This window comes from Etheostoma spectabile, chromosome 12 (genome assembly GCF_008692095.1).
Source record: "Etheostoma spectabile isolate EspeVRDwgs_2016 chromosome 12, UIUC_Espe_1.0, whole genome shotgun sequence".
Taxonomy (NCBI): domain Eukaryota; kingdom Metazoa; phylum Chordata; class Actinopteri; order Perciformes; family Percidae; genus Etheostoma; species Etheostoma spectabile.
This window is the reverse complement of record NC_045744.1, coordinates 22,684,818-22,828,996: the sequence shown is the minus strand read 5'-3', so window position 1 is coordinate 22,828,996 and position 144,179 is coordinate 22,684,818. Positions and strand designations below refer to the sequence as shown.

The following is a 144,179-nucleotide window of genomic DNA, read 5'->3' as shown; positions in this document are numbered from 1 at the left end:
ACATAAAAAATAAACAGTTTAAATAAAATAATGTGTAAATAACAGAAAAATAACACTTTAAATGCAAACAGTGAGTGTATCAATAACCAAAGTACTGCTCTCTCAAAACTACAAGTGCAAACAAACAACAAAAAACCAAAATGTTGCCACACAAATGATTTAAAAGTGGCAGGGGGATCTTCAATTGTAATTTCACGCTCCATCACGCTGACATCACATCGCCTCACGAGACAACTTTTCACCTCGACGAGAAATCTCGTCACGTTTTAATCTCGCGAGATCTCGTAAAACGAGATCTCGTCACACCCTTAGTAGTTAGATATATAGCTAAAGATATATATCTTTAGCTATATATCTAACTATAGATATCTATCTATCTATCTACATACACACACATATATATACACACATACATACATACATACATACAGATATATATATATATATATATATACATACACATACATACATACATATACATACATACATACATACATACAGATATATATATATATATATATATACATACACATACATACATACATATACAGATATATATATATATATACATACACATACATACATACATATACATACATATCTCTATATCTATCTCTATAGATATCTATCTACATATATATCTATCACAACAATAAAGACTAGCACGCACACATAAATGTTACTGTAAGATGTAAAGAGCTGGACATGTAAAAGAGCATCTCTAAATTTACTTTTAATCCAGTGTAAGCGCTCCTTTCTGCTCATGTACTACCTTTGTACATTAATTGTACATTAATAAACGGCGTTCTGCGTGCTGTAACATCTGCTGCCGTGTCTCATATGCGACTGGATAATTGGCGTAGATGTGGCAGACGCATATCTCCACCGCCCCGTGTCCTTTTGTCACAGGAAATGCTACGGCTTGCCTCCACTTCCCTTTTCCGCCGTAACCAACACGAAATCCCCCCCCCCCCCCCCCCCCCCGCTTGTGCTTTCACTTACCATTTAATGAATAATTAATCATTTTGACACCTTTCTAAGCATTCTATTCATACTGATAAATGGTACATTTACAAACAAAAACACACACAAATATACAGGTTTGTCTATAAATGCAGTAGTGGGTTGTATGCACGCAGTCAAGAGTATTACGCACCTTGGCGACCTGGTTCTTGGTGTTGATTGGAGGATTCTTTAGCACGGCTTGGAGAGCTGCATTCATGTTCCCCGTGCAAAACAAGTCAAGGACTACACAGTTCCAGTGACGGAGATGCACGTACGTCACATTACTCTGCTAAATACATCTAAAGAAATTAAAGAAACATGGTACACTGCCACCACACCAAAGATCAACAAAAAGGAAAACATTGAGGGAATATGTAAAAAACGCACTATCCTACCCCACTCATACTGTTCTAGATATTTATTTAAAGATTTGCATACTGTAATTACACCTTATACATAGCCATATTCCACTGCTCTTCCTACTATTCATCCTGCACATACACTTATTCTCACTACTCTTATAATATTACAGTTTATGCTCTACAATGGTACTGTTACCACACTGCACATAGCTGTACATATCCGTCTATATGGCTCATGGTGAATATCCATATTTATTCTGTTTTTCTCATTATATATTCTGTTAATAAATTGCATATATCTATATCATTCTTACTATTAGAATAATGTCACTGCTGCTACATTGCGCATATCTGTACATGTTGTTCATACAATGTTTATGTTACATGGCCATATTCATTCTGCTCTTTACTTTAATACTTTAAATATCACAGTGCACTTTTCTGCTGGTTTTGCACTTCTGGTTGGACGCAAACGCAAACTTGGTTGGTGTGTACTTTGCACAATTACAATAAAGTTTAATGCAAAATCTGAAAGAAAAAAATATTTTTTTATTATTATGCTTTTATTGTTTTCTTATTGTGTAAGTATTGCGTTTTTTTAGCAGCTTGAAAATACTGCAGAACAATATTCCTCTTTCACTGAAAAAAGCATGGTGAAAATAACGCAATAATAATAATAATAATAATAATAATACAATAAAAGCTAATGACGTCTATTAGTAACGCTACAATTCGCAAACTGCATTTCACACGCACGCGCGCACACACACGCGCACAAAATCAAAAATAAAGTCTGGTTAAAACAATAAAATTACCAAAACACCAATAAAAAGAGCTTTAAAAACAAAACAAAACCACTAAAGTTACATATATCATCTAATTTTTTTTTACTGACAACTAAGTGGAGCGACCACACCCGGTGAAGTGACACCCGGAAGCGCTGCTATGGCAACTTAACGACCGTTTTTCTTAAATTACTCAACGTTCAGCCAACTGCAAAACACTTTTTACCTATGTCTCATGGCATGAATATAATTTAAGACAATTTCAATTAGTATAAATGTTACCTTTAAATCCACATGTTGCCCTTCTTTTGGCCCTCTAACCTATTGCAACGCCTCACGTCAATAGAACATGAACGTGACATTGTTACGTTGTTGCGTGCTAGCTCGTGCCCGTGTCTGGAAAGAGATTCACGTTTTTCCTTTGAAGTTAAAGGATATTGTCTGAGCAAAGAGTCTACTTCTGCTTCGTCCGGACCCCCCTGGTTCTCTCCTCCGTCTTCCTCGTCCACAAACTTATTCTCGTCGTATTCATCGACGTCTACCTTCCTAAACCGGTCGGAAAGGGCGTTTTTGGACATTTTTTGGACACGATAGTCAGGACTGTTTGACGCAGAGCGGCTGTTTAGGAGACAGAAGATACCTGTGACTGTGCAACTGTCCGGTCGGTCCTCCAGCGACTCACTTCCTCACTTCTCCACTTCCTCTTCTTCTTCTTCTACGTCTTTGGAAATATTGGTGGCGCACAGCTTCGTTACCGCCCCCCCCTGGACCGGAGAACTTTCTTTTCAACATGCTGGACTATGACTTTTAAACAAAAAATTCATCATACTATACCATGACTTTTTTGTTTTTTTTGACTTTTCTCAACATACATACTGACTTTTTTCGACATTCTATACTATGACTTTTTATCACTATTTTGACTTACTATAACTATGACTTTTTATCACTATTTTGACTTACTATACTATGACTTTTTATCACTATTTTGACTTACTATGCTATGACTTTTTATCACTATTTTGACTTACTATGCTATGAGTTTATCACTATTTTGTTGACTTACTATGAGTTTTTATCACTATTTGATTACTATGCTGAGTTTTTATCACTATTTTGACTTACTAACTATGATTTTATCACTATTTTGACTTACTATGCTAAGACTTCTTTATTACTTTATGTTTTTTTCCCCGACATGCTGTACTATGACTATTTTTCACGTTTTTCGACGTACAATAACATTCTATATTATGACTTTATTTTGACATTCTGCACTCGACCTCATTCTTGGCTTTTTTTTTGACATGCTGTACTTTAACATTTTTTAGATACTATTTAATGACGTTTTTCCAACACCCTATACTATGACTTTTTGACATATGACTGTTTCATGACTTTTTTCAAGATAGTATATGATGAATCTTTTCGACATGACTTCAAAAAAATAAATTCAACATACCATACTGTGACTTTTTTCGACATACTATACTATGACTTTTTCTTTACTTTATGACTTTTTTCAAGATGCTATACTATGAATTTAGTTTTTTTATGACTTGTTTTTTTCAACATACATACTGACTTTTTCATGAATTTTTTCGACATACTATACTATAACTTTTGTTTTTTTTATGACTTTTTTTGTTTTTTTTCAACATGCTACACTATGACTTTTTAACGACTTTTTTCGACATGTTCGACCATGACAAAAGAATGACTCCACAGCGCTGTAGCGGTAAGTCTGGCCATGTAAATCCGTTAGTGACTGCACCTGCACATTGACTCGTCGCTATAGAAGCGTTGAATGTCTAATCCTCGTTTCGGTTATCTTCATGTCTGTTCCCGGCTTTATAAATAAAACTCACTGCATGAACTGATATATCTTTACTGTACATTTCAGCCAAATAGGTTTTTCAGCAGTTGATTTCATACATTTCTTCAGAAAATCAGACAGCATTAGAAGTTTATTTAAGAATGCTTTAGTCAGCAGCACAAAGTTCCCAAATATTTTATTAAAAGGATAACGTATAAAAGCCAACATGTATTGACAGTATATAGTCTCTTGTCACTGAATGGATACACAAATAAAGAAAGCAATAAAAGCAACGATAGAACTACCTTAAAACAGCCATACAAAACATGATAAAATGCACACGCATGCATTTGTAAAAAAAAAAAAAAAAGTGCATTACAAATTGGCAATATTAATGGTAAGTAGTGCTAAACAATCATTGTGGTTTCTTCATATTTCAAAGAAAATGTTTCATTGTCTAAATTGCAGTTTGAGAAATAAGATGTTTTCTTGCCTTCATATTCCAGACTCTGAACACTATTTATTTAAAGTCTATTTAAAGAAATCCAATTCTTATCCATGTGGTCTATGTAAATCCATGACTGGTTAAACCCCTTCATGAGTTTGAAACCTCGTAGAGCCTTGCAGTGGCTTGTGTGAAAATGTGTTTAACCCTCGTGTTGTCTTCCCAATAACCATGAACTTGTCCTTCCAGGTCAAAATTGAAAAAGAACATTTTTTTGTGCTATTCCGATGTTTTTGTCACTTTTTTCAGCTTTTGGCGCTTTTTTTTTTAAAACCTGAGCTGGTTTAATAACAGGTTTTTTACACTTATTTTTGGACTTCATGGTCAATAAACCTCATTTAAATCAAATTACACGTAAGTTAGTTTTGTTAAAAATGCAGAAATCATGAGTTATTTTGACCAATAGTTAAGATCAGAGGATGTTGAGTGGATCTCAGATGGGTAGATGTCAAAGTTTAGTCCGGACACTGATTGGAAACCATTAAAAAAAAAAAAAAAAAAAAAAAAAAGACTTCAAATTCTATAAGATTAAATAAAACACCCAAAAAAATTCAATGAAAGTAATCATTATGGTTACCTGAAGAATGTTGTATGGAGTCATCCGTGTTATTTTGGGGCAATTTGGTTGCAAGAAATCCATATTTCTGATATAAAACCCTTTGAAACGGGTCAATTTGACCCGAGGACAACACGAGGGTTAAGAGTGGCCTGAGAGCGGGACAGGAGGGAAATGTACAAGATCCTCGTGTTTTAAGAAAAGATCTTGAATTTACTGCCATCCAGGGGGGACACCATCAGCCGTGCGGAGCCTGGGGAGTGGAGAGGCCGCCATTTGTTCCTCCAGATGACGGTGCAGAGTCGGGACACCAGCAGGACGCAGGCTAACACCAGCAGGACAACTGGTTGGACACAAAGGAAACAGTGGGTGATTGGGTCAGCCACCAAAAACTTAAGTCAACCTCCAGGTAGGGATAGACCAGTGCTTCTCAATTATTTTCTGTTACGCCCCCCCCCCCCCCCCCCCCCCCTAGCAAGAAGAAAACTATTCGCGCCCCCCACTCCCCACCGTGACTATCCATCTCTGCATAACATTTTATCCTTATTAACATTAAAGAAAAGAAAAAAAGAAAGACACATGGTCAAACTTACAAAGAATAACTTTATTGAATCGTGTTTTAAGTCTGCAACAGAAAAGATCTTAAGTGCATCAATGCCTGAAATTTTCGCTGAAAAAACTCTAGCGGCTTATCGGCGTGATTGGGGTGTGACGTATTTAAGTGACGCGCTAATTTCTTTGGCTTCGTGCCGTCCGCTGCGAGCATTTTTAGACACAGCACACACACAGCACACACCACACAGCACACACACACAGCACACACACACACACACACACACACACACAGCACACACACACCGGTCTTTCCTCTTCTCCAACTGGAGTCACGGTGAAGCCAAGCGCTAAATACGATTCATCGTATTTCCTCGTCTTAGCTTTCGGGTGACTTTCTTTTGTCTCATTAGCTTTGTCTCTCTCCGCTTTTCTTTTCATCCCTGTTAAAAACTTTTTCATGTCGGGGGTTGTTACGTTGAATAACGGAGGCTACAGACAGAACGCAGCCGGAGCTTTCTGTTGACTCAACACCGGTAACCGAGGCGAACCTGTTGTCTTGTAAGTCGTAAAACGTTGCACTGTCGCAAACGTGACAGAAGTGACAATGAGAGCGCCACTGCCGCCTACTGTAGTGGATGCGCAATTACACTTTATACTAGTACGGCCCAAAAAACAAAAACCTGTTCCTCAGGATCACACGCGCCCCCCCCCCAGGTATCGCACCAAAGGGGGCGCGCCCCACTATTTGGGAAGCACTGGGATAGACAGATTATTGGTCCACTTTTTGGCAGTTTGCAGATGATCTATATCTGCGTTTTATTCGCCTGATAACCGATAAGTTAATCAAAAAGTGCACTAATTTGGACCGGCTCCAGCTCAGTGTCTTTCCCTCTGCTTTGGTTTCACTCTCCACTGAGTCTGACTTAACGTCCCCATCTGACTCTCTGTTACTGTGTATTATATTGAAAGTTTCTTGTTTATTAAATACTTGCTTAAAGCATTTGAACAAAGTTTGGTGTTGGAGTTTTGTATCATTGCAAAATCTACTGATTTTCATTTTCACTCTTCTAAATATCGGTTACATTAACTAGTTATAATTGGTATCAATATCAGCCTTGAAAAAAACAGTATTGGCCAATCCCTACCTCCGACTTCAATGGGAATAATTTTAGGTAGTATAAAAAGGCAACACATTGCTCTAGGCAAATTATATTGAAACAGTTTGTATTCTGTCAACTAAGTCAGATGTCAGATAAATATTTAGCTTGTTATGCTGTGATGTAAAGTGAGAAGTAGCGCCGTCGCTGGGAAAATCCCAGTCGTAGTAGCGGTGCCGTTATGCCACACTCACCCATAAACACAGTATTTGGAGTGGGATGAGCCGGCTTAAAATGCTGGAAGACATTCCCGACCAGAGCCACGATCACCACGGGGTACACCGTCAGGATGTTACGCACCCAACGGTCCAGCACCCAGTTCTCAAGAACGAACCTGCACACACAGACACACACAGACACACACACACACACACACACAGACAAAGCAATCATTAACCAACTGTAAAATGTATTGGAGTGCAATACCTCTGTAGATTTGATCCCACGTCATGTTGCTGATGACTTGAATAAGAAAATGAAAGGTTGATACTGATCCCTGACTTTCTGCACTCTTAGTAGCTGCTGTCTTTAGTTCAACATTCATCAAGTTTATTCTACTTTTCTTGCACAGGGCTCCAGATTACCGTTCTTTTTTACTAGAAGCACGGTAGCCCTAACTGCACAGGCAGAAACTTTAGAGGAGCACACCTTAAATCAACCTGTAATGCAATTACTCACCTTTAACCCATTGTAACTGAATTCCTGTTAAAAACCTAGGTAATAAATACAGAAACTACCACAGTGTTCTTGCCTTTTTGACCACGCCCTCTCCTGACTAACACGTCGAACCCGGCAATTTGCTGCTGGTAAGGGCCCGGCTCTCGTGGAGGAGGATCCGTGGATCGGAAAACATGCGTCAATAGTTGGTTTCACCATGGTGAACATGCATGGACGATGAGTGTGACGCCCTGTGTGCTAGACGCACGAGTGTAGATGACGTTGTCTTCGCAGTGGACTAATTGTTTTTGGAGTTTTTTGCCTGTTTTTATTCACCCAGTTTTGTCTTGCTAATGTTCTGTTTAGCTCTCTGTTATTTTATTGACTTCTTTTGCCTCGCTTGTTTGTCAAAGCACTTCGTAAACTCTGTTTTTAAAAGGTTATGTAAATATAGGCTATATAAATAAAGTTATTATTATTATCACTCACGGACCCTCCTCTCACACACAGTGACCAACTCTGGCAGACTCGCTCTCTCCTCGTTTTTCAAACAAGAAAAAAAAAAGAAAGAAATGTCGTCAAATTTGCAGGTTATGTACGATTAGCTGTAAAAAAATACTCTCACTGCCTCAAACATTGGTTGCAAGACGCGCAGCCTGGAGCCCTGTCCAATCATGAAAAACACTGAATGTGATCACACCTTCTGCAGCTACTGTACAAAGCACTTTTAGTTCTAGCCGTTAAGTGATGGATTCTAGGGCTGCACAATTAATCGCAATTGTATCAAAGATAGCAAAATGGACAAGTGAAATATCATTATTTTTCAATGAAAATGACAATGCTACAAATCAATACAATCACACTTAGATCTTTTCCTCATCTTAATGGATACACGGTGTTGACATTGTCAGAAGTAAAAGAAAGCTAATCTGCTAGCATCACATCTCTGGCTCTTTTCTAATGCCCGTCATGTCCCTTTGTCCAATGAAAGCTTACCACGCGACCACCTCTGCAAACAGGATGCACAGAGACGCGGTTGCTGCTGTGCTCCGGTCCACCCCCCACAGGTGGAGAACCAACGCAAAGTTGATGAGAGAGGCGATGGAAGTCCACGTGGTGTAGACAGCCAAACCGTTCTGGACCTGGACACACGAACATTTATGAGCCCAAAGATGACGTCATTCACTGGGGGACACTCTGAAATATTGAGACGCATCAGCGATGTAGCGCATAAAGACCAAAGTCTGTCAACTGATGTTCACAGTTGATCACGCTGGTCGACAGTTTCTGACTTTTTTGAGACCAAAGAACTAATTATAATTAACGATTAATCCAGAAAATAATCAACAGATGTTATCAACTATGAAAATAATTGTTATTTGCAGCTCCACTAATGTACCAACCCTGATTTTAGTTTTATCATCACATGCATGTCCTTTATAATCATACCACAGCTATATTCAGATAGTGCTAATTACAATTACTGTTGATCCTGTTAATGGTGACGATGATGATGGTGGCGGTGATGATGATGACGATGATGACAGGGGGTGTTAACTCTATATTTAGACCTCACGTGAGCCAGGTGTGTGTGTGTGTATGACTAGAGAGCGGAAGGACAAACTATTTATCAACCGCAATTTGTGAGACAATCGTTTTTTTCTTTGTTTAAAACAAGTTTATTTATGTTGCTGTTGCAGTTATAAAATAAAGAAACGGATCGTTGTGACACTACGAACGAATGCACGTTGAAGTACTGGCCGCTCCTACACACCTATATTATATGTATATGATGTTTATTACATGTTTATAATGTTTATATCCGTCGGTAGTTGGTGATCAACTCACACTCTACCGTTTATTTGTTATTGGTCATTTTGGCCCCCTAGCGGTTGTAATGTTTTAATGAACTTATGCATGTTGCATGTACGTTATCGTATCGATAATTGTATTGTCATTTTCTTTTACTTCTCTTTTGTTATGTCATGATTACGTTACATGTTGGGACCCCCACCAAAACGAGATGCTACGTCTCAAGGGGTTTGTCCTAACGATATAATCTGAACACATACCAGTATTCGGAGACAGGCCAGGTCTTTGCGATGGTACGTCTGCAACCAGAGGCCGTAGTAATCGGTGGCGAAGCAGCAGAAGAACAGAGCGGTGTAGTTGGTAATCGCCATCAGGATTAAAACAATCAGAGCTGCCAGCATCAACCTGCAACACAGAGGAAGACAAAAAGAGAGGAGCAGCGTCCCAAGATCAATCGTTTCATTACTAGTGCACATGTCAGAGATAGCTGGTCAAATCGAATCTGCTACATCTAATTTATAATTTATACAGCACGTTTATACCAACTAATCTGAGACTTAAGGTTGCAAAATGAAGTCTGTTTCTCTAGACGTCTAGGACAAAATGACCCAGACTTCTCACTCAGTCAACATTTTCCTAATGACTTTATGGTCTCAATCACTACTTTCAAGTTTTTACAATACAGCACGATGTTCATTTTCTAAATTATGGTCCCATTTATTTTAAAATAGAGATAAAGCAGGGGATGCGTTAAGGACGTGGCTACACGCTGACCTCTCAAATCAGGAATGAGGCTTAGCAATGCTAACCCTGACACTGTGGACATTAAAGGGGCGATATGCAGTTTTGGCCTTTTATTTGCAGTTTTCTTGCTTTTTGCTCGCAGGTTTCTCTCTAGAGCCCCCCTCCCCCCCACAGCTTCAAAATAGATATTTGGCAGCTCCAATGTTAACTTCTATCTGGCTCTCCCCGCAGTCAGTCGCTGTTTCCTCTTTCTCTGTTCCTCCAACAACGCTGTCCTAAGTTTCTGTTTCTGTTTTGCCGGCTCAGCCATGACGATTGTGTGAAAACCTCCACTGCTGCCTTGTCAGCCGGTTCTGAATGGCTGAACTAAAAAAAGTCATATAACCATTCCTATGACTCCGAAGCTGTTCAGTTAAGGTAAATTAAGCTAAAAAAAAAACCGGCATAATTCCCTTTTAAAATAGCTGTGAACTTGTTTATAGGTGCAATCTGTGTTTTCATCTTAAACTTTGACCCTCTCACTGTGTTTTCACTTCAAAGTTAACAACTGGTGGCCTAAAAGTGTCTTGATTGATACATTTCTCAGATACAGTCAAATATATTCCGCTGTGTAATGACTGATTTAAAAACTAATTGAGCACATAGATTATGGTTTGGTATGGTTTGTAGAAAATGGACAAAATCGTTTGGCATCATCCGTTGAATCTCCTTATAAATGCTAATGTCTAATACGCTCATCCACACGTCCACATTACACGTCTCTGTTTCCCCTGCTGTTCTTTTTCCTGTGCAAATGAATAAAGTGATCGGTAAAGGTAGCAGACGTACTCTCTGTCCCACAGCAGCAACCATATCATGTTCAGCACCATGTTGGACAGCCAGCAAAAATAGAAGGAGTAGGGCAGCAGACACTGAGCCCAGGATCTGTTCACAGGAAGAGAGAGACATCGGTTTCATCTGCATGTTGCTCTGGCGATCAGACAACTGTTAAATCTGCATGTGTAAACGTCTAGTATGACTACAGTATGATGATGCCAGCTTACCCTCTGAATACATATGTAGTGAGGTATATGACCATCAGGGTGAGCCAGGTGTAGATCACACCCCAGATAGAGAAGGTCCAGCCAGCTGGGGTGATGTCTGTCTCGTAGCGGCTTGACACATTCCCTGTAGGGGAATGGAAAGGACCTGGAAAACAACAGTAGCATTCAGTAAGACAGTAAGAGACCATTAAAACAGCCCAACAGGGATCTTGGGTGAGAAGGCCAGGCCCGCAGGAAGTGAGACAGGCTCTGAAGAAGCAAATTGAACATAGCAGCCAAACAGGGGCCAAACAGGGGACTTGGGACTCCTGGCATATTATGTGATGACCCAAAAAGACTTTTTCCCATTGACTTACATATTGAGAGAGGCGGCTGTAAATAAGTGGATACGTAGTTTTGACTTGTTTCACTATCAGGATTTAATCTATCCGGCATGTGTCACCGCTGCTAAACAGATGCTGTGCGGGGGGGGGGGGGGTTACCACTATCCTCTGCACTGTTCCTGTACTGGATGTGTGTGTTTATAATAAATAATCATTTAAAATGTATACTCTTTATTGAACCACAGTGGGGAAATTACAATTTACACTCTGCTTTGTTAGTAATTATAACACACAGGCCTGAAATACACACACATGCTCAGGACCTGATCATGCACAAATGGAGAGATGTCAGAGTGTGTGTGTGTGTGTGTGGGGGGGGCTGCCAGCTGGACCAGCACCTTGAGCAGTTGGGGGGGGCTTGCCCAGGAGGTGAAGTGGCATCTCTCCAGCTACCAATACTTTGGTATGTATGGGGACTTGAACCCACCACCCCCATCTTGCTCTCTTTAAAAAACTACAATTGGATCCATCCCATCTGATACATTTGAAAAAGTCTAGAAGATCTGCACAATTACATCATTTCATCCCCATCCTAGTTAGCTGAACCAGAAGTAGCCGAGTTGTTACGTTTACTTCAACGTGGAGTTTTACTAGCCAACAGTTTTATGGGTGGCCATGTTTGTTTTCCAAGTCTAAACATCTTGAAACATAAAAGTTTGGTGGAGTTATGTATTTGTTTCCACATTTGTTTGTGTATTTCATCTTCATGTTTATGTATGCACCAATAATCAGTGGGTCTTCTATTACTTAAAAGTGTTGGTGATACAGAATCTAAAAAAAGTGAGCCATGTCGCTGTAAAATGATGAATAAAAAAAAGTTTTCATGTAGTATTCCTAGTATTATAGACATTTTCTAATATGTCTGACTCTGTTGATGCATCTGTTGCTCATATAAAAAAACATTTATGCCACACCCTACCCATGGATGTCGTCATTTCTTCTTTTCTTAAATAACTTTCCCACTTCCAGGAGTTTCTTTAACTGTCTATAGGAGCACCAGATGATGATTTTTCATTTCCTAGGATGACGAAGGTATGTCCCGCCCCACGCTGCTATACTCTGCCTCTGATTGGCTTGGAACTCTGCGGAGAACGCTACCCCAACTAAGCCTAACCAATCCAGCAAAAGAAGACAACGAATACTAGCCAATCAGAGGCCGAGCAGGGCGGTACATGCCTTCTCCATCCTAGGAAACACAAATATGCTGCACTGACAGTTTTGTATGTATTTTTCCTGCCAGATATGTTGCTGTGGAGTCTTATTGTGATTGCTTTAAGCGCCACAAATTACATTCAAACCAACTAGCTAAATTATTGGATCCACCAACATTGAGGGTAAAGTTTGAAAACGCCTATGCTATGTTAAATTGGGTGAACCGACCCTACGCAAAAGTATTTTTCTGCCTTGTTTTTCCATGACTTTAGCTCATGAACGTCAGCTACACAACAATAAGTTAACGAGTTTCCACCCATCCGTCGTTAGCTAACCCTAGCTGGTCTGGGAGTGTCCCGCCCAGGGAAAACGGTTTGGTAACCAGTAAAAACACAGTTGAGTAATGAGAAACACATGTTACGTGTCCTAATACAAAATGCCACATGTAACGTGTGTTATGTTGAATTCTTCAGTGTTAAAAATATCCAGGAAACGTAAGCTGTAACGTTAACTTAGCGCCATAAAAAGTGTGTGAATAGCGTTATTTTAACTCACCTCTGCCCGCTCCGGCCAAGGCGTTAACGATTAAAACGGCGATAAAAACCCCCGTGCACAAGATAATGAGCACGATGCGGGGTAAACTGTTGTCCTTCATGTTGTTGGACGGCTTGCTGCTTCGTCTCGTCCGTGCACTGTGTGTGTCTGTGTGTGTGTCTGTGTGTGTGTTGGTCCGGTGCTGGTCACCGATCACTGGCTGCCCGCGCGCAGAGAGAACCTCACGTTCCCAAACCAGAGAAACGCGTTCAGGAACCGACGCCTTTCCGTGATTTGTGCACGCCCACCGCTTCTGGGACACGTTTGTTAACACTCATGTTGTCCTCATGTTGTCCTCATGTTGTCTTCATGTTGTCCTCATGTTGTCTTCATGTTGTCCTCATGTTGTCTTCATGTTGTCTTCATGTTGTCCTCATGTTGTCTTCATGTTGTCCTCATGTTGTCCTCTTGTTGTCCTCATGTTGTCCTCTTGTTGTCCTCTTGTTGTCCTCATGTTGTCCTCATGTTGTCTTCATGTTGTCCTCATGTTGTCTTCATGTTGTCCTCATGTTGTCCTTATGTTGTCCTCATGTTGTCCTCATGTTGTCCTCGGTCAAATGTACCCCTTTTCCTATATCAATGATCTTTTTAATTCCCCAAAATAACATGATTGATTCCACCCAACGCTCTTTGCCAAGTACAAATCTCTACTTTCATTAATTTTGGGGCGTTTTATTCAATTTTATAGCATTTGAAAAACATATTAAAGTGTTTTTGAAATAGTGTTGAGTAAAAGTTGACATATTCCAGTCTGTGATTATCATCAACATCCATTCTTTTAATTTTAGTCTAAAGAATTCCTAATTTCTGATTTTTTATGGTCACAGGTAAATGTAACTTATATTATGGTAACCTACTTTTGATTTATTACTTTAATTACATATTCAATTAAATTTTTAACGTCACTTACTTACACTGCAATATTGTTTCTTGTACTATGGCAACCGCACTTTACAAAACCTTTACAAAACCTTTACAAATACCTTTACAAAACCTTTACAAATACCTTTACAAAACCTTTACAAAACCTTTACAAATACCTTTACAAAACCTTTACAAATACCTTTACAAAACCTTTACAAAACCTTTACAAATACCTTTACAAAACCTTTACAAATACCTTTACAAAACCTTTTCAAAACCTTTACAAATACCTTTACAAAACCTTTACAAAACCTTTACAAATACCTTTACAAAACCTTTTCAAAACCTTTACAAAACCTTTACAAAACCTTTACAAATACCTTTACAAAACCTTTACAATACCTTTTCAAAACCTTTACAATACCTTTACAAAACCTTTACAAAACCTTTACAAAACCTTTACAAAACCTTTATTTGACACCCCTTTACATTCAGTCTACCTTCTACTCATTGTTTGCCTGTTTTTCTTGTGTTTACTTGTTTCTTTTTGCTTTTATTGTAGAAAATGCGTCTGTAACAAGGGAATTTCCCCACTGTGGGATGACTAAAGTATCATCTAATCTAATCTATCTTTTCTAACTCAAACATCAGGTATAATTTCCTATAAGTGAGGTTTATGGACCATAAATTCCAAAAATAACTGTAAAACTAAAGTTAATAAGTTAGTGTTACCTAGTGTTGAAAATGTCAAAAAAAGTGACAAACATTGAAAAAAAAGCATCAAAAAAGTGTAAAAAAAAAAAAAAAGGGACAAAAACATAAGAAAAAAATTACAAACATCAATTAAAAGCGTCAACAAAGGTGTTGATTTTCAAGGTGTTGATGGTCGTACAACACGAGGGTTACAGACAAACATTGAGTTCTCTCACTTCACTTCTCCCAAACATGTCTGACTGAACCCCTTTAGACCGGGTAACACTCATCACCGGACCTCAGGCCAGTAACCGGGGTTTTCTTCACTGTCAAAATGAGTTTTGAGGGTTTTAGACAGATGTGCATTTGAGGCGTAATGGCGTCCTCTACAGGTATAATAGTGGACCCGCAGGCGCCACCCCACACCAAAACTAGACTCTGTAAGCAATAATTTATACCAGGGGTCTTCAACGATCGTTTTCCAGGCCAAGGACCCCCAAACTGATGGCGAGATGGAGCGGGGACCCCCTAATTATATATATATTGTATAAAACGGTGTTATATCAAACTGGGTTTCTTAAAACCCATCTTTTCTCTTTGGCTTTTGACACATAGTAAGATGTCGACTTCTTTTACTTGTTCTTATTTGCTACTTTGTGTGTTTTTAATTGTATGGTTATTAATTATAAATATGTTTGTTTATTTTCTGTACAGCACTTTGGTCAACTTTGGTTGTTGTAAAGTGCTTAACAAATAAAGTTGGTATGGTATGGTATGGTCCTATAGTGCCATGTGTAAATGTACCTTTTGTTATTGTGCATTCAATACTAAGATGCTCAAATAATACACAGGTTCATATATTCATGCACTGATGACGGAAAGACATCTTCTGCCTCCATTTATCTGTTTACTACAGTGTGTTGAATTCATGTTAATGTGGATTTAAAGACATTTCAATTAGTGGAAAAATATAAAAAAAAAAGTCTAATCAACCAAAACTTTCGCGACCCCCATGCAGTACCTCCGCAGACCCCCTAGGGGTCGCGGACCCCCTGTTGAAGACCCCTGATTTATACTTTATTAATCCCGCAAGTTAAAATTAAGGTAATAAGCTTTAACTCGGTTTTCATTATTATACATATCACAGACAGGCCTGAATTACACACACACACACACTGAGTAGGCCTGCATGGTTAATCGTTATAAAATCGCGATCTTGATTCATCCCGTTCATTTTTAAAGGACTTTGATTCTTATTTAATTCTACGAGCCGTCCGCATTACAAACGCTACTGCTTCCTTCTGTGACTTTTAAACATAGACTGTATAAAATAGGTTTTAAAGCGCTCCCTTCTCTTCATTGAAGCCTCCCATGTTTACAGGCGTGTGGCGATGCGCTATGTGCTATAGGCTCAAAACAAATAAATAATCAGTTTGGTACTACCAATTGGTTTTGTTTTGTTTTGGTCCATGTGTTGCAATAATCATTACACTTTGTGGCAGAGAAACGTGATATCAATTGTAAGCTAAAACACTGGGATTCATATTGCACCCCTAATCGTGCAGGTCTAACGTACTGATGGAGAGATGTCAGAGGGGGGGCTGCCCATGAAATGGCGCACCAAACAGTTGAGGATTTGGTGCCTTGCTCAAGAGAGCACTGAGGTAGTGCCCAGGAGGTAAACTGGCACCCCTCCAGCTACCACCATACTTTGACCCGTATGGGGACTTGGACCAGCAACCCTCCGGTTCCCAACCCAACTCCCTACTAACTGAGCTACTGACACCCCCAAAAGTACACTTAAGATAATTCCCTTTAAATTTAAAACATCCACAGTAGTAGGCTACAGATTATGTATTGTTAGTATTATGTATTGTTAGTATTATGTATTACTACTATTATGTATATGGGATATTGAATTGTTTGTTCATGTTAAGAAGCTGTAAAAGAAAGAGTCCAGACAGTGAGTTCAGTCAATACCGACCTGTCATAGGAACCATAACTTCATTAAACTACTTTGCCACAATATTTGCTTCCGATACTTAAGAGATTCAGTAATAAAGTCCCATTGTGTCAGGTCCCAGGTGGTCTTGGTCTCTGCTGACCCCCTTTGTGCCGGCCCATATCCTTCTGAATGAATACATCTTAAGGGAGGAAGTATTTTGTAAAATAAAAACTAACTGATAAATGATTCTGACCATGTGAAGCTCACATGCATTGGTTATGGTTATGTGTTGGCTTTACTTATAGTAGAATAAATAAAACAAAAAGTTATAGTTACTATTTGTATTTACTTTTTCAAAAAACAGTGTAAAACAAATAGTAAAGGAGCACATGACTGATTTTACACGGCATTCAGTGTACAGATGATTAGTTGAGGTGGGGTAAAAAAAAAAAAAGGTATACAGCATAGTATCGCTATACTTTCCATGGCAGTACTGTATCGATACACGGATACCGGAAGTATCAAGCTTTAATTATATAAATTGGTACTAAAATACTACAATCCACTGCTTTTTCAATCCACTAGATGGTGCAGTTGAGTTGTTGTTGCTGGTGAGGGGGTCAGCAGGTAGCCTGACGTGGTGTTACTCCGACTCGTCAGAATGTGAGTCTTATAGCGCTCCATTGGGATGTGATTATGGGGTGTTTCAAGGTTTTAACCGAATCGGCCTCTGCACTCAACTGGATAGACCTACAACCAATCAGAACAATGTGGAGTATGTGACGCATGAATTCCACAAGAAGTACGGCAAAAACATCTTTTGGATCGACAAATGCCTCGATCGCGGTTCTCTGTTCCTCTTTTAAAATGAACGTGCTGTCGATATCTTCTACGTATTGGGGGAATCTACACATCTCAATTCTCCAGCAGCAGCCGTCTTTGTTCAACCCAATGGCATTAACCCAATTCAACCCAAGCGCTCTCTGTCCATCATCGTTTAAAGCCCGCCCTAACGATCTGATTGGTCCGAACAGCTCTGGTTGGAGCATAGTCGCTCCCCAACGGATCACTTCCAGACAAAACTTCCCGACCTCAAATGTTGTGGGCGGGCTTAGTTCCGCCGAAATCCAGACTAGTCAGCAGGGGTGACTGCAGGGTTATTATAGTCAACTACTGTAAAACGAAAATAAGCAGTACAAATTACTTTTAGTAAACGGAAACTAAATAAAAACTAAAACCTTCAAGAAAAACTAAACTGAACCAATATTTCCAGGTTACAAAAACAGATGAAAATGAACCCAAATCATTTCGATCATGTCTGCTGGGGCATCCTACTGTCTTGGACACATACTCTTTTAAATGGGTTTCAACATCTTTCATTGGTTTGAGTCTGCACATGTTATTTGTTGATAAGTATTACAACATCTATGGCCACTTCTAATGTTAACATATAACAGAAACTCATTGAAACAAACAGCCCCTGACGGGTCCTTTTTTGATGTGGTTGTCTTTATCAAACGGTACATCCAATCCAAAAGTGACGTACGTGTGTGTGTGTGTGTGTGTGTGTTAGGAGGCCTGTGGTTGACAGTCCTGAGTCTCTGTGCTGCTGTTTTCGTAGTCTTTGTGTAAGTCCAGCGCTCCATACAGGCTCTCCAGAACCGCCAGTACTCTGCTCTGGACCGAATCCACCTGCTCTACTGGGCAGTATTCATCCAGACTGGACCTGAGAACCACACACACACACACACACACACCACACACACACACACACACACACACACACACACACACACACACACACACACACACACACACACCACACACACACACACACACACACACACACACACACACACACACACACACACACCCTTTTCAATTCTTTCTTGACCAGGGCTGGGTTAAAATATTCAATTCTCCAATTGAAATCAATCTTTGCTTGATTGATTTGATATTGATTCATAAAATCCTGAAATCAATCTTTTAATATTTGCCTTTTCACCATGGCTGTATAAGTAAAAAGCCCTTTAGACATTGGGGGTCAATTCTTAACGTAAACATTAAATATTGAAGGGTTGCTACTTGCTCGTACAATTTACACCACAAGTTCTCTTAGAATCTTTTACATACAAGCATAATTGGTATTGTAATTTTTTTTCTTTCTATATGTTTATTGTGACTTTCAGAGGCTCTTTAATATTTTTTCATTCACCTGTTTTGCACTTTTGCTGATGTTTTACACCATCAGGACTACATCCTATCACCAGTGGAGTAATGATACGCAGGTAAAAGAAAGCTCCAGGATTTCCATACACCCACTTAAAAATGCCCATTGACATGCAGCATACTTTTCATTATAGTTTTGATATATATTTTGAATTTTCATGTGTTTTTCTTCATCACATAGGCTAAATAAAAGGTATTTCCGGGGTAAAGTTGCTGCATAAAAGTGTATCTGAATACAGAAAAATTAAGTTGTTGATGCTCAAAACTTCCCTGGGGGAGGACACCCAGACCCCCTACTATGAAGATCGATATGATATATATACTACAGTGTACTGACTAAAATACATTAGACTACACCATTGCCTAATACAATGTACAATGAAAATCAAGACTATCCTTTTTTTTATTAATATAAAAAGGTGAATACCTTTTTATTGCCTTTTATAGAAACAGATAAAAACAACATCTTGCACTAAGCGAAAACGGGAGAGACAACAAATGAGTGAAAAACAAAATTAATATATATATATATATACACTGTACATACAGTATACATACACACACCTTTCCATACCTTTCGCATATAATCCTACCAGTAGCCCAAATGATGAGTATTCTACATATATCGACCTGATTGTAAAAATGTGGGTAGGTCCCGATGAGCTCTTGATTGCTATTCACATACACAATATAAGGCCAGTCATCCCAGTACTGTGATCTACCGACATCTATACACTAAGACTATTCTATTTTTAAATATCCCTGACCTAATTAGGATCAAATCTGGACCTTGTGAATCAGAATTGATTTAGAGACTGGATCACATCACTCCAGTTCTGAAGTCTTTACACTGGCTTCCTGTGTCTCAAAGAATTGATTTCAAAGTACTCTTGCTAGTTTATAAATCCCTTAACGGTTTAGGTCCAAAATACATTTCAGATCTGCTACTACACTATGACCCCCCCAGACCTCTCAGGTCATCTGGGACAGGTCTACTTTCTGTCCCCAGAGTCAGAACTAAACAGGGTGAAGCAGCTTTCAGTTTCTATGCTCCTCATATCTGGAACAAACTCCCAGAAACCTGCAGGTCCGCTGCTACTCTCAGTTCTTTTAAATCAAGGCTGAAGACCTTTCTTTTTGATGCTGCCTTTCTTTAAATTAATGCTAATTTCTTTAAATTTCTTATGCTGCACTGTAACTTTTATTCTTGTGTTTTATGTGTCCTTATGTTTCTATTTTGTTTTTAACTGTCTATTCATGTGTTTTATTAGTTTTTAATGCTTATGACTTTTAACTGTTTGTACTTGTGTTTTATCTGTTTAACTGATTTTGTGTAAAGCACTTTGAATTGCCCTGTTGCTGAAATGTGCTCTACAAATAAAGCTGCCTTGCCTTGCCTTGCCTAGGAAATCATTGCAGAGACCCAGCCCTGTTCTCTACTACTCTACCTTTTACAAGATAGGCCTGCCTGAGTTCAGACTCTTGCTTCTGTATATCTTTGAGTCTGTGTGGCCGTGTTGTTTACCTGGACATGGTTACCAGTGTAGGTTTGGGCAGAGCCTTCAGACACAGCTGCACCGCCGAGACGAGTCTGTCGATCTCCTCATCAGTGCTGATGTGGTGAGGCAGCTCCACGGTGTCACAGGTTAACCCTGCCTGGTGGACCTGTGAGAGAGAGAGAGAGAGAGAGAGAGAGAGAGAGAGAGAGAGCCGGAGGGTTGAACCAAGGGAGGGAGTGTAGGAAAATAGGACAAAAAAAACAAGCATCAGCTTGAGGGGAGCATAAAAGAAGAGAGAAACATGATATCAGATAAAACGTTATGAGTGTGAATAAAACAATGCCCCGGGATAACATTTTTAAAATCTTTCATTTCATTTGAATTATGTATGCCTTTACTATGAAAGGCACTCCTCTACAAATCATTTCTGAATGTTTCATTCACATCACAGAAAGTTGAATGTGCAACTATAACTTGGAGTGATCAACCTTTTAGGTCTTCATCAGGCAAACCTCCAAGGGAACAGTAAATGACAGCGCCACACATACAATTAGGAAATCATCACTCATGAAAACACATATAACTGTATGGACATTTCAGTTATTACTGCAGTTATACCTTAACATAGTATCATAAATGTAGTAGGGTGACACAATTATTCAAATATTAAATCGAGTCACGGTTCACCCATTATTGCTTCTCACAATTAAACGAGTATAATCGACTGCGATATTTACCTTTAAAGTGCGTGCACTGCTCATAAAAAAAGGCCGCTGCATATCAAATCAAGCGCTTCCTAAACTAACAGCATGACTCGGGAAGGACCCAGTCAGCCGGACAGCGCTGCTCCAGCAGTGGCACTATGCACGGCCGCTCACTGTGGAAATCACCTGAAACGACATCGGGCTGCTACAGCACAACGACACACATCCGGCTGCTGGGTTTCAACGCGACTGAGCCAGACGTTCCCCGTCCTCGGCTGAGACGGATGGTGTAGCGTTGGGAAATCAATCAGAATCAGAATCAGAAATACTTTATTGATCCCCGAAGGGAAACTCTGTGTTGTAGTTGCACAAATATTATAAATAGAGTAGAAATACAAGAAATAAAGAAATATAAGGAATTGGATACGAGAATTGGATAATCCAAATAGACCAGCCCTATTCACTTAGAGGTACGCCATGGAAGCAAAAATTAACCCTAACATCAAAGAATAATCGTGGTATTTATATCATTGTTGTTCTTGTTATTTTGGCCGTAATAGTGCAGCCCCAACATATATGCGTTAGATTGTAGCTGTGGTTGGCAGTTTCGGTCCAGACTTTCTTACCATTTCATAGTCCGGGCACAGATTCCTCGACTTCAAACTGGAAACCAGCTGGGCTAATGAAGCCATGCTGAAAACACATGGAGGAAAAAAAGTAAGATAACACTGATTCAGAGACGGGGACTCCAGTTTGGGTTAGCTAACACGTTTTGTGCAACATTGGCCATTGACTTGAACTCTAGCTCAGAGACTTGTGAGCATCTGTTAACAATGGACAGAAAACTAATGTCCATGGCATGGAGTTTCTACTGTCTACAGACACACAATGCACGGCTCTGCACCTCATAAATGCAACAGTTACAGTTGTGGCACACCGCCCCTGTCAAATAAAGAAATGAACTCAACTAAACATCTCTAGTTGCAGATGGTACAAGCTGGATAGGTTTCACCCTTAACATTGAAATTATTACCATGGGCCTTTTTCACAGCTGGCATTTTGACAGTTACTTGAAAAAAAGAGAGGGCTTTTAAACGGTACATTGCCTTCAATGCTAAGGAAGCACATGGTTCTATACATTTCGGGGGAAATAGACCCAGAGAAAAGTTACCCAGGGTTGCTGGCCCAGCGTGTAACCGTCTCTTCCCCATCGTCCTCTAGCAGATCAGCGAACGCTGCTTCCAGGTCTTCTAACTGGTGAACACGGAAATCCACACACTCATCAAGCTCCTCCTGGAGACGGACAGAGATAGAGACGGACGGATGGACGGACAGACACACGTGTTATTTAGTAAACTTAAGTTAACATTGAGCGTGGGTTTAGAGGGTTTAAGTCAAATAAAGTTAGGATTTGTCCCTCAGGGGATTAAACTTAACATTGGAATAATTTAAAAATTCCACTTAATTATTTTCTCTAGCCTCATGCTTTAACAGTTAAATATCAGTGGAGTATAAGGTGAGAGGTTGGATTGTCGAGGTTGTTGTGTAATCTTTGGTTGAACGTCTGACCTCCGCAGCATCGGGCCTGGGTCCTCTGAAGTTGTAGAGCTCCTTAAGGATGGCGTACTCTTCCTAGACACAACAACAGAACAGAGGTGAATTCAAGGAGACACAGATGTCCTATGTACATGGACATAGTTTTAAACGTACATTGGCACATTTGTTGTGCTTCAGGCTTTGGCTGACAAACTATAAACTATAAACATAAATATATACTGATTTGATTACAGCAAAGACAATGTCGGCAGTACTGACCGCAAAACAGAATATTTCATTCTGTATTGACAGGTGCAATATTTAAAAATTGATCATTTATTATTTTAGTTTTTTTAATAACATTTATATCTGCATGTGTCAAAACCTAGAGACCTTTAAATATCAAAATGCCATTTGTTAAATGTATCTGTGTCAAAATGACATCTTTTCGTATTTTGTAGTTTGCCTGGAAGCATGTCGCGGGTTTGCTTGTACTTTGGTTTAGTGTTGGTTTGGTTTCATATTATGTACGCAATGTATGCAAGAGATTTCTGTTACACAAATAACAATCTTTGACAATGTATTGAAGTGATGCTTTCTCAGCTTTTAACCCTGTGTTTAGTATTTCTGTTATTTTATGTTGTTGGATAAAGGATTGTTACTTTACTTTCTGGATGTGATGCATTTCCCGTCGGGGCCGGGGATTGTTCCAAACCTCTTTGAATTGTAAGGCCAAATTACTGACTGCTAGAAAGTGCTAAAATAATAAGTATTGCAATAAGATAGCAGTAAAAATTCTCTTAATTTGTAGATGTTGATACCCGGGAAATCCAGAGTTCTCGCGAGAGCACAATTTGAATTTGCTCAGCGAGTCACTCTAGCATCGAGTAATGCTGCTCATTAACTATGCTCTTGTAGCCGAGCTGCACCAATCACATTGGTGTATCCGATATAGGCGGACCAGAGGCGAGCTGCACCAATCACATTGGTGTATCTGATATAGGCGGGCCAGAGGCGAGCTCCACCAATCACATTGGTGTTTCTGATATAGGCGGGCCAGAGGCGAGCTGCACCAATCACATTGGTGTATCTGATATAGGCGGGGCCAGAGGCGAGCTGCACCAATCACATTGGTGTATCTGATATAGGCGGGGCCAGAGGCGAGCTGCACCAATCACATTGGTGTTTCTGATATAGGCGGGGCCAGAGGCGAGGTGCACCAATCACATTGGTGTTTCTGATATAGGCGGGGCCAAAGGCGAGCTACACCAATCACATCATTGTATCTGATATAGGCGGGCCAGAGGCGAGCTGCACCAATCACATTGGTGTTTCTGATATAGGCGGGGCCAAAGGCGAGCTACACCAATCACATCATTGTATCTGATATAGGCGGGCCAGAGGCGAGCTAAACACACAACGACAGTTTAATTTACCACTTAGCTTCGCTGGTAGCTAAGCGTATGGGGCTCTGGATATGTCCCTCTGTGTATTGTTGTGATTGGTCGTAGTGTTATCCAATTGCGTGCAGTGAGATTTTCAAATGCACGCTTGGTGCCGCCCCTCGAGATGGGCGACTTTCATTACTCGATGCCGGACCCTTAATCTTTCAGATTTGGGTCTGGATTTCCAGGCTAAACTGTAGACTGGTTGTTGATGACTAACATGGTAATGATAACTTAAAATATGGTTTGAAAGCAATCACAGCTACAGAGCTAACACATGAGGTGTATAAGCGGGATATACCTGTGTGTATAATTCCTTGAAGGGATTCTTACATGAAAAGAAATCCAAATCTATGTCCAAGATGTATGGCTCGGTCTCACTTAGAAATGCACGTATTCTCTTAACAACATAACTGGTGGATCCTTCATCATCATCATCGTCATCACCCAAACTCGTCCCAGTGGGGCCCTCTGCTGGTTGCAGTGTGTCGGTGCGTTTTAAGGGGGCCTCAGAGCAGCTGGCCTCCCCAGCTTTACTGCAGTCTGTACGGGGTCTCTTGGCAAACCATCTTGCCGTTTCTTCTTCACTTTTCTTTTCTGAAATGTTACACAGAAAAACACAAATCTGATTAAAACACTTTCTAACAGGATTAGAGAATGGGGTTAAAATCCAGAATAAAATCCAAAATTAACCCCCCCCCCCCCCGGCAAAGTAAGGCTTGGTGCAGCTCGGCTACAAGGGTATAGTTAGTGAGACTAGACTAGGGCTATAATTCGAATAGTATAAAAATCCATTCTACTCGAATGTGATATTTTTTTGATAAATAGGTCGGCTAACGTTAGCTAATTGGCTAACGTTAGCTAATCTCCTCTTCTCATGTCACGTCTGATGAACGATAAGTTACGGGAGTGAGAAACACACGACATTGTGAGCTCACGTTACGTACCGAGTAACGTTAGTACGCGGGGAGTTACAAGCTGCGGCTAAAAAAAAAAACGCAGCATGCCTGTTGCAAAAAGTTGAGACTGACTCAACTTTTGGAGAAACGCTACCCCACGTTACGCTGCGGTGGCTAATCGTGTAACGGATATCAGACTTGTCGGAGTGTTTTTGAGCTGTGCTTTGAGGCGGTGTGAGAATCCTGTACAGGAAACAGGAAACATAACTGCCTCTAGCACTGCCACAACAACGCGTTAAAACATGATGAGGGTTAAAAAACAAAACTCAAGCCCTGAACTGACAGGGAGGTTTGGTAACACTAAAGCTCTCACCATGTCTCTTTTCTTTTTCTGTGAAGTGAAGCTGCCTTCGAGTGCGGTCGGAAATGCCAACGGAAAACTGTAATTGGGATATATAAGGTCTACTTGTGTCTCAGCAGGATTTGGAAAAACTTGTCTCAGCTTTCATCTTCAGTAGACGAGACTACTGTAATGGGGTCTTTACAGGTCTCCCTAAAAAAAAAAACCATCAACCAGACAGCTGCAGCTGATTCAGAACGCTGCTGCTCCAGTCCTCACTAAGACCAAGAGACTGGATCACATCCCTATAGTCCTCACTAAGACCAAGAGACTGGATCACATCACTCCAGTCCTCACTAAGACCAAGAGACTGGATCACATCACTCCAGTCCTCACTAAGACCAAGAGACTGAATCACATCACTCCAGTCCTCACTAAGACCAAGAGACTGGATCACATCACTCCAGTCCTCACTAAGACCAAGAGACTGGATCACATCACTCCACTCCTCACTAAGACCAAGAGACTAGATCACATCATCCAGTCCTCACTAACACTAAGAGACTGGATCACATCACTCCAGTCCTCACTAAGACTAAGAGACTGGATCACATCACTCCAGTCCTCACTAAGACCAAGAGACTGGATCACATCACTCCAGTCCTCACTAAGACCAAGAGACTGGATCACATCACTCCAGTCCTCACTAAGACCAAGAGACTGGATCACATCCCACCAGTCCTCAATAAGACCAAGAGACTGGATCACATCACTCCACTCCTCACTAAGACCAAGAGACTGGATCACATCACTCCAGTCCTCACTAAGACTAAGAGACTGGATCACATCACTCCAGTCCTCACTAAGACTAAGAGACTGGATCACATCACTCCGGTTCTGAAGTCCTTACACTGGATTCCTGTGCCTCAAAGAATTGATTTCAAAATACTTTTGCTAGTTTGGAAATCACTCAACATTTCGGATCTGCTACTAAACTATGAAGAACCAGACGACCTTTCTCCTTTCTGTCCCCAGAATCAGAACCAAACACAGTGAAGCAGCGTTCAGTTTCTATGCTCCTCATATCTGGAAAAACTCCCAGAAACCTGCAGATCCGCTGCTACTCTCAGTTCTTTTAAATCAAGGCTGAAGACCTTTCTTTTTGATGCTGCCTTTCTTTAAATATTTGTAAATTTCTTATACTGCAGTGTTACTTGTATTATCGTTTTTAACTGCTCTTTAATATTTTTTGTAAAGCACCTTGAATTTCCCTGTTGCTGAAATTGGCTATACAAATAAAGCTGCCTTGCCTTTGCAGGAACAGGACATCACACTAATGGGCTGTTTCATTGATACTCTGTGGAAAATGTGGTTTTTTTTGCTGGTGTAATTGTCCAGAAAGTCTCCAAGCAGCCTGGACTACAACAAACCCTTTTCCCCCGGTGCTGAAAACATCCGAGGTAACAAAATATTTCCGGTTTGACATCAAAGTAATCCAACTACTAATGTTGTTAAGTGAACTAGAGACACCCTGTCTCCTTTCCACCTGCCGTCAGTGGCTAAAGAACACACCTGGAAGTGACCCGGGACTGGGCTTAACAGGATTGACTTTGACCACATTGAGCCAGAGAGGTTTCGAGTTCTCCAGCTGCGTCTCCGACACATACAGACCGTCACTGAGGAAGTAGTTGTCTGTACTGGTCACCCTGCGCAGAGGGGAGAGAAACAGAGGGAAGAGGAGAGAGAGAGTGGGAGGAAGTGGAGTTTATAACAAACCAAAGAGAAAATAAAAACACATGTACTACATTTAAAAAAGGTCCTTTACTTTTTACTTAGGTGTTTTCAATCCAGTCAGGCTCAAGCAGTGGGGGAGCTGCGCTGGAGCTACATAAAGTCCCAAAACTCACATGTACCAGAAAGATAACAGGGTAAGTTATCTCGCCCTAAAGGTGCAAACATACGAGTGGGGAACTGTCAGTCAAGCCCAGTTTGTACGAACCCAAACAGTCCTGAGAAGAGGCTAAGGTTGCACATAGCATTTATTACCTTAAGTCAATGTTTCCCGAACTTAGGGACCCAAAATGGGGTTTTATTGGGTCGCCAATTGGCAGAGTAAAATGCACATCAATTTTACGTGAATGAGCGTTCTTTTTTGCTACACTGGTCTGTTCAGCTCAGATGCAAATGGTAATGGGAACAAGTGAGAGTGGTCATTGTTAATGATTCTCCCTGTTATCTATCAGGCATTCAAAGGGAACCGAGCAGCGCCGAAGGCATCATTATAATGGAATAGATATACTTCATATACATTTAAATTCATGGTTTGTTCCGTCTTTTGTCCACAGTTTAAAAATGTAGATGTTACAATGATTCATGGTGTATTTTTTGTAAATTAGGGTCTTGGGGAGACACCAAATTTCTCTTTTGGGTCTTGAGCTGAAAAGGTTTGGGAACCACTGTCTTAAGTCACCAGCTAGCACTAGCTAGCTTTGGTTGGCAAGGTGCTGTTAAAACATGGAACATGACATGTTTAGGCACCCAAAATGTTAATATTAACCTACACGAACTGGATGCACACAGTGAAAGGGTCAATGTTTAAGACGACGACAACACCCCCCCCAAAAAGTTCATGGCTAATTTAATGGACACAGGGCCATGGTTAGCATTGCCAAGCCATTCTCATGATTGACAGGTTGGTGTGTAGCCACGCCCAAACGCACCCGCTGCTTTTTCATTGATTTGAAAAAACTAAATTGGGTCATCATTTAGAGTTTGGCGTAGTCTATAGCTCTAGGGTTGGGCATTGTTTTGATTGTGAACAATTTTGAGTCAATTTCTTTTGATTCCGGTTTTTAGTGATTCTCCATTCTGATTCGCTGAGGGACGTAGTTGAAGTAGTAGGTCTTGGTGTAGTAGTTGGGGTGAAATGGGTCACATTGGGTCACAAGATTTTATTTGTTTCAATGATGACTTACCGGGCTTTTCCAACGCAAAGTAAAGCCACACTAGAGTGCAGCTTCTGGCGTCTCGGCACCGAGTCAACGCCATAACTACTATGTACGCTCTATGGCTGCAACACAGCAAGCCTGGGAATACGGCGGCTGCTCCGGAAACCCAAAACCTGCGCATGTTAACTTTGGAACCGATGATGGGATTCAAACCAAATTCTTCCCAAACGATTCCAATTAAAAACATTTGAAACGAAGTTGGAATCGGCTCTTAATGCCCAATCCTTTTCTTTTTTTTTCACATTATTTGGGCATTACTTTATTTACATATGACGGATGAAGAAATCAAAGGGGAGGGGTTAACGACATGCAGCAAAGGGCCGCAAGTTGGAGCCAAACCTGCGGCCCCTGCGTTGAGGAGTAAACCTCTATATTTGGGCTCTACCTGCTCTACCAGGTGAGCTCCCCGGGCGCCCTTGATGCCCAACCCTTTCTACATCTTACCTGATGGTGGTGGTGGACGAGTCTCTTCCCACAGCCATCCGGTGTTCTCCCTCTCTGATCTGCTGGGCCCAGTACGGATGCAGCCACGCCACACATGACACGTGGCCAGCGTAGACCATGGGCATTATCCAGTTTTCTATACTCAACTCACTGAAAAACAACAACAACAACAACAACAACCCTACAGTGATTGGTGGAGTCCAACACAAAGGAACTGTCTGACTAGGGGTTTAGGGATTAGGGCTGCACAATATGAGGAAAATCTGCAATAATGTGGTGGAATATTGCTTTTGATACCTCATTTTTAAATTTTTTTTTTTTTTAAATGACAACAATAGAGCTGCAAAGATTAATCAATTAATTGTCAACTTTTAAATTAATTGCCAACTATTTTGATAGTCGATTAGTCGGTTTCAATCATTTTTTACAAAGTAAAGAATTCTTTGAGTCCAGCTTCTTAAACGTGAATGTTTTCAGTTTCTTCTCACATACATAAAATAATTAGGCTACTTTATCCCATTACATGGGACCACCTCATGTTTTATGTTCTAAGAAGCCGACTCTGCACCTTTAAACACGACGGAGCCTCTGACAGGGAAGACCACGGTGAGAGAAGGGGACGCTCACAAGGAATTCATTCTACTACACAATAAAAACCTCAGTAGACAAAACATCTCATTAAAACTTGTGTGTGACAAATACTGCATATTTCAAAATTAAAAAAAACAAACTCAGATTTATATGTATATGTCTTTTAAACCCCGCATGGAAATGTACGGAAAAAATTGTTGCCAAGATGCATCGATAAATTGGTTTAGAATCAACGATTTGATTCTAAACCAATTATCTGAATCTAATCGTGAGGTGCCCCGAGATCCCCACCCCTAACGAGGACGTCAAAAAATAAACCATATATCGTGCGCCCTAATATCCATTACCTGTAATCACAGGCTACTAAATGGGTAAATGAAGTGACTCGCCCATCGCCGCACAAACCTCAATAGTTTCTCCTTATCAAAGACTGTGTCAGCGGACATGTTGACGGGGATGAGCAGATCCGGATGGGAGTCTAAGTGAACCATCTTTATGTCCTTCAGGGGAAGGTGTCTTGATGCAATGGCACGATAAATATGACCCACCACCTAGAAAAGATACAGTCAAACAAGCAGTGTTAAGATCTACCACTCAATGGGGTGTGCAGAGAAAACCGGTATTATATCCAAGTTATTTGGTTGCCAATTATTGGAAGCTCAGAATCTATCTATCTATCTATCTATCTATCTATCTATCTATCTATCTATCTATCTATCTATCTATCCTAAGACACTTTACATGTGAGTCATTAGCTCTTTCGTCAAAAAGTGCCCAAATGACAAAATGCTGTTAACTGACACATCAGAGAGACATAATAGCAGTGGTTTAGTCAACGTAATAGCATGTATACCCACTAAGAATGCTCCAGTATATAGATAGTTATATATAATATATATATATATATATATATATATATAATATATATATATATATCCACTTAAAAATGCCCAATGACACGGAACAACATTTTCCATTATATTTTTGATATATTTCGAATTGTCATCTGTGTTTTTCTTCTTTACGTAGGCTAAATGAAGGTAATTCCACCTTAAATTGGTAAATTAAGTGTCTCCAATACAGAAATTAAGTCTTTCCAGGGGAGGAACACCCAGACCCCCCCAATGATATGCCCCCCCGTCCCCCAAAGGCGCATATACACACACACACACATATATATATATAATAGATATATATATGTGTGTGTGTGTGTGTATGTACATAGGAGTACACCCACTACAATACATTTGACTACACCACTGCAAAATAGCACCTGTGCAGAATCATAGGAATCAGTTACACGCTGAATGTACAAGATAACAACTATACAATATACCGTTTGACAGTTCAATAGCTGAAATAATTCTGGGCTCAGATTCGGTTCAGGCGGCTTCAGACCTCATTTAACAATCCCTAAAAATGAAGGACAAATCTGGCCCACAGTTAAAGATTGGTACATCATTTTTGGAACAGATGACAATTACAGATACACAATATGAACCGTACTCAAACTGTGAAGGGCTCATCGTGGTCCAACCTGCCTGTGATTTGCTAAATTCTGGATGGTAACATCTGTTTCTTTCTAAAAGAAACAAGAATGACTTATGACAGACGGTTTTAGAAAGCTGCTATCTGACCAGAGGCCAGTCTCGCAGTCTATTGTTGGTCCAGTTCCTGCAGAGATCACCAGGGGGTCTGTGATGGGCTAAAGGGTGAGTGGCGGGTTAATGAGACAACAACACTGACAAATGAAATCTATCGCTGAGACAGCTGCCAGTATGGATGTAAAACAGACAGAAAACGCGTTTAATAGCTTATTGTTAACCTTACTACGTTAGGAAAGATGCGTCATTTGTGATTTAGCATCATTTCGCTATAGAGTAATTGATGCCAGAAGTTTGAATCTGTGCATATCTTCCTACTTTGCTCACGTTTATTAAACCGTGAGCACGGATTGTTTACTATTTCTCCACCGACCCCAGGGGGCTCCTCACGGTTACTATAGAAACATAGCTAATAGTACACTTAATACTAATGAGAAGTTATGGGGAAATATCTCATCACATGGACGTTTTTCTTCAGTGTAGTAACACGGGAACACGTCCACTCCGAGTTCAAAAGCCAACAGCAAGCAAGCAAAAAACTAAATATAATATTAACGCTAAGCTAACGGTAATCAACGGTAGATAGCCATAGATGTCAATGATAGCTAGGTTAGCTAGGCGGAAGTCTCCAAGGCAACGTCAGTTAGAGAGAGAGAGAGATAGAGAGAGATAGAAAAGAGAGAGAGAGAGAGATAGAAAAGAGAGAGAAGAAGAGAGATAGAAAGAGAGAGAGGAGAGAGAGAAGATGAAGGAGAGAAAGAGATAGAAAAGAGAGAAAGATAGACGAGAGAGAGAGAAGAGATAGAGATAGAGAAAGAGATAGAAAAGAGAGAAAGATAGAAGAGATAGAGAGAAAGAGATAAGAAAAGAGAGAAGATAGAAGAGAGAGAAGAGATAGAGAGAAGAAGAGAGAGAAGAAAGAAAAAGAGAGAGAGATAGAAAAGAGAGAGAATAGAAAAAAAGAGAGAAGATAGAAGAGAGAGAGAGATAGAAGAAGAGAGATAGAAAAGAGAAGAGATAGAAGAGAGAAGATAGAAGAGAAGATAGAGATAGAAGAGATAGAGAGAGAGAGAGATAGAAAAGAGAGAGAGATAGAAAGAGAGAGATAGAAAAGAAGAGAGAGATAGAAGAGAGAGAGAGGAGAAGAGATAGAAGAGAGAGATATAGAAAAAGAGAGTAGAAGAGAGAGAAAGAGAAAGAGAGAGAGATAGAGAGATAGATAGAGAGAGAGAGAGAGAGAGAAGAGAGAGAGAGAGAGATAGAAGAGATAGAAGAGAGAGATATAGAAAAAAGAGAGAGAGAGAGAGAGAAGAGAAGAAAGAGAAAGAGAGAGAGAAAGAGAGATAGAAGAGAGAGAGAGAGAGAGAGAGAGAGAGAGAGACCAGGCTTACGTCGTGGTGGTCGTCCACTATCCACACCGGCAGCTCCTTGTAGAACCTCTTCAGCGGCGCGGAGCTCATTGTAACAGAGAACAACGTACCGTGAACGCAACGTTGACGTTACTATAAAAACGTTAATATCACAGTCTACTAGAGATAAATGACGTCACGTTGTCATAATTCCCTCTAACTCACGTGGGGTAACAATTTGTTTGGCCGCAGAAGCAGAGCTGGCATGGTACGCATAGACGATGGGATGGCACCCACCGGAAATTACACCAGCGTTGTTTTTATGTCCGGGTAGAAACAAGGTACAAACAAAAGGTTCCCAGTGCTCGGTTCGAAATTGTAAAAAAAAAAATGCAATGCAATTAAATAATTTTTTCAAATACATTTTACATGATGTACTGACTGTTCACACCGGCTGCTATCCGCACTGCACACCCTCCGTTACATTTCAAGTGAAAACTTTGTATTTATTTGTGTATTTATTTGTGTATTTTTTATAACAATGCACTGATGTTATCATTCCAACTCCACCTCTGCATATTCCTTACATGGTTATTCCCAAAAGTATTGTCTTTATATAAAGCCACTGCAGCTTAGCAATGTGCAATATTCAGAAGTAAAATGTCTCATCTATTTACTTTGTAATCATAGCAAATGCATAACTTATCTTCATGTTAATAACTAATGTTTATATACTTTTTTGTGTTTGTTTCCAGTTTTTTTTTAATTGTGTTTTTCAATAAACAACACTCCAACAACCCAACCAGAGGGCCAATACCACACAGACAAAAGAAAAACACACAAGGAAAGAGCCAACAAGGGAAATCGTCATTGCAAACTCGTTACAACGCTATTTATTGAAAAAAAGGAACAGAATAAACAAATGAAACAACAGGGTCCTGGATTTTATTATATATAACCCCTCATACTGAACGGGATCTTCTCCAGGGACAGAAGGACAGAAGGTTGTTCAGCCAAGAGATAGACGATGGAGGTTTCTGATTTTTTACAATAAAGTAAAACGCATCAACGGGCTACAAGAGCAGTAACAAGAATGTTGCTCTTTATTCAAATAAAGCGTGTGATGCCTTCAGGTAGACAAAGCATAGAGATTAATGGACTCGGGGCCGGCGATTGGGTCCTAGGGGTGCCCCCTCAGCCACACGTTTACTTATCAAGCTGATTATTAGATTTAATTGATGATTGGTTGACAATGTCCTAATTGTCACAGTTAATTGTCATGGTTACCACGGCCACTTGAGGGCACCGCCACCATAAACGTAAATATAGGTCGTAATTGCTGCCTGAACGAGCGTTTTTTGGGGGAGGAGAGTCGTCCCCCCCCCCCCACCCCCCGCCCCCCCGTATTTGTAATTCCTGATTTAGGCTAGGCCAACACAGTGAGTTGGTCGTGATGACAACAGCAGTGCAAAAGGGGAATTGGTCATTTTAAGCTCGGAGAAAAAGAAGAGGAAACGTGTTAGAAAATGCATCAGAAAAAGGAAAACGGTTTTCATTCAGCTTGTGTAATCATCAAAAATGACACATATAAACACAAATAGAAATCCAACTGCTGAAACAACTTTTTCTCCTCTATCATCTCCGACCGACTCCATCAGTCGGACCAGTGTTCCTGTACAGATAGCGTGATGGGATTAATCCAGTGTGTGTGTGTTTGTGCGAGGGAGAGTCTGAATATATATCCACCCTTTGATCTTGGTGGCCTCTGAGAGCAACGGGAGGCTTTGATCTCTTTTTTGGTTTGGACTGTAGCCCATAGGAGATGACAGCAGGATGATGAGCGGAGGTAGCAACACAGCCAGGAAAGGGATGAGTGGAGCGTGGAAGAAAAGAAAGAGAAAGGAGCAAGATTAAAAGAATAGCAGGATTCTCGGTGTAGGTACGACCGAAGTGAAAGGGAGAAGACAGAGGAGGATGAACAAAAAAAAAACACACAGCGGGAGATTCGCTGTAGATGAAAGAATGAGAGTAACGAAAGAAGATGTAGAATGGGAGAAAAAAGGACGTGCGATCAGGGTCGAGGTGGTGTTAAGCATATGCATAGGTGCAGGATCAATTTCAGTTTGGCTTTTAAAGGATCAGTTCACCCAAAGTACAATGACACGAATGGAAAACAATTGTATTTTCCTTTTTCTAGTCTGCATTTCTGTGTCTAACCCAGACCTGCACACTCTAAAGTCACGAGATCACACACACTAAAATCAGTTACACAGTCATTGTGTCATCTTTTATTACATCATATTTGCCCCTGAGATTTAGTGGAGTAGACGTAGAAAGTGGCAGGAAAGTAAAATACTCGAGGAAAGTAGGAGGTACAAGTACCTCAAAGTTGTACTGTAGTGAATCTGTTACATTCCACTCTGTAAAACTGTAAAATTTAGCCTCCCTCCCTTCTGTTTTGACTGGTATTATACATTTGTGTCATATGTTGTGACTGTTTTCCTTCCTGAAGTAGTACCTGTGTAAACCTACTATGAATCAGTCCTCCCTTCCTCCAGAGCCTCTTTCTTATCAGGGTCTATTCATTCTCACGTCATTAAAGTAAAGAAGCGATTGTTAGAAAGTGCATATTTTCTTGTGTTTCTCATTAAACCTTTGGAGCGTTGTGAACTGAACCCTGCGACGCGTCACTTTGTTCTCCTGAGAGCGAAACTTCTTTCAGAATCACGTCCACTGATCAAGAGAATCTATTTCAGTAATGCACTGTAACACGTATTTATATTTCATGTGTTTATTGGGGGTGCCAGTAGCTCAGTCTTTATGAAAACATAAGATTTTCACCCAGCTGTTCGTATCCTGGTGTGTGGAAGCAAATGAGAGACTTGAACTTGAACTTTAACAGCCACGGAGTACTTTAAATTAAATTATTTTATTTTGAAAAACTGAATTTGTTTGTTCTGAATTCACGTCTTTGAAAGTGTTTTACTTTGGAAATCTATTATCTGAATTAATTTGTTTATGGAATTCACCTCTTTGAAATTTAAATATGAACATTTCCATTTTAAAAACCTGAATTTTGATAAATATCTTTCAATGTTCACAAATTCAGATACAAAAAAAAATCTACTTACAGAATTTCAGATCAAATAGATTCCTGTTGATCAAACTTGATTGCTCAAATTCAGATCTCAATTTTCAAGTTAGAATTTTTTCAAAGAAAACATCAGTCAAATTTGATTTTTCGAATTCAGATGGGAGAATTCTAGTTAAATATTCACACAGTAACATCGTCAATGTCAATTTAACCCTCCTCTTGTCTTGGGGTCAAATTTGAACCCTTTCCAAAAAGAAATTTGGGTTTCTGTCAAACAAGTGACAAGTGCTCCTGACAAGTTAAATAAATAATCAGTTGACTGCATTCATTGAATTTGTGTTTTTTTGTTAATTTTATAGCATTTGAGAAAAAAAATTGGTTATAGAACTTCAAAAAAAGAGTAAAAAAGAGAGAAAAATGTCAATAAAAGTGACAAAAATATGAAAAGATGTTGATAAAAGTAACACAAATGTAAAAAAAGTGACAAATGTAAAAAAAAGCTTTAAAAATGTTGGGAAAAAAGCCTCAAAAAAAGTCGACAAACGTTGAAAAAGTGACAAAAAAAAGCCTTGATAATAGGTTTTTCTTTTTAACCCTTGTATGGTATTCAGGTCAGATTGACCCATTTCAAGTAGTAGTACAGTATGGTAATTACATTTTTTCTACCTGAAAATCAACGGTCTTACCTTATTTCAGTGATAAACATGTATTCCTGACTCAATTCAGAACATTATTCTTTCATTAAGACAGATAAAACCCTAACCCTAACCCCCCTAACCCTAACCCCCACCCTAACCCTAACCCCTAACCCTAACCAACCCTAACCTAACCCCCTCCCTAACCCTAACCCCAACCGTAACCCTACCCCTAGCCCTAACCCTACCCTAACCCTAAGCCCTAACCCCCCTAGCCTAACCCTAGCCACCCTAACCAGCCCTAACCCTAACCCTAACCCTAACCCTACCCTACCCCACCCTACCCTAGCCCTAACCCTAACCCCCTAACCCTACCCTACCCTAACCCTTGCCTAACCCTAACCCTACCCCTAACCCTAGCCCTAACCCTAACCCTAGCCATAACCCTAACCCTAGCCCTAACCCTAACCCTAACCCTAGCCCTAACCCTACACCCTACCCCAAACCCTAACCCTAACCCTAACCCTAGCCCTAACCCTAACCCTAACCCCTAACCCTAGCCCTAACCCTACCCCTACCCCTAACCCTAGCCCTAGCCCTAACCCTAGCCCTAACCCCCTAACCCTAACCCCTAACCCCTAGCCCTAACCCTACAACCTACCCCTAACCCTAGCCCAAACCCTAACCCTAGCCCTAACCCCCTAACCCTACCCCTAACCCTAGCCCTAACCCTACCCCTACCCCTAACCCTAGCCCTAGCCCTAACCCTTGCCATAACCCTAACCCTAACCCTAACCCTAACCCCCCTAACCCAACCCTAACCCTAGCCCTAACCCTAACCCCCCTAACCCTAACCCTAACCCTAGCCCTAACCAGTTTTTTAGAACCAAATCAGGTCTTTTAAGGACATTTTAAGTGTTTTAATCACACCGGGGGTCCCCTTGTGCCCGTGCCCCTCGCAGCGCCCATCCAGGGCGCTGCATTCTACCCTAACCTAACCCTAACCCCCTAACCCTAACTCCCCTAACCCTAACCCCCCTAGTCCTTTTTATTCTCGGGTGTTTATATGTTATATTTTAATGGGATTATTAATATTTATTATCTTGTTTTACACCATGAATTGCTTACCTCTGGATTTTAACATGATGATACACATGTCATTGGTTTTATGCATGCTACTTACAGTGTGGTTTTATCCTATGACGTATTTTAAATGTTTTATTATTGTTTATTTATTTATTTCTTATTGCGTGGCACTTTTTTATCTTTATAGCACTTTTTTACAAAAGCACTTATTTACTAATTTTAATGGCATATGTACTTTTTCTCCTTAGGTGCAAGTAATTTAAACAGTATTTTAGTATTTTTATATGTGGTTTCCAAAGTAATTTATGTTGAAAAATGATTTTAATATATTTTAATAGAATTTATTTTAGACTGGACACCGGGCATTTTATTTATCAACACAACTCTTTCTCTCTTTCTATATATTTTATTTATTTTATTTATCTTAATAACTCCCCCCCCCTTTTCTTTTCTCTATGTACAGTATATATTTTAATTATTGCAATTATTTTATTTATTATAGTTATGTGGTAGTGTCTCGGGGACAGGAGTCGGAGCAGGAGTGGAGGAGACCTTTTATTTAAAGTTTTATGTCCCCGCTGTCCGTCCTGTCCTGTGGTTCTTTGGCCCTGCTCTGAATATTTGGTCTTCTTTAAAACAGCTTTTTAGAACCGAGCCAGGTTTTTTTAAGGAGGTTTTAAGTGTTTTTTTTGCCCTTCACGACTCTATTTTTAGTTGTTTAATGATCTTTGTGTGTAATCCATGGCTCAATTCAAACAGCATCAAAAAATGAATTGTCTCTCCCCATTCAGTACCGTACAAAACGAGGTCCCATGAGGTCCACCGCGAGGGGAGGGACCCGGCCTCTCTATGCCAGAGATATACTTTGGTGATACATGCATGTCCTTTCTAGGTTTGAGGCTTTCATTTCATTTGGGGACTAAATTCAATTGTACTCTGCAGGAAAACCGACTAAGTTATCAGCTTCTAGGAGTTACCAAGTGGCTCTTCGAAGCATGTAATTCGGTGAATGTGAGTGTTTGTGTGATGCATGCTGGGAACATTTATGATGGACCACTTTAATGAAAATTGCTCAGTGCTTTTCATCCATTCGCTGACACCCCACCGTCTCCTATCTCTCCCCGTTTTTTTGGCCCTTTCTACCCTTTTCCTTTTCATTCTGCTTTCATTTCACACTGCCTCTGAAATGAAAAAGTATAAATTGTTTCCTTCTGATCAAAAGGATGAAAGCAGGGATATGCTTGGCTTGGCTGATTGCATTAGATGGGAAGTGAATAGAGCAACATACTGTAGATTTCCTGATCATTTTTTTCCACCTTGAAAAACAACATCAGGCACCAGGGGTTCAAAGGGACGGATTTCAATGGAGCCCTTCGGCTGAATCACTTTTTGTGTGCTGGTGCAATGTTTGTGCTGTCACGTCTGGTTAAAGAGACTGACCGGGATATTGTATTTCAAATACAAATAGGATCTGGTCCAGGTAATGTCACACATCTCAAATATGACAGATTTTGTTTATTTGATAACATGTTCAAAAAAACTGATGTTTTGATGGCTTGGACATGGCAAAAAAATCATTAAATCGTGCACTTGTGTTGATGTTAAGTCATTCATTTCACTAGTATGCAAGTTCGCTATTGTGAAAACCAGACCAATCCCATGACCAAACGGATCCGTGTGGGCCCTGCCCCCCCCCCCCCCCCTCCCAATCAAACAGATTTCCAGCCGGCCAAAAACCTGAAAGCAGGGTTGCCAGATCTGTGGTTTTCCTACGAATTGGGCAACTTTTAAAGTGTTTGTCGCAGGTTGACTTTTTTTGTTTGCTTGTTGGGTAGAACGACACACACACACACACACACACACACACACACACCCACACACACACACACACACACACACACACACACACCACACACACACAGAGACACACACACACCTCTCCATCGAAGACAGCCCACTGACTAGTAAACAGTTTACTAGTCAGTTTATCGGTGAATTGGTCTAAATGTCAACAGAGCTTAAATTATTTAAGATTTTTTACAAGGCAAATTTAGGACATGGGTGAAAAACTTTAAGGAAGACAGCTTTAAATACTTGCACACTAAACATTCATGGTGTTACTTGTACTTTGTTGATATTACAATACCTTATATAGGTAATCATAGGAATGCTGTTGGACTTCACAAGCAGCGCACGGGTCAGCATAATATGTTTTGGCTGTAGAATATTTTGGTGTTGGGGTGGTTTTGATTGGCCATTGGGCTGGTTTTGGTTTTGGTTCCAGGAGGGGTAGCCTTCTCCTGTTGCCCTTCTGTCAGCTCTGTAAAATGCATGCTGAATTGTCTTTTCACAAATATTATGGTGTGCTTTGTGTGGTTGACATTGAATGTTGATATCATGCTAAAAAAAAAAAAGTGTATTTTTTTGGTCGAAAATACCAGTGTCTAATAAACAACAATGATGCACTGCCATTATTTCTGGTTGGGCTAACGTTACCCCTGTCATCTATAAATATTCAAAGACCATTCACCTATTGTGGTCCCGACCATGACTACATGTTCTGGACTCGGTCATGACTTGTGTGTTTCAATTCGGATACTTCCGTAAGGACACTTACACTTGCCATGCTACACTATGTTCTCTCCTGTGTGGTTCATTATTTCAACATGGTGGTGTGTCTCAAATCACGCATTGGCTGTTGTGAACTGATTGGAAATGACACTTCTTCATCTTATTGGTACTTATTGAAAAAAACACATGTAAACATTACATTTGTTTAGTTAGGATCTACCGTTTCAGTTGCAACCGCTGCAGTTTCCTCCCCCGCAATTGTCATATGTTTGAAAATACGTTGGTGGTTCCTGTAGCTTCCACATACAGCAAAGATGGCGACCCTAGAGAGCGAGTGCTGTGCACCTTTTCACGCAACACTTTGACCGTTTTGAGGGCACTTGTTTGACTTGCTTGAAAAAAAATATTATGCTTTGATATAAATGAATTGAAACACGTCAGAAATCAACTCAAGAAAGAAGTTATCTTTAAGATTATTTTTTGATAAACATTAACATGAATGAAACTTGGGCTGTGTCTCAAACCCGCCTACTTGCACTCTTAGTTTTTAGTATATGGTGTAGATAAGTAAAAAGTAAGGGCACTGAACCAACAGCTGATTGGACGAACGCATCACGTGAGTTTCAAACCGACTGTCATGGCGACTCGGATGGAATGCGATCTTGTATTTTACAAAGATAGTTTTTCTGAAAACATTTTAAGTGAGAAATCGGCCGTAGAGTTGCTGAATTTGTCTTCAGTATGGATCGACAAAGGTCAGTTGGAAAGATTTTTTGTCAAATTTTGAGAGGCGGCGAGCTGAGCTGGCATGCAGGAAAGCGGGCTGGAAAATCCCATTCACGTGTTGCATTTGTCACATTCATCCTCCTCGTCATTTCCGGGAAGTGTTTTAACACGAGTGTTCATTCTGTGACAATAACCATCGACAGCGGGCGCTACAGCAGTAAGTGGTCAGTGCACATTGGCAGTGTACTGACAGAATGAGACACAGCCTTACCCACAAATGAAGCAAAACAGAAAACCTTATCTAACAATGTTGGGGTGCGTTCGTGCCCTGGTGTTTTAATCCAAACTACGATCTTTAAAATAGAATCTTACCTAGTCGTTTTGTTGCTTAAAGTTAACTGTTGCTGCGCTTGACGTTAACGCTTTATCAGAAAAACGCAACTGCAACGGCCACTGAAGGGAACATTTAAATAAATACCACCTCATGCAGAGTGTGTGCGGTCGTGAGATAGGAGAATCGGACGTGGAACGCAACAAATCTCATAGAAAAAAGTAAAGGTTGCACATTGTGTGCAGAGTTCACCAGCTTTGAAAGAGACAAAACACTACAGCAAACACAATAAATACTGCTGCTGCAAAGAAGAATCATTATGTACAAGGCATTAAGCCAAAAAAAATTGCTTTTATTTTCTGAAAACTAAATAAATCACTTTACCTAACCTTTGTTAAAAGCCCTCAACAACAATGTCAACTATTGTTGAGATGGCCTTGAGCTACACACTGAATCCCAGGCTTCTCCTGCTCAATGGCCTACAGTGGTGGACTGAATGTCCCGGGCACAAGAATGAACATGAAGCGCAGTGCTTTATCAACTCTTCTGTATTTAATAAAAAATTGCACTCATGCAAAAACTAAATAAAAATCCCTACATAAAGAAAATCAGGCGACATGTTTTCTGTGCAAAAATCTCCCATATGTTTTGTTTTTGAAGTTGGTGGTTTGTGTTATCAGTGTTTCGGATGGATGCAGCAGTCAGAGGGAAAGGCTAGGGATTGGACCGAGGAGCCTGAGGATGCAGAAACAGCTTTAGGATTCACAGCCCACACAAGGCTGGCACAACAGCTTCTGAACAGTGTGTGTGGGTGGTTCAGTGTGCATACTTTGAATGTGCGCACGTGTATTTGTAAATGCACATGCGTGTACGGTGTGTCTGTGAGTATTTGAGTTCCTGTGGACATATGTGCTCTGTCATGCCAATAAGGATGTCAAGACTTTGAATTTTGCAGTGACCAACCCAAGGTTTGTGTGTGTGTGTCTGTGTGCGAGGATAGCTTATCCAGTGTGTTGACTTCTTTTAAAAGCATGACAAGAGAGGATAAGGGTGTGTACTGTCTCTTCAAGTGTCAGTGTACTTGTGTGTTTCCTTAATGTGTATCTGTCAGTTTTAGTTTTTCCGGTTTTACACTTGACCATGCCTCACAAATGTCAAGTGAAGCGTGAAAGATAATGCCAAAAATCAATAAAAGCTCGGCTTGTATAGCGACAGACAGCCTCTTGGAGACCTGCGTTTTTGTTGGACACATCTCAAAATTCTGAACCTTTTCAGGCCTGGCTGATCAGAGACAATTTTCTATGTGGCTACACCGGAGCAGCTGTGAACACAGCACATTGGATGTGTGAACGTGTTCAGCCAGTGGATCAGAGAGCAGCAGCCCCAGCCAGACAACAGGCTGTCACAGATCTTAGGGGACCAAGGGGCTGGAGCTAAACCCATTCAGTGCCTGCAACCACAACACAGGCACTTGGGACAAAGACATTTCTTATTTGCCTATTGTAGAAAATTATTTCAATGCAGACAGATGCTGGACCTCAGCAATCATGGCCACAACAAATCCTCAACCTCCCATGTTTTCTTATCCCCTGTTGTCCTTACATGACCGAACAAGCTACATTAATTCATGAAATGCAAAATAGTGTACTATAGTTAATACACTTAAATTGACAAAACTGTATACATTATTAAAATTAGTTAAATGATGAAATGATGTCAATAACTGATATTTTGGCCACATGGGGGCAGCAGCAGTTGTGAACATATTGTCACTTTTTCAAGTTGATGAGCGAACTTGCTCGCAAATAGTTGTATATATGCACTGAGACCATGTAGAATGTTGATTTTACACCTTAAATAAATATCAATTGGTTTGCTGATATATTTACACATCCTGCAGACACAAAGCAACATAAGTATTTAAAGTATTTTTTGTGTTCATATGAGGGGTGTTACGTTCAATGTTCATTCTCCGTTTTAGCTCTGTGTTTGGTCTCCACCATCTCCCTGAGGGAAATATCTGTCTCTTTAGCTGCTAAATGCATCGCCATGTTCACCAGCTAGTCTCTACAGTGTCTGTCTGCTGAGTGATCTCAAAGAAGTTAGTTTATTTTTCAACTTGCTGAGTGGTTGTTTTTTCTTAAGAATTTGGTCACACTGTGCATGCATTTACACCCCCAGAAAACCGATTGTATTACAATCCCAATGCGTTCGGCGGGCATTTACACGTGGCATTAACATGTTTCATTTCCTTATCCAGGGAGGATGTCTAGATACAGATTACGTTCAGTCTCAGATTGCAACTTCAGCCTGTTGCTGGTTTGGACACTATTTTTCAGTTCAGTACAACTAGGCCTAGAAACAAGGGTGTATCATTGGGGGGGGGGGGGGAGGGGGTTGGAAATTGAAATTTTTAACATCATACACTTCATTTCCTGCATTGTGGTGATTTTTCTGCAACATTTTGTGCTGTTTCTGTATCCAGCTATTTATGTAAAGCTAATTATGTAAAGGAAATTATAATAGGTTTTTGGGGTAGGTCACACCTGTAAATTACACCTTTTCCTAGACACCCAGCAGCTCCTTATCTGAGTTATTGCATTATGATTGTTTCTGTAGCTTTGTGGTCTTTCAGTAAGCTTTTAACAATAAAGTACACATAGGTTACTGTATATCACAGCTTTGCTAATATTGGTGTTAAGAGTCAGTAAATAGAGCTTCAATGCAAAAAGCAACTAATTCCGTCTGTAACACTGGAGAGTCAGTCCACTGAGTTTAGTGTGAGGATTTAAACTCAACCTAATCATACATCTGCATTCATTAAAATACACATATTTACAATAAAAACCAAGGGCAACCTGTGTTTTTGCTAAGTCTTCCTCCTGCTACTACACAATGCTGAGCAGGGGTTCCCATGGATGGGGCCTTGGAGGACGGATAAGATCCGATAAAAGTGTTAGTTGTTAATCAGAAGAGGAAATGACAAAGGAAATGAAACACATTAGATGGAGATTAAATTCATTTATATTGTTGGGGCAATAACCTGTCTGATGGAGTGGCTGTCCATGTTCAATTAAATAATCGATTACTTTAATGGAGAACTCAAATGGAATTCATTGCATTTAATGGTCTAGTTTTACGCCACCTTTCAGAATTGGTTATATCCCTCTGTGTTGTGATTAAATGTATGGATTTCAAGGTCACAATTTCCTTGTGTATTGCATGAAAACAAGAAAGAACCCGTGCACATTTATTCTCTCTCTGCTGCCGTGCTACTCCTCCTCCAAGCAGACAGCCCTGCTAGCATTGTAAAAGAAGGACGAGTCAGTGTTGTCCAGTTTTCTGTTAAGACATCAAGTGAAAGACAACCGACATGGGACATGAAACCAGTCATTGTTAACACAGATGTGAGTAATTGTGAATTAAGAGCCATTTTGGCCAAGGAGCAGGACGGTTTGGAACCGTGGACTGTCACAGTGCTGCACGTAGCGTCTGTGACATCACTCGTTGGTTTGGGAACTTTTAAACCCTCGAGTTTGACAACACAGGCATCGCCATCTTGGTTTTTGCAACTGGATGAGACAACGTTTGTCACCCAGTGGGGATGGATGAATTCTGCCATGGTAAGTGTGTTTGGTTGGCCTACTGTGTGCACGTCCGTTCGAGGAGAGGGATTCTTCCTCTGTTGCTCTTGCTCATGTCTTCCGTGGCTGGGTTAGCTCAGTTGGTAATGCAGGCGCACGTATACGGAGATTATTCTTTGACGCAGCAGGTTTGACTCCAACCTGCGGCCCTTTGTTTCATGTCATTCTCTCCTATTGTGTCTTCATTTGTCCTGTCAAATAAAGGCCCAAACATTCCCCCAAAAAATAGAAACCTTCCAACTTTCCTGTAAACCCTGTGTTTCCATATGGCAACAAATTCCTTTTCTTAGTTTTTTTTTTTTCACAATAAACCATATAAATTGCATTGTTTTCTGTTTTTAATTTTTATTGTGTAAATATATCTTTTGAAGTAAAAGTGTTGAAGTGAAACTTTGAAGTGTTATTAATTTGAAAAATTAATAACACTTTGGAAATCCTGTTTCCCGTCCCTTTTCCGGACACGTGCCACACTGAAGATCACGTTCCAGTATCAGCCAAAATGTAGTTTTTCTTAATTTTTGAAGCATTTCTTTGAAAAAATAAATTCAACTGTTATCTGGGGTAAGTACATTTTTAATATTCATCACTTAAACCAGTTCAAATACTATATTTTTCTGTGAAAGGCCAAAATTAATTTGTTGCCATATGGCATATAGGTTGTAATTGTTTGGTGATTTTTCAATAAAAGCCTCTTTTTAAAGGAATAAAAGATTTCTTGGCACTTTCAAACAAATTACCAACTATCCCTCCCCCCCCCTTTAATTGTTTTTTATTTTTTACAATTGCATTATTTAAGCAACCTGGAGTCATAAAAACACATCAAGACATTTTTACCATGTTTAAAAAATAATTCATGTAATAGAGGGTTAAAGGGATTTTGGGGGGAGTTGTTCCTGATCTGAATTGAGGGTTTATGGACAGAGGATGTTATATGCTGACATGACTGTAAAGCCCCTTAACACTAATTTGTGATATTGGACTGCATCAGTAAAATTAACATTACATTTTTTTGCTAGTATAACACATCCCTCACCACCTTTACCATCTTAGTTTAGCATGCTAACATTTGCTAATTAGTACTAAAAAGAGAATACAGCTGAGGCTGATGAGAAAGTCATAAGTGTTGTTGGTATTTGGTCATCAACCAAAGTGTTGGACAGGACTGAAAAACACAACTGAAAGGCTCTGCTTAGTATGCTTTGGTTAAAATGGGGGCTTGGACCAAATTTGGCTTTGACTGACTGAAAGTATGTCACACACACTCTTCAGCCCATTGGGTCGGGTGCCCAACCCTTGTCTCGCATTGCCAGACCTTCCTCCACTGCGCTGCGGAGAAGGGTCAGACTTGGTGCACAATCAGGCAACAAACTCTCCAATAACACGTCTCATTTTGCGCTCACCCAGTTAAACGTGCTGCTTCAAGTCGAGACGCAGCCTCTTCTGTCGGGACCGGCGGCTCCGGTGGGAGTGGATGGATAATGGTTGTGTGGATGCACCGCTGTGGAGGGAATCAGAACAGCCATTGCAGCAGCTGATATCTATAATTTAACCGAAGTACAGGGAGCGTAAGGAGGTATAAAGAATTCAGAAAGGTGAGGGGAAGCCACAAGCCTCAGAGGGTCTCTCTCACTCTCCCTCGCTCTACACACACGGCAGAGAACAGTGTGTCCTCCGCTGGGGAATCTAAAAGCAGATACCATTAGTTGTCTCTCAAGTCTAGACGTGGACTGTTTTTCTGTTTCAACTTCTTTCTTGGGTACTTATATTTTCTCTTCAAAGTCTCAAATAAATTTTTATTAACTGTATTTTTACTGGGAATGAGTGAGCACAAGTTTCAAGAGCCCAAGGTCTACCATGTGACTTATCTGATGTTTCTGGGTTGAATCAAATCCAGCCTAATGAAACATGTATAGTTCTTAGATCTTTGAAATGATCAGTCCACAGACATCACCATCTACTGGTTTTATTTTAAAACTAAAATTGTAAAGGAAGATTTCATTTTACTACTCACTAACAACCTCACTTTGCACCGGCTGTGTAACGCCTACTTAATCTGCACTTTCTGTGGCCCATTGTCGTTACGTGTGGAAACAGGTTGAACCCAAGTGCAGACAATACGCAGACCAGAATGATAGTGAAACAGGTTTATTTCCAACGTCCAATGTCGGGATGCGATGGTGAAAAACCAAGCCCAATAGGACTCCAGGGTGCAGAGCGCGTGTGGTACCGTGTCCAGTGATCCAGGGCGGAGAGCAGGAGTGAAGTGGCAGCAGGAGTCAGCTTCACGAAACTGTGGTAGACAAAAAAACCAATGAGTACAAGTGTCACATAAAACTAATCCAATGGTGAGTCAGCAGCGAGACTAACGTTGTCGTCTAAACTATGATCTGACACGGAGTGGTGGGCTGACCGGGTGTTTGGAGCAGAGGTGATTGGGTCTGATGAGCTGCAGCTGCTGTCCTAGCTACTGCAACTCCCAACAAAGGTGGAACAGAAGTGAGATGCCTCACTCTGTAGCTAAAACAGAGAGCTCAACACCCAGGGTGAAAAGAGGAGCTACAGCAATGTGCAGTAAAAAAAAAAAATAAAGCGTAGATTCGATTGGGCACCCTGGCTGTTCACACCAGTGTTTGGTCATCTAACAAACAACCCCACCACCTCTAGTCAACCCAGTCCCACCTGTGTGTGTGTGAGTGTGTGTGTGTGTGTTTGTGTGTGTGTGTGTTTCTCTGTCTCTCTTGTGTGTGTGTGTGTGTGTCTCTCTCTCTCTCTCTCTCTCCTCTCTGTACCTGATCGCCTGTCTCACTCTAGACACAGCTGAGAAGTCAACAGAGACAAAATCCCCATAAACCTGGGTGTTTTATAAAAAAAAAAAAAAAATCCCCCAAAAACTTTTATATTGTAAAGCTTCATGGCTGTGGTGGTCCTCTGTTTAATTACCTACCTGGCAATGTCCATACATTACACAAAATACAGATCTTGCATTATTAAACAACAAAAACTAATGTTCTTTTTTGTCAGTATTGTGTTTGTCTTGTTGTATGTGTCATACATGTGTGTTTGGTTACGTATTGATGAAGAGACTTGAATCACAAATCTCCAGGTTCTGTTCCCGTGAATGTGCTTTGGGCCCATTTGACGTTTCAGGCTTTTACTCAGATGTGGCTCTAGGAGTGAAACAAGCGTAAAAGGAATTTACCGATATAGCAGCAGTGTGTGAAACACCGAGAGGGTACAGTGCTAAATAAAGTGTTCACATGTTGTTCTGGCTCCCAGGCATAAATAGATCATCTCATCCCGTTATAAACCTCAGATCTGGTTTCACTGTATCAGAATCAGATTGTGGGCTTAGGCATGAGCACAGAAGACAAAGAGAACTGATCTGCTTTGCGTCATTGGCACACGCTCTGTACGTACTGGATGTATTCTTCTATAATTTGAATCGAGAGGGCGCAGAAATAATCACATCAAGTTGTTTCTTTAACGGTGAAGGTCTGGTCTTTGATGTTGCATGGCCAAAAAGAGAATGACATTGGTGCACTTAGCTAGCATTTTACTTGAAGTGCCGTATTGATCATGTTAGAGTGGCAGCTTTTTTTTTGTCCAGGGGGAATAAACAACCTATATTTAGGAACAGCAACACTCTGCATTTGCCAGCCACATGCATTCAGCGGATCTCAACCAATGGGATGGCTGAAACGGAGCGTGAAGGTGTGTTTTCTCTGGGTGAGGGGAGTAACGTGCACCCATGCGATGACTTGATTAAAAAACTAAAGGCACCACGGCGACATTAAACGCTCAATGCTGCATCCGGCGGACGAGAGATCTGAATTTTAAGCGAAGATTTTGAGTTCTTTTCAGAGATTATAAGTCACTGGCTGCAATAACGTTTTTCTTATTCAGTTCAATTCAATTGTATTTAGAGCATCACATCATAACAAGAGTTATCTCAAGACACTTTACAGATAGAGTAGGTCTAGACCACACTCTATCATTTACAAGGACCCAACAGGTCCAGTATTTACCCCAGGAACAAGCATTTTGACGAGGGAAAACTTCCTTTAAGGGAGAAACCGGACCGAGACTCTTGGTAGGTGCCGGTTGGGGGGTGGGGGGGGGGGTGTTGGGGTGATGACCAGTGGCAATTATGGTAACAGTAAAGATAATGGAACTATGATTAGAAATAGTAGTTGTAGTAGTTCATTGCGTAGCAGGGCACTGCAGGGCGTACATTTAATTGAATTGAATCAAAAAGCAGCAACGCTCGATTAAAAATGTCGGGATTTTTTTCTCTCGTCGTCTGTGTTTCTGAGTAGCGGCCTTCCTCAGTTTTCGTGTCGTGTTCTTCTGCCCGTGGCGGAGACAGAAGCCCGGCCCTGTGGGTCCCACACAGCTCCACACCCCCATCACGCAGCCCGGTGCCGTGTTCAAACCGGGCCTTAAAGAATGAATGGTCATGCATTTTTGAGTCAATCTGTGTATGCATTTCTGAATATACAGCGTCTGTACGTGTGTGTATGGTGGTGTCTTTGAGCGGGGGCGGGTTTAGTGAGTTTGACAGTCATATTTTATACCCGTACATGACAGCCCCATCAAAGATTAACAGTGAGTAAAAAAGACACAAACCACTAATGGAGGCACACAGTGTACTTGTAGCATGGTAAAGCTACAGCTGTCCTCACTAATGCTGCCACCGGGTAACCGCACACACCACACACACACACACACACACACACACACACACACGCTTGGACTGAAGTGACTGATGTACTCTACCTCTCAGTCTCCTGTCCATCAGCTGCTGACAGATGGTGAAACAGAACATAGTGCCGGGTACACGGAGTAGAACAGGGTTAGAGGATCTAAATATGTCCGTCCGTGTGAAAAGAAACCCTGGCCCTCCATTCAAAAAATAAAATAAAGCCAACGGTCCAAAATGAATCATTCAGCAGCTTTACCACGCGTCTTCTGACTTCAGCCCAGAATTCAAAGTGTGGATCTTTGTAATGCCATTCTGTTTTATCTTTGAAGGTTATTTATTCATACTTTGTTTCAATTACCGTCAAAAATGTGGTCGTGTGGATTTAAAAATGGAAATCCAAGCAACGCTGGCCCATTTCAAAAAAATACAATGACATTGTTGAGAATGTATTCTAACGAAACAAAACAAGACGTCTGTAACGTCCAAATGCAAAACCAGACAGAGGCGTTCATCTTCTATTGGTCAAATGTCCGAGGCGTTGATTTGAGACTTTCCAGAAATTAAAGCACTGTGAGAATCAGCTATGAATGACAAAATAATATGCGTAAAAATAATAATGTGTTGGGCTCCTATTGGTCTGGATCCTGACATCCAGCATGTGTCCCTCACCTTCCGCTCCCTGGGGGTCGTTGTCCAACTCTGCTTGCCTCAGTTAACCCTAACCCTAACCCTAACCCTAATCAATAACACAGACCTGCTCGGTTCTTTCCATGAATGAGTTATGGATTTACAGAGAATGTGTCTACAGCATTTCCTCTAACCGGGACGTTTTGGGACCGATTGGTGGGATCGCTGTGGACAAAGATGCACTGGTATGAGCACAAGAGGTGTAACCGTGTATCCAGCTCATTTAAATAGCTCACGTTACTGTATTGTGTCGACCATTAACGTCATTTAACCCTCGTGTTGTCTTCTCGTTGACCATGCAACGTTTTCTCTTTCTGGGTCAAAATGAACACGTTTCCCAATGTTTTTGGCAAGTTCATTTCCCAATTTCTTGTTGTCACTTTTTCCAAGTCTTTCGTCGATTTTTTCATGCATTTTTGTGGCAACTTTTTAAATTAAATTTTTACCAACGTTCTTAAATTGACAGTTTTTTCAAATGCTTCAAAATTGAATAGGATACACTGGTATGAACACATGAGGTGTAACCGTGTATCCAGCTCATTTAAATAGCTCCCGTTACTGTATTGTGTCGACCGTTAACGTCATTTAACCCTCGCGTTGTCTTGTTGTTGACCATGCAACTTTTTCTGGGTCAAAATTTACACTTTTGTCGCCAATCCCGATGTTTTTGTTACTTTTTTTTCCAATTTCTTGTCACTTTTTCCAATTCTTTTGTCAATTGTTTTATGTGTTTTTTTGTTTGTGGACGATTTTTTTTTTTCCCCAACGTTCTTTCGTCAATAGTTTTTTTCAAATGCTTCAAAATTGAATGTAAAACGCCCAAACTCAATGAAAGTAACAACTAGTGTAGTGTACTGATCATTTATTTTAGTTTTTATTTCACAACCCAGAGCCTTTTGGTTTCTCCTGTCCCAGACTGGTGTGTGTGCAACATTTAATAAGACCACAAGTTTCCACACAGGACACACCGCTGCTAATTGGGTGTCACCGGTCGTGATCCAGCCACCAAAGCCTGTTTCACACCGTTCGGAGGAAACCCGGGAACCATAGCAACATGGCGCACACTGTTTTGAGACTGAACAAGCCACTGGGAAACGGTGACAGGGAGCCACCATAACCAATACCAAGAGCCTGAAGCTACCGCAGCTCAATGGGATTCAGCCATCATTCGTTGTATTATTTACACCTGTGCTTGTCCTACTGGGACTTGTCAAAATGTATTTCATGAGGAAAAAACCTAAGGGCACATCCACTAATTTGTTCAGAGCACTGAGTGTCTCCTTTACTTCCTTTTTGTACTGTGTGTGTGTGTGTGTGTGTGTGTGTGTATACTGTACGCTATATACTATAACCTTAAACCTGTTTTCACCATGAAGTCAAGACTGAAGACATTCTCTCCATCATGGACAAATGTTTGAGATGGGAAACTAAATCCTGTGGCTGCCACTTTGTGAGAGACGTGTCTTGCTGCGACACCGTCCTGTGGTGACGAGCGTAAGACGGGGGATGGGGGGGGCAACAGATTTTGTAGGAGGCTGGCAGTGGAGACACTGTCGTTAAAAATCACAATCATTCACTCCAGGTACAGATCTCTCCAGCCAGAAGAATCAGTACACCTCATCTGGTCAGTTGAGTAGTGTGTGTGTGTGTGTGTGTGTGTGTGTGTGTGTGTGTGTGTGTGTGTGTTTGTGTGTCTCAGCATGACAGTCTGGGACAAAAATATCTCGTGTGAACAGCGCATCCATTCTGACTTTTTCTTAAATTGTTGCAGATTCACTTTTAGTGTCTTGTTATTCCTAGGACTGGAGCCTGTCCCAGCATGCATTGGGTCAGATTAACCCTCAGGGCAACCCTGGAGAATAAATGAGCTGTGGGCATTGGAAATACTTTTTACTGAGCTCTGTTTCTGCTGTTGGACTTGGAAGAAATAACTGGAGGTGCAGCAGAATGTGTTATTTCCTTCTCTGTGGAGACTTCGTTTTACACTGTTGAATAACTTTTTAGAAGAACTTTTAATGAGAGAGAGAGAGAGAGAGAGAGGAGAGAGAGAGAGAGAGAGAGACGTAACAATGGCTTCCACATCACAGCTTCTTTCACTGTAAAATTTTATTTTTTAATAAAATTAAACAACATGATAATACGGTACGGTAGACTGCCCACAGTGGGTTTCACACCTTCAAAATGACATTAAAAAACAGTGAAGCTGGACAGTATCTTTTTATTTATTTTTTTTTTTTTTGTCCTTCCAGAATATCATCATTGTGTCCTATAAATATTTGGTACAAAAAGAATGATTTACAATGCAAAGAAAAAAACATGTGGACATTTGAGTGTGAAGCCTTCAGAGCAGAGCACGGTCACAAAACACAACTGGGACAAACTGTCGCTTTCACTGGAACTGCAAAAAAAAACACACAACGCACACTCCTGCGATTAATTCAGGATAACAAAAAAAAAAAATCGGAATCCGTAAATGATCCCGACTTCGTGGTTTCGTCCCTCACTTGAAATGTGTTGTTTTTAAACACAGCACCGAGGTTGACTGTTGTGGTTTCGGTAACTTCTGTGACAGCAGAGGAAATGAGGACCACGCTGCCTTCAAGTGTCGGTTAATTACAACACTGAACAACAAAAACGTCTCTCGTGATGTCCTTGAATGAGACACAAGGGCGGGCTTAATATATTAAAGACGTTTTTTTCTTCTTTTCTCGGACAAATCAGCGAGTGAAATCTGGGCCGTGACACCTTCGTCCCCGTATCCTCAAACAATGCGAGTGTCTGGGAAATAACGTCAAGCTATAAATGAGGTTCCCAGTCGATTAAAGACATTCGAGCTGCAATGCTGGCTGTGAGGGACAGTTTGAACGAATGAGCCCCAACACACAATTTGTTAAAATTAATTTAGGGGGCCTGAGTAGCTCGCCCATATACATGCCATCCAGCCTCTCTCTCCCCTTAATGTCCAAGGCTGTCCTGCCGGGACACAAATAAAGGCCTAAAAGGCAAAAACGCAGCCCACGGGGCTAAATCCTAAACGCACGGTACGCTGTTTCTGACGTTCATCTCTGGTGCCTCTGCTGCCTCTTCAGTGACAGGTGATAACCTGGTGATTTCTTGTTGTGAAAATGTTAGTGTAAAGGCCGTTTTATGCGTCTGCGTTGAATCGACGGCGGGCCCCCCCCCCGCAGACCCCTCTGGGTGTACACTGGACCTGACATGCACCTCTCGAAAAATGTATCTGTCACTGCCCAATGTGAGGAGAGTGCAGATTTGAGTTACGCATGTTCAAATGTAAACGGTTTACGGCATAATGCGTCATACTGAAATTTGTGAAATCCAGGAAATCATAAACTTTTGTCATTACAAACTATGACAGAAGATGGGAATCATTTCAAAAACGCTTTAGCTATCTGGCTATGATTGTTTGATTGCTAACGTTAGCTCAAAACCCCATTCAACTGACATTTGATGTGTTTGATTGCAAGCATGTAGCCATAAGTGAACCAACTTCGTTAAGAAAGTCCATTTTTACTGTATTGACATTACAGAAGTCTCTCGTTAGCATCTTATAGGCTGACTGCTCGTTGCGAAGTGACGCATGCGGGACTCAAATCTGCGCTCTCCTCACATTGGGCGGTGACAGTAACTACACGTCGCGGCTACGCACGTCTGGCCGTGGCTTGGTAGCGTTGCATCCCCCCCCCACTCATTTCCTGGTTCTCCTTCTCCATAAACAACATGAAATCAAGGAGAGGGTTAACTTCTCCTGCTACAGATGTCTCACGGCGGTCAGAAAACCCAGGGGGGACACTTTGGTTCTCTCACTATGACTCTCTCTCTCTCTCTCACTTCTCCCTGTACCACACACTCCCCCCCCCACACACACACACACGCCGACTGGACGCACACACCAGCGCACAAATATGAACACCAGGCCACTTGTGTAGGCCACGGCAAAAGCTCCGCGAGGAGCCTCCGCAGGAGCATCAAGCGGCCTTATGTATTTTAACATACATTTTAAATCTACAGCGTTGAATCCAAAATGTTTTGGCACATTGCTTCTCCGATTTGTTTGGTGTCGTGATAATCTGCTTAGCATGTTTTGTTAATTAATTTGCTCTAAACCGGCATTTATTGTCTTTTTTGGCCACGTGGCAGTCTTGTTGTCAACATGAAGTTGCCAGGCAACCTGGGAAGACTCTGGGAAGTTACTACACCAAGGCTAGAAAAAGAAATAAAACCCTAATTTTAGCCAATTTGGGAAAGAGCCATGCTAATGCTAGCTGTTTCCCCCTTTGTAGCCTGAATGCTGAACTAAGCTAACATAAGCTAGCAGTTATTTGCGGGAGCTCATTTACCGTACCGACATGAGTGGTATCAATCTTCTCGTCTAACTCTTGGCAAGAAAGCAAGTTAGCTTTATTTTAAAAATGTTAAACTGTTTATTTTATAAAACATTGAAATAATATCACCTTATTCTTTCTTATGGCAGTTGGAGTTATGCTTGTGTCCACCTGATAGATGTAAGTCTAATATTATATAGGATGTCACGAGACCCGGTAATTCGGTACCAGAATTTTGAAAATGTGACGGTTTTTGTTTTTCTACGGGGGATGCATTTCTTCCAGACCTGACGGGCCGGTATGTACGCCTTTAAGTGTTCTAGTCTGTTGCTAGTTGTTGGAAAAGAAGGAGAAAGCCGGCCAGCATAGAAAAACAGAATCGCAGCTCATCTCCGTTGTTGTGTACGACGTCTTGACCGCGATCATCCTCTGGCTTTACTGTCACATGACATCCACGGCAACGGCTTTCACGACTTCACATGGAGCTTGCAAAACAAAAGCAAGACTGTTTCTCTGTTACAGCCTAACGTTAGCACCAATAGATGACATTAGCTAACTTTAGCGCTTGCTTTAGTGGACCGCTATAACGTCGGTTAAGTTAACCTGCTCTGTGTGAAAAAAACAACAGCAGAGAGAAACAGACTTAATATGCTTTCTGTCTGGGGGTTGTTGTCATCCCTAGTCAAATATTTTCACTGCTTTTAGCTCTGGTTTGGTCTCCACCAACTCCTAAAAATAAAGTATCTGTGTTTTTTTCAGCTGATAAATGCTTCGCTATGTTTACCAGTTCCCGGCTGTGGGGATATGAGGTTAATGAGAGCAGCGAGACTCATTAAAACTGTAATAATGCGGGCCAGTGAAACCAATAAGCTGAAAGACGTTCCGTAGAGTAATTACCTGGAGGCCTGTCACTACAATCGAACCCTTTCACATTACATTTAATTATTTGATCCATTGTTTTTATAAAAATAAGGATTTGTGCAGTTTAATATTTAACCAAAACCCAAATATTTGTTCTGTAGTAGTTCTTTTACACTCAAACTGTATTTTGAAGTCTGAATAAAAAGTGACAGCTCTACTGGGAAATCAGGGCTTCCCCATGTCCTTCATGTAAATATCAAGCATATTCTCAATTAAAATACTTTATTTAACATTGTTCAACGTATGATTTCTGAAGTTGTATTTTGTTATAGAAAAAAGACTGCAGTGAAATTAAAGATTTATATAACTTAGTATACTTCCAATATAACTCAATTCAACCACATTTCTGACACATTATACACTTAAGCTAAAAGTCTAGAAATGATGCATGAACATTTATTCTTCTTTCTGTGTGCAGCACAAAAAGAAATCAACCAAAGAAAATTCAAAAACCTGCGTAAACATAAAGAAATCAGTGCATTTATTCATATGAGTTGTCCTTTTTTTTTTAATTACTCTGTGTCCCGAAGAAGGCGATTTTCAAGCGAGGATCCTTCAGAACGGCTCCTCTGGAATGGTCTTTTTTTGTAGAAGACAGCAAAAAAGATAAAACACAATTATGTAAGAGTCAATAGCCCCCTCCAGTCTCAGCCAACCGACAGGCATCCACAGATCAGCTCGAAGGGCAGCAGAAGGGCACTTAGTCAAAAAAAAAGAAAGAAAATCGGTTTCGCTTAACACACACTCTCCACCTTAAATCTGCAGAGGTAAGTGTGTGTGGTCCAGTCCTGAAATAACTACACTGGGGTTTTCTTGATTGACCTCTTTCCCAACACTTTCCTCCTTTCAGTTTGCCTTGAATGACAAATGTTAAGCCACATGAAAACACTCTGCAAAATGTTTTTTTGGTAACCCAGGAGAGATTAAAGAAAAGCCTGAAAGTATTTCAAGTCAAATTTCCAATATAAAATACACTCCAATTTTTTATTCAAAACTCCGTTCGGGACTGAAACGAGTCTTTGAAGAAGTGGAGCTGAAGGTTTTTTTGTGCTTCACTGGTTACGCTGGTTAATTTACATTTCTACATCCATTAGTTCCCATTCCCCAAAATCAGATACTTCAGACTTGGTATGCTCCATTTTGGATCCATGTTCAGTGAAAACAGGTCAAGGACCGGGTGGTGTTTTTGAACATGCCAGCACATCTGTTGGTTTATCATGTGGATTGTGGCTCGTCTGTATTAGTAAAAGTTTTCAGATTTTCTTAAAGCTCATCGGTTATGTATACAATCTCTAATATTGAGTTTGTGTTGGTTAGATGTTGCTGTCCTCGGCCCTGCATTGGTCAAAACGAAAATCTTTCCTGAACCCGACTTTGAAATGGAAGCGAGAGTGTGTTCGTGGGGTCTTTGTTAGGAGAAGTCCCCGTCCTCAGCCCCGTACAGGTCAGCTAGTTTCCTGAACCTGGGCCCCCAGTCACTCAGGTAGTGGTAGTCCTGCTCCGCCTCTGACGACGCTGAGCCCAGCGAGCTCAGCGACTCAGCCACCGAGCCCGCGCCCTCGTAGGCGTAGGTGGCCAGCGAGTCGTACGGCGGCGCCGTCGGGTTGCAGTCATTCTCCAGCACTCTCTGGTTGATGAACTCGCGTACGTCCCCGTTATCCCGCGACGGCATGCTGACCGGCGGCATGATGAGGCCGGAGGCGGCGGGGTGGAGTCGGCGGCACGGCGGGTACAGCAGGGTGTCACTGGGGATGATGTCGCGCCTCTGTTTGGCGGACTCCTCCAACACGGCAGCGGCGGCGTCCGGGTGTCGCAGCGCTCCGATGTCAAAAGCCTGGGTGTCCTCCTCTCCGCCGCCCTCGTCGTTGTAGCTCACCACGTTGTCCCGGACGTCCTCCTTGGAGATGATGAGGGGCTCCTGCTTCCTTTGGCGTTTCAAAGCGGTGAACAGAACCACGATCACTGCAGGAGACAACAGCAGAAAGATTAGACCCTTTCAGAATAAAGAGATGGGGATATCCAGCTAATGAATAGATAATAATTTAAAGGAATCTTAACCGACTGTGTAATGTATATGTTGAAAGTCAATTATTCATAATTGCTAACGCATTTTAAAAGTGGTAAATAGGTATAGACGATAAGCAAGTGAATGAGTGGATTGTAACGCAACGAATGGGCAAGGTTCTGTATGTTGGTTACAGCGAACCTTGGGTCTTGATGAAGAGAGCTCTCAGAAAGGGACTGGATACGTTCATCATGAATAAGTAGAACCCATGACATCTGGGCCTTTTATGCCCAAGCATTGGCCACGTAGTGGTGTGTGTTAAAGAGGTATCCACATCAACTGCCCCAGTGGGTCAGTCCCCCGTCCATATAGAATATGTAACTCTGTGGAAAGATAGTCTTGATATGATGGAGAACAAAAACAAATATTTGGGTAACAATGCAACTGTTAATGGTAGTTTTTTTAGGCTAACCTGGGGATTTCCTGTCTGTGTTTGGATTTACTTTTAGAGATGTTCCCAGATTCCCAAATCTAAGCAATTTCCTTGGCGAGTACTATCTTACAATTACAGATAGGGCTGCACAGGCTGGTTACAGGCAGACAGGACGGCAGCCTTTGATTTCAGAAAGGGCTCAGCCATAAATAATCATGCAGAACATTTGATTGGCTAAGCGCATGCAGGCCAGTTTGAATTTAAATCAAGCCTGAGCACAGTGGCAACAAGAAAGAGCAGAGGAGGAGTTAAGGTCAGGGAACTGAAATAACCGAGAAAGCTTGCACAGTTGCGCTGCAAATCACAGCAATAAATGTCTGCAAATTTGCAGAGAAGCATGAGCTGTGAAGTGAATGAGAGAAAATCAGATATTCAGAGAAAGAGTCAAGGTAAATACAAAAATACAGAAGGTGAGAGATTAGTATCTAAAGTAGGCAGTCAGTGTGACAGTGTGTAAAGCGTAGTACAACAAAGATTTCTGGTGGAAGAGAGATAACTGGGGCAAATATAAGAGCAAAATGAAAATGATGTGATGATTAAGTGATGATGAATACGTTCATTTGCATAACAATACTACTAAAATTTTGCTAACATTTTGCTCTTCTTCATGGTAAAGATACATGTCTGAATGTTTTTGTCTTTGTGTGAGTGATGGTACATGTCCACTGTCCACTTCCCATTCATTGTCTATGCAAGCAGCTGGGCTACGCATTTCGGTGGCATCGCAGCGACTTTCGAGAAGCGAGGTGTTATGTTTTATGTATTCTAAAATTGGTGTAAAATGTTGTTGCTAACTATTAGATATAAATTACCCCGGCCATTCACATGAAAGCATAAAAACATGACTGTGGCACAGCATTTAGTATGACATCATTAAATAGACTTCCTCTCAGCACCCCAACTCGTCCCTGGTGTGTGTGTGTGTGTGTCCACTAAGTCTGCAATGACTGCACTTTCAGAGGCATAAATATGTATTCATTTTCCCAGCAGCCCAGTGGTGTGTGACCACTGCAAGAATAAGAGGATAAGTGGGGATGTGGCGGCAGATGAGATGCATTCATTTCCATGTAAAGTTTGATCCTGACGAGCGGCAGCGGCAGACTGGAGCTCCGAACCAACATTGTTTTCCATTACAGCAAATGAGAAAGCACAGCGGCTGCCTGGGCTTTCAATTCTGTACAAATGGAACTACTGCAATGCGCACAGTCGTGTGATCATACATGCAACATGTCATTTGAACGTATCTTACTGTTCTGTCACAATAAATGTCCTGCTGTTTTACTATAGTTTGTAGTTGTTTTCTTTTTATGTTTTCTTTTGTGGTCTTTATTATAATTTTTCTTACAGTTATGTTTCATTATATTTTAACATCTTAATAAATGTGCATTGTTGCTATAGAATATTTTTAAAATAGCAGCTCTTTTGGCCCTTTTCAGTGTATTCTTTGACTTTAAGTATTCTTTTTTATTGAAAATGCCACTTAAATGGTGCTGAAGGCGGACATTGCGGGTGTGTTGTGTAGCACTGTGTACAAGGCAGGACCTTCATGGCTCTGCAGGTCGTTTATATTACTCTATCTTTGCCATTTTTGGACTGAGCCGATGAATTGAGTTGAGATATCAGATCGGTTTCAGGAGAGAAAAAGTCGGATGGGTGCTGGAGGATAACCGCAGCATCCCACTGACAACTCAAGATAATCTAAGGCTTTCTTACATTTGTAGAGCTGCAACTTTCATTGTCTATTAATCTGACGATTATATTCTCGATTAGGTGTTTGGTCTATAAAATGTCAGAAAAAAGTTAAAAAAAAATAATTTCAAAGCCCAAGATGACGTCTTCAAATGTCTTTTGTCCACAACTCAAAGATAAAAAAAGATATTCAGTTTACTGTCACAGAGGAGTGAAGAAACTAGAAAATACTCACATTTAAGAAGCTGGAATCAGAGACTTTAAAAAAAATAAAAGACTCAAACTGATCAATTGACTATCAAAATAGTTGGCGATTAATCTGTTAATCGATTCATCTTGGCAGCTCTACTACATGTTTTCAAATTAATCTCGTTATGTAGTTATTTCAATGTCACATATATACTACAAAAACAGCCCATTCACAAACATCGACTTCTACTATTTGTCTGATTCCCCACTGTGCTGTCCCATACTTACTGAGCAGTATGATGGCACACAGGAGGATGGCGATGAGCGCTCCGGTGCTGAGACCAGGAGAGCTGCTCAGAGCCTCTGCGTTACACAGCTCCATGTTGCCTTCACGGTCGCAAGTGCACACCCTCACGGTCAGAGTGCCGGTGCTGCTCTGCATGGGGTAGTCGCCGTCGGTGATCACCACGGGAACCAGGTAGATGCTCTGGTGAAGGCGGCTGTAGCTGGCTCGACGTGTGAGGATGCCAGCAGTGTTATCTGAGTTGAGGAGAGAATCACTGTAGCACACATGCAGCGCACAGTATTTGTGACACTTTTGTCACACAGCAGCGTGCTAAAAGATGTGGGTGCAACAAGGTAGAAGTCACTCATTCTATCTCAATTCAGTTCAGTTCAGTTCAATTGTATTGATACTGGCAAACCATAACAGAAGTTATCTCAGGTTATTGTCTTTTTTTTGTCCATTGTCTTTTTTTTGTCCTTCAAAAGGAAACGCATGTCCTGCTGTTTCATTGTGGAGATTGTTGAAGCAGTTCACCTTTGGAAAATGCATACCTGTCAACATTCACCATTTACGCGGGAGTCTCCCTACTTTTAACCCTTTCTCCTGCCGTGCTCCTGATTGGTTGGATTGTCCCACTAATTTCCCAATTTCATAGTGATATGACTCGAATGGGTGTTTCACATTATCTGTGATATGTCCAGACTGTACCTAACCCAAACAACCCCGCCTGACGTGCTACGCGTCACCGTCACGTTCGAGTCAGAGTCAACTGAGCTGAAAATAGATGAAACCGCTCCTAAAAAGAAGTATGCGTCAACATTTCTGTCCTCTGGGGCGTCTTGTTAGCTCACAATTCCGGTTCAATTCTGACCTGCAGCCCTTTGCTGCATGTCATTCTTCCGTTTGCTGCATCTCTTTCCCATTTCCTGTCTAAGCTGTCTAAAACAAAGAAAGAAAGCCAAAAAAATCCTAAAAAATAAGAAGTTCTGTCCTCTTGGTGCCAGGCCTTCTTATTTCTTCCTGCTAGCCACGTCTGCAAACACCATGCCTTTTGCAAAGTATGCCATGCTCTATGGACTTTAGCGTAGAGCACGGTGGGAAAAATGACGTTAGCAAACATGCTAATTATAGCGTAACAGCATGACATAAACAGGCTGTGGAGTCACAGAGGGGAACTGCCACACATCAGGTGTGTCTAAAGCTGAAGACATGAAGGCAGAGGTAACACACATTGTATATTTCAAATGTTTGTATATTTTGGATTGGCATGGATATAAGGCTCATTAAAAGTAATTTAGTTTACATCGGGGTGCAAGGTTATATGGGAGCGGGAACGTTGCGTGAAGGTCTTTTTCAACTGATCTCAGAAAATCTCCCTCTTTTTCACAGCCCAATGTTGGCAGGTATGCAAATGCCTTTGTTCAATGCGTGTTCCATATAATTGATCCAATTAAATGAAGGCACTTTCATCAAAATGTGAGTGATCAGTAAGGCTGTTATCTGGTCTAAGTGTTGCCTACCTCCGTTGTCCCGGACAGTGAAGTTGCTGCGGTGGGTCCCCTCAGGAGCCAGGCTGAAGAAAAACTTGTGTCCCGTTGACGGCTCATCGGCATCGACAGCACTCACCGTCTGGATCCGCTGTCAGAGACACCGACAGCCGTTAACACGAGCATCCCAGAGGAGTTACGTAAATTAAGAGCAGTAAATGAGTGAAAAGGACTGGCAGGGTTAGAGTTTCTGTTCACAGTGAGAATCTGATATCACACTTGATGGCAACTTTGTACATTTGACACTTAAATTAGATACCGTAATTACCTTCTTTTTTTCTTCTAAAATCCATTATGGCAAAATTATTTTGGTCAATATTGAAATCACAATTATTTAACGCGATTACTCGTTGACTTTTGGAAAGACGTTGCCAATATTAAAGGTCCCATGGATGAAAATCATTCACTTTATGAGGTTTTTGACATTAATATGCGTTCCCCCAGCCTGCCTATGGTCCCCCAGTGGCTAGAAATGGTGAGAGGTGTAAACCGAGCTCTGGGTATCCTGCTCTGCCTTTGAGAAAATGAAAGCTCAGATGGGCCGATCTGGAAACTTGCCCAATACGAGTTAATCAGAGAGGAGATCGCCTGGCATAATATTTCAGTCATAGCCACCGAGTTCAGTAAGTCCAGCAGGGGAGTAGAAATGTATGGAGCCAGACAGAATGTCTGCTACCACAACGTATCAGCCACAGTCACACGTACGGATAGTGTCAGTCCAGGACCTGAGGCTACATCTACACTACTGAGTTTGGTTTCTAAAACAAATATCTTTAGCAGTTTATGTAGCACATTATGGGGTACTGATGTCATTTAGGCGGAAAGCGACAGTAAAGCTTCATTTTACTTAATGTGTCGCATGCCAGACCTTCTCCACACTGGAGGGTGGCTAGTCCAACACATCCTATGGGAGAAAAATTACTGGTTTTGGCATTTTTTTTAAACTTGGTGTTCCGAAGCCTGACAGTAAAGTCTTTCAATTTTACTTTAAATGTTAGGTTTTTGATGTTTCCCAAAAGACTTGTCTATCACATCAGCTCGAAGGGTTTTGGATGCACAAAACTAAATGCCGGGCTGGAGAAAAATGGAGACTGTTTTGGTGCAGTTTTTTTAAACAGTTGTGTGTCGTTGCACCAGCAAACCTTGAAGAAAGTCTAGCTGCTTTGTTTACCATTTGGACTTTTCATGTATGGTACTGATGTTCAGTAGTTTGATTTACTCAGATGAGGACAGGTAACCATTCTCGAAGGCCGATTTTGTAGTGTGGATTAACGCAAGATCTGGGACCAGGTAAATACCTCAGATGGAACAGTGTTTGTAGACGTGTTGGATTTTAACAGTGGATATCGTGAGACAGCAAACTCAGATTGGACAGATAGTCTAGCTAGCTGTCTGGATTTACCCTGCAGAGATCTGAGGACCAGGTAACCAGAGTCCTCAGAAATCCACCGGAGTTTAGAAGTACAACTCAAATAGGCGGAAGGTGACGGACATTAGGCGGAATTTCCGGCGGCATCTGAACAATCCCAGTAGTAGAACATCGTTGATATAGACTCCTTTAATGTAATCAAACAAAGAGAAATGTTCTCCCCTCGTTACTCCGCAGCGCTGAGGAGATAGGTCTGGCAATGCGAGTCTACTCTGCTGGTGACTGTAATTTTCTTTAACTTCATAACTACAGTCGTATTTAATTGAATGGGAGACACTCGCTGAGAGATTAAAGGCTTTAACAAAGATTTGTGGCAATAACACACACACACACACACACACACACACAACACACACACACACAAACACAACCAGACCCGAGGAACAAGACACACACACACAAACAGATGATAAAATTGAAGCAGGAAGCAGGGGCATATGGAAAATACAGAGATAAATGATGAATGACAGGGCTGAGAAGGCAAGGACTGCCGAGCCACCGACACTATGAAGAATGTCAAGATGATGCTGAGTGTGCACGAATGGCATCAGCATTGTGTAGCATACTTGTACCTAATTGTGTTAAATTTAACCTGTGTGTGTGTGTGTGTGTGTGTGTGTGTGTGTGTGATTACACGTACAGATTTGTGTTTTATCCTATTAATTGTTGCATAATATCAGATGAAAAATCCTATTTACAATACTTCATGTGTTAAAGCTCCTGTCAGATTAGCTCGTCAGCAACCACAAAAGAAGAAACTGAGTGGTCTCTAGGCATAGCCAATCAGCTTTACAGCTGCAGGAGCGTGTGTTTGTGTGTGTGTGTGTGAATACAGTATGTACATATTTGCTTGTGCGCTTTAATCACATTTGTTGCATCCAATAGAGTGCAGTGAGATGACTCATATCAAGTGGTACTAAATTAGTACAATTACACTAAATACATGTTTAAAGCATTCAAATTCAGATTTTTGACTGATAAAATGTTCAATATTACAGAGGTCTGACAAAGTCGAAGGTGTTTCCCATTGGACAGAAAAGTCAGTCAATTAGGAAAAGTAAAAACCAGCTCTCCATGCAAGGCCTAAACAATCTTTTGCTGATTAAAATGACAAACGTAGCTGGTGGCAGATTAAATCAGTGGTCGCTGATTAATGTTAAATCTGTGAGTAACTTCGATTAAAGTGCTCTCGGCAAGCCAGTGTCTGAAAAGGGTATGGACTGTTTGCTAGACAAAGAAACACCACTCTCTAACACTCTTGTATGCAAAACCAACAATGTAATGAATGTTCTCTGGTAAATGAGCTTGCTGATTGCTTCACGCTGTTCTCATAAGTCAGAATCTTCCAGTTAAACCTTGATGCATTTCATATCATTTGTTGAAGATTATCAACTTCATAGTTCTGCTTTTTACCTCATTAAAATAAGATGTGCTCAAGTGCATGTATTTATTCCTGGATATGGTAAAAAAAATATTATTGAACCCTAATCGATTGGTATTTATTACGTATTATTCAGCCTCCTTTCTCGTATACCAAACAGCTTTTTGTATATACTTGTATCTGCTAGTTTCTGTTTCTGTATTTTTTGTTAATTTCTTGTTAATGTTTGTTTGTGTATATACTTTATGCATCTATTACCAAGGCATATTCCACGTAAGTTGCATGTACTGTGGCAATAAACACCTTTTCTGATTTCTGATCCTGATTGTACAGTACATTATTTCTACTTTCCAATAGCAGGAAGTGATAAAGCTGTAGTACCTGGCCGGCCTTCGTCCTCTCACAGACATAGGTTTCATACGTGGTGGCGAAGGTGGGAGCGTTGTCGTTGATGTCCAGCAGGCGGATGTAGACGGGGACGTGGCTGCTCTGACGGGGGTTATCTGGAAGGAAAACAAGAGGGGAAAACTGAACACCTGGCTCCACTTTCACACACCCTGCTACACATTCCCACTGTGAGCTGTCAGCTACAACCTCAACCATTACTAGTTCTGATAGCTACCACTGAGCAGCATATTGTCTTGCCTTGTCACAGCTGATGAGGGAGAAAGTTAGTTAGTCATCGTTTTTCATAAGCTGCATTTTCCATGCTTCCCTTTTGTTCACAAGCTGTGTCTTTAAAATACCAGCATGGCCAAACCTGGAACTAATCCCAGAGTGTCTGTTAAGGAAATGCATTTGGAAGAAAAGGGGATCAAGAGGAGGAATTAGAAACAGGTTGCAGAGACGAGGAAGTAAGCTCCCATTACTTCTTTTCCCGCTGTCAAATGTGCATACACTATGATATAAAAATGGATGAACTCTCTGGGCAATTTGACTCTCATTACTGGAACACAAGCATGTTTCTGATGTTGTAACCTCAACAGAGATAAGTAACACCTGCTGTTGTGAATGCTAAAAAAAAGAATGCTTGAGGTGTTGGACAAATATGTAGTTTATTTCTTTTGTTGTTAGGTTTTGAGACATCCATTTATGAAATATGGGCTTTCACCTCAGTGAATGGAGATGTTTCTGCACCTTATGCACGTTAATAAAAGGACAGTCGACAGGAAAATGTCATTCCCCAAACACTGTTCCTGCTATTCAGACTAGCTGATCACCTTGTTGACACACGCAGCAGGATACTACTTACTCTATTTACTCTGTTACTCATGTTAAGGTCTGTGGACAGACCTAAACGTGAATGACATTTCAGCAGAAATCATAGAGGCAGATATGTCACACTCTAAGAAATAAATCCCTAAAATAAAAGAAAAAGAAGTGGTAGCTCATTCCATAGACTTTATATTATTTTTTATAGTAAAAATACAGAAAATACTGCTGCTATTTAAAACTATCTCATACAAAGCTGCTCATTCAGTCAACTTCTGAAAAGAACCGATAAGACTGACAGACGTGGGTCGTCATTTCCAAAGGAATCTATCTGTGCCCGTCCAGACTACAAAGCAACCCCAGAGTTTTTTAAAACCAAAACAAGGAAAAACAAAAACATAAAAATCGCCAAAAAGAAATTCAAAAACGGTGACAAAAATTAGAAAAAAAGCTACGGAAACGTTGAAAAATCAACAAAAACGTTCAAAAACTTAGGAAAAAGCCCAGTTAAATTGTGCCTATGCATAAACATAGCTAAAGATATTTATTTTTGAAACCAAACTCAGTAGTGTAGATGTAGCCTCAGATCCTAGACCAAAACTATCTGTACACGTGACTGTGGCTGATACGTTGTGGTAGCAGACATTCTGTCTGGCTCCGTACATTTCTACTCCCCTGCTGGACTTACTGAACTCGGTGGCTATGACTGAAATATTATGCCAGGCGATCTCCTCTCTGTCCAGGCTTCTGAGAAGGAACACGGATCCATTCCCTGGATGGACGTTGAACAGGCGGTCCATGTCAGTGCGGCGGTCGATAGAGTACCTGCAACCAGGGAGACAGAGAGAAAGTGATAAGATCAGCCAGTGGGTTGGATGTACGACTGTTACCTGGTTGGATCTGTGCAGCCCCACCAGGGAAAACAAAACAGGGAGAATATTCATTTCTGTTAAGCTGTGATGAAGGAGAGCTCATGGTGACAGAGACCCGTCCAAAGTGATTGTGCAGTAGGGCTTGGTATCGAATTTGATACCGAATTTTTACGCACGGAAAGAATTGACTCTAAAGGGTTGAGTATTGACATTCAATACTCAATACCAAAACCTAAGCACTATATCTCATCGTCGTCAGTGAGCCAATAAGCATGCAGCTGCTTCTGCCAAGATCTTACAATGTTTGTGATTGGCTGTCTAACGTAACGTTGTGTAATGTTTGTAATGTAATTTCTTTTTGTTTCAAAAAATTGTTATCGAGAAAAGCATCATTTAGGAGGAAGTCACGGTATTCTTACCGGTATCGACATTTTTTGAATGACACCCATCCCTATTGTGGAGTTATTTGTGCATATGTTTAAAGCTTTAGTGCGTTGATATTAATGAACGTCCGTTACATTCAAGCCATTGCCAAATGAGTTGCTGCAAAGCTAATTAAGACTGCAGCTCCACACAGCTCTTTGAATTTCTCAGAATGGCTATGTTCAGAAGATTGTGTCGTCCGGTGACGCACGCAGAAACCCGAGTGAAGATAATCTCTTCTGATGTGTCCATTATGTTTTTTAAGCCTCGGTGTCCTCCGTGGCTTCAACCAACTGCATAAGGGAGGGGCGGTGGTGCGTGCGCGATCACGTAAGGCTTATATCATGTCGCCGTGCCGACAGTTTTGCTGTCATTACTTACAATTCCTCATGGGACAGAACAGAAACAACAGAAACTACGCACTATAGCTTTATGTCTTCAAAGCTGTGGAAGGTACACAGTCAGCTCATAAACTTTGCATTACTGTGGGCCTGAACTGCTGTGTGAAGCTCTTTTATTGCTTCCCACAGGATTTTTTGTGGGATAAATGAACCACCGGCACTCTGGCCGGAAAAAACAAAAGCATAATGTATCTAATCATCCAAAAGAAACTAGTTATAGAAATGTTTCCAATGTGTACTAAAACAACCCTTGAACGTACACATTATCCACCAAAACAAGTTCCTTCCAGAGGCTATTTTGCAGAGGCACCGTGTTTTGTCCGTTCCCAAGACGATTGTGATTGGTTTAAAGAAATGCCAATAAACCAGAGCACAGTTCTGGCAATGCATACCTAGTTTTCTCATATCGTGCAGCCCTACTCTGAAGTAAATTCTTAAGCAAAAAAAAGATGTTAGTGGGATAAAAAACAACGGCCATTCCTTGATATTCTTACAACTGGAATCCCATAATTGTTTTGCTGCATTCTGCCCTCTCATATTCAGTCTAACTGTAGCCTGTTCAGAACATCACAACTACTTGAAAATCTGTTTCCCACTGTCTGTGGACTGCTCACAGAGAAATCTCTATTTCTGAACTAGTTGCTGAATGCAGCTATTCACAGCTTCACAGCACTCCATAGATAATAGAACTGAGATGCCTTTGCTCCTGTCTTCTCCGCCTGTCTGTCAAAGTGGAGGCAAACTGCTCTGTGAAACAGGAAGTGCACAGTGCAGTGTCTGCAATGTTCAGTGGCTGATCAAAGCTGGTTTCACTACAAAAATACAACATCAAACTGCTATCAGCTCTTAATTGTGTGCCATTCAATCTTAATCATGGTTTTCCATAAAGACATGTATGACTGTACAATAAACTTCCGCTCGTCCAGGCTCGATCGTAATTAGAAAGCACTCAACGGTAAAATAATACTTCACTGTGAATAGATCATACAGTCTCACACACAAAGGCACAAACACAGGAATAATTGGAAATGTGTGTGTGTTTGTGTGTGTGTGTCCTGGTGACACATCATTTTAAGAGCCCTCCATGGATCCGTGCCCGTTTTAATTGGAAACGTTCCTCATCAGCTCGCCGGCCTTAAACATTAAGAAAGGTCACAGTTCTAGTCTCCAAATGTGTCTGTTATGCCTGCCACAGCTCAGCTCTACACTCATACTGCTGTCATCCATCCATCTATACATAATGTCATGTTGTAATACAGTCTGTTAGCTATCATTGGACGCCTGCGTGGGGTGGGGGGTGGTCTATCTGGGCCCGCGGGGTTGAAGATAGCCAGATTGAGAGTGTGACAGCGTTTCCCAGAGTTTAACTGACGTTTCCCCTTTCATCAAGTTTATGTGGTTATGTCCGCATTTTTATATGTTTATCAAATATCAAACTGTCAAGCGAATGGCAGCACCGTTGGATACTGCACCAACTGACGGGTGGAAAGGAAAAGGCTTGAAGGACGGCCAGGTAGGCCACCAACCCTCATCTCCAGTCTGGGGGTCTAGCATAAGCGTCTGTAGGTTTCAAATGCAGGAGTAAAACCAAACACTTGTAAAAACCTAGAGAAGACAAGGACCAGGGTTGGTTAGTGCTCTGGTTTAATGGCATTTCTTTAATCATGATTGTTTGTTTTCCACTTGTCCTACACTTCTCTGCTTAGACTGGATAGATGGCCACAGTCATTCCTGCCTGTGGCCATCAAACTTTCTAACTCCTCCCTCTAAGTGTCTGACACACAGACACTTAGATAGTTTTAAACTGGACATTATTATCTGTTTTGTGCAAAAACACCTACCTAAATTATAATGTGCAATACTTTGCTGCTATTATTTATTTGTTAATTAGTGTTCACCGTAACAATTCATTTAACTATGTAAAAATCGTACATAGCCACACTCCTTATATTTCTTTTATTTTTATATTTTAACTCTGATATTCATATACTTCTCTATTTACCACTATCTTCATTTGTATTCCTTTTGTCTTTTTTGCAATATGTGCAACTGTAACACAGAATTTCCCTTCGGGGATCAATAAAGTATTTCTGATTCTGATTTCCATACACCAGTGTGCCAGTTCTTGGCAGCAGCTCGAGTTTGAATCCGACCTGCAGCCCTTTGCTGCGTGGTGTCATATAGACTGTAAAATTTGTCGATGGAGCATTCGTGACGTCACCTATTGGTGTGTGTACGGCCGCTGTGAAGCTTGAAGTTATACGGTGCTGAGGGCGTTGCCATCTTGGTTTTTTGCAACCGGATGTGATGATTTTTAACGAGATGGTGGAGCTGGGGAGGCGGATGCAGCCAAGCAAGTGTTATTTATGGTTGCAATGGCGCTGCGGTAAGCTAAGCCCTAAGGGGGGAAAGCTGTTGACTTTCAACCCTTCGGAAGCGAGTCATCCAGCTGAGGCGCAAGTCATCTGCATGTATGGCTGTACAGAAAATCTGCTAACTTTTCCTTGAGTTATCAGCTAGCAGTAGGTAGCTAGCTTGTTTGGCAGAATGCTGAACAAGACATTTTTGGGCGACCAAATGTTCCAATTAACTTCGATGAAGTGAAGACAGTTTTTTTTTTCTACAGCCTATGCCTCTCTCTCTGTCTCTGCCCTTTACTTTCATTGTTATTATTCAGCTGCTCTAATAAAAGCAATAAAGAAAAAAAAAACATCAAAAGATTTCCAGGATGCATTGATGCCATTTGAGTAATGATTAATCACTAACAGGAGAGTAACAGAGCTCAAACTATCCTAATGCCAGGCGTCAACAATGGACAGCACTGCAGCGAGGCCGAGGGGTTTAAATATAGCCTGGATGCGCAGCTTTCGGATGTGTATGTAGTCAGCAGTTTTCACACACAGCTGTGTAGTCCGCAGGTCTATGGTCGTATCACTGATCACTATACCACCTATCTTAAATGCTACTTCATATTTCTCCTATGTTTCCTGTACTTTCAGACTCTCATCAGAACTCTTCAGAAGCCTTTAGTGAATCCAGGTCCATTTGAAGTCAGACTTCATTCAACTTCGATATGGTTTTGCTGAGACTTCAGAAAAATCAGAAATGCCTCCTTCTCTGTCAAGACAAAGCAGACACACAAGTGCTGCTGCATTTGTAGTTTACAATCCCTGGACAAATCCCAATGTGTTAGCAGCGGGACAAGACCTGCCCTTATCTGTAGATATGAAGGAGAAATCAATCACAAAGCTCTTGTGTTTCAGGCTACCGTTAGTCAGTGTGTAGAACAGTGACGTTTCTGCTTTATGAAAATATAGTTTTAAATAAAGATTTGATTGGCTATAGACTAAAAAATACAAGCAGAGAAAATGAAAAGATTTATTTTAAGTTGGATTTTAAATCCAAGCAAATGCATGACTCATTACAATTGCAAAGCAGGGCTGCAAGAAAAAGCGGCTCCATCCGCACTGAGCGTCACGCCACGGATTCACCCAATTTTTTCCACATTGATCTAAATTGTAATATTAGTAGGACACTGGCACAGCATTTCTTCACCTTTCCTTGTTTAAATTAGTTGCCACTGTGTCAATCCACCAGAAAAAGTAAGATGACAGAAGCTGTAGTCTGTAAATGGAAACTAAAGCTGGATTTCACACAATTTGCTAAACACTTTGCTCACTTGGGCATGGGGAAATCAGCAAATATCTCATAGTATGATACTGACCATGTAAATCTGATATTGGATATCGAGAGAGAGAGAGAGAGAGAGAGAGAGAGTAGAAAATGAACTAAAGAAATCCCTAAACTTGAAATCCCAAAGTGTCTCTGAGAAGTCTATAGGTCGTTTAGTGTTGTTGTTTTCTGTCATTTATTCATTTTCTTGTTAATTCCCGCCCTATTTTCAGGATAATTTAAAAATAAATATTGGACTTACTTGACCATGCTGCGAGCTGCGTCGGGGTCCATGGCGCTGACTGAGCCCACAGCGACGCCCACTGCAGCGTCTTCCTTCACCTCCATCAGATAGCTGGCTTTGTCGAACAGCGGCGGCTCATCCACATCGTCCACGCCGATTCGAACCGTTGCCATGTCTTTAGAGCCTGCGGACATAAAGCGAGGGTCCACCTGGGTGTTCTGGACCTGGATCTCTACTGTGTACGATGGCTTCTTCTCAAAATCCAAAGGCTGCAAAGAGACAAAAAGAGAAAACACAGTAGGGATTTATAGGGTGACTCAAGTTTTTTTCAACCTGCACCCCGTTTTCCTGTGTTTTTGTGTCTAACTGACTAATGGGAACAACAATCTTTGATACTGGTCCAATATTAAGCAAGTCGCAAAAATGTTCCAATGTTAACATTAATGGGCAATTGTGCACCTTCAATTTACATCCGCTAGAAGTGCTTGTTTTGCCACTGACATGCTTAGATTATTATTCTAAGTGTCTGAAAACATTATTTAAAAGATCTACAGAGGTAGACCTTTATGTTAAAGAGTAAGATCTTTTGTTTAACGTGAAACAGCCCCAAAAGCACCAATCTCACCAGACTCCATTTAAATAAACAGTAGTTTTATCATGGTAAAACACACTTGATTCAACAGAAACAAAATAAAACTTTGAAAAGCTGTCTTGCGTCATCTTTCCACTGTTCCAACAATCACCACTCTATACATGTGAAAATATGTATTTTCTAGACACGCTAAAAGTATTGCTTATTTAAATTGAGTCTGGTGAGTTTGGTGATGATGATTTCAGGGGCTGTTTCTGCTTAAACAAAGAGGTTTTCACTCTTATAAAAAGGATCTTACTTTAACAAAAAGCTCTATCTCTGTAGGGAACTTTTCCATAATGTTGTCAGACACTTAGAATAATAATCTGAGCATGTCCGTGGCAAAAACAGCCCTTTAAGTGGACAAAATTGTCTGTGTGCAAATGCCCTAAAGGCCTAAAGGATTACAATGCAGCCTGGTTCTATGTATGAGAGACACCTTTCACATTACATGTAGTCAGTTGTTAAAGGCTAAAAAACTACCATTCTACCATGTTTGCTGAAACTGACCTTATGTTCCAGAAGAAAAAAAATCCACCTACAGCCTGCAGTACAATTTTGCAAAAATCCACCGCTCCCCTGTTCAGATGCACCAATCAGGGCCAGATGGGGTGTCTAACTGCGTGTCAGTCACAGCTCATGCCCATGAATTCATTCTCTTTTGTGGGGGGAGGGGCTTAGGAGACCATTTTGGCCTTTACCAGACAGGGGGGAGGGACTGAGAAGTTGTTGATGTTCAAATTGTTCGGCTAAATCCTGGATCTTCGCATTGCTACCTAAAGCATCTTTAATATAAAGTCATTGAATAGTGAAGCTTTAAATATTGGGCACAGATTTTAAGATTTAGACGGCAAATGCAATTTCTGATACCTTTTGCTTTTGAAGGGTGGTTGTTTTGGACCTGGTCTATGGGATACACAGTACAATTATTGATAAACATGTTTTTGTAATCTTATGGTAAAACATGTTGCATAAGGAAATAGACTAGCCTGAAGTCCAGACTGAATTGCTATAACTGACCAGCCCAAACACAGAAAGTCTTTCTACTTTCCATAGTCATAGTAACAGTAGGCTTTACAGGCAGAACATCACATTTACTTGTAATCCAGCAAGTGAATTACTTTAATATATCTTTTAATTTGATAGCTGAGAAGTTGAGCATCAAAGACGGGATTTAAGGAATGTAAGAACGTAGCTCTTATTGTATCAGGACTGTCTGAATGATAAAAGAAAGAAGCGAACAGCACAGGCTGATACACAGAGAAATCTAACGTTAATAAAAATGTGATTTAGGCAGCTGCCACGTTCAATGTGATGACGAGTAAGAATAGTTTTTCAAAGGTGGAAATAATGTTGATGAAATGTGTGTCTTGACAGCAGCTGTGACAATTTGCAGGGGTTTAGTTTTACTTAAACATCTCACAGATTGCTTTTCCCCTGAAGGAATCCGGATTTTCCTCATCTCGTATCCTGCTGAAAAAATTCTTTATTTTTTTGTAAAGTCAATTCTTTCCTGAGGTTGTGTCAGCAAGAGGAACAAAAGAATTTCTAAATATCAATTATAGAAACAGTAAAACACCTGTGAAAGGGGCCCCCCCCCTGGGATGAAAAAAAAAGCACAATCCTGTGTGTTTGGGGCCTTGGGAGAGGCCGGATGAGGCTTTTTTAAAGGGAAAGAGAATACGTTTAATTTTTGGGTTTTTTTATCTTCAAACATGCCGGGCTTTGCAATGTAAAAATACTTAAAAAAAGGATAGTGGGAAGGGTCTCATAAATCAAAAAATGGAGATCTGCGAACACGCTTAGAAATTATTGGATTTTAACCCAAAACCGTGAGAAAAAATATCAAAATAATTAAAAGCCGGCTCATTTTAAAAGGGATTAGGAAAGAACAGATTCCCGAATTTATAAAAAATGCATTTGGGCTTTTGCGCTTTTCTCGTCTTTATGTGTACTCACTAGATACGTTGTTTTTGTTTTTTTGGGGGCTGCCAAAAACCCTTTTGGGCCATCCCCTAGGGATTACAAGGGGCTGCTATTTAAAGCTGTTTAGACCAAGGAACGACGGGGCTGAACGTTTCACAAAGGTGCAGGAAAAAGTTGCACCGGTCTCAACTGGACTCAGCCAAGCTGATGGCGTCGCTGTGACTCAGCTTGTGAAGTCACCCGAGGCTGGTTTTAGACAGCCAGTAGCAAAGTCAGCTTCTAAAGTCAGCTACAAGCTATATAAATTAAATGATCCATAATCCATTTTATTGCTATGTTACAGACTGTCAGCTGCTCAAAATGGCGGTTGAGCCGAAAGTGAACGACCGACTGCGAGCACGGTATGTGGTCGAGCGAGACAGTGAGGCTGGAGAGAGGGAGCGTTGCTATCACATAAATAAAATGCTGCCTTCGCCGATTCATCACTAGAAATGCAACAGTAGCAAGCATCACACTATAACTGACGTCATCCACATCTACATATTTAGACGCAACAAATTATATATTCAGCTACAAAAATGTCAAAAGGTCAAAAGATACGACGGAGACACAAAAAGTCGTTGCTATGGAGATGATAAAATGTCTTGTCTCGTAACGTCGGTGTAAACTGACAGGATTAAGGACGTTGCAGACAGGAGCGTTGCAAGTATCAACTCTTCTCGTAGCAAATCTTCCGGTCTTGCATATACAAAATATGTGGGGAAAACCATAAAAAACAAAAACAATGTAGACAAACAAATATGTACAGATCATCTCTGTAAAGATCTTTTTTTCCTCGTCTCCCAGGCTTCATGAGATAACTGGCTCGTTTATGTGTTTCCCATGTGAAAAGCCATCTCATTCCATGAGCAGAATCGATAATTACAAAATCAGTGCCTGTTTTTGACTAAATCGGACTAAATAAGGCATCACACCGTTCACAATAAAAGGGACAGTAGAAAATAAATTGGATTTTTTTTTTGTACATTATTTTTTGGGCTTTTCGGCCTTTATTTGATAGGACAGCTAGGTGACAAAGGGGGACAGGTCAGATTCGAACCCCGGACCTCTGTCTCGAGGAATAAACCTGAAAGTGTATGTGCGCCTGCTCTACCGATGAACCAACCCGGCCACAGAAATCATTTCCTCCTTTCATTTAACAACATTTCGGACGTATCTGCTTTACTTCTATATTAACATATCTTCAACAGTCTAAGTTTAACACTCAACTGATCTGCTACAACTGGAATTTACTCTGTGAAGCTACGCTGCTTTTTATTATGTTATCTTATATATAATATAGTAAATTGCTTATTTATAATGCACCTTATAAATAACCTTTTTATGAGATGTTATATTGTGTTTTCTCCTAATTATTCCTGTTTGTAAATCTGGTTTTCACACCAGCGCTGGACAAACTCTTAATTAAAAGTGTTCTAGTATTCTGAGCCCAGAGTTGGGTGATTCTCTCACCTTGCTGACAGTGATGACTCCCTCCTGGGTGCCTTTGTCAGTGGAGATGTTGAACATGTCCATGCCGTCTCCACTCACTATGGAGAAAGACATCTCGGCGTTCCTCCCAATGTCCCTGTCAGTAGCTAGGATTCTCCCAACGGGAGTGCCGGACACGGACGACTCAGGAACACTGAAGTGGTAAACACCTGAAAACACAGAAAAATAAAACTGTCAGCTGCGTGATTTAAGACCGGTGCTGCTTTAATGCATGGAATACCGTAATCTAGTTCTTTTTGCACATTGTTGCCTCTATCTGCCACTAGGTAATACCTCACACACTTGATCTAAAGAGAGAATTCCTGTTCTGAGTAACACACGTACATTTTTTAAACAAAATTCTGAGGTCTAATGGCATTTTTAAGTATCTTTTTGAATTCTCCTTTCAAGGGTATTTGCACATAACCCGATCCCCTGGTGTTTCATATCAAAACGTTCAGAAAAACTCAGCTTTTTGTATAGTGATGTCCAAAATTGTTACAGAGGAACGTATAAAGAGATAATTTGGCCCTAATGCAGAAATATTTCTTAAAACATAACTTCACTCAATTGTTTTTTGTGCTTGAAATGAGTTTATAAAAGTCTTGGGTTCACACAAGTAGCGTAATATATTAATAAATTAATTGAAATATTGTATTAGCCCTTTTTGAGTACGATGTTGTCAAACATCGCTTAGACTTGCTGGTGTTGCTTTTGTCCTCAGAAGGTTAAAAAGCAGCTCAAGACCCCTCCCCCGAAACAGAACGGACCTCCATGAGCAAATGGATGAATACAAGGATCTTTTGAATGGCAAGTTCAGTTTTAAAGCCATTCCAGATGGTTTTCTCGACAAAACTAAAGTTATTTGCATAAACTGTGGATGTATTTGATGTATCAAAATCCACTTTGTGTTCCCTCCCACTTTAAAATTCATTTTATGTTATTTTGTGATCAGCCTCTATTTTTAACAATTAAGATAGTAAGACAAATTTTTCGTGAACGTAGTTTAGTACGATTTTTTTTCTGATAGACTTCATCATTACGATCAACTTTCTGGATTTTGTAGCACCATAGTCCCTTAACTTATGTAGAAATGCTGGAAACGGTATTTAAATAAAAATAAATTTTGAGCGGAGGACTCCCAGATCCCCTGTTTTGCGTGCCCCGCCCCCCCCAACTTCTCAAACCAAAGTTACACCCTTGGTCTCACATACCACCTGAACATTCAAAATGTATCCCATTTAAAATGCATTTAAAATAGATTAAAAATGTGTCATTCCTTTGCTGGTAATCATGAGTGGACATCGATGCGATAAATTGCAAATAAATATCTGGATCAATTGACATAAAATCATTACACTGACCCTTTATGTGGCTATTATGTTGATGTTGCTATTAATTTGAATATTCTTGCCTCGTTTAATTTTATATTTGTACTTTATTGCAATGCCTGATTGTGTCAATGATCCAAGTCCTTGTAATTTGCTCGTTGCTCTCTTTTTAACCCTGGAAGGTTTTTTTTTGTCTCATGTAATCCATCTCAAAGTTTCTTAGATTTTTTTTCCTTTGTTTTTTTTAGGGGGGGGGGGGGGGGGATTCTCTCTGTGTCAACTTACTGTTGGCAGGTGTCTGCATTTTTTGTCTAATGTGGCCCTGTGGGGCCCTTTCAGATGGTTACTGGGATTAAGAGCTGCACAAATAAGTCTGGCTTAACATAAACACAAGAACATCACCACCTGAGACAGTGATTAGAGACTGACGGGTTTTCATCAAGAACCCTCGATTAATCCAACCTTTCATATGGAGTGAGTCATTGACAAGAGCAGGTAAATCAGGTCATAGAACATGGATGCAACACATAAAGTTAAACAAAGACATCGACAAAGTTTGTCATATCACAGCATAAATATTGGACAAAGAAACTATCTATCTATCTATCTATCTATCTACTATCTATATATCTATCTATCTATCTATCGTTCGTCTTTCAAACTTCATAAAGAAGGTTAGACAGGTAGTGTAAATGCTGATGGAAGCCAGGCTCTGGAACAATGTCTCTGCGACAGACTGCTGACTATCATTTAAAAAAGTATTTTAATGTATCTTTTGTGAGTGTGGTGTATCTCTTTGTTCTCTGGAAGAAGTGCCAACGCTGTGTTTTGCCATCAGTTTGAGATTCTGAGCGTTTTCGTCCTCATCGTGAAGCAAACACAGCCTGTCGTCTTGTACCGAAAAGCAGCTTGTTAGAGTCACTGAATGGAGTCAAGCAAACAAACACGTTTAAATGCATGCAAATAAGATGTCACTCTGCTGTATGAACCTCAGGCAGTTTCATATCAGGACGCTTCGTGGTGTGTGTGTGTGTGTGGGTGTGTGTGTGTGTGTGTGTGTGTGTGTGTGTGTGTGTGTGTGTGTGCGTGTGTGTGTGCGTGTGTGTGTGTCAGAGATCTAGTGGTGTGTATAAACTACTTGAGTGAATAATTACATTCTGTTGTGACACAGCAGGTGTCATAAACTCTGACAGCTAGGCAATAGTCAACCTGCTACTGTTTTGGTATACTGATGTGTGTGTTTGTGTGTGTAGCCATAGACGCGAGAGAGAGAGAGAGAGAGAGTGATTTGCTAATGTGTATACACAGTACACACATTATCACACTGCCACAGCTGCACCGTCACCCACAATCGTATTTAACAAAGAATCATTTCCCTTACTTACACACATGTGTATGGACATATAAGTTGCTTGTGTCAGGCCCGCTATCCAGCTCTCGGTCCACAGTGAGAAACAAAAAATTGTATTTTCCAACAACCAAACCAAATCAAACTACTAAACCAACACAAAACATCAAACCAAACTGACAAAGCCAGATTAAAATTAAAAAAACAAAACAGAACAAGCCAAGCCAAACGGACCAAGCAAAACCAAATTTGATTAGATTCAAGATTAGATTTCAATTTGTCATTGTGCAGAGTACAAACACAACAAAATGCAGTGTGCGTCCAACCAGAAGTGCAAAAGAAGCAGAAAAGTGCAATGTGATATACAAGTATAGACAGGTGGTGCATAGACAGAACAAGAAATATATTGCAGTTATTAGATTATAAGATTATATGTTATAAGAGCAGAAAAATATGGCTATGTAATATGAACAATGTATGAACAACATGTAGTAGCAGTGGCATTATAATAGTAGAAAGAATAATATAGATGTAGATATACGCAGTGTATTAGCAGAATATATAATAAGAAAAATGGATACTCTGCATGAACCATATAGACAGATATGTACAGTACGTACAGCCATGTGCAGTGTGGAGTTATTATAATCAAACGAATAAACCAAACGGGCCAAACTGAAAGATAAACACAACACAACATGTGTTATTCTAACTGCGTTGAGCATAGATCAAACAAAAAATGGCTACACTGAATAACAAATTAATAGAATCTTATTTAAATCATTGATACTGATTCACAATTAAAATGTAATAAATGAAGTAAGTAATAAACACACCAATACATATATAAGTACAAGGGGTAAAGCATTATAATATCTACAGTTCTATGTTAGTGTACTACGTAACAGTGTTGGTCCCTTCTGAATGGAAGGCTTTCCTGGGTGAATTAATAAGGTGAAGCATGTCCACGTTTAGCCACTAGATCATATAACAATCAGCCAAGCAGAATATAGTGATGGGTGGCAGAGACGAGGAAAAGACCAAAGACTGTACCGAACTCAGCCAACTCAGCCAGGAAGGGACATGGAGGGAAAAAAGGACAAAGAAATAAATAAAAAAACACTTTTGTGTGATTTTGACTTTGTTTTATCTGCAAGATCTTGACTTTGACATGGAGGGGAAAAAAACAAGAACATTTTTTTTTTTTTTTTATTTTCGAGATGTCTACGAAAGACGACATCTCAAATTAAAAAAACAAACAAAAACATCTCGACTTTCAAACTCGAGATCTTGAGTTAGTGTTTGTCCCCGGTAAGCAAAAACGTTATTTTTTTTTTTTTTTCCTCCATGAAAGTTGAGATCTCGAGTTTAGCGTTTGTCCCCAGTACATGCTTTCCCTTCCTGCATGTCACCTCCGGTGCTCTGTAGCCAATAGCTTCAAATGTTATTGTCACGAAACGTCGGAAGTTAGGACAGAAGTGCAAAGAGTGGTTGCTATGGAGACGATACACCGTCTCAATGTTCAGGTTTCAGAACACTGCAGACCGGCTCGTTGCAAGAAGTTGCAAGTTTCCACTCATCTCACGCAGATCTTTGGTCTGAACTGGGCTTAAAGGTCCCAGCTGGTGTGAGACCGTTGCGTACCGATACGTCGATCAAAGAATCATTTTAATTACTGGCATTTGGTGCTCAGTGGGTCGCACATTTAGCCACTGCAAACACATATGTCATACTGAAAAAACATCACAAAAAGCCATTTTACTTTACAATTCCACATCTATTTATGTAGCTATCTCTTAGCAAAATCGTGAAGGAAAGCCAGTGGGAGCCTGGAAGAGCCCAGAGGTAATGAAAGGAGAAGCAGATTCCATCTCTACTCAGATTTCTTTCTGGATGGTTGGAGATTGTGTTGCGTCTCGGCTCTGACACCGGCAGCGCTGATTGGCATCCTGGTGTGCAGTGAAATTATGTGTGAACCGAGGTTTGTGTGACCGTGTGTCTTCCTTTATGAGAAGCAATTTCTCTATATCTGATCTATGAAACATTTAACATTGCCTATTAGTTCAGCAATTTTAAGAGTTAAAGGTATTGAGCTGATGCATGTATTGTTGATGCAGGTTTTGATGTTTTTTGATGTTTCTGTGTTGGCCTATATCATGTGTATGCCAATGATCATGTCTTTTGGTGTGCATTGAGCAACCTATATGATCGTCTGATCGGCTTCTCTCCATCTAGAGTCGTGAAGGGTAGAGACACTACGGGTGATCACGAAAGGTAGCACTAAAATTGACTAATTAGTGTGAAGGTAGTCTCAAGTGGGTTAGGGTTAGGGTTTTATCTGTCTAAATGTTTTTATTTTTAACTGTTTATACTTGTTTTATCTGTTTGTGTAGGAGCCATTTGTTTCCACCTTATTTGATTAGGTTGATTTAGTTATTATTTTTAGCCACTTGGGGGAGTATTGCACTGGGTGTGGTACGTCACTGGGAAGAAGGTATATTTACAGGTGCGGTAATCAATGAGAAAAGGTGTGGATGGCGGGGAACACACGGTTCTTACCGTAGCCGTGAACACGCCACAACATATCATATCAGCACTAGATGAAATACTATTTTATGTGAAGTGACCCCTTTTTCTACTTTTATAATAAACGGGAACACCACCCAAAGACAATCAATGCTTGGACTGAAGATCTTTTTGCTACGCGTTGAGAGCACCATGCCATCCATACCGAGGCTTATAGAATAGCCTCCACAGTTTGTTTGTTTGTTTTTTACTGATTTTGTGTAAAGCACTTTGAATTGCCCTGTTGTTGAAATGTGCTGTACAAATAAAGCTGCCTTGCCTTGGTGAAATTCTTTAGATATCACTGTATATATAGTTATGAATCATGACCATAACACATTCAATTTGGCGGCAAAGAATATCTTAAAAACGGCAAAAAAAGGTAAAGATGCCAGAGTACATAAACGATCACAGAAGGGAAGCAGCTAGCTGTCGCCGTTTGTGGGTTCGCAGGTGCAGGAAACAAATTCATGGTAACAGCAAATTCCACCAATCGTAGAAGTTGCTGTTATGCTTAGGATTGTGGGTAGTGTAGTTCTAGCTTCTACAGCAGACCTGGGCACTGTACAGCCCGTGGGACACATCTGACTCTTTGGGCAGAAGTTAGCAATCAAATGTAAATAAATATGATATGAAAGGCAAAGACATCCCAGAGCTCTCAGATGTAAACTACATGGCTGATTTGCTGTTGATGTGACTGTAGTAATAAATGAATTAGACACCAAACTGCAAGGCAAGGGCCTATTTGCACATGAAATACAAAAAAAATAGTGACATAGTGTTGGCATTTGGTACCATGTCGGCTTCACTTTTTCATGTTCTAAGAAAAAAGTAAAAAAGAAAAGCTAATTCTGTAGTTAGACTACAACCCAAATAGTATTATCCCTTTGTAAAGTTAATTTAATGCTGTTCTTTAAAAAATGGCAAAAAACATGGACCTTTTGGTCCCAATTGCATCCATGGATGTTGATTAAACAGTGACATACCCGGTAATTGCATTTTGTACCGTCTGCTTCACTTTGTTCACGTCCTAATCACAACATTTGTGCCCTTAACAGTCGCAGCTTATCAAAGTACTGCTTGATAAGCTGCTCTTTTACAAAGAGATAAAATTACTATGGAGCAGAATTGAGTTTGACCTGTTGGTCCAGTCCTCCACTACAGTCCCTGTTTTACCGGATCAAAAACCTTTGACATCGGAGCTTCTGGTAAGACTACCCTGAATGGTTTAGACATTATGGTTAGGAATCAAAATCCTTATTAAAATTCATGGGCTTTTTATTCCTTCCGAAACCACACTGTTAAGCTTCATTTACATTGCTAAATTTTTGGATTAAAAACAGATTTCTTTTCCTAAGTTTACACCTCGCCTTCACACTGCTCTGAGCCCAACATGACATCATGCCTTTGCGTAAGAATTCACGTCAACTTTCTTAAGCCCAGTGGCGTGTTATCTGTACGCATTTTGAGCTATCCGCATGTATGTCTCCGCTGTAAACAGTGGACGTAAACACCACTTGGCATTTCATCGGCACTTGGCATGTTATTACGAGAAGAAAGCGATGGTTGAGTTTAGGAAATGTGACACGTGGGTTGGGTTTAGGTGAAGAAGAACCAGTTGGCTTTAGTAAAAAAAGAAACCGACGGTTGAGTTTAGGAAACGTGACACGCGGGACACGATCCATGGTCTACTGCAGGGGTGCTCATTACGTCGATCGCGATCTACCGGTCGATCGCAAAGGCAGTGGGGGTAGATCGCATGGCATCAAAAAAATAAATAAAGATGTCAGCCTATCATCCATCTGCACAATGCCAATATTTGTCACTTGATTGAAATACAGGACAACCAGTCTAACGTCTGATACTTTCGTCAGCCAATCATCCATCCTTACTATGACATTTGTCACTTGATTGACATACAAGACAACCAGTCTAACGTCTGTTTTTTTTCATGGGTCAGCACTCAGCACGCATGTGCATGCAACAGCGGCAAAATTCCAGTAAGCAAGCGAGTTGCCGAGTTAGCCTAGCTAAGTTATTTCTAATAATCTAAAAAAAAAGGTATAAAAAGGAGTGCGGGAGCTGGACCAAGTAAAAAGCCAAAAACTTACCACTTCCATACAGAAGGGGAGGAGGACTTTTTTTTTTTGCAAATCTACCATTGCTATTCAGAAAAAGGTAAATGTGGAGCGGCATTTTCGTAAAAGCTACGACACTGAATTCCCTCCAAAAAGTGAACTGAGAAGGAGAAAGGTGAAAGAACTAAAATCCCAGTTGTCTGGACAGCAGGCCTTTTTCTCACAGCTTACCACGAAAGCAAAGACCGCCACCGAAGCATCGTTCCGGGTGAGTCACGTCATCGTTAAACACAAGAATTCCTTCCAAGACGGAGAGATGATTAAAGAGGCATTTGTTGAAGCGGCTGATTCGTTGTTTCAAGACTTTAAAAACAAACCTGACATAGTATCTTCAATCAAATCTCTCCAGCTGTCAAGAAGTACAGTTCCACGGCGCTGTGAAGGAACGGCCGAGGACGGGACCGAGAAACTTAGGAGGGACATCGCAGACTGCGAGTGTTTCTCACTGCAATTAGACGAGTCTACAGACGTGAGTGACACAGCCCAGTTGTGCATTTTTATTCGTATGGTGTTTACCGATATGACTGCAAAAGAGGAGCTGTTAACAGTACTGTTAATGCGGTTATGCAAGGTACACCAACTTATATTGTACATATCAGTTTCAATATATTTATAAATAAATATATGTTTTTGCATTTTTATAGTAGGTAGATCATTTTGACTTGGTCATTTTAAAAGTAGCTCGCAAGCTGAAAAAGTGTGGTCACCCCTGGTCTACTGGGTAAACCATGGCAACTACCAGCATCGTGCCGAGTATACATGCTGCCACCTATTTATGCCCAGTATACGAGAATGTTGATGAGATGTGCGGTTTGGGTCTGTTAGTTTAATCAGAGAGTAGTGCTTCTACTGGAGCTAAAAACACCTGTGTATATGTAGATCGCTTTGGCTCAAAACATTGCTTAAAAACCAAAACCAAAACCTGTCAATAACAGGCTACGCCTACATGACACTATTATTATGTATTAGCATTATATCTGCATTAATGGATTAATTCACATTTCTATAGATTAAGTTCCAATCATGAACATTAGATGGACTAATCTGTCACTATGAACACTTGTTGTAATTAAGGAACCATTGCGGATCCATCAATGCATTAATGTATGTAGGTTTCTCTGTTAACAGAGACAGAAAGAGTGACACACAGAAAACAGGAAGCATACAGTATATATTTATAGATTCATCCTCATTTTGGGAGAAATGCAATGTGTGTGTTAAGTGCGGTGACTTAAACAGAATGATAATGCCCCCTGCAATCTGTTCAGCAGATACTAGGGGGGTCTTATTTTGCACCCTGAACTGGAGATGGAAACAGCGGGTGAATGGGTTCTCCACGCTGATGGGTGGACAAGAGAAGGGAAAAACTGACACTCTGATTCAGTGACTGTAATTAAACGAGGCAGAGACGGAGAGGGAAAACAAGTAGAAAACGAAGAGATGGATCCAGAAATCCAGAGAGCTGGATAACTAAGTTCTGCCTTCGTGTCAATTCTTAAAGGATTAGACGAGAGAAGGACTGATGTGATCGAGGCCAACAGAGCAATTTACCCACTTCCTTAACTCTGTTACAGGCACTGAAACGCATCTGAATGATGGACACACACACACACGCACACGCGCACACACGCACACGCACAAACACACACACCACACACACACACACACACACACACACACACACATATTCTACTACGGTATGTTTGAATACAGCCTCCTGATGAAAAGCTGCCACATTTGATCCAGCTTTTGCTCCATTCAAACCGTAACTGTTATAATGCATCTACTAATGTGATTAGCGGTGAATTACACTGAAACCAGTTCTGACAGACGCAACCGCGGTGCCACTGAGTGATGGTGACAGAAAATGAAATGTTGTTGTCTTGACAACTAAGAACAATAACAACACAACACATTCAAATACATCATATCCGTGTTGAACCAAGAAGACGAGGATCAAAGTTTATTCTTGATCTTGGAAACTGCCGTTGAGGAAAAAAATGTCCCTTCTATAATTATTTTTATTTATTTTTATTTGACCTTTATTTAACCAGGACGTCCCTTGAGATTGAAATCTCTTTTTCGAGGGAGACCTGGCAAAGACGGCACACCAGTTACATTACAAACAGAAATACAGCATAGACAAAATCACACATAGTTATTATTATCGAGCTTTCGATCCCATCACATGAGCTTTATAGGTACACCATCCGAATGAACTCTGAACCCCAGAGGCCCTTTACGCAGCAACGTTTTCAACATAACACGCAACAGTATTTTTACGTTCTGGCCGTCCGTTTACACGACAACGGCGTTTTAGGAGGAGCTGCAGACAAAACCTTTTAACTGAGTTCTAGAGTAAGATGCCTCAGTTTTTAAGCCAAAAACGATGACGTAAATTGTTCAGACAAACATTTGAACGTCTACACTTCCATGACAACTGGGAAACTCCACGCATACATGATCTTGTCTGTTTAGTTCAGTGGTGTACATGATGCAGTTGAGTGTAACGCTATAATTCAATAGCAACATGTTTTTTTAGAGAGTTTTTTTAGTGCTCACGTTACCCTTAAATATAATAATAATAATCCAAAGAGCATGCTGTCAGTTTTCATGGGGACTATTTTTTCAACCAAAAGTAGTTCCATTGAAAAGTGTGACTGGGACGTCGGGATTATTTACAGTAACCGAACAAACCTAAACTATGTGCATAGTTAAATACGCCAGTAAAGGTACTGTAAGAAAATATGTTGGTTTTGGTGAAATGTCCTTTTGAGAAGATATTTAATTTTCAAGAAACAATTTGCATTCCCAACAACATTTCTGTACAGGTGAGTTGGAAAATACCGTAGACTTGAAGTTTCTTTAAAAAATGGTTTCTTCAATAAATGGTGAGGCTGTAGCATGAGCAGAGTGCAGGATTTTAATTTTTAAAAAGACTATTTAATGACAACGCTACATGCCTACATGACATCTTGGATGTTGTTATTATTAGCATTAGCATTGTAGCTGCATTATTGGGTTGAATGTGGCCCATTAGTTCATGTGAATAAAGTTCCAATCATGAACATTAGATGGCAAAAATGGACAGGCTTCTGCTCTTTCTTCTCAACTGTTGAGCCATTCTTGATCCATAAATAAAATGTATTAAGCACTGACCATGGACCTGTTGCCATGGGAACCAGTGCCCGACTAAGTAATCAAAAGATGTATCCCCTCGAGGACTTTCTAGTCTCCACAGGAATAATCATTCTCACACAGATCATTTTATTTAACATTAAATTGCAAAGACTTGTTAAAGACACTGTTACACGCCACTTTAAAGGGACACTCCACTGATTTTACACATCAAGTTCACTTTACCAGTCATGTAGTGTATTAGTCCACCGCATTCTCATGAACGGGTTCGTACGATATAGTATGAACATTTATGTGCACCAATTCGTACGATATCCTACAAAATAGGCGACCGCCGGCAGGTCACGTGACGCCAGCTGCACGAAAAAGTGAGATTCATGCGGTGAAGACAGTTAAGTTAGAAAACCAAAACAACTAGTTAAGATTTAGAAAAAAGACTGTGGTTTGGATTTAAACCCTCGCGAGGAACGAGCACGTGTTTTCTGTGTGAAAGTCTATTGTTTTCCCCGGCAACTTATTATAAAACTGTATTCTATCGTATCCTTAGCGTTCTTATACTACAGCAGTCATTGTGGTGCATAGAGTAAAACATATGTGGAATGGTTACGAATTATAGTGCTTTACCTTTGTAGCTTTATGTACAAATGGTTCATGTAAATGTCCTGACTAGTCTATATATGATGTATTCTGTAGCTTTGTAAGAAGTGCTCCAAACCCTGAAAAAACTATTCTGATAATGTCATCAGGGTTGTCTCAGCATGGGTTTAGAGACTACAGACTTTGAACAGAAGCATAAATTGGAAAACTTGTGATTGTAAGTTTGATAAAAGCGGGCCTTTACCAGACAAATAGAAGATGCTATCTAGTTGCATTTTGGGAAATGAAGGCTTCAGCGTTGAGTAAACTGTTCATGTGTCACAAGATATGGAAAAACACAGCAGTTCTTCTTCTTCTGAACTGTAGAATAATAAACGAGAGGGCGACTCAGCCTTTCATCATTTGTGTGCCATTGTCTTACTCTGAGTGAAGTGGGGAGGGTTGTCGTTGACGTCCGTGAGCGTGATGTTAATCGTGGTGCTTCCAGTGAGACCTCCTCTCTGTCCCGCCATGTCTTTAGCTTCAATCACCACCTGATAGTGCTCCCTCTGCTCGCGGTCCATGTCGCCAGGACCCAAGGCGGTCCGGATCACACCTGAACAAAAAGAAACACGCTCTTGTTTTGTACTCTGCTCTGCAGTTTCTCTTTTTTTTTCTTTACATTGCTTTGTCTTACTCCTCAGCCCTCTTTCAACCGAATCCCACATCATGTTACAGTTCATAGAACAATCAAAGGGCTTGCTGTTTCCTATTCAAAGTATTTATTTAGGTGAGACTAAAGGGAACACATCTGACTTTATGTCACACTGATATTTTGCGTTTTCCAATCAGTACACAGCTTGTACACATGTTCTGCAGATCAAATCACACTGTATCTACAGTGGTAGTTCAAATCAACTGAAAAGGATGTATTAAAAATGCCTTTGATCTTTAATCTTTGTGTCTGGATGTTTATGTGTTGGAACTATTTTTTGGCAAATAACAGCAGACTCATAACTATAATTTGTATTTGATTAGTAGTAGTTGTTTTGGGTGATACGTTAATGTGGACTACTTTTGTAGCATTAAAGTGGTTTTCCCAATGAAAGGTTAGGCTATATTGCAATGAATTGGCCCCTTCTGATCTCAGGCAGTATGACAGGGCCTGGAGATCTGTGGGATTTTCTTCCAACTACATTTTTTATTCAGTGCATGTCCATACTTAAAGTTAAAATCCTTAAGATTTCAAAACATATTTTTTTTTTTAAATAGATTTTTTATATCTTTTTTCTAGCCAGAAAACAAACTGTGGAAAAAACATCAGAAAAAAGTGGGTGAGGCACATCTAATTATCTCTAACGTAACAGCCCCACACATGCTGGTAGATGCACTGTATGCTGCCAAGTGATTAAATGCTTTTTGGTGTCTAAACGTTTTGGCATAAGATTACTGTAAGCCCCACAGCTAAGCAAGTGGGCGTGTGTGCTGTGAAATGAGTATGGCTAAATTAGGGGATGAGTGTGTGGGAGCGGCGCTGTCCGTAGCGCTGAAATAGAGCAATCAATACCAGAATCGAAATACTTTATTGATCCCCTCGGAGTAACTGTTGCAGTTGCACACAGTCCGATTCCAGGTACAAAAACATAAGAGTAAGAAAAAAACGACTCAATGAAAGTGAATAAAGTAACATTATGGAGCTGAAGCAAAAAAGCTAGTTAAAGTAAGACAGGTTGGGTTAAAAAGAAACTTCTAAAAAGAAACTAAAAGAATATGTTTCTTTAACAATTTCACAACAATCTTTTTGTAATTTACTGGAGTAGAGTGTGAACATCAGTAGAACAAGTGGCTGAACATGTCTACAGTACTGTCAGCTATCGCACATGTACGAATGAAGAAATACATTATTATTTTCGTGCAAAAAAAAAAGAAGTATGCCCAGTCCACACGGGCTTACAAGACACCAGGATCCCAAATAAGAACATAAATTGAACTAATAAACCTTCTTGTCTTTTTTGCCATGCTTTAGACACAAAAGTCGCCAACTTATATACGTTAAATCTAAACAGCCACTCCATTTGGCCGTCATCAGTACACCAGAACATGTCAGGATTTTGAACATGCAACTAATACATTATTGCACCGAGTAATTATTGCACATAATTGTCCAAGAATATTTACATTATCGAGACGGGATGTGGAAATACGTGTTGTGAGTCCAGTTTTGGCACTTTAAGTGTGTAACACTCAGAGGGAGAAGTTACACACAGACAGACAGACACACACTTTTTATTGTTGGAGCGCTATAATTCCTTTTCATCCACAGACAGACGGGAAGCAACAGGGAAATGGCAGGACAGTTAACAAGAAAAAAAGTGAGAGCTGCACATCGGTGTGTACAGCTGATTCTATGGGTCTCCCTTTGCTGATGTGGAGGGACTGAATGCTTTCTCTTTAAGTTTATTTTTAAGAGCTAGCTCTAGGCGTTGTCCTATGTGCTCCAGGCACTGTGGATTTTTGATGTGTTCTGTGATTTCTTTTCTCTCCCCCTCACATGTCGGCACAGCAAAGATAGGCGGGCTCTATGATGATGGCAGATTTGCAAATTTTGTTTATTGAAGAAAATAATTTAAAATGTGTTTTGAAATGAACAAATATTATAAGTAAAACCATGAGCCTGAGTTTCGAACTAAATGTTTTGTAGGGTAGAACTAAATATGTATTCTGCATCTCATTTTTGGCTGTCCTATCTGCCGCTCACTGGGGATTGACAGGACATATAATCCAACTAGATTTGAGCTCATTAATATCAGCTCACTGTTTACTGTTGGCTCTCTGTACATAGTAAAGAGCTGTATCACATCACTGCTAATGTTGTCTATATAGCGACAACGTCACATTTCCGGGATTGCTCTGATGCAGCCGGAAATTCCGCTGGATTTCCCTTATTTTCAGCCAGATATGCGTTGCCTTGGACTTCCTGTATGTTATCATTTTAAACAGGATTTATGAGGACTGTCCTCAGATCTCTGCAGGGTAAATCCAGAAAGCTAGCTTGACTATCTGTCCAAGCTGAGGACTATGGTTACCTGGTCCTCAGGTCTCTGCGGGTAAATCCAGACAGCTAGCTAGACTATCTGTCCAATCTGAGGACTATGGTTACTGGTCCTCAGGTCTCTGCGGGTAATCCAGACAGCTAGCTGGACTATCTGTCCAATCTGAGGACTATGGTTACCTGGTCCTCAGATCTCTGCAGGGTAAATCCAGACCAGCTAGCTAGACTATCTGTCCAATCTGAGGACTATGGTTACCTGGTCCTCAGGTCTCTGCGGGTAATCCAGACAGCTAGCTAGACTATCTGTCCAATCTGAGGACTATGGTTACCTGGTCCTCAGGTCTCTGCGGGGTAAATCCAGACAGCTAGCTAGACTATCTGTCCAATCTGAGGACTATGGTTACCTGGTCCTCAGGTCTCTGCGGGTAATCCAGACAGCTAGCTGGACTATCTGTCCAATCTGAGGACTATGGTTACCTGGTCCTCAGATCTCTGCCGGGTAAATCCAGACCGCTAGCTAGACTATCTGTCCATACTGAGGACTATGGTTACCTGGTCCTCAGGTCTCTGCGGGGTAAATCCAGACGCTAGCTAGATATCTGTCAATCTGAGGACTATGGTTACCTGGTCCTCAGGTCTCTGCAGGGTAGATCCAGACAGCTAGCTAGACTATCTGTCCAATCTGACGACTACAACAACTTTTGAACGTACACACTTTCCACCAAAACATGTTCCTTCCCGAGACTATTTGCGGGGGCACCGTGTCTCTGTTTGGCGCTTAGCGCCGCCCAAGACGATTATGTTTGGTTTAATTAAATGCTAATAAACTGAAGCACGTTTTTCTCTCATCCCGAAATGCTATGTGGACTAGGCAGACCCTCCTCCGTGGCGCTGCGGAGGAAGGTCTAGTAATGCGAGTCTATGGCTAACACATAAAGAATATCCAGCTTCTGCACATTAAAGCCATTTATAACTTTAATGCACAAAACTCAGTGTAAGATTGGTCTCACTCTAGGAAAGTAAGAAAGACAAGTCCATTTCCCAAAATGTTAATCTATTCATTTAATTCACATTTGTTTCAATATTCTTGTTCTCTTCTCACTTCGTGTCAGTTTCGAGAGAACATGTAATACTGCTGTTTAATCCAGCGAGTAGTATCTGTCCGGGTCCATGACTCCTCTGTTTGTTAGAAACAAACAGATGAGTAGAGAAAGGAAGATTAATGCACCGATTATCTAACTGCATGGCTAACATTTACAGATAAAAGTACATTCTATCAGGCATGGGTTAAGCTCCACTGTGTTTTTACATCTACGTTTATGACAGCAGATTTTACGACAAAGGCCTTTTGTCGTTCTTTTTCCAGGGTAGTGAAATAAATGTGCAGGGGGGATGTGCACTATTTACATTTCATTACCAGTTATTTCCAGCTTTTCATGTTTTATATTAATAGAAAAACAGATGTATTGGTGTAAAATGACATATGGAGCTGAAACAAAGACGAAGATGCTGTCCCCGCTACCTGTCCATGTGTTGGTACAGACACTGGTGAAAGATTTCCCTTACAGACAAGCTGATCAAATGAGTGACTTCCAAAAGTGGCACTTCTGCTTTGTCATGCTAGCAAAGCAGCAACAAAGTTCACCGCTTTGGTTATACACAGTTAGAGAAACATTTTGGGAATTGTTAATTTGTTGTTTTACACAGGCTGCATCTCATAACCCTTATTTAACAGCTCCTCAACCCTTCGGTCCTCGACTGAACCTGAAGTTGTTCTTAAAGGTTCTCTTAGCGATGTCACCCGTATTTTAGCCTAAAACATGTTTTGTCAAATACAGCAAACATCTCCTCACTATCGGCTGCCGGTCCCCTGAACAGCCCAGACTCCCGGTCACAAGCTCTTTTATTCAAATATTATTTATTTTATTTTATTCCTATTATTATTATTTCATGTAAATTGTATGTATGTCTATTTTTCCTAGTATTTCATTATATTTATATTCTGTGCTGTGTGACAGATTTTGCTGCTGTAACACCGTAATTTCCCATTTTTCTTGGGATCAATAAATATCTATCTATCTATCTATCTATCTATCTATCTATCTATCTATCTATCTATCTATCTATCTATCTATCTATCTATCTATCTATCTATCTATCTTTACACTTTAGGCCTCACAGGCCCGTGAATTGCATCGAATCAAAATGGTATTGTGGCAGAATTTGTGATAACACTAAATGTCGTATAGTTTTAAGAAATCAATATAATGTTGTTTCATGATAAAACGTGCGATTGACACCCTTTTCAAACATACCTGTGTTTGGGTCCACAGAGAAGTACGGGTGTCCCTGGCTGATGCTGTACACCAGTTTGGCACTGTTCCCATACATACTATCATCAGCATCCGTCGCTGTCACCTGGATGACTGATGTACCTGAGAGATACACAATTACATGGCGATTACTGACAAATATCACAATGATGCTTTAATTGTTTAACAAATAATTCAAATATTCAAAAATGACATGGAAAGGGAAATCAAAGTAGGGCAGGGCGATATGGAGAAAATCAAATATCACAATATTCTTGACCAAATACCTGGATGTTGCGAAAATATTGTTGGGCTGACAATTGGCCCTTTCACAAAATATTTTTACAATGAAATTTTAGATAAAAAAGAATCATCAATAATATCAATTTAATGTCTCTGTGGGTATATACAAATAATTGAACAGTTTGGTAAGGGCATCCCTTTACTCTAATGTAGCCTTTAAAACCAGGAAAAGATCACTTGCCATATAACAATTTTACGATACCCAAAATCAAAGATGATCTTTTATATATTATGTACATTAAATACATATTAAATATATAGATGTTTCACCAACAAGGCCCCGGAGCCTCACTGACACTGACTCTTAACCCCCCGCCCCCCCAACCCTAGTCACTTCACTTGTAATAACCTTCATCCTGGACTTCACATCTGCCCATTGCATTTATTATATATTCTTTGCAAATTTTGCACTCAACCCTCAACACTCAACTTATGCAACAGTTGCTTTGTATGTCTATATTCGTTTTTTCCACATAGATGTACTGATTGTGGCAATACAACCTTTTCTGATTTCTGATTCTGACATTTAAATATAACATCGATATATTGTCCAGCCCTAAATCAAAGCAACCCTACCAATCTTCCTGCAATGACGAGGTCCAGTCAGAGTGGTCCTTACCGATATCAGACATCTCAGGCACGCTGCCGGTGTAAACTTCCCTGCTGAACTGAGGCTCGTTATCGTTGATGTCGTGGAGTTTGACGGTGAACTCCGTCTCCGGCTCCAGCTTCTGACCCGTGCGTTTGTTGACCACCGTGGCCTTGAGGATATAAAAAGCCTTCTCCTCGCGGTCCAGGCGGCGCGTGGCGTGCAGGTCACCGTTGTTCTCATCGAGGACGAAGAGGGTGCCGGCCCCCTCGCCGGACAGAACGTACTTGACTAAGCCACTGCCGTTGTCCTGGTCCGACTGGAGCTGCAGATGGACACACAGAGAGTGGAAAGTGCCTAATTATCATCCTCTGCATGACTGTTACATAACGGACTTCAGTGATTCAGAGCTTCAACATACCGTAGTTCAACACATATACAGACTTCAGTCCTAATCTAATCTATTCTAAAGGCTGTTGTACAGCTCATTTTTAAGGACGGGTTTTACCCCCAATCTTCAGTAAAGGCAGGGCCCCTTATGATGGATATATAATGCCAAAATTTTCGTGTTCCGTTCATTTACAGAGCAAAAGATGATTGACTGGTTTGGATTCCTGCAGACAGTTTTAGCAATGATCTTTTCCAAACATTGCAGTATAAGTCTGGTCACATTCTTTATTTTTTATTATTACATAGGTCATGTTTTTGGCTCGGTGTGTCTGTCATTTTGTCTGTTTGTTTGTCTGTATGAACGGAAAGTGGGTCTAGGTGGGAGGCCATCTGCCTCGACCGGTTGGAGAGAGAGATGGATTGATAGAGAGATAGATTAATAGAGAGAGAGAGAGAGAGAGAGAGAGAGAGAGAAAGAGAGGGAGACATCCATGCCAACAAAGCCCCTTGAAAGAAATTGAATTGAACTTAAAGAGAGACAGATAAAGACAGAGAGAGATGTATGTTTCAACATACCGTTTGAGGGACATGCACAGAATTAATTTATTATCTGAGATTTTAACATACTTATCCTGTTAACTTATACAGACTTATTACTCATAATTACATCCAATGTATTGACTCCTTTTGTTGTTTGTACTGTATGTATGTTTGTTGTTATGCTTTGGCAACACAGATATATTGATTTTGTCATGCCAATAAAGCAAATTGAAATAGAAAAATTGAAATTGATAAAGAGAGGGAGAGGGAGAGAGAGAGAGAGAGAGAAAAACTACAATAATTATAGATATGTATATATGTATTTGACTCATAATAATTATAACACAGGGCATAATGGAATGACAAGATAAACAGCGGCAATTTTAGCAACAGTAAATAGTTTCCTTCTATGTTTGGGAAGAGCTTACTGATGCTACATGGATGGAGGGAAAAGAGGATGGACAGGCCAGTGGATGACGGTGACAGGTTTATATAAGACACAAGCAAAGGAGAGCAAAGATGGAAACACAAAAGAGAAAAGACCAAGAGTCAGCTCAAGACAGAGAAACAAAAAAGAAATCTTCTAAAGGCAAAATCAGAAAGCCAGAGCTTGTGTGTTGCGCCTGAAGGAGTAAACATCTATGGGATCTGCTGTGAGATCTGCTGCTTTTTTCTCTGATACCTGCAGCAACAACCTGGCTCCTTCTCGCTCTCTCTCTCTCACCTCTTGTCTCTGTCTGTATCTCTCGACCTCAAGTGGCTTGCTGTTCACCTTGCATCCCTTCATCCCTGCTTCACTCCTCCAGGCCAGGAGTTAGGGTGAAGCCTTTGATTATACGTGAGTGTGTGTGTGTGAGCGAGCCATTATACAGCTGCTCCTTCTCCCACTACCTGTAGAAGCTAAGGCTACATTTATGTAAGGGTCTAATGCGTTTTTATATCATAAAACACCTGATCTGGCAGGAGTGTCAAAACGTAAAAAGCTGTGTTTATCTAAATGAAGTTTGATTCAGTTTGTCACTTGGGGGTTTGGGTTACAGTGCTTCACACTCCTCCCTGTAAGACCAGCACGCCCATGGGCGCACAGATGGGCGCAGGTGAATTTGCTATTTAAACGACGTGGGTGCTTGGACGGGATATGGACAACAGTCGGTCTTAAACTAGCAAAGACACTTGCATCTGGCTTTGCGCTGCGTTAGGTACAAGATAGGGCTCTAATAGTCTACAGCCACGCTAGCTGTTCTGTGTTTTTTATTGGTAATTAAGTATGTTGACCTGATGATGACAATAGATTAACCATTACTAAAATCAGAGGGATTCATCCTGTGGGAACCACTGATGTCCCCATGACAGCATGTACTAAATCAAATAAAAATTATAAAAAAAAATGAAACTGCAAATGGAGCTGCTGAAATGATTTTAGAATTACAGTATGTTCTACTTCTGGGTGTAGAGCTTGCTACACAGAGATAAAAATGAATATTGTCTGTGGATTTGAAGACCTACAGTCTGGTGTCTTGTGTTAAAGTGCTTCTTCAACACTTGCAATCGCAATAAGGACTTCACTTCTATTCAATTCAATCCAACCTCTGCAGGAATAGAGGAATCGGAGGACCTGTCGGCTCTACCAAACCTCACAAACAGCCAGGGGTTAAAGTGGGATCAGGCAGGTGGGGGTTCTAACACCACTCCAAATTCCATGCCTCAATATAACACTTTAAAGTGTCTTACCACTTGAAAGTCTCTATCCACTACACAGCGCTAACCGAGAAAACCCTTTTAAAGCTACTTCACCTGTTACTCTCATTATTTTCTTCTTCCAAAACACTGGTGAAGAACACCAAGAGCAAGTGCCAGGAGTTGAGTTTTCATTAAAACTAAACTGTGACGGGCGTATTAACTGTAAGTCAAATTAATCAGAGCACACAAAGGCCATTTGACGAGTTGCTGAGAAGCATTTACAAAGCTATTTTTTCAACGGTGTCTGCCCCCACATAAAGGGTTTTTATCATATATAGCTGAGTGGTCAGCTCCTCATCCTCTTTCCACTCAGCCATACCAATGAGCCGTGATGGGAAAAACACTGCTGACTCACAGCCTCTTCTTCTTCTTCATAAAAAAAAAATCACAATCTGCAGACTTGGCCTGTTGTTGTGCTGGGTTGTCAATGAGAGGATTTTCCTATCAACTTAATAATCCCACCTCTGTTCCCACAGAAGCTCTGTTCCCCTGAACCAAATAAAAAAGGTCCAAGGTCTGCATAAGCTACTGATGCAATAGCAATGCAGAAACCCTCTGAAACGTGGCAGAATTCTGTTTGACATACCTCTTTTTGTGATCTGACCAAACAGACCAAAGGTTTTGGCCTTTGTCACCTTTCCAGCCATTGGTTTAGACAGTTCTTTTGATTTGGTGCCATGCCTCATTGCGCTTCTGCTTAGGTTGGTATGCATTTCAATTGGTTTACGCCCAAATACCCACAAGATGGGTAACAAATGTACGGAGAAACCAACAGAAAGTCGGGGGTGTTGGGCCACAAGATGCTGACAGAACCGCTTCCGTAACCCTTGGCACACATTTCACCAAGCAAAGTTTCTAATAACCTCCAATTTATTCAGCGGCGTGTATAGTCCTGGTGTTGTGCCCAGCTGACGGCTGTTTCCACGTTTGAAAAAACAAAAGAGCCAATCATAGCTTTACCTATATGAGAATAATAAACTAAATGTCCCTGTTACAAATTAAAAGTTGAATTCATGTCCCTACATTTAGAAGTCTTTTGGACCAATGTGTTTTATGAGTTTAGTCAAATTTAATGACATCGTGTCCACTTTCTTAATTGATGACAATTTCCCCCCTGCAATTTTTTCCACTAATTGAAATGTCTTTAAATCCACATTAACATGAATTCAACACACTGTAGTAAACAGATAAATGGAGGCAGAAGATGTCTTTCAGTCATCAGTGCACACATGGCACTATAGGACCAGTTTGATATAACACAATTTTATACAATATATATAATTAGGGGGTTCCCGCTCCATCTCGCCATCAGTTTGGGGGTCCTTGGCCTGGAAAACGTTGAAGACCCCTGCTATAGAGTATAATTAAAGCGAATAGAGTATAATTATAGGTATGAAAGAAATACTGCAAAGCTGTGTTAAACCAGATTAAAAAGATTCTTCTAGCGGAGACTAATGATTTTAATAAATGTTAAGTCTCAGCTTTGGCTGGACATCGGCTGTTGTGGATGATAAATGATATTGGGAACAACCAAACCCGCTCTAAACTTAATTCTGTGCAACTCTGATGAGACTGAGGGGATAATTACACTCTTCAGCACTTGCACCATATTTCAAAGACAGCAAAAAGCAATGTTTTTTCCCCTCAGGGTCTTCCTGGCTCTCTGCTGATAACCCCCCACTTAACCACACACAAAATACAACATTGCCAATCAGCAGTGTCGAGGGATGGGTCACACTTCATCTGCCTGGCTCTGCTGTATGAACAGGAAAATTGTGTCACTGATTCAAACATATAGACAATTTATTTGTGTATTCATAAACCAGTGATGTGCCATGAAAACATTTTGAGCCACTACATTATATATTTTTCAAATGGTCCATTTTTTCCAGCTTCTTCTCCCCTGTTGCACCTTTTTGATTTTGATTTTAGTATTTTTTCCTGAGTCTGTGAGCCACAGCAATGGTTTCAGAGATGCAGTGATGATGCAGCATGAACGCAGCATGTGTCTCATTAACCATGAGGGAGGATTCAACGCTATCATTTTTTTAAGAGCAGAAGGTGATCGTGTCACTGATCTCACCTTTAAAGTGCGCTCTCTGCCCTGTTTTCTCTTCACTTCTCTCATTAGTGCTCTAGTTGTAAAGGATTGTTAGGGAGTTAAAGGTTCAACTCGCCCAAATGAGGAAAAACCTTTTCTCGTTGCTTTGAGTTTACATTTTTCAATCTTTTAAGATATATCTACCTCTGAAACATCTGCTGCTTTCCCAATACCCAAATCCCAAAACAGAGATGAAAGGAGTTTTAATGTGCCCTGCTCAAAGCATCGCAAAGGAAGTTCACATGCACAATAATATTCCACTATTATTTTGAATATGACAATATTCCTTATTTGACAAAGGTCATGTAACAGCATATCTATTCCATTTTAAAAAGGTATTTTTCAGAATTTAGCATTTTCCTATTAAGACATGTGGAATACGTGGATGTTATTCAGGTTTTAGAAGCATTCTTTGTACATGTATACAGCGCATTCGGAACATGCGTCTAAATCAGGGTTTTTACCACAGTTTGTGACAGTTTACGCCCTCTTGCCTGTTTCGGTTTATGGTCAGCTGTGTGCGTTGCTATGGTTGTTGTACACAAACCAAGCAGCCAACAGTTGCCAACATAATGAAAGACTTGGGTGTTATCAGTTTGTGGAATATGCATCACAACCACAATAGCAAACCTTTCAAGAAGGTGGTTGAAGAAGTGAAAGAGGGATGCGGTGTACACACTGTCAAACATTTCACCAGGGAAAATAAAAATCCGGACCATTTCTATTTTAAAAAGAAAGTCCTGTTTTGCACGGCTGCTTGCAAACGGGAATATTAGTGGAATATTCACTTCCATTAGCCATATAAACAGCTTAGTAGGAATATTGTCTTTTATTGTTATTTTTAATAACTGTATTGTTAGAATTAGGACAAAACTCTGAATATTAAGTGCATGTAAATGTAGACAGTGTCTCGGTGAGTATGTTTTTAAGTTCAGTATTGTCCTGGTTCCCTGGTCATCGTGTTCAGGACATGATGTTCACATTGTACATAATAACCTGGATAAAATATATCTGTAAACATAGCTGTAATAGTATTTTTGATAGTCTGCAGCGGTGCAGATGTGTATGTATGTCTCCAAACTCAGCAAATGTCATGTCATTTTAAATTAACGTCCGTGTCAATGTTTGTGTACTAACTGATTTACCTCAACAGCTGAGGATGGACTCTGTGGACTTTCTGGCTGTGTGGACTCTGCTGGCTTCAGGATCTCCATCTGATCACCACAAGTGTGGCAATCAAAGGATTGTGGGGCGTTTTTTGCCTTTACTTGGTATCAAGGGGGAGTTGACAGAAGGGCTGAGCACATTCCTCCAAATGCTATTTCACTCATAACAACTGCAATATCAAATAACATCACTGTTGACTGTATCATGTCTGGTTCAAGTATTTAGCTTCAAGTGTCTAATATTACTAAATGTTACTGTTTCTACTAAACTGTGAGTGGCTTATGTCTTTACTGTTCCCTCTTGAGTCAACAACAATCTCTGATTCTCTTTATTCTGCCCCTCACCTCTTTGTCATCTTAAAACTGACTTTTTGTTATGTTTTTTTCTTTTGTGCTACCTGTCCTCCTTTTCTGTGTTTATTCCCAACATTACAAAACCTACATCTCCTCTGTTTCTTCCTCTCTTCCCTCATTTCCGTTGCTCCCTTCCCCTTTTCCTCCCTCCCACTCCCTCTCTGCCCTTCGCTCCCTCCCTCTCTCCTTTTGATCTTTCTCTCCAGCAGTGTTCAGTCTAATTTGATCCGTCAGTCTGCAGGGCTGCAACACCTCCGTGCTTCCACCTAACATGAGCTGACGAAGCCTGCGAACATTTCACCGCAGCACTTTTCCAGAACACGGTAGGCTTTCTGGAATCCTTACGTTTCCCAGATCACTGTCTCCCCACTAACATATTTGCACCATACAATCACCTCCATGCTGACAACGGTACCACAGGAAGACTTCTTCTGTTCATTGCTGTTTCTAACTTTTAATGAAAAACCCTGCAGCAGTGGACTTTGCTGTGGTGATAAGATTCAGAGATCCAAGGTTGCACACACAATAACTGTAGATGACATTAAACCCAAGCTGGGCATTCTGCTTTGCTACAAATGTGTGCTACAAACATCTTTCTGTTCAAGGACTGTAGAATGTGCACCTGACTTTTGGGATGATATTCAAGACATTGTTGTCAGTAAATTATTTAAATACGGATCACTGATCACACATAGTTCTGCCTGAGCTATGTGAGAAAACAAGATATGATATTTAGGATGTTTTTGAATTAAGCCTCTTCCACACATAGTTCCCGGTAAATTAAAGAGTATGGCAACGCTGGAATAGATGGGGTAAGGGACAGTTCAGCGGATGGCGGGGATGCAACACGTATGGATGGCCACCCAGAAGACCAGAAGATTGAGGCATGGCCGGATGTTGGCGTGTACGCGGAGGAAGAGATCTTGTATTATTTTCAGGAACATGGCAGGCGAGGAGCTGTTTTTAAGCTCTCTTTGAAGTTCTGGATGATCATAGTGACTCTGCACATGAATGCATCACACACGGACTACAGGCTACTTGTGTTACTCATTTTTGTCTTCCTGTTCCGAGTCCTCGGATACTTGGGTTTGGCTGCCAGACACGGAGCAGGATTGGAGCATGATGAACTCAACTGAGGCCTAGAGTTGTTTGTTGTTTACCGTTCTGGGAAAGGGATAATGTCAAGCCGAGGGAGGGCAATGCTTGTGTAACTAAATATTCATAATTGGATCACGACTGGGTACATATCCGGCTTTAGAAGATTCTTAAATGTCTACAATTTATGGTATCCGGAGTTAAGAAAAAAAATTAATTAAATCTTTACCCTGTCCCTGCTAATCTGTCTCTTAACCATAGTGTTGTCACCAATGCATATCTGTATCTGAAGCACCCAGCAGGACCCCTGCAGTGACGGCAACACCCCAGCAGGGAGGAAAGTGTGCTGACTCCATGGCGCTCGCTCTGTGTTTACCTCACTCATGGCAAACTCCTGTTTGTTTCAAAGCTTGCTTTGTTTTGTGCTGTCAGACGGCAGGCTTCATACAGAGCAGCAAGCATGGCTCCCAGCATCTGGCTGCTGATCAAACAGCACAGCGCCAGCAATCCTCATTCTGCACTGTGGGCTAACTTCACTAATAAGCCTACTAGTGAGCATCTTCTCTAGATATTAAACAGAGCAGATGGAAAATCCCTACGTAACCCCGCTATCTCTGCACAGGGTGCGGTAACACTACACACCTTATTATTACCAGTGCAATAATATATCAGCAAACAGCATGTTTTACCTACAGCTTCAGTAAGGGCCTTAAAAAGACAGATTTTGGAAGTAATACTAATAATAACTGAGATGAGGCACATCGCGTTCATTTTATTAACTTTTATGTCCAGTCATTGTTTTTATATCTGACCTGCTCCATCCTTACATCACTAACAGGTCACTCAGGTTTTCTAACTAAGGTGGCCGTTATTTTTGAAGGGGTGACACCAACTCTGTGGAACGACCTTCCTACTGTCTTGTGCAGTCTCCGTTGATGCTTTTAAAAAGCAGCCTCGGTTGTCAAAACTCGCTTTTGTCTCATGTTTGTAACTTTGGGTTTTTATGTCTATAATCTTTTATTTCCATTGGTATTTTATTTCTTATTTTATGCTCGCTCATTTTTGTGTTTGGATGTTATTGTATTTTAACAATAGTTATCCTGTGAAGTAATAACGGCACTGCATCAGTAGTCTGGATCGACGTTCATCTACTGGAATATTGCCAGAAAATCCGGTGCCAGATGTCCTTCGCCTTGAAAAACTCAGTTTGATTCGCAAAACAACAATTCAGATTGTGCAACAAAGCAGGCCTGCTTGGTTCTTCTAACTGGGATGTTTTGGACATATTGTATTGCTGTGGACTAGTTTAAATAGCATACTGTAATGTGTGCACAGTTCACTTTATTTAATATTGTATGTGGTATTTATCTTTTGGAGGGTGCACAGAACAAGTTCCTTCCTGAGACTATTTTACACCATTGCGTGGCTTCATTGACAACTAATTAATTAACCTTTGCAGTAGTGGTGGGCGGATCGATACAAATATTGATATTATCCATACCAACCTTTGTATTGATATTAATCAAAACCATTGTAATGAGATCCATAATAAAGTTTCAGTTTCCCTCTAGTGCGACCAGCTGAAGATCATCAAAGAGGCGACCTGTGCTGTCTGTGCATGTGCTGCTCCTGTCACATCGCAGAGCAGACACACTTTGCTCCGCCTTCCCCTTTTTTGTGATTTGATGTTGTACCGTCACGTGACTCAGGGGCGCCAGGCAAACAAGCAAACAAGAAGCCAGGCCCGGCAGCACACACACACACACACACACACACACACACACAAAAGCAGGACAGAGACAGAGCAGAAGAAGGCAGAGAGGAAGAGAAGCGTTGTGTGGCTATATTTTCAGTCCGAAAATGAATGTATGATTTGTTTAGAGGCTGAAAGATACGGTGGTAACATAACACATTTTTACAAGCATATACAATTCTGTCCTTGGTTTTAATTTATCAATAATCCAAATGTAAATCCTGAAAACATTTAGGGAATAGGTAATGAAAATTCATCCATCTTTATATTGGCACTGTATTTACTTGGTATCGGATCCATAGCAAATATTGCTGTAACGCACACAAATACCTTGCAATTCTTGAATTTTCCCTTTGGAAACAGATGGAATTTCATTAATGCCAATGTGGTTGTGTCTTTTTAAGAGGGAGAATACTGAGACAGAAATGTGATATGTGGATGTTATTGAAATGGTGTTATATGCAACATATAACATACTGTAGATAACAATAAGAGGACGAGGACGATAGTACTGACATTAACACATGAACCACATGAGTCATTATGTACATGCATGTGTGCATGTAAGACATCCGACACCCTCCTGATTTATTATCTAAATATTATTTATATATTTTTTGCCTATCCTGCCATTTTCTTCCTGTCAGAATTTCAGCCTCTTTGCCCTGAATGCGTATAGGTTTTGCAAAAAAATATCACACCGGTGCAATTTTAGAGATTCTATTTGTGTTCAGAAAACTTCTCATGGTGGCATGGTGAGGAAACACGGCTGCAGCGGCGGCGCTCACAGAGCTCTGACACACATCCAAAATAACCTCAAATACACGTTGTACTGTGCGTTCAGGGTACTCTGCACTTCCACTGGGAGAAAGCCGCTAAAGCCCCTGTGTGTAGAATGTTTGTGTGAGTATGACATATTTTAGATTACTTTTGTAGTATACGTTTTTGTTTGTAGAAAATGAGTGTATCAGCAGGTCTTGCTGTTCGCAAAAGTGCTTTTTTTAGTTTAAATAGGACCACTGGGTGCGCCAAAGTATTTTTTACCTAAACAAAGTGGCTTTAGCTGTAAAAATACAGCTTCTTGCAGTAAAAGTATTGCAGCAGTCTTAGCTTTAAGTAGTAAAATTAAGTTTTTGTTGCTTCAACGTTTTTGTCAATTTTTCATCCCTTCGTTTTCCCGCATTTTTTCAATTTTTACAGCTTTTGTAATACTTTTTGCCATGATGTTGTCGCCTTTTTCATGGATATTCACCATTACTAATAATGTACTGATCAATAGAATATGGGACTTACTCACTGTTAGTAAAAATGGAGGCGGTGGCACGGCGCTTACCTTGCCAATGTACTGGTAGTCGCTGCCTGTATACTCCTCCTGCAGGAAAAACTGGTTCCACATCCAGCCGCGTCTCACTCTTCTGAGCAGCTTGTCTCCTCTGATCGCTGGGGCAGTTTTCTCTCCATCTACTGTCTCTCTTCTCTGTCCGTTCAAAGACAAAGCATCCAGGGACAGGCCAAGACACAGCCATACAACGCCCAATGAGATAGTCCTCATTTTATCTGGAGGGGGTGTAGGATGCACAGGTCACAGATGTTTTATCTTCCAAACTGGATCCCCTTAAATTGGACGAAGGCTCTATCAGTCATAGTCCTGTAGGTTTTGACGCACTGGGTAAGGGGCTGTAAAAGAAGTAGAGCAACAGTAATGAGTACATGGCTGGGCTAAGCATTGCAATTCTGAGGAGGTACCCCGAGGTTTCCACAAGTTAAATTTGAGGCTTTTTAAGACCTTTTTAAACACCATTTATAATAAAATGTAATACCAACTTCATGAACATACTGGTGAAAGTATATAGTATATAAAGGTATATCAGAACCGATTGTAGGCTTTACAAATAATTGTTTAGCAAGTACTTAATACAATTTATTGTAGTACTCGGTACATGATTTGTGATGAAACAATAACGTAAGCCCAACGGCTACTCGCTTGCGTTTTCAATCGCTGTTGAGCTCCATCAGTCAAAGCACTCCTGCAAATGCTTCAAATTAAAAGCCCACCGGCAAACGATGAGCGATGTGTATAATTTGATCCCAGTTCACCAACAGCTACAGTAAATCAAAAGGGCCAAGTACCTTGGATGAACCTTTTCACAAAGAGTGAAAACTCAAATGAGACACCCACACAGTTCCAGAGAGAGTTCTCTAAATCTCGTGAACTCAAAAACAATTTGTACACACTCACATATCCTTTTTGTCCCCTGACAACGTGAAATATTCCCATTTACCATGGTTGTCTCTACATAAACGCATCATCTTTTTGCCTGGCATAAAGAGAACGTTGCATAAATGTACTCCTACTCCCACTCCCACCGCCCGGCCGTACAGTCATTAGTGACACACGGGGAAAGCAATGGAGTCAGACTATCATTTGACATTAACACAACAAAGGCAGAAATCCAATGAAAAGGCCACAGAGAGGCTGTAATAATAAGAGCAGAGACAGAACATCACGACATCAGAGAAGACGATGCTGACGATAAGGTAAGAGGCATCTTATCCTCACAAGCTACGACTACTGAACCTTTTATCAAGATGTGTGTTCACACAATAAGGAAGATATTATCACAATGTACCTTACATTATTAAGGTCATACTGAATACCTTAGTGCACAATCTCTATCTTCTGTAATTCTTTAAAGGTCCCATATGATGCTCATTTTCAGGTTCATACTTGTGTTTGGAGTTTCTACTAAAACATGTTTACATGCTTTAATGTCCAAAGAACACTTTGTTTTTCTCATACTGTCTGTCTGAATATACCTGCATTCGCCCTCTGTCTGAAATGCTCCGTTTTAGCACCTGTCTCTTTAAGCCCCCATCCAAGAATGGTCTGATTGGTCAACATTTCCGAGTGTTCTGCATCTATTCTCTCAGAGCCACTGCACCGTCATTGCAGCCGGGGAATGACTGTTGCAGCACTTTCTACCCATATACAGTCTAGTTGTGACATCACAACCCTACAGAAGTCCTTGCAGCTCGTTTAAAGGAACAGTGTCTAAATACAGGCTGTGTGCATTTCTCTGTGGATTGAGCATTTCAATACTTTCACAGTTACTATATAACACCTCAACCTGTTTTAAAATAAAAAAGACATGGAAATCTCACTTTTTACAGAACGGGACCTTAAAGCGTCTCCTGTCCAAGACATCCATCTCCTAACAGCCCTCTCTTAGCAGATAGATTTGAAGACCTTTCTCTCTAAAGCTGCACTAATAGATGCTTTTCATATTGACAATGGATGTAAATGTATAATTTGAGTTTAGTGATGAACCCACGGGAAATGATCACCAACTCTGCAGTTTGTTAACACAGAACCATTTGAGAAGCCATCGTTAGAAACAGCTTAGACAAGGGCAGGCACTAAATACCTGGCAGGTGATTGGATGAACCATCTGTCTACTTCATGCCGGCTGCTGTTGTTTTGAACCAAAGACAAGCGGTTATTGTAGATACTTGAAGGTTGAAGCCTGACAAAATGGATTTTCAGGCCCGACGGAATCTGCGGACACAGAATTTCCGCCGATTTTGAAACCGTTTAAATTAAACTCAGAAACACATGTCCACCACAAGCAGTTACCACTGACGGTCCGCAGAATTACGCAGGTTTTCATTTTTGATCACTGCTGAAAACTTTAAGAAATATTCTTGCGAGAATTCAGCTGCCGTGCAATGTTTCAGCTTTATGGTGCATCTTTGTCCTTTTTAGCTCAATGTGCTGGTTTTCTGACTCAGGTCTTATCCACCTGGTTTCCAGTAGCAGCAGCCAGCTGTTTTCAGCTAACACGCTCTGATAAGCCTCTGTACAGAGACTCTGTAAGAGACAAGATGGTGAACACAGCGGAGCCACCAGCAGCTTTGGAGCACGTTTAATTGACTGTGGCTCGTAGATGTGCTTCAGAAACCTGCGTTAATTGGAGAAATTGGTAAGAATAAGGAAAGATTAATGTTCTTCCATTTCTGGAGAGACTGATTAATGCTTGATGATTAAAAATAAGACTTTTTTTGTTGTTGCCAACATTAAATTCATTGGGTTCAATCCAGGTTTAAATGTTTAATCGTCACGTTTAGCCGTTCAATTTTGATATTTACTGAGTTAATCCTTTTCGGTTGAACCACTCAGAAAGGTTTAAGGCTCATTTACAGAACGTTTCTCTCTCTCTCCTGTTCACAGGAAATAAAATTCATCTTTCTGCTGTTGTGAGCTGGTTACATAGTCTGTAGGTGGGATTACAACAGTGGTTAAGGTGAATATTTAACAGAACAAGTACCCTTCCTGCATGCATCATTTCAGGATTTAAATAAACGTTTCCCTCAAACATGACTGAACGTGATTGACCACTGATTTAGTGATTGTATAGCACCTGAAAGACACTTTCCAAAAGAACTGCCTTTGTGCACTTAAAAAACTGCACTGGATCAATAAATCCATACGCATTCATGTTGAAGGATCTGGAAGGAACGCTCACACAGCAATTACAACACCGAAAGGAAGTGTGCTTTTATCTTCCCACACAGAGCTCTGTCAGTGTCTTGCTGTAACAAGCAAAATGCTCTTTTTAAAAAAAAAAAATCTTTCCAAGCAAGTGTACGCCATTGCATTGAGTTGACACAGCACAGCAAAACACAAGGTAGGCTACATTTTGGAGAGGGAAAAACTGGCACGGCCGTTTTAAAAGTCACTTTGACTCTCACCTCAACATATCTGAATGAAATGTCACTCAATCCTCACTGACCGTAGAGTGTACAGAGCTGCACATTAATGTGTTGACTAATAACTAAAAAGTACATTAATGCAACTGCCTCGGGGTAAATCCTTAATGTAAAGAATATTACGTGCCTCTCAGCTATGTGGAGTCTTTCACCATGTCTTCAACCTGAGCCTTAGTCTCCAAAGGGTCCCCATGCTGTGGAAGACATCTTGCCTCGTTCCTGTGCCACAGACGCCACGTCCCAGTGACGCCAAGGACTACAGACCCGTGGCACTGACCTCCCACATTATGAAGACCCTGGAGAGACTGGTTCTGGAACAGCTGCGGCCCATGGTGAGACCTCTCTGGACCCCTCCAGTTCGCCTACCAGCCCCGGTTGGGAGTTGAGGACGCCATCATCTTCCTGCTCAACCGCATCTACGCCCACCTGGACAGGCCGGCAAGCACGGTGAGGGTCATGTTTTTTGACTTCTCCAGTGCTTTCAACACCATCCGCCGGCCCTGCTGGGTGAGAAGCTGACAGCGATGAAGGTGGATCCCCCCTCGTGTCCTGGATTGTTGACTACTTGACTGGCAGACCACAGTATGTGCGCCTGCAACACTGTGTATCAGACAGAGTGGTCAGCAACACCGGGGCCCCGCAGGGGACTGTCCTCTCTCCCTTCCTCTTCACCATCTACACCACAGACTTCAACTACCACACAGAGTCCTGCCATCTTCAGAAGTTTTCTGATGACTCTGCTGTGGTTGGATGTATCAGCGAGGGGGACGAGGCTGAGTACAGAGCTGTGGTGGGGGACTTTGTCACATGGAGTGAGCAGAACCATCTACAGCTCAATGTGACAAAGACCAAGGAGCTGGTGGTGGATCTAAGGAGAGCCAAGGCAGCAGTGAGCCCTGTTTCCATCCAGGGGGTTAGTGTGGACATCGTGGAGGACTACAAATACCTGGGAGTGCACTTGGACAATAAACTGGACTGGGCCAAGAACACTCAAGCCTCTACAGGAAGGGCCAAAGCCGTCTCTATTTTCTGAGGAGGCTGAGGTCCTTCAACATCTGCAGGACAATGCTGAAGATGTTTTATGAGTCTGTGGTGGCCAGTGCTATCCTCTTTGCTGTTGCATGCTGGGGCAGCAGGCTGAGGGTAGCGGACGCCAACAGACTCAACAAACTGATTCGCAAGGCCAGTGACGTCGTGGGGGTGGATCTGGACTCTCTGTCGGGGGTGTCAGATAGGAGGATGCTGTCCAAATTACATGCCATCTTGGACAATGTCTCGCACCCACTCCATGGCTTGTTGCTCAATCACAGGAGCACTTTCAGTGACAGACTCATTCTCCCAAATGCACTACAGAGCGCCACAGGAAGTCATTCCTGCCTGTGGCCATCAACTTTTTAACTCCTCCCTCTAAGTGTCTGACACACAACACACACACCACACAACAACACCACACACACACACACACACACCACACACACACATAGAGGTTGAAACTGGACAATATTATCTGTATTATCTGTTTTGTGCAATAACACTGGCCTGACATGTGTGCAATCTCAAATACCACAATTATTATTATTTATTATTATTTAACTTTTCACCATTCCAAATCCTTAATTATGTGAATTATGTAAATAATGTATAATAACATTCCTTTATGTAAATACCGTACGTATCCAATTCCTTATATTCTTTATTTCTTGTATTTCTACACTATTTATAATATTGTGCAACTACAACACAGAGTTTCCCTTCGGGGATCAATAAAGTATTTCTGATTCTGATTCTGATTCTGATTCTGACTTTATTAATGCACCCGGTTAGAGGAAATCAAAACAAACGATGAATCTCTTTCATATCCAAGCTAAATTGGTTTTGCAAAGGAAATGTGATGAAGTCACTGAGCTGGAGTCCAAGTCAAGTCTCAAGTCTTTGACCTAGAGTCCACATATTTAGCATTCGGGGTTTCTTTTATTTGTTGGCCGAAATGTTTAAAGCCAAAGTTTGTGATGAATGGAACAAGCAGTTGACATGTTTGTTGTCCTCCCTCACGTGTGGCCGTGCACAGCAGATACGTTACATATTCCGTGTTACGTGGGTAGGTCAAAGGTTACGGTCAGCTCATCAGATGATGTAAAAATAAAAATCCTGCATTTCGAGTCGGAGTCAAGCCTGAAGTCTTTTGAGGACGAGTCTCGAGTCAAGTCTGAAGTCACAACTCGAGTCAGTCTCAAACTCGAGTCCCTATCTCTGGAATCAAATCGATTCAGGAAATCGGGGACGATACCCAGCCCTGATGAAGAGTGAAGTGCTTCTTTGAGGCTGCTCATTGAAGAAAAACAGACGTGATGACAAACCGACTGATTAATTTAACTAACTAATGCTAATTGTGAGCTGGCTGAGCTTGATTTGAAGGATAATCAGTTCACATTTACAGCACTAGGGTGCAGCCCTGATGTGCAACAGTGGTTTTCACCCTTTAGCAATCACAACCCAAATGTAGCACGGTTGAAGCATTGTAATTCCTATAGTCCAATGAAACCATTATTCTGACCAATTAAAGTATACAGTTGCATTATTCTCATGTCCTGCATTGTAAAGATATTTAATCTGCTTAATGTTATTGATGTTGTTGGAGCCCTGAACTGACAAATACCAAAGTAGTCTCCCTTGCTCTCTCCCTGTCTCTTGCCCTTCCTTGTCTCTATCTTGTTCTGTCTAATGTTTCCTTCCCCACTCTCTGCCTGTACTGCATTAGTCCCATTAACTTGGCGCTGTATGAAAAGGCTTTAATTTAATCAGGTGAAGAACACACAGGAGACTGATTGATTCTGGCTGTACGCCTTCACTCGGTTTTTAACGAGCCTCACCGCTCCATTATTGTGCAGCGAAAGAGGCTGGAGCCTTCAAGTTTTTCGGTTCAAAGGGACTTTTCCCCCATCGCATAATTATTCTAGTGTGTATGTGAATGTGTGTGAAGTCACCGAAAGCACTGTCGGCCTAAGTCTAACCCCTAAAGAAGTCAGCACCAAAATCACAGCAGTTTACATCCACACTTTGCACTATAATTCCAAATATGACAATATTCTGAATTTGGTACAGATTATGAAAACAGCATATTCCATGTGGAAATCTTCTGATTAAGACATGTGGGATTTGCCTGTATTGTTTGGGCTTTTGGAGGCCGTTGCGGCTTGTGGCTCAATGGTTGAGTTGTTGCCTGTCAATTGAAAGGTTAGCGGTTCAATCTGTGGTCCCACGTTAAAGTGTCCTTGGGCAATACACTGAATCCCGTGATTGTGTGTGAGTGTTTATCAGATGAGCAGGTGGCACCTTGTACGGCCTCGGCCACAGTGTATGTTTGTAAATGGTTCCTGTTCTAATTAAAAGCGCTATGTGTAGTCGTTAAGACTAGTTTACTACTTTACAGTCAGTTCTGTGCGTTGCAATGGTTGTGGTACACAAACCAACCCGCCAACAGTTTGCAAGACTGCGGTAGCGATCTTGCCACACTGCTTACTCCCCAACAGGCTTATTATGTGTGAAAATCATACTGGCTACTAAATTGGAAACTTTCCAAATACTCTGCTGTGATTCCTCTTTTATCCAAACGGACTTTGAAACATGTTGACAGGGTGTTGCTGCAGCAGTTGATCTAGAGCACCATCTGCTCAAAGGGCTTACTTAACTGTACAAACTCAACCACTGCAGAGATTAGTTAAACTAAGATTACAGGAGGAAATTAATAAAGAATGTGCAGGCCATCTTTCTGACCACACCCACGGGGCTACCTTATATACAAATGGGGTGGCAATTCAGCTTCTAAAGGAGCTGTGGCTCCATGGCAGCTAGGCACGGGGTGGTATAAGATTGTGACCGTTTGATAACCATCAGCCAAAATATCACGATTCTACAGTATTGCAATTACAGCTCTAAAATGTATTATTTTGAAATGTCTGGGTAAATTAAAACACAATATATAAACACACTGCACAAAGGCAGGGAGAGGGATTTATAAACTGCATTTTCTGCCCTTACCAACTCATGAAGAAACGCTCATACCACAGGAACGGTGTGAAGGAAAATTTGAGTGGATTTGAAACCGTCAACCAGTAACCGGCCCATGCCAACCGGCAGCCGCAGATATTTAGCCTGCTAGATATCTGGAATGTTTCTGTGAGTCACTGGCGAGGCACGTGTTTTGCGTTTTTGAACGATTCACACATCACGCTTGAGCCATTTTGCGTCCAATATGTGGCTCTTGTCTCCAAAACTCCAAAAACTGTCGGACCATCCGAAATAAAGCCCTGTACTGGGCACTTGCCATTAGCGGCCTAGAGACAGAGAACAGCCCTTTGTTAACACAACGCAGGGGGCTGCGAAGGTGGGGGTCCGTTGTGTAAAACACAGCATAATGGTTTCTAATACTTTAATACTAAAACTTTTACTCCAATAGTCACACAGGAGAGTTTGGTACTGTAGGTGGACCTAAATGCAGGAGACCAGTCAGGCAGGTTGGCAGAACAAAGTGCGCTTTATTAATAAACTTGAAGCTTCATACAAAAAAAGGTGGAGGCTGAGGGTGTGGCCTTGACCAACAGCCACTTTGCACATTTGAAAGCCATAATGTCTCTCTCTGATGGGTGGGTCAAATTCTCTGGGCAGGCAAAGCAGAGAAAGGGAGGTAAACATGCTCTTTATGAGGTCATAAGGGGCAAGATTCCAGATCGGCCCATCTTTCATTTTCTCAAAGGCAGAGCAGGATACCCAGGGCTCGGTTTACACCTAACACCATTTCTAGCCACTGGGGGACCATAGGCAGGCTAGGGGAACTCATAATAATGTTAAAAAACGTCATAAAGTGAAATATTCATGGCATGGACCTTTAACCAAGCTAAGCTTAGGTTATGAGTCTGGGCATGCTCGGTAGGTCAGAACTGCCCGCTCTCCTTTGACGTGGTTTTTGACCCGGAAAGAGAGACGTTAAAAGCGCTAAAATTAACAGCAATAACACAATCTTTAAACCTTTAAATGTGGGCTTGCACATACTTGAATGGCCAATGCAGCGACTTTGCATTGCCCTATGTGTTTTTTGCCGGCGACCCCTGTGTTGGCACCGCCGCTAACCTCATTTAAAAATAATGAGAGGGCTGAAGTAGGTCATGCAGCATAGTGGTGATTCTAAATTAAAATGGTCTTTCATAAATCTTCATTAAAATTCGGCTAGAAAACCAATTTCTTTATTTTAAATACTGAGGAATGTTCTGTCCTAAAATTGGGGTCCAGACCACCGGCTGTTGCACTACACCTCATAATTGGTGTCTCAGTGGTTAGCACTTCTGCCTCACGGCAAATAGGCACTGCACAATTTGATCCCCGGTCCAGGCAGGGCCTTTCCGTGTGGAGTTTGCATGTTCTACCCGTGTTTGCGTGGGTTTCCTCTGGTGCTCCGGTTTCCTCCCACTATAAACATATGGATGCTGGCTAACTAGGACTTCATTTGAAAATTACGCATTTACCGATATGTTGAATAATGTGCATTGTCCTAACACAAATAAATAACAGCAGTGTTTGCGTTTAGGGTAAAATCTTCCAGAACAACGGACATGTTTTTTGTAGCCAAGGCAAGGAAGCGAGTTAGGCATTTGTCCACTCTGGGTGGCAGAAGCGCTCATGGAGATGTCCGAGTAAAAGAGAGAACTGACAATCTACAACCTACTAAATAACATCAGTCCAAAGCAAAAGCCTAATGAGCCTTTCCACAACAACGAGGCAAGCAAACATTGAGCTATCACAGAATACGGGGTCCTTATGATGAAACACTAAGTTCCAGTTCAAGTACAACACAGATTTGAAGTACTGAGTCGATTCAATTATGTTATGCTGAGACTCGAGATGCACAATCAGAGCTCTGCACATCACATCACATACAAGCCTCTGTGGGCTGCAGCCAACGGAATAGAGCAAGCACTCCGTGGCCTGGCGCATAACTAGGTGGCGTGTATGAGTTGATATGCTCAGAACAGCAGCGACACTGTAATTAAAGCAGTCTGGATTCATTCAACAGTCTGAGCCAGTTCAGAACAGCAGCACAGGCCAACGTGATATATTTCCTCTCCGATCTCCCTCCTTTGTCCCTACAAACCGTGATAAATGTTCCTGACCTTAAGGTGACAATCACAGCATCTCTCTTCCTCTGTCGCCTCCATCTCCTACTTCTCCTGATGCATGGCTGTGTATTTGTGTGTGTGTGTGTGTGTGTGTGTGTGTGTGTGTGTGTGTGTGTATATGTTGCCACCTTGCAGACAGCCACTGAGACCTCTGACAACTCCCAGAGGACCAATTAGAGGTGAAAAAGGAGAATGTCAGCCACCACGCAGCTTGTGTGTGTGTGTGTGTGTGTGTGTGTATATGTGTGTGTGTGACAAGTACAAACCCAGCCACCTCTTTCCATCAGAATAGACCAGCCATCTGAAGGCAGCCAACAGCATCCACAACACCTGTCCAGTTTTAACTCGCACACTCTCAATGGTTCTGCCTCAAAAACACACGCACGCACGCACAGACACACACACGCACGCACGCACGCACGCACACACACACACACACACACACACACAGACATGTCAGAAAGTCCAGTCCCCGGTCCTTGGGAGTGTGAAGTCTCATTATGAATAAACCATAAACGAGGAGCAGAAAGCTGCACCTTGACTTTAGACACTTGACTACTTGACTAGTTTTTAAAGAGTGAACTTTTTTGGCAACTTTTTTGTGATCCGTATGACATGACCATGAATCATTCTCTTTAATATAGACCAATAATCAGGAACATGGAGACACAATTTCATTTAACCACTTCACTTCAGCCTGCATGTCAGTCAGTCAGTCAGCTTATTAGACATTCAGTCTGGGGGGAAACGCAGCAGGAACCCAGCCAGTCCGTAGCCCAGTTTTTGGCTTGGTGCATGTAAACATCATAAGTGGGTTATGATTGAGGAAACTAGATAACACTGATTTAAAATAAGTCACATTGCCATGAAAACAGGAGTTTTCATATCTATAAAGACATGTTGATCTCAACTACATATTACTGTTATACTATATACTTACTATTCAATTCAATTAAAATCAGTTTTATTTATATTATCAATTAATTACAAGAGTTATCTCGAGACACTTTACAGATAGAGTAGGTCTAGACCACACTCTATAATTTACTAGTTTATGTAATTTATGTTATGTGTTTAGTAATGTTTTAGTATTTCCCTCCAGAGCAAGCAACAGTGCGACCGTGGCGGGGAAAAACTTCCCTTTGGGAAGAAACCTCAGACAGACCCAGGCTCTTCAGATTCAGATTCAGAAATACTTTATTGATCCCCGAAGGGAAACTCTGTGTCACAGTAGCACCAGTGATGGAGCACTGCAACAGGCAGCTTGCATTGTAGCGCATGCGCACACTTGCTAGGTGGAGTCTGACGGGGCCGGTTGGGGTTGTAATGAATAGTCAGGATTCATGTTCAGGATTTTGCAAAGTTTGCCGTGATTAAACTAAGCCTTGTAGTGACGACTATCTTGTAGTGTAAAGAGAAGTACTTCCACTCTTGGGTATAGGCAACCAGAGTACAAAGTCCCGTGGTTCCTGCGGGGCCCGTGGTGGATGGATGAGATGGTAAAGACATGTGGTTCTGCCTCTATAGAATGCCGACCGTATTGGTCAATGTGGGTGTCCACCAAATGATTATGGCGCTCCGATAACGTGTATGGGGCAGCGGCTTATACGCTGCCCCATACCAGCAGCATAAATTCTGCTACTTTATCTGAAATGTTTAACTGTCTTAACTGCTCTTTAATGTTTAATTTCTTGTACGGCAATTTTTTGTAAAGCACTTTGAATTCCCCTGAAATGTGCTATACACATAAAGCTGCCTGGCCTTACAGATAGAGTAGGACAAGACCACACTCTATACTTTGTAGAGAGCCCCTTTTTTTAGACGTGTTTCCAGGATTCCTTCCTGCACCCGTAGTGATTGGGGTTTTGTTTCAGGCTAAATAGAAATGATCTTGCTCTGTAGTAATCCTTTCAATAAGGTTGTCCGAGACTTAGAACCATGATCTGAGCATGCCAGTGGCAAAACAAGCGCTTTTTGTCGATATACATTGAAGGTGCACAGTTGCCCAATAACTACTATTGCCGCTTGTCTTGTGTAACACTGGACCAATTACAATGACTGTGCTCAACAGTAGGGCTGGGTAATATATCAATGTTATATTAATATTGCGATATAAGACTAGATATCATCTTAGATTTTCAATATTGTAATGTTGTAACAAAGATAAGTGTTGTCTTTTCCTAGTTTTATAGGCTGCATTAAAGTAAACTTTACTGAGTAAAGTGATTTCTGAATTTACCAGACTGTTCTATTATTTACCTTTACCCACTAAGTCATTAAATCCTTTCTGGAGATTATTTATCAAAAATCTCATTGTGTAAATAACATTTTATTAATTAAAGCACCAATAGTCAACCATACAATATCGTCGCAATATCGACATCTAGGTATTTGGTCAAGAATTTGGTTATATTTGATTTTGTCTATATTGCCCAGCCCTACTCAGCAGTCGTATACGATACGAAAACAGAGGAAAGGAAACAGAGGTTTTGTTCATTTATCATGTAAATAGACATTATTATGTTGATATCTAAATCCAATGTGTTAGTAAGACAATAATAAGCGGACAGTCTGTGTAAAGCTAGCTAACATGATGCCATAATATAAATACAAAATGAATCATCAACAGCCCAATTATTGTTTATATGATTACTTACAGAATAAAACTTGACATTTACATTGGTTGTTTGGTTGAGACAGCAAAGTCAAATGTTGAATTGCGATCAGCTGTTGACATTTATCCTTGCACATGAGCCCATGACCTCCAGTAAAGCGGCCGAGGGGCACATTACATCCCAGTGAGGCCCTATTACAAGTGAACCCCAACTGCCCGGGCAAAGTAAAAGGGAGACGCTACGTGCCGTTTATCGTCAGGATTTATTTATGGAAATGTCATTGATGGTTTCTGCCGCATAGACAGAGCACAGCTGTTGTCGTTTACTGACTGTTAATGGCAAGTCATGGCGTAAACACTTCCTTTTCCAGCTAAAACAAGGAGAGGAGAGGAAAAGCAACAGCATCAAAGTGTTTTCAGAGAAGTGACAGCTTCATGCAAATACTGAAAATGGATTCATTTCCAACGGTCACAAGGAAACAAATTTCTACCCAGGCATGTAACGATTACCGGTGTAACGGTAAACTACTTTAAAAATGTTGACAATAACAATTGTTGTTTTCATTTAAAATATCATTGATTACCACGGTGTGGAAACCGCGTGTTTAATCCTTCCCAGCTTCATCCGAGGCTCCTGAAGTTGCCGCGCAGGCGCACTGCGTAGCCTCCAACGTGCATTTCCTGAAGTTGGAATCATGGCGGAAGGAGGAGACGACGGCGCTCAGGACATTTATCAGCCCTCTTAGAGGACTACGTCTGAAGCATGGGAATATTTTGGTTATTATAAGAATGCCTAAGGACAGTTGATTGAAGATAGTTATCCTGTCTGAAAAACTGTGATAATTTTGTTCAATAGTTTCTCGACTGATTGATTTGTTGTTTGGTCTATTAAATGTCAGGAAATTGTAAAAAGTCAAATCAGGGTTTCCCAAAGCCAAAGAGGACGTCCTCCAATGTCTTGTTTTGTCCACAACTCAAAGATATTCAGGTTACTGTCCCACAGAAGTGAAGACGCAAGAAAATATTCTTGTGAAAGACAATGACATCAGAGAATATTAACTTATTTGCTCGATGAATTGATTATCAAACAGTTGACAACCAATGGAATAATCGCTGCAGCTTTATCAGCAAGAGTTTTACAACTTCAGGTAAAAACAGATTATTTTTGATGGCAATAGCTTGCGTTAATGCTGATGTTGATGAATACAATAATTAATGAGGTAAATAATGGGCCAGCTGTTGTTTTCTTAGCCCCACACCGCGACGTCAGCTATTCAGCATCCACTGTATCCAGGCAGTCAGCTCGTCATCCAACCAAGACAGGCTTTACAGCCCTTTGCTACAAAGCAGAGATCAATGATACCAACACATCAATATATACGCACATACTGCACACATGGACACACACATACACATACACAGGAGCAACGATGGGTGTGTATGAAGGGCAGATGGTGTGTGTGGTCAGCAGGCGGTCACACAGCCTTCTGACTCTCTCCCCAGCACTCCTGCTGTGATCAAAAGACTCCCCTGTTTAAACTGGCCTTTGACTCATGTTTGTAATTTTGTTTAAGTTTTACTTTACTGGTATTAACCCTTACCGCGCCGTCTGACAAAGGGGAGGAAGCCATCAAGATGGCTTTTCTAATACCTAACCCTAAACCTTTTACTGTTTTTTTCCGTCTTATTTTTTAACAATTTTACTCTTCTGAAGCACTTTATGCTCATGATCCAAACAAGTTCACTTAGTCTACTATTTAAATTTACAAGTGTTTTTTTTTCTTATACGACAGGCTTAAAGAAGAAGGAAGAAAGAAGACAGAAAAGAGGAGAGAAAGTCGAGGCATGGTCTCACTACCATACACCAGAGGGATCCCTGAGACCATCCAAAGGGTGATCAGCAAACACCACATAAACACACCCGTAAAACCACACAATGCAGCAGGTTCTTGTACATCCTGAGGACCAGATTGACTTGGAGAAAAAATATAGTGTGATATATGAGAACCCATGCCCGTCATGCAATAAAACATACATCGGGGAAACAGGCAGACCCTTTAGTACACACAAGAATGAACACAAAAAAAGAGTGTGAGAAGAAAAGCTCTGGAGCACTAAATAATTAAATAATAGGCAGAGCAGGACAATCTGAAATCAGCCTTCTCAGACCACTGCAAAAGGGAAAATCACATCATGAACTGGAAGGAGGCTAAGACTTCCGAACAGGAAGCAACAAATATCATCGCTGGATTGCTGAGGCAGTGGAGATCCCAAAGCGTGCCCCCAGAACTGTAAACCAGAATGAAGGAGCATAACTTTCCCACACCTGGGATGCAGTTCTACAGAGACTCTCCCTGCTGTCTGGGGGACGTCAGGTGGGGGGGTTCCCTGGGGGGGTCGACACAGCGTCATTCCATCACGCAGGTAGAGGGACACACACTAAATACATCACACCCACAGTAGACGCCACAGCAACATCACGTGATGCTTCTGCAGATGACGGCAGAGTCAAGGTAAGAGAAAAACCTTTAAACCTGCCGTATAGGAGAAAAAGATCACTTTTGTAAGAGGTGCTATATTAAATAAATGTATTATTATCAAGACTCTAATTATCTTCACCCAGCACTCTGATGTTTTGAACAACAACACAGTAACACAAAATCAACACGTAAAAAAATAGCAGGCATTAATAAGCTATGGAGGGCAGTGCAAGTCCTCAGGCAAAGACCAGCAGCTCTCATGGGTTCACATTAGTTTGCGTAGCGTGGTCTCACGCGAGAACAAAGAGGTTTCGAAATGAAAATAACACCAAACTGACAGAAAGAGATTCTCCAGCTCAGAATGTGTCTCACTCACACGCTTGTGCCAAAGAGGCAAGCACAGAGCAAGAAGCATGGAGTCTGAGTGGAGAGATAGGGGCATACACGTGAACCTGAAACTCGACCTAACCCTAACCTAGTGGTTCCCAAACTATAGGGGGCGCCACCTAGTTTGGGAACCCAGAGTTATGACAGGGGGGGGGGCGAACACTAAATATAAACAAATGATGCATGGTTCTGATGCACTCCTAACAAAGCATTTTGTTTGTGAAGGACTGCCGTGTGAACGTAAAGACGATAAAGCTACACCACAAAGCTCAAAAAATGACCAAAACAAAGACAAGAAAATATGTAGCGGGGACCACAATTCCTTCCAGATTCAATTATGAATCTCCTGCATTATGTCTCCGCTGATTGTTGCGCATCTCTCTCTCTCTCTCTCTCTCTCTCGCCCCTTCATGGAGAAACAGCTGATCTCAAGCCACTTCAAAAAGGGCTTTATTGGCATGTGAAACAGACGTTGACATTACTAAAGCAAGTGTGAAATAAAAACAAAAATGTGCATACAATAGCCTAGGTAATGATCTACTAGCAGGTTTGAATAGAGCTGTGTGGCATTGCAACCTTTCTAATTAAATATATAAATGGAAATAAGTTTAATTAATATCTACATATACTGTAGGCCTATAATACCTTCACTACCGGTCAAAAGTTTGGGTTGACTTACAAATTTCCATTTCACTCCATTATAGACAGGATAGCAGCTGATCTGAGTGGGGGGGGTGATCTTTAATGCAATATCTACATTACCCATTATCAGCACCCATTCATCCAATGTTCCAAAGGCACATTCTGTTTACTAATCTGATATCATTTTAAAAAAAAACTAAGAAAACATTGGACAACCCTTATGCAATTTTGTAAGCACATAATGTAATCTAAAAACTGCTGCCCTGGTTAAAAAACAAGGCAACCGATCTCAGCTGGGATTCTGTCTATAATGGAGTGCAATGGAAATTTCTAAGTGACCCCAAACTTTTGACCGGTAGTGTATATATATATATATATATATATATATATATATATATATATATATATATATATATATATCTACAGGTCCCCCCGGCTTGAAAATATTTTTATCTACAAATCAAGGGCCCTGCTGAAAAACCCTAACCCTAACGCAGTGCTGAAGCCTCATTATAACTTTAGCTGAGCATATAAATATATAATGCATAATTTCAAAGTTGTACTTTTTATGGAATTGTATAGACATAAATGCATTTTAAAGGATCACTGAGTATAACAAAATGATAAATCGGTTATTTATCTAAACAATCTACTGCATGAACATACTTTACAGTGACTAGTTTAGGAACTCTACCCTTTAATTGTTATATTCTCTGTGGGTGTGAAAACAATAGACAAAACTTTTGATACGTTCGAGTAAACAAAGAAGTAACTCAGTGCTCCCTCGCACTCGCCTACTTCAAAGTAATAAGAAGGTGTAGAAGTCTCATTAGTGTTGCACTGCAGCTTTTCACCTGAAGGTATTTTCTACTGCAGTGGGCAGTACTAATGTGGTTTGATGTAGCACTGGATGCACCACAGAAATGACCACAGCTGTCTGGGAAAAACAGTTCAAATGTTGAACTAAAACTTTCAGAAATGACCGTTACATAAAAAGTGACAAAGCAGCGCACAAAACTGGCTTCATCCAAGTCACGCCCTTCTACTTCCAGTCCATGGGACCTATGTATGAGAAGATATGAACGGGAGTGAATGGGTAGAGGCAAATTATTTTTCGATCTTGTGTGAATTGAGCCATTAAATGGCTCAATTCACACAGCAATTTAAAAGATAATTTTTCAACCAAAGAAAGTCTCAGTTTTTAACTGTTCTCGACTATTCCAATACATTTGAATCCTGATCCTGATTGTAATTGTGTTTTTTTAAAGGCCACCAAATATGCGTCAATATGCATCGGAATAACAGAATCAGAAAGCAAATTGCTTAATAATCATTATAAGTCTACTGAAAGACTTTTTAGGACCGATACCGCTACAAATATTTGATTATTTAAAAATCAGATATGCCGATAAATCGGCCGACACGCGTTACAAAACATAAACAAATTTGCCAAACATGAGTTATTTGTAGTTATTTATGAGTTCTCACTAAAATAATGTGATAATTTGTTTTATTGTCACAACAGAAAAGAGTAACATCAAAATATATTAAAGTTGTGCTAAATAAAATGTATAAAAATACAAACTTAAGACATGAAACTTAAAGTCCATTGAACAAAAACACAGTGTTGCCAACAGGGACGTTGTAGAGCGCCGTCTGGTGGACAAACTATGCAATGCCAACGCTCATATATACATGTTCAAAGAATGCTTCTAAAACCTGAATAATCTGAAAATATCCTACCTGTCTTAATTGGAAAATGCTTTATTTAGGACAAGGCCTTATGTGGAATATCTAAACAGAATACAGGAACCATTTCCAATTTGAAATATTGTCATATTCAGAATAATAGTGGATTATAAGTTTGCATGTAAACGTGCTTAATATGACAGCAAAGTTACTGACTGGAATCAGTTAACTGGCACTGATACCTTGTTGCAGGGCAGCTACTGGGATGATCATTACGATGAGCATGGGTCTAATTTTATGGAGCACTGTTTGCATTTAATGTTTCTAATCAAGGCAGATAGCATGACATTATTAGCATCATCTAAAAAGTTGCCTCCTCATCCCGCCTGTCCCCTCCGGTGTCAACATTAACGGGTGTGCGGGGGTGGGGCTGTACATGCAAAAGCTCTCAACCATGTGTGTCCATGTAGTGACCTACATGCTGTATATCAAGGGTAATAGTTTGGACAACACAGAGTAAATGGGACCTTTGTTGTGTGCAAATTAAAGGAGATCCAGGCTGTGATGTGAATCATAAAGATTTTTAAGCTCTGAGCTCCCCTGCATTATACTGAAGCCAGTCACAAGCAGGCTTTTAGTGGAGTGAAACAGTTCACAAAAACTGACCAAGCACACAACAGTAATGTACATTGTGGGTCATGTAATCCCTGACCTCCTGTGCTTGACCCTAACACGCACGCACGCAGACACACACACACACACACACACACACACACACACACACACACACACACACACACACACACACACACACACACACACACACCGCTGGGTGACTCGTTCCCAGCAATTACAATTCCCAACCAGTCTAATCCCCCGTGCAACCTGAGCTGCTTTAATCTTAACAAAGGGGAGATAATAGATGTTGAAATGTGTGTGTGCGTGCGTGTGTGTGTGTGTGTTTGCTATCCATCAGAAGAGACTTAGTTGAATTTGCACACACTTGCAGACTTTAAAGTGTGCTCATTTTGTCTCGGCCTGTATTTTTTGGGTTAGACATGTAAGCAGGAAAGTCCTCAAATGAATACACTTTTCAGTGTGTGTGTCTGTCTGTGTGTGTGTGTGTGTGTGTGTGTGTAGTGTGTGAGAGAGAGAGAGAGAACGAGATCTGGTGATTGTTTCCATGTGCATCAACAACAATTAGTGATAGATAGTATTGTTGGTACCAGATGGTACTTTAGGATTTACAATGTTACATAACCACAGCAAGGGCTTGGAGGTTGTGTATGTGTGTGTGTGTGTGTGTGTGTGTGTGTGTGTGTGTGTGTGTGTGTGGTGGTGTGTGTGTGTGTGTGTGTGTGTGTGGGTGGGTTGTGTGTGTTAGGGGGTGGGGGGGTCGGCAGGATGGAGGAAGATGAGAGACCTGACACATCATGAGCAGCTTTTATCAGACACCAGCAGACCCAACCCACAGCAGGCGACAGTTTGAAAATCATTGACCTGAAATCCTGTATGGTGATGTCACAGTGTCCTTTGGTGAAGGGGGGGGGGGCACTTTTGGATTTCATTCATGTGGCAACTGTCAATTATCTAATCATCTGTCATTTTTTTTCCCTCCATCCTTTTTTTTTAATATATGGGGAAAGCCTCAAAAACCATTCTAAATCACTTAGAATTATGAAGTTAAAAAAACTGGAAATGTGACTTTCCCCCTACCTTTTCCGTTTGGGTAAAAATAATCTGAAGCAATATTCAGTATTTTTTGGGGTTTATTTTTGGGCTTTAGATTTCTACTGGAACGAAAAAAACCCTTAAACTTTTCCCCACTAGTATACAGGGAAGGGGCCAAATATCTTTTAAAATTTTTTTTTTTAATAGGGCTTTTCATACATTTCGTTCATTTTTTTAATAAAAAAAATGGGGAAATATTTCCTTTCAATTTTTTTAAATCTGTATTTCCGAATACTGAAAGCAGCCGAGAGCAGAAAATGATACATTTAATTTTCTTTGATGTTTGCAAATAATATTTTTAAAGTGATATTTAAAAAAGGACGCAAAAGGGTTTTTCCTACACATGCGCCTTTACAGTGATCCAGACGAGTGGCGAAACCCACCACGATTAAAATAAAAAGCACAGGAACTTCCTTCTTAAAAAAAATTGGGACAGTCTCTCGCGAGGGCCATTTTGGGCCGCCTGTGATTTTATTTCGGCTCCCCTCAGTAAAAAACATTTCCCCTGCGGCCTTGTGGACACACGACAACCCTTGACAAGAACAATACTTTTCCCAAAAAGTCAATAGATGGGGAAAAGTACTTTTTTAAAGGGTTTTAAAGTAAAACCCCACCTTGGGGTTTAAAAACTTTTTAGTCCCCGGTAAAACTCTTTAAAAGGACTTGTCTTTACGAGGGTCTGTTTGCAGTGCTTTCCTTCAGGAGGGCCTGTTATGATGAGAACTCCTGTTTTATGGCTGCCATAGAGCTGAGAAACAGCAGGAACACACATACACAGAGACAACGCTTTTGTCACTCTGCTTTGGAATGCAGCAGTCCATTACTATGCAAATGAGCAAACATCTATACTACTACTGTGTGTGCTGTGTGTTTACATGAGTGTGATATCGTTAAGAAAGGGTGAAAAACACACTGACAGGACAAGGCTCGGTATAAAGAAAGCCTCCAGTTGAAATAAACATCCAAGATGTGCTGCAGTAACTCTCTTTACCTCGTTTACATGGAACATGCAGCTGTTTGTCTATACATGATACCTTCTCACTGCAGAGATCAGTTTCCTTTGATCTTAATCTTAATCTTGTCCTTAATCTGGTCAAATTTGACCCGTTTTAAAAGTTTGTATATCAGAAATTTAGGTTTCTTCCACACAACCTTCTTCACAAGTAAAATTGAAGATCAGTTTCAGTTTCTTTCATTACATTTTGGGAGATTTATTTAATATTATAGCATATTTTTGCTGTTTGATCTCAAAAATGAGGTGTGATTTCATAAAAATTAGGTTTATAGACTATGAATTCCAAGAGTAAGTGTGAAACTAGTGTTTGTGTTAGAAAAAGTGTTAGTGGTGTATTTACTGGTGAAAAAAAGGGTTGAAAACTTGTGAAACAAAGTGACAATCAGCCAAACAAAATGGCAAAAAGGGAACATTAATATCAAAAAAGCATTAAAATGACAAAAATGCAACAGAAACATTGGAAAAACAACAACCGCAACAAAAGAAAAAGCAACTAAAACGTCTAAAAAGTGACGGAAGCCTAGAAATATGCATTATTTATTTCTCTCTTATATCTCTTCTACAAGGGATGAATGTAATTTGGGAACAGTTTGGGAGTCTAGTGAGAAATATCTACTTGTTCCAGAAACCACAATCAAATATTTATATGGAGCCAGCTCCAGCTTCCAGGCCACTCGTTTCTATGTCACGTCCAAAAGTGACCAGTATTAATCGCTGTGATGAGCATTCAGGCTCAAAACTAGCTGCTTCTATTCACAAACTAATCTTTAAATACACAGTGTAGACATGTGCAACAGGGCTGCTAAATTATGGAAATAAAAAAATAAAAAAATCACAATACTTTTGTCATTATTGAAATCATGAGTGCTCATATTATGCTTTTTGGCCTTTTCCCTTTCCTTTATTGTGTTAATAGGTTTACAAAGTGAAAAAAACAAAGTCCCCCTCAAAGGGACTTACCATCTCCAAGTTGGGGTGGACTTGGAGATGTTTTGGGCTACAATAGAGCTCCTTTACTTTACGTCCAGCAAAAACACTTTGTTAAAATGCTCGCCTAGCTGCTAGCGTGGTACGCCCTCATACTCAGCTCCTGACTGGCTAGTAGTCCTTACCTAGGTACTGTGAGGGCCTCATACTCTGCTTCTGACTGGCTAGTAGTCCTACCTAGGTACTGTCAGGGCCCTCATACTCTGCTTCTGACTGGCTAGTAGCCCTTTACCTAGGTATGTCAGGGCCCCATACTCTGCTCCTGATGGCTAGTAGTCCTTACCTAGGTACGTCAGGGCCCTATACTCTGCTCCTGACTGCTAGTAGTCCTTACCTAGGTACTGCAGGGCCCTATACTCTGCCCCGACGGCTAGTAGTCCTTACCTAGGTACTGTCAGGGCCCTCTATCTGCTTCTGAGGGGCTAGTAGCCTTACTAGGCACTGTCCGGGCCCTCTACTCTGCTTCTGACTAGCTAGTAGTCCTTACCTAGGTACTGTGAGGGCCCTCATACTCTGCTTCTGACGGCTAGCAGGCTGTCCTAGCTACTGCGTCTCCCAACAGAGATGGAACAGAAGTGTGATGCCTCACTCTGTTGAACTTTTTGAATTCCCTTTTTCAGAACACAAGACAAAATAACCGTTTACAAAAATGCAAAATGTAATGTGATTCGACTGGCAATTTCACATTCGAATCTTTACAGTTTCTGAAAATGTGAACACGTAACAGAGGATCATTCCATTCGGGCAATATGGGGGTGCTGAATGTCTGATTTTACATAGAATTGCTTGTTTTTTCCCTATAATTCATGATATATAGCATATTTAAGTATAAATATCAGCCTATAATTAATACTGTTAAGAACAATTAGAAGGGTACTCAAAAATCATAAGACTGTGTACACAATCATAGACTGCACGCTAGCTGTTTCTATGGTAACCGCGAGCTCTACCAATCAGAGACGTTGCTGTGACGATTGTGTGTAGTGTGGATTTTATACTGACTTTTAGCTTCTACAGGAGCATTAACTTTTGTTTTACGGATGGTTTAGACATTATGGCTGATAATCAAAATCCTTATGGAGAAAATGAACGGGAAATTCACTTTCGAAACCACAGTGTTGAGCTCTTTTGTCTTTATTAATGGATTAAATAACTCGTCATAACACTTTCTAACATGTTGTTCTCAAACAACACTAAAACATTTAAAGAATTACAATTGGAGTGAGCCAAGGGGGAATTCACACTGACCACTATCTGACTTCTTTAAGATACTAGGTAATTAACATAGGACTGACATAAATAAAAGACGTGTGGTTCCATCTCCACCATTGCTGCCAAAATATATAGTATTTTCTATTTAAAATACCTCACAGAGGAATACACTGAAGATTAAAAAAAAACAGGGCCAGAAAACGTTAAAGAAAAACTGACAACCCATCTAGAGCCCGGTAATAAAGGCCCTCTTTGAAATACAGCTTCTTCTATTACACCGTTTGATCAAAGCAGCACGTCCTGTCCAATCCAATCCGAAGAAAGAGAAACATAATCAAACAAGGAACCAAACTCAACCCTTGTCTTGGTGCTGGTGCTGTTATACGTTCTCCACAGCCCCCTGGAGACAGATCCTGGCGAGTACAACTGACCACAGGTGTGCTCAGTTTGCGACTGATTTTGTTTCTATTAACTATTCTGCTTCTGAACTATTTTTAACCAACATTTACACTTTGACTCGCCTGCTCCTGCTTCTCCTGTCACCTGCGCAGACAAAGCCCTCGGGCGCCGAGCACTTCACACCACATAAACAAGACAAAAGGAGATAATGTAGAACATTTCATTGCAAGTGATTTTGCCTTTGTACTTTAAAAGAGGCTTCACTCATCGCCTGCATGTTGTCACCACCATGAAAGCGAATCTTAACTCTGAGGTCGAACGGCATTTTCGCATATCTTCTTAAATTTGCCTTTTTAAAGTTTTTGCATATAGCTAATCCCCATGTGTTTCATATCCAAATGTTCAGCAACCAACCAATTTTTACTAGAGCAATGTGTAAAGAGATTCTTTGGCGCTCAAGTTAAAACATTGATATTGACTTTTTGAAGTCCTCAACTCTCTTTTGAGAACCAACCTTATCTTATGATGTGTTGTACGAATTGTTTTCGGTGCTTGAAGTGAGTTTACCAAAGTAGTAAGTTATATGTATTAGGGCTGTGCAAAACAATCGATTAACATTCGTATCGCCATTCTAGCTCCAGAGATTCAAAATCCATTCATGGTTTATTTTATGTTTTGTAATGGCATGTATACTGTCATGGGAAAAGTAACTACATTTACAAACTGTGAACTGTGCACCCCTAACATGTACATGATTAAATTGTAAATAAATGTGTGAAATTAAATTTTGTCATATCGCTTTTTGAATAGGAGTTTTGTCAAACATTGCTTGGGACGTACCGGTGCGTCTTTTGTCCTCAGAGGGTTAAATAAATAAATGTCTCCATTTTGCTTTATCATTTCTTCTCAAAAGACAAAAAGAGGTCAAGTAAGCATACAGATAGATATGTTGCTACAGCAATTCAACTTCAGTTGGACTTTACATGTCTGTCTGTATTACGTCACTGTGAAAATAGCCTTTGAACAGGGGACTACCTTGGCAAAGCCATATTGTGTGATGCACCGGTACTCCTCCTTCCACTGCTTTTTCAACAAAGTTCTCCTCTTTGTTACCTCAGGTTAGCTATCAGACACTAATTAGATAGCTTGCATGTCGGATCAAAAGCAGCCTCTCGTCTGATTGCAGTCAAAACGGTGAAGCCGTCTCGAGAATTTTCGACATTCTCCCTGACCCGGCTTTGATGAACAGCGATCTACCGTATTTGCAAACACAACACACTGGGGCCAGGAGAGCTGTAATTGGAGGAGCTGTCAAGCCAGAAGAGAGGAACGCCGAAGTTGTCTTCCAACAACAATTTAGCGGCTCCCTCCCAGACAAGATGCAGCTGAACACCTGTCAGAGGAAAACGGTTTCTTTGATGTGAATGCTTTCCGCAGTGTGTTAAAAAGCCGCTGCTATTCACATGCACACCGATTTGGTATCTGCCGTTGCCTAGAGTTATGGACAGGATGTGATAGCTATAACTGCTAAGGTTGTCTAATATCACAACCATGCACACGCCGTATTGAAACATACCTTCAAGCTCTTTCCATGCGATTATACCCAGTGAAAGAGGTCTGCAGGTTAGAAAACAGACTGTTTGAATCAGCAAATAGTCTGGGGGAAATGTGGACAGGAAATGTGCTTTCCATGGAGAAATAATGTTCAAATGGACACACACACACACACACACACACACACACACACACACACACACACACACACACACACACACACACACACACACACTTCTGCTGTAGCAACACTTCTGCTACTTAATCCACTCAGTGTACCTGACGATGCACCTGGACCGAATCTGTGTTATCACCCTATACACACATACTCACACCCCCCCGCTCACACACTTGCATACAGAGCACAGAGACTATTGTCAGGGCAGTTGTCGGATGTCAATGTGAATTAGCACACAGAACAGTTTCAGGGCTTCATTTGCATCCAGAGCTTCATGATTAAATGTGTGCGAGTGGCTGCTCTGTCAGACCCCATCACCTCCCGCGTGCGTTTAATTCCTTCCAACTGATATCGGACAACAGCATTTCTCTGTCTCTGGTAAACTCGGACTCGGCCCTAATGACTTTCCATATATTTTAAAATCTTGGGCAACTGGCAGAAATCCAAGCAACCTAGCTTTGTTGAAGATAATGTTTGCATTTTACATTTTAAGCATTGTGGGAAGAAGCTCTCACATGTTTTGTCCGTTGCAGCAATATTGTACACCGGCCTGACAGGTTGTAGACATACAAAATTAGCTCTGAGGTGTCATACTTTCATATTTTGTAAATAATATTCTGATTCCAGCTCCTTAACTCATGTGAATAATTTCTACAAAGTAGTTTCTTTACTGAATTTTTTGGCATTTTACATATGCCATCTAGAAGTGTTTTCAGAGCTGAAAGATAGCATAATTTATAAATCTTCTGGTAATCATAAACTAATGAAAGAAAGTTTAGGGTCTCACATTTAAAAGATTGAAGATATGAGCCTTAAAAAATGTCTCTGAAGTCAAAAATAACCCCAGGTTTTTATTTAGTACACTGAAAACCCCCCCTTCCACCAGTGCCTCTGTCTTCAGGAGAGTTGACTGCTGATAAGATTAAGGTCATCAGATCCTATCATCATATTGATCATTTGTTCCAGTTTAAGCTGATCTTACAGCCAAAGGCCTAATTTAAAGGGAGGACACAGGGGACATGTCCCTTGTACTTTTTTAGAAGGCAAGATATTTGTGAACGTCACCTTGGGCTTTGGGTTGACATTTCCCCCCATTTTCTGGCTTTTTATAGACCAAACAACTTATTGATTAATTGTGAACATGATCAACCGATTAACCGATATACAGTGAACAAATATTACATTATAAACAATATAACATTCGCAATGTCCTAACCCCAAGATTACAGAAGATGGAGGATCTTTAAAAAGGTTAAGTTAGTTAGAAATAAAAAACAAAATGACAATATTTCAAACAAGCTTCTATACAACACATTCATCAAAGTAGTTACATTTTTTGGAAATCATTTATTCCGTCTGTAACTCAGAAGCTGACCCCAACTGGTGATAGGCAGTATGTAGAGGTGGGAAAAAAATCAATACAGCATAGTATCGAGTTTTTTTCAGTGGCAATACCGTACTGATACACAGGCGCCAAGTATGGATCTTTTATTATATATGTGTTGGTCACTTTGTCTAAATGACAATCCCATTTCGCAGCAATACAATTGAAGTGGTATGAACAAACAGAGAAATGTTTCTTTTTAGATAGAACAGATGTTGACAAACTTTCCTTTTGGGGACGTCATTTGAAATTTGGAAAAATTAGAAATTGTAAAAAAGGTTATTAATTGCAATACATCGCAGAATATTGCAATATTTTTTAAATTGCAATAGGATCGTGTTGTGGCATATGATATCATTGATATCGTATCAGGAGGCGTCTGGTGATTCCCACCCCTAGCAGTATGTGTGTGTGTGTGTGTGTGTGTGTGTGTGTGTGTGTGTGTGTGGTTTTAAATTAAAAACTAAGGGACATCTCCTTGATTTTGCCTATGATACCGAGATGAATCTGCCAGTCAAGCCAAGGGAACCTAACAAACTGTCCCGTCTGAAAAAACTGAAGAAATCTTTCGAGCTGAACTGAAGCTGCCCTCCGTCTGCTTAATTAACACATTAGGCATCTTTTCAAGGCCCTAATTTGGAATGACACACTAAAACACTTGTTCATTCAGGCTTGTCTGGTCATCTCTGGAGCATTGCTATACTTAGATCCATCCTGAGTTGCAGTGATACAGAGGATTACATGCTTTTATCTTTCCTTGCCTTGGCTGCTGCAGCGCCCTGTTTGTTTGCCATTACCAAAAAGGAGAACGCCTCCAGTGTGGTGAGAGTGCTAAAGCAAGGCCTTTTCTTTTTTGTTTTACCAACAACAAAGAGTAGGGTTAACACGTCTCCTCACTGATAGGTTCACCTATTTTTTGTAGTGATTGTGTGCAAATGTTTTGGTGCCCTGGCTTCAGGTTATCTCTCTGAACTTTTCACTGCTGAATCAGACTGCATCCTGCATGGCTGCCTGTGTCCGGGCTAAAGACTAAAGGTGACTGAGCTTTTGCCCGTGTGGCTCTGTGGCTTTGGAACAACCTGCTTGAATAACTGAGACTGTCTGTAGCCTATCTTCTCCCATAATTCCCTTCCTGACACTTTCCCTGAAGGCCTTGAAACAATCTGTAGCTGGTATGTACTTTATATTCACATACACATACATGTAGCAAATTTCAGTCTCTGCATTTAATCCATCCCTCATCCCTATTCGTAGACCTGCAAAGATTCATCGATTAGTTGTCAACTACAAAATTAATCGCCAACTACTTTGATGATTGATTATGCCGTTTAAGTCATTTTTTTAATGAAAAAAAGGAAATATTCAATGATTCCAGCTTCTGAAATGTGAATATTTTATAGTTTTTTCTCTCCTCTGTGACAGTAAAGTCAATATCTTTGAGTTGTGGACAGAACAAGACGTTTGAGGACGTTGTGTTGGGCTTTGGGAAACACTAAGCCACAATTTATACCATTTCCTGACATTTTATGGACCAAACCACTAATTGATTTATTGAGAAAGTAATTGACATACAGATTAAAAGATAATAAAAATAACAGTTGCAGCCCTAGTTTCTGAGTTACTCTGTTTGCTACTTTATTAGATCTTCCTACTCTTTTCATTTTCTGCATCTTATATTATTTTCATCGATGCTCCGATAGATACATATATATATATATATATGCTGCTGTTCTACAGTGACAACATTGTTTTTGGCATGTTGTTGAACTGGGAACTGTAAAACATAATTAATTAGTTATATTAGTTAATTGAAGTGTTAATCACAGGCCACCACTAGTGACAGCCTTCCAAATTCGTGGAGTTTGGCGGAGCTGATTAGTATTTTTTTTTTCGCAGCCCAGTAGCCTTGGAGTAAAAACACTACAGCTCAGACAGCTGACAGAGTTACAGCAGCCTTTTTGTTGCCATGTACCCAATACAAGGTCCACCATTGACGAGTTAGGATCGGCTTTAGATTAAAGACAGTTAAGGCGAAGGTCAGGACCACCCTGGGATTTGCCTTAGAAAAGTGATGTTGCCTCAGAGGTTAAACTTCGGGAAACAAAGTCCCCTATTGTAGCGTAGTGTTGATCACAGTAGCTCAGTAGGACCAGCTTCCTGAGCTAACTGCTCTGTCACTGTCAACATCACCCAAGTGGTTTTACTTTTAATGGACTACAAAGTACACCAGCACAGAGCGGATGTCCATATAGTTAGCAATAAAATAATTAACACAAATTCCTGCTTTTTGGCTAGAAATTCTAAAAGAACCAGACTCAAAACTTTTTACAAATTGGTAAACTGGCAAATTCAGTGACATCATTAGGGCAGTGATCTGATTTTGATTAATAAGATCCCAAAATGTATCTTTTAATATATGCCTTTTTTACCATGGATGTATCTGTAATATTAGTCCTGTTAGGTAAAAAGCACTTTAAAGGTCCCATGGCATGAAACTGTCACTTTATGAGGTTTTAGCCTGCCAATGGTCCCCCAGTGGCTAGAAATGGTGATAGGTGTAAACCGAGCCTTGGGTATCCTGCTCTGCCTTTGAGAAAATGAAAGCTCAGATGGGCCGATCTTGAATCTTGCTCCTTATGAAGTCATAAGGGGCAAAGTTACCTCCCCTTTCTCTGCTTTGCCTGCCCAGAGAATTTGGCCCACCCATGAGAGAGAGACATCATGGGTTGAAAACAAGCAAAGCAGAACATTTGGTCAAGGCCACACCCCCACCCTGCACCCCCTCCTCCTCAATAGCATTTAAAGCTACACATAGACATATAGACACAGACACAGAAAAGGCACATACTAAGGAAAGCTCATTGTGGGACTGGGTCTAGTGGCTGTAATTCTGCACCACGGCTGAATTTTGGGAAAGAGACTTCAGATATGGCATTAGGGGACCACTAAGGTCTATATAAAAACATCCAATAATCCAAAAAGCAGCATGGCAAAAGGCCTTTAAACAAACTTGTTGAGGGTCAATTCTTAATGTAAACATTGACTTGTCCAAAATATTTGAGGGTTGTTTCTTACATACGTTCTCCAAGAATCTCTTTTGTGTCCAAGCTAAATTGGTAAATGAAATTTCCCTAACCTAACTGATACCATATTGGAAATGTAATCAAATCGAGACCTTGTGAATTGGCATCAAATAGATTCGGGGGGAGTCATTGTTGATTTATTATCCACCAAAAAACAGTTTCAATTATATTATATTTCATAAACTACAAACACACTGGTCACTGCTGCCTGCCAAAGGGAACTGTTGCGGGAGTAAAACACAAACTAAATCTCACAGATGAAAGAAAGCTGCTGCACAGTGGATCGGATGCATTCCTAATGTATGACTTCTTCATCAGACTAATAGTTACAACAAACTCATAATGTGCCAACCAGCCAGCAGGCTACTTTTAAGCTCTCGCTGTTTGAAAAGAAATGTAGGTTCTGGGCCGTTAGGCTGCACAGGGGTCAGGTCTCAGTTAATGAGAAAGGTTTTGTGAGGACTGACTCAGGCCATGTAATAGGGATGATGGATGCCAGGGTGAAGTACATTTCTAAGGCACTTCCATGCATGCTGGGAAACCCCCGAATCTTACAAAGTATAAATCAATAGATCTCAACAGGAGCCTGAATTACCAACCAGGGCTTAGAATTCCAACGGTCTGTTCAGGGTTTTCCACAGTAGCATTTTTTAGGGGCGAAGAGTTGAAGAGTTTCACTATAGTCCAGTTTCTTATTATTCTACAGAATCAATGGAGTGGCTAATTTATCAACTCAAATGCTCCCATCAGTTTTGGGCCAATGTTGGTGTTTTCTTAAAGGGGAATTATGCAGTTTTTAAAGGTTAATTTACCTTAATTGAACAGCTTCGGAGTCATTGTAATGGTTATATGACTTTTTTCAAGTTGAATGGTAGTTGTCTCACTCCCCACTAGTGCATGTGAGTGGAAAAACAACCCAAAAACCACAACTTTCAACCGGTGAGCCGCCGGGTTCAGCAACAGGAAGTTGATGTAACGAATCGCTTCACGGCTGACAAGGTAGTAATGGAGTTTTTCACACTATCAACATGGCTGGGACGGCAAACTGACCGAGCGAGGAGTCAGACACAAGTAAACATGGGAGCTGCCAAATATCTATTCTGAAACTGTAGGGGGAGCTCTATAGAGAAACCTGTGAGCAAAAAGCCAAATCACTAAAACTGCAGAGCACCCCTTTAAAAACCAAGACAGTCAAGTGACAACATATCCTGTTGTTCGGGCTGAGTACTTTCAGAGGTATCACAATGTAAAATTAGCAACCAAAGCTGCTTTATCTTGCTTTAAAAGCACTGACTACAGATCAAATTGGACTTTCATTACAGTACCCTCAGTGGAGTTTAATGATGGCTAAATGTTGCATTTACACATTTATAGGCCAAATTAAAACAATTTGGAATACCTATGAGAATAGCCAATGGTTATTTACGTATAGGAAAGTGTCTACCTCCCAAAAAAATCTGTCATTCTTTTCTTAACAGTACAGGATTTAGATTTTTCTTTTTTAAATAATCAACACTGTTGCTTCACAACGGCCCAGATGTTGCAAACCCCACCCCACCAGCACGCCAAGCAGGTCAAATCCAACACTGAACAGCTGGATTTAATGCCGCTGTTTGACCCAAACCTGCTGCCATGAACATTCAAGCTGTCCAGTCTGACACAACACACATGTTTAAAACAGAGACAGAGACTCTCATTACCAGCCACGAAATACAGCAAGTCATCCAAGCCAACCTATTTACAGCTAAGGAGGGAAACACCGGGGGAATTGCATTTCCATTTAAATATAATGTGGGTAAAAAAGAAAAGAAAATGGGCTTAATATTTTATCTGACTGATTCTACACGGGATGTTGGGGCATGGATGTGAAATTTGAAAACAAATCTCTATAATATACAATAATATAATATATAATATAATTTATTCTAATGAGATGTTACATTATATAGCCTACCTTCACAAGAGGAAAGACTAAGATGGAGCCAGATAAAGTGAGAGAGAGAGGGAGGAAGAGAGAGAGAGAGAGAGAGAGAGAAAGAGAGAGAGAGAAAGAGAGAAGAGTTGAAAAAGACAAGAAAATCAGTCGGGGCGGATCAGCATCACTCCGTTCAGCTAGTCTCTCTCCTGCCTCTCTCACCCCTGTAGGCTACTGAAACCACAGTGCCTGAAATAGGCTGGAAGACCATCACCATGGCATTAATGTTGCAAGCTGTTCTCAGTGATGAAATCTTAAATATTACACTCAATTAGCCACATGTTTCCCTCCAATTACCGCACACCACACCCGAGCTTTCAGGATAGCCTACTGTAACATTTCCGTTGGACGAAAAAGCCCCAAACCAAGAAGAAAAACTTCGCAAACAATAAATACGCAGCATTAAAAAACTACACGATAGGCCTGTAATTTAACGTCGTGTCTTACTGTAACTGTGTTGAAATTAAAGTTGTAGGTAGCCTGCCCTATCCATGCACATCTTATCGCCATTCCTGATGACAAGGAGTGATTTTGAATAAAACATTGAGAGAATATGATGACTTCCGAGTTTTGCATTGTGCTGTCGACAGTAGCCTAAGGCAAGGAGTAACTGTGGTCCGCGAGACTATAACTTTCCCACTATCAGGGACGGAATGAAGGGGGAAAAGAAGGTTTAATTTTAAGCAAACAATGTCTGTTTTTTGAAAATTCACACAGGTTAGTGTTTCCACAACAGCTGCGAAGAAAGAGTTATATGAAATAAAGTTGCTAACTAGCTTAGTGCCAGTATTCATCCTCACTTTGACTTTTGCCATGAAACCGCCACTCAGTGCCCGCGTGCCCTCCGTCAACACCGTAGTCCACCGTACCAGGGACAGGCGAAAAAAGGACTGGCATTAAGGAAATTACAAATATCTCCAACAAGAAGAGCTTCTATATAAACATAAAAAAAGAAGGCGTACTAACTGAACACTTGCTTTTAATGTGGCCAGAAACCGCAACAGGGAAAGTAAGCGTAGAGTCGGTGCCACTTACCGCTGTGAGCCGAGGATGGAGCTTTAAAACCAGGACAACCAACAGCGCATCCAACGGAGACGGACTGCTCTCTGCCGGTCCCCTCTCTCCCCTTCTCTCTCTCTCTCTCTCTCTCTCTCTCTCTCTCTCTCTCTCTCTCTCTCTCCTCTCTCTCTCTCTCTCACACACAGCCCTACTCCCCCACCGAATCAACAAATTGAGGAGTTGAAACGGCTGCTGATTGGTCATTACAGTGCCGTTGGCGATTAAAGGAGCATGCGCACGCTCACACGCACGCACGCACGCACACACACACACACACACACACACACACACACACACACACACACACACACACACACACACACACACACACACACACACACACACACACAGGGCTAAATCTTCTTCCCAACTCCAACCAATGGCGCTGTTCCAATCAGCCCCCATTTTCAGAAGCCATTGCTTTATTAGATGAGAACTCTGAGTTATTTAAAGACATTTCAGCAACAAGTAGGCTAGCTGTGAAATAGCATGTGTTGTTTCTGATTAGAGCGCCCCCAAATATCTTAAAAAAGCTCAAAGCTGCCCTAATTAACATTTTAATTGAACAATGGGTCACATAACTCTGTAGTTAGTGTCAGCTCTATGAATCTATAGTGTCTTTAAAACGTCAGTGTGTAACTTTTTGATATTAATGCCTGATGAGTTCAAGCCGTTGCCAAATGAGTTGCTAGAAAGTTAATTAAGACTATCAGCTGCACACAACTCTCTCTGTATTTCTCAGTATGGCTGTGTTCAGATTGTGTCGTCCGGTCAATTTCCCATGCAAAAACTCGAGTGAAGATATTCTAAGAATTCCTCATGGGGGCGACTGAAACTACGCATTATGGGACTATTTTAACGATCCTAAGCGCCTGGCGCTAAGCGCCTGGCACAGGTGCATTTAGGGTGTTTCAAGGTTTTTTTTGCTAATTTGGCGGCGGAAAAAAGGGTCCGTGCGCCCGTGGTTGTACTGAGTAATGTCACTGCCCGATGTAGGTGTAGATATGAGTCGGCGCATGCGATAACTAACTAACATCCATGAAATAATAAACTTTTTTCATTATAAACAATAACAGAAGATGGAAATCATTTCAAAAACGTTTTAGCTAGCAATGATTGTTTGATTGCTAACGTTAGCTCAAAACGCCATTCCAGTGACAGCCTTTGTTGTGTTTGATTGCTAGCTTGTAGCTAAGCTAGCAGTCACTTCAAAAACGTTTTAGCTATCTATGATTTTTTAATGCTAACGTTAGCGTGAAACGTCATTCCAGGGACAGCCTTTGATGTGTTTGATGCTAACTTGTAGCCAGCAGTGAACCAACTTTGTTAAGTCCATTTTTAACGGTTGACATTACAGAAGCCCTTTGTTAGCATCTTGTAGGCTACTTGACACAAAGCGATGTATGCGCAACTCAAATCTGCACTCCATCTTAGCGCATGGGCAGTGACAGTATCTTCATTATTTCATAGGTGTGTTTTGGGCGTAACATGCAATAAACCAATCAGAGTGTCTTCTCCCATTCCCTTTAAAAGCCCGCCGCGTTTGGACACCATGGCGCATTGCTATTGTGATTGCGGATTTGCACCTTAATATTTTTATATCTAATCTTTTGCATGTTTGTGTGCTGCTGCTCATCACTGTGTGTAATCAGCATAGTATGCCGTGTGCTGTGCATAAGCCTAGACGCATTTTACCAATGTGCTGTTAAAATAAGTGTAAGAACACAGGGAGGTGCATTTGGTATTTAAATGACGTGGGAGGAGGACGGTCATAAAATTGCAATGACACTTGCATCAGGCTTTGGGTGCATGATGGGGCGCTGTAGCTTTAAGATCACTGTTTTGATTTCACCCTCAGTGCTCCTATTACAGGGTAATTTTGGCACTGTAGGATCCCTACAGAGAAAGTCCATTTTGTTATAGAGCATGATGCTTTTAGTTACAACATTAAACAACCCCAAAATTGCCAACACCAAACTCACCTGACTCCATTTGGGTGATATTATGAAATGACTGTTTATTTAAATGGAGTGTGGATTTGACTGACATGTTTGCTTGATGAGCATCATCAGTTTTTGCTTTTCCCCTGTCAGGAATCTATCCATCCTGTGCTTTACGTGTTGTTTTTGCTCTCTGAATAAATCTTGCTAACCTGAATCTTGACAGTCTTTCGAGCATCTGAGCAGATAGCAGGTTTTGTGGGGGAGTAGGGGGACGGCCTTCCTCTTCCATGTTAAGGGGCTCAGAAGACCACATCCTCCTATCCTTTTAAAACAAAAACTAATTTAATATCATATTTAGATATAAATAGGGGAATTCGCTGTATCTCTCTATTCTGGTGACATTGATGTTTTTCTACAGTGTCTGCTTCGTTTTGCTCGGCTGTTTTAGTGGACGTATTAGTTTTTTGCAGAATACATTTTGACAGGTCTGAGAAACTGATCCCCAAAGATGTCATCAGGGCTTTGAGATTAAATGGTTTAAAGAGCTATCAATTTGCATTGGAAATGTGATTGTGTAGCGGTTTTATCCAAAGCATTATTCAAAACACTACAATCTCCTTCACCCACTCATAGCAGAGTGCTACTGTGCAAGGCATTAGTTAAACCTCAAGGGCTCTTCAGCATATGGACAGGAGGAGCCAGGGATCGATGCGATGTGTAGTTACCCACGTACCTTAGCACCTCAAGCTACAGTGTAGAGTACGGCCTATGGTCTGTATCTACATTATTTGTCTAATAGATGGCCCAATGCCTCATATTTTACTCAATGGTCTAACAAAACAGAAAAAGCCAAACATGATATTGCTTTTGATTGCTTGCTGCAAGAATCCTGACCCTGAGCCTTAATGTTAAGAGTTGGTGGCTCAGTTATCCTGCTCACTGTGTAGTGCCACTTGAGACTGCAAAGCTGAAAGCACAAACCCTCCAGGTATAGATCTACTCCTCTCATCTATTTCAGTGCTTTAGGAACCGCCTGTCTACCTGTGGCCCTAGTACACCCATCAGCACTCAGATGATTCTTGAAGTATCATGTTGATACTGCATGAATTTATATTGTTGTTAGCCTTGTTGTTTTTTATTGGTGTCCTTGTGGTTTCCTTTTATTGGTGTGTTTGGCCTTGTGTTCTGTCTTCATACATACTATTGTATAAATAACTATTTGGATTCCAATGACAATGCTAAAACTGGAATGTGCTTTTCATTTGAAGGACAAGCTTGAGTCACAATATTTACAAACCTAGTTAAGGTGTCAGCAAATCGGAGGTGCACCCATGCTCCTGAACCCATTTGAACACATTTCTGAAAGAAAACATTTTTGTATCAGGCCAATTGTTTAGGTAATTTTGTATTAAATCCTTAAGGTCAGTTGTGTTGTTATCAATAGCACAGACTTTTGAAAACAAAACATCACAAAAAGACACAGCTGTAAAAAAACGAGGAAACCATTTACGAAACAGATGGCACCATCTGATACCAGAGAAAGGATACGAGAGGACGGGGAAGCCCGTCTACAAACCAATCAATTCCAAATATCGGGAGATCGGCTCACATGTACAATGACGACGGGACGTAGGTATGACAGGTAAAGGACTTTAGTGCGCTTGCATGGCTGCAGTGTGAGACCACATCTAACCAGATCAAATGTTTACAATGTAACAAAAACATGAACCTTTGTCCGGACCTTGGTTTGGACTTTGGGGTGTGAAAAAGTCATTAAAAAGAGAGATAGATTCTCCCTCAACACTGTTTGCTCTCCCTGTTGGCCTAGATAAGGTGTAGAATGCCATTTCATTGAAAGTGCGACCGGTCAACACATTCTCACTCCAATCGCGTCAAGGTGCATTTGCAACATCTGGAACGGAGGGCCCAAGGTCGGAGAGGATAGAAGAGCTCTGTCGATGGCCTTGTTCCTATGGGAATGTGTAATGTTTAGCCCCGTAGTGGGAGGAGGAGGAATGGACTCGGGAATTCTTCACTTGGTGCTTTGATTTATTTCCTCAGCAGTCACAAGGAAATGCAGTAATGCAAAGATGACTTATTGAAAAATAATAGAAAACTAAACAAAACATGAAAACTAAATGCTAACTATTGAAATTATCATCACCAACTAATATCAAACAAAATAATAAAAAGGCTAAATCAGGCCCCGACTAGTTGGGCCCTAGCAACTGCACTCTTACCGGCCAAAGTAGTTTTCCCCGAAGGAGCCTCGGCCTCTTTCCTTTATAGCAGAAGCCCCTCCTACAAGACAAACCAAAGTTAATTGGAAATCAATCAAACACCATTATGTTAATTCAGCATTCCCAAACCTTTATGGCTTCCTGAACACACGCTATATCAACGATAACATCAAAAATGGAATGTTACATGCTGAACAAGCTTCTCAAAACAGAACTCTATTCATTCTGTACACCCCTCTGCACTGGCTGACACTTGGGCCATTCCAGATCTTCCCCTCTATAAATTACTCCACACTCTATCACTTCCTGTTTGCCAATTAATAATAATAATAATAATAGTGATAATAATAATAATAATAATAATAATACATTTTATTTAACAGCGCCTTTCTGAACACTCAAGGTCGCTTTACAGACAACAAAAGACAGAATACAGGGAACAGAAAAGTGTAAGGAGTTATAACAAAACAAAAAAAAAAAACAGGAACAAAAAACAAAACAGGAACAGTGTATTTACAGATAAGCAAGCTGGAACAGATGGGTTTTTAGTCTAGTTTTGAACAGAGGGAGAGAGTTGATGTTGCGGAGGTCGGGTGGGAGTGAGTTCCAGAGCTGGGGAGCAGAGCGGGTGAAGGCTCTGGTCCCCATGGTGACAAGTCGGGCTGGGGGGACAGTGAGGTGGAGGGAGGAGGAGGATCTGAGGGAGCGGGAGGGGACGGCGATGTGTAGGAGTTCTGATAGATATGGAGGAGCAAGGTTATGGATGGCTTTGAAAGTATGGAGAAGGATTTTAAATTGTATTCTGAATTGAACTGGAAGCCAACGGAGCTGCTGAAGAACCGGGGTTATGTGATGGAAAGAGGGAGTTCTGGTGATGACACGAGCTGCTGAGTTCTGAAGAAGTTGAAGTTTATGGAGGGATTTTTCGAGGAAGGCCAAAAAGGAGGGAGTTCCAGTAGTCAAGGCGGGAGGTGACGAGGCTGTGGATAAGGATGCAGGCAGTGTGAGTGGTAAGGGAGGGACGGAGGCGGTTAATGTTGCGTAGGTGGAAGTATGCAGACCGGCAGATATTATTTATGTGTGACTGAAAGGAGAGGGAGGAATCGAGGATGACGCCCAGACTCTTGACCTGAGGGGAAGGGGAGACCAAGGAGTAGAGTCGATTGGTAGAGTGAAACTATTGATTTTGGATAGGGTGGATTTGGAGGCTACGAGGAGGAGTTCGGTTTTATCACTGTTTACTTAATTCAACTCAGATCCCTGCTTTCAACAGGTGAATAAAACTAAAATAAATAACTTGAAATGAATTATGTATGTGTTATCCAACCATGATTCCTAGTCTTTTGACAAGTACTGAAATAAAATGACAAACCTTGATGCAAGCCCACATGCTAATGATAATGCTCACACTAACCGTCCCCTACTACTGCACATACTAAGGTTAGCTTAGCATGATACCACATGCTACCCCCAGTTTAAATGCAGGCATGAGCTAGCCCCATGACAGAATGCAAAGGCCTAACATAACACATTATGCAAAAAGTGTCCTTTAGCTTCATATTTAGACAAGCTTGTCTGGACTCTTGGCGTCATTTGTTGACGCTCTGGGTGGGGACCCATGGCGTCACTATTCGAAGCTCTCGCATCTAGCCCTTTATATATATATATCGACGCGATTCGTTAGGACTCTTGGCGTCACATTTTGACGCTCTGGGTAGAGACCTACGTTTAACTGACACGTGGCACAAAAATGGGACAGTTAGGTTCAGGAAAAGATCGTGGGTGGGGACACAAACCCAGGTCTCTTGGGTGAAAGTCCTGTTTTGTTTAAAAGTCCTGTGTTGTTTGACCCACCCGACCAACCTCCCTACACAGATCGGTTTTTCACACTTCTGGTTAACGTTGTTCCTCTTAATACTACATCATCTTACAGTGCCACGGTCCAGCTGCTGCTATGCACAGTTTGTTCGATACAGGTGATTTTTGCATAAGTATCCGACGATGAGAGCCACTGACCAAGCGTCAGAATTTTAGGAGTTGGGAGTAACGGGTTGGACCAGTATTGCCTCCAGTGCTATATCTGGATTTGGGTTGCAGAAGGCACACATGTGTAAAACGTACTCCTGTACCGAAATGTTTAAGTTTGAAGTGAGCACTTGAATGTGGACCAGCCAAGTCATTACAGCCCAAAAGGATGGCAAGCTTCCTGTTAAACTGAAGAATCTTCCTCTTCCTGGACAGGCTTTTGGCACTGATTAACAACACAAGAAAGTTGGAGAAAAAAAAACAATACTGTGGCACCATTCACATATTTTGATTAGAGTTCTATTTCTGCCATCCAAGCTTGCCAGTTGGCTCACTTGCACTCGTCCAAGCACATAAATGCTTGGACTCAACACACTGAAACAGCACTGATTTGAAGCAGTGCCTTCAGCATGTTTTGAAGTATTTCTTTTTTTTGCCAGGAATGCTTAACATTTTGTGGTGGATTCTGGAAAACATTCTATTTACAACACATCCTCATACCCAACATAACATTATAGGTCGATTTCCAAAGACTCCCAAAACACCACCAAGGACACACAACATTTACATTGGAATCGTGTGACCGTTCTATTTAAAGTAACGGGCGCTAACACGTGTTGACTGTTGTGTAATGGAACTGGTTTTGTTTAGGCAACAACAATACTTATGGTTAGTAAAAAAACTAAAAACCTGAAATGAGGCTGTAACGTGATGTCACGGCCTAATGTCCGTAAAACCCAGTTGAATCCAACATGACAGTTGACTTTTGGTTCACACGGGACACAAACCCTGGTCTCCTGAGTGAATGTCCTGTGATTCCGTCCACTTGTTTTTATGCAAACTAAGCACTATTGAACGAACAGTGCCTTGTGGAAAATGTTTTATTGAATTTTATGTATACCACCACAAAGTTTGTGTTCGATCTCATCGGATTTTCTCTTAACCGGTAAATGGATTTTGCAATAAACGCTGATGGAAACGTTATTTTCCAAATAAATAATGATTACATTAAGGTCCTTTTATGGTTGGAACTGGAAAAAGAAGAAGGCTTTTGTCTTGCAAAACTTAGTTTGCAGATGTTTGCTTGAATGTTGAGCGTTTCAGTGCAAAAATGAATGAATTTTATTCGCTTTTAAGCCGATGGATGGAAACCCACGTTCACCAGCTTTACGGTATGAATGTTTTTGGCAAACTTCAGATAATTTCATTTGACAAGTAGATGGAAATATAGCTGTTGTGTGACCCACTGACCCCCCCCCCCCCCCTGTCTCCTTATTATCCAGTGACTGGGGAGGAGGGTCCACAAACAAAGCTCCGCTCCCCTTCCATCAGTATGCCTCTCCCCCCTGTTTAATAAAGCAATGTGTTAGTTCATGCAGGACACAGAAGTCAAGGGCCCGCTAATTGAATTATCATTCCAGCCAGTCACAACCAATCACCGCCATTTTCACATCAGTCGGTGCATTTTAACCTGCTATTTAAGCAGTTGCACATTTAGTTTTCCTATCCCGTATATATTAAAATATTTGTTCTTATATTTTTATTCCTATCATTATTATTATTTCATGTATATTTTATGTATGTATATTATATCCTAGTATTTAATTTATATCCTGTGCGGTATGACTGATGTATGTTTGCTGCAGTAACACTATAATTTGGGATCAATAAATACCTATCTATCTATCTATCTATCTATCTATCTATCTATCTATCTATCTATCTATCTATCTATCTATCTATCTATCTATCTATCTATCTATCTATCTATCTATCTATCTATCTTAATGTCTCCCTATTCCACTCTGCTTCCTGCTACTCCAATGCGGCCTCAAACCGCTGCTTCTGGCAAAGATGCCTCCAACACCCCAGCCTCCACCTTACCGGTTGTGGGTGTCATCATAACTATGTCTGAAGTTGCTTTAGTTGTCTGGGATTGGGCCTACTCTTGTGTACAGGGGGGAGTCAGCAGCGTGCTCCCTGTGTTACCTTAGCATGCGGCTAGGCTGATTCAGGGAGCATCACCAGAACAGAGCCTACATCGCTAAGTATATCTGTATTTCAATTTGTTGCAATAAATGGTGAAATCCATGACAAGTGTTCCTGACTTAAATAGACATAGAGTAAAGATGCTGCAAATGCAGTGTGTATGTGTTTGAGGTAATCATAAGAAAAGGTTGTTTCCCAGGTTTCTCATAATGCATTTCAACATTAAATCCCTGTCTTCATATCTGAAAGGCCTATCTCAATCGAAGATTTAATTGATGAAGGATAACTATAGGATATTTGGTCCTTACACGTCCGCCTGTATTATAAGTCACTGTGTAATGCTTTCACAGCTGAGTGGCATGACAAAAAAAAAAAAAGATCTCAACAGTTTTGAGCCAAAACCTTTTTCAGGAAATAATTAAAGGTACAGTGAATGAACGCCACAAGGAAACAAGAACTTGAGGAAGACGTTTTTGTGAAGCCAGTGACGTGTATTTTTAAATCGCGCTCTTGTTCAAATGTCATAAAGAAATGTCACGGCTTTAACGTTATAATCGTATCACATGTCCTCGCAACTTAAAGCCAGCCACCTACAGTGGCTGCAAGTATCACAGGACACAAACATTTTACATAAGATGCATTGAAAATGGCTATTGTTTCTTTCACTAATTCAGTCCGTCTGTGAATATTTGAGAGGATTCTCTCCGGCTTAGCGCAGGAATCTCTAATCCGCCTTAAATCAGTTACACCATATTGGCTGACTGGCTCTGGCAATGCTGTTTACTGTGCCTTGCCGAGACAAAGTGAAAAACTGGAGCTCTGACTCAATAAGGATGTTGGATTGGATACAGAAAAATGAGCTTTTCATTCGGTCCCTTTCTGTGGCTGTATAAACCCGGGGGTGGACATTTTCCACAGCATGATTGCACAAATTCAGTAAATATTTTGCTTGAAAATGGATTTGTGAATTGTGACACTGCTGATATACATCACTGCCTATTATATTCATCTGTACACATTATTTAATCAAGACATTTTCTGATAACGTTACTTCTTTTGTAGAACAATTGGTAAAGTGGCGGCCAACAGTTGGATTTTGGACATCATTTCTAATATACCCCCTGTCAATTAGTTATGAACATGTCTGTATCTGGATATGTTACCTGGATAATGGCTCAGGTTTATGTACAGTTGGTATTAAAAAAACTTTCATTGTAAT

The 144,179-nt window shown here is 40.8% G+C and overlaps 3 protein-coding genes and 1 long non-coding RNA gene across 8 annotated transcripts in view; 1 reads left to right on the top strand and 3 right to left on the bottom strand.

The window, feature by feature from the left end:
• The window catches only part of LOC116699669 (actin-related protein 2/3 complex subunit 5), a 5,611-nt gene extending 2,755 nt beyond the window's left edge, over positions 1–2,856 (bottom strand). The window contains exons 1-2 of the mRNA XM_032532378.1: positions 2,591–2,856; positions 1,157–1,229 (exon numbers count right to left, since the gene is read on the bottom strand). Of these exons, the coding sequence (XP_032388269.1) occupies positions 1,157–1,229; positions 2,591–2,730 (213 nt within the window). The 5' untranslated portion in view covers positions 2,731–2,856. The remainder of the gene's footprint in view (positions 1–1,156; positions 1,230–2,590) is intronic.
• Positions 2,857–4,491: 1,635 nt separating this feature from the next.
• Positions 4,492–32,579, bottom strand: c12h5orf22 (chromosome 12 C5orf22 homolog). Of its 4 annotated transcripts, XM_032532350.1 has the most exons (11): positions 32,319–32,579; positions 29,729–29,874; positions 28,733–28,882; positions 26,853–26,986; positions 24,343–24,638; positions 22,630–22,692; positions 22,232–22,353; positions 21,687–21,753; positions 20,383–20,522; positions 18,175–18,354; positions 13,226–13,246 (listed from the first exon to the last, which is right to left on the bottom strand). In XM_032532350.1, exons 1-10 carry the CDS (start codon positions 32,385–32,387, stop codon positions 18,198–18,200), a joined length of 1,344 nt encoding a protein of 447 aa, XP_032388241.1. In that variant the 5' UTR covers positions 32,388–32,579; the 3' UTR covers positions 13,226–13,246; positions 18,175–18,197. The 4 variants fall into 4 exon arrangements, with proteins under 4 accessions (XP_032388243.1, XP_032388242.1, XP_032388241.1 ...); XM_032532352.1 differs by lacking the exons at positions 21,687–21,753; positions 22,232–22,353; positions 22,630–22,692; ... (3 more) ...; positions 29,729–29,874; positions 32,319–32,579 and adding exons at positions 4,492–4,609; positions 5,177–5,372; positions 6,936–7,075; ... (2 more) ...; positions 10,783–10,878; positions 10,998–11,142 and having other exon boundaries at positions 13,088–13,246; XM_032532351.1 differs by lacking the exons at positions 21,687–21,753; positions 22,232–22,353; positions 22,630–22,692; ... (3 more) ...; positions 29,729–29,874; positions 32,319–32,579 and adding exons at positions 4,499–4,619; positions 5,175–5,372; positions 6,936–7,075; ... (2 more) ...; positions 10,783–10,878; positions 10,998–11,142 and having other exon boundaries at positions 13,088–13,246.
• Positions 32,580–51,977: 19,398 nt separating this feature from the next.
• On the bottom strand, positions 51,978–134,848 carry LOC116699636 (cadherin-6). 2 transcript variants are annotated; one of them, XM_032532318.1, is made up of 12 exons: positions 134,740–134,848; positions 102,771–103,114; positions 92,329–92,623; positions 91,410–91,529; positions 86,485–86,658; positions 74,929–75,116; positions 70,878–71,128; positions 65,936–66,072; positions 64,417–64,538; positions 61,199–61,316; positions 59,681–59,932; positions 51,978–56,978 (listed from the first exon to the last, which is right to left on the bottom strand). In XM_032532318.1, exons 2-12 carry the CDS (start codon positions 102,987–102,989, stop codon positions 56,428–56,430), a joined length of 2,427 nt encoding a protein of 808 aa, XP_032388209.1. In that variant the 5' UTR covers positions 102,990–103,114; positions 134,740–134,848; the 3' UTR covers positions 51,978–56,427. The 2 variants fall into 2 exon arrangements, with proteins under 2 accessions (XP_032388209.1, XP_032388210.1); XM_032532319.1 differs by lacking the exon at positions 134,740–134,848 and adding an exon at positions 134,505–134,722.
• Positions 69,370–81,041, top strand: LOC116699682 (uncharacterized). The gene is made up of 3 exons (XR_004334481.1): positions 69,370–69,552; positions 72,686–72,693; positions 81,031–81,041. It is a non-coding gene; the product is annotated as an uncharacterized LOC116699682 (long non-coding RNA).
• Positions 134,849–144,179: the final 9,331 nt, after the last annotated feature.

Excerpts from the sequence above, each read along its gene's own strand:
- c12h5orf22 (XM_032532350.1), bottom strand. The coding sequence starts at position 32,387 with ATGAGCTCCGCGCCGCTGAAGAGGTTCTACAAGGAGCTGCCGGTGTGG. Across the intron at positions 28,883-29,728 it reads GATAAGGAGAAACTATTGAG|TGAGTTGAGTATAGAAAACT; the intron begins GTTTGTGCGGCG and ends GTTGTTTTTCAG. Across the intron at positions 26,987-28,732 it reads TCGTCCACCACCACCATCAG|GGTGACCAGTACAGACAACT; the intron begins GTAAGATGTAGA and ends CCCTCTGCGCAG.
- LOC116699636 (XM_032532318.1), bottom strand. The coding sequence starts at position 102,989 with ATGAGGACTATCTCATTGGGCGTTGTATGGCTGTGTCTTGGCCTGTCC. Across the intron at positions 66,073-70,877 it reads GCAGCTCGCAGCATGGTCAA|GTACTCTATCGACCGCCGCA; the intron begins GTAAGTCCAATA and ends CCCTGGTTGCAG. Across the intron at positions 61,317-64,416 it reads AGAGGACGAAGGCCGGCCAG|CGGATCCAGACGGTGAGTGC; the intron begins GTACTACAGCTT and ends TGTCTCTGACAG.